Source organism: Trematomus bernacchii, unplaced genomic scaffold, assembly GCF_902827165.1.
Source record: "Trematomus bernacchii unplaced genomic scaffold, fTreBer1.1, whole genome shotgun sequence".
Classification (NCBI taxonomy): domain Eukaryota; kingdom Metazoa; phylum Chordata; class Actinopteri; order Perciformes; family Nototheniidae; genus Trematomus; species Trematomus bernacchii.
The window spans coordinates 2,825,379-2,969,557 of record NW_022987851.1 but is presented as its reverse complement, the minus strand read 5'-3'; the positions used below and the strand labels follow the sequence as shown (position 1 = coordinate 2,969,557).

Here is a 144,179-nt window from a genome sequence, read left to right as displayed (position 1 = left end):
TGTGTTAGTCCAAAAACATGCTTGGTTAGTTATTGTTTTAAATCATGCAGTTACACTGATCACATGCAGACATACATTCACACTCACACTGTCTGGTTTTAAGTTTGGTCAGGTACACCCCAGAGTCAGTCATTTGACAGTGCTTTTCTCAAGTAACACTGTCAGTCAGGGTCAAAGGTCATTTGGTCTCAGTCTTTTGACCATGGGTGTTTCTCAATGTCGAGGACGCTTGCTTGGTAGCACATGTCTTCCGAGTCACTTGCTTCAGAAGCGAGGCAAGAATCCTTCCTAGCCTCGGAAAATGAAGAATTGTGGAACAGGCTAACAGGTGTGCGTCATATGCGAGGCCCCGCCTTAAATGGTGCGCGATTTCCATCAAAGATTTAGAAATTGGTCCGTGCGCAAAGCATTGTGGGGATTTTAATACCGCAGAGTCTACACATGTGCAGCCTCGAAATTTCCCGCTACGAAGTACGCCGGCCTCGGTAGAATTCCAAGTATGCTGGACATTGGAACAGTCCTTCGGCGGCACTCGATGACGTAGTATGCTTGAAATAGTGGCTCTGGAGCAGCCTTCCTCGACATTGAGAAACACCCCATGTGTCATGCTCTGCAGAGACTTTGATATTTCAGCATAGGCAGGTATCCTTTGTCTACAAAAATCTGTCATATATGGAGCGCCATCATTTATTAATTCACGATTTCAACTATAATTTTCAAGATGGCTCTAACTTTTCATTGGGACAGCCGTTTCCCACATTTTCTGAAAATTGTTAGCCAAACATTTCACTTCCTTATAGAATAGAATAGAATAGAATGGGAGGGATGAAACCCCTCTTTAATGGTCACACATGCAGAGCACACACCACACACAGTGAAATTTGGCCTCTGTATTTAACCCATCCTAGTACCAGGAGTCTTGTACTAGGAGCAGTGGGCAGCTATTGCACAGTGCCCGGGGAGCAATGGGAGTGGGGGGGCCTCATCTAGCGGGGGGCCTCATCTAGCGGAGGCAGCCTCATCCGAAGCGCAAATGTGGCGCAATTACTGTATTACCCCCCCGTCGACGCTTGCGTCACAGAGGGCCTCATCACATAACTTTGCGTTGGGCCACACGTTGGCCAGGGCCGGCCCTGTGTAATAGCACCACCTGTACCAGCTTTGTTGAACAGCTTAATGCATCAACAATTACAATCCAGTAATCGAATATATGCCTCAGAATATGAATACTTATTTCTTATACTTTTGTACTTCTGCTAGTCAGATTCTGAATGCAGAACTTTCCGTTTTTGAAATGTAGTATTAGGCCTACTACTTTTACTAAAGTACAAAATATTGTTTTCACCACTGCAAACTGCTACATTGAGTGAAAGGGTGTTTTATCATTATCCATCTTTTTTTGTATTCTGTAAAATATAAACTCTAATCGGGTAACACTTATCAAGTAGTTCCACATAAATGTGAGGTTTAATAGGTTTTTGATTATATGATCACATTCTTCATACCTCTGCAGGTCACATTTATGCTAGACTGAAGTTGTCGTTAAACCAGTCTGGTTCACCACAACCTCAAGTGCCTCTTTGCTCCTCAAGCAGGCCTGTAATGATGAGTAATAAGAATATGGGCATACAAGACAGTTGCACTGACTACAGTATATTATGTGGCTGTGAGGGAGTGCCGTTGTGACGTCGTCTAACAATTGGAAGATTGTGAGTTCGTCAACATGCCCTTGTGTCCCTAGATTTGTTAAGATCGCGGAATTGTGGAAAAGGTAGGACCCAAATGCAGACTACAAAAAGGTAAAAGGTCTATAAACAAAAAGGCGAGCTTTATTCCAAAAGCCGATGAACACAAAAAACATGGCATGAAGAACTCAGGTTGCACAAAGTTACAAAAAAACATGGCATGAAGAACTCAGGTTGCACAAGGTTACAATAACACCAAAAAACTGACCGTGACTGACATGGAGGGAACAGGAAAAACCAACAATGAACCGACAGGGGAACACAGCGAAAGACTAAATACAGAGAGGGGTAATCACGGGACGAGAAACAGCTGGGTAGGGGAGGTAGAAACACAAGGGCAACAGGTGAACACAATTAGACAATCAGACACAGGAGGAAAAACACAGGAAGGAAAACAAGAGACAGGGAGAATAGAATTACAAAATAACACCCATAACAAGTCAGACAAAAATTAAAAACGTGACATAACATTAGGATCGTGACAGGATTAACCCCGTCAAGTAACTAAAAGGGAAGTGAAATAAAAAGGACAAACACCTCAAATTGGCACTATAATACAATACTTGAGTCAATTATCTTAGTTACATTCAAAAATTAGATAAAGACTAGCAAGTGAACAGTGGAGCAAAAGGATATTGATACATAAGTCTTAAATGGCCAAGTGGCAAGAAATTGTTCCTTCAGATAATTTTTTTTAAGGATAATACCTGTTGATATTGTCTCAACTGAACCTGAAGAAACTATAATTTGTTGGAGTGGTGGTTCATCGATCATCCCATGTGGTGTGAACATTTAAACACTGGATCCAGCAGCAACGTTTTATTCTCACATATGATGGTTGACAAAGGTTTCGCTGCTTTGGATGATTTTATATCATTTCATGCATCCACAGGATTAAAGTATTTTCTTTAAACATAGGTATGGGTCAAAGGGAATCTGGAAAGCCGATAGTTCCTTTGTTCTTCAGTCTTTGGTGGGGAGGAAGTGAGTGACCGGCCTGAAGGGCGGAGCTTTAAAGACTTTGGTGGGGGAGTGGTCTACACTTGATTGACAGAGGTGGTGATGCAGGTTGAGAGGGTAGAGAGGGAGAGACTTGGGATTTTTAACAGAACCACTAGTAAATCTTTCACTCTAATGACTTAATATTGCAAATGCTCTCTAGGACCAGGGCACGCAAAAACCTGGAAGGCAGGTGAAGATTGAGAAAAAATTCATAATTGTATTTACATACATGTATTCACACACTTTTTAGGATTGGAGTTAAATTCAAAAAATGTATTTATATATAATAAGATCAAGAAATGCTCTGGAGCCTACAGTAAGTATTACCTAATTAAAAAAGTTTCAAAAACATGCTGACTGCCTTCCTCGCCCCACTGCAATAATGTATAACCATGCTGGCCAGTCCATAATTGATTGTAGCGGAGCAAATAAATAATCTTCTTATACAGGGCAATGAAATAGCTCTGTGAACACCCCATGGGTTTTAAGGGAATGGCACAGTCCAATCAGCCAGTGCTACAGTACATAGGCAGGTGTGATTCAGCAAGTAAGCCTTTTGGAAGATGGTGAGCTGCAAAACACTGACAATACATGGGTTCACACTTAAAAATTACTACATTTAACAAGATTGCATGCACTCAATCCAGTCAAATAAAGTTGGTTGAAAAACTGACTGTGCTTTTCCACCTCTTTTAAAATGGTAGAAATGGGCAGATCAAGATTTATCAGAAACTTGATGTCATGTCTCTTCTGTGGTTCACAGTCAAACTCAAGTGCTTTGATAAACACTTCACAGCACGAATATGGCAAAGACCGTCTGAAAATTAAAGATATAAGATAGTCTGTGAAACATGACACAGAACAGTCTTCTCAGTTGTTTCTCTGCAGTTCTATATAAGATCAGCTACACACTCAGTTATCTTGTACATGTTAAAGTCTGTTACATCATGTTGCTGACGTTACAGTGATAACTATACTACTTTTATATATTTTCGTTAATGTCAAACCTTAATTAGCTGTAATTACCATGAGTAATTACCTGAAATAATCACCCCTGTAGCTTGTAGTTACTTTACACAAGCCTACTGATGCTACAGAGAGTCAAAGGGTGTTTTATGAATATCAATATTGGTTGTATTCTGTAAAATGTAAACTCTGATCGGGTAATATTTAGTAGTAGGGACACACAAATATGAGAAGTTACCAGGAAACAAGGAAATATTAGGGAAGTCCTTATCAATGATTCATCAATTATTGAGTTGTTCTCATCAAACTAAGCATTATAATTCTATTGAATTCGAGAAGAAGCTATTGGGCCTTAAGCAAAATAATACATATGTCAACACAAGTTAAAAGGTATCTGATTACATACTTCATACCTCTGCAGGGCACATTTATGCATGACTGAAGTTGTCGGTAAACCAGTCTGGTTCATCAAAACCTCAAGTATCTGTAATGATGAGTAATAAGACTATGGGCGTACAGACAGTTGCAATACAGTATGTTATGAGACTGAGGGAGTGCAGTCATCTAACATTTGGAAGATTGTGAGTTCGATCCAAGCCCCTGGTCAACATGCCATTCTATCCCTGGGCAAGATTAACCCTGTCATTTTATAAAGTAACTAAAAGTGAAGTGAAATAAAAAGCTTAATATTAACCTTTGCATTGTAGTGGAGTAGAGGTATAAGTGGCATTAAAAGAAAATATTCACATGAATGACATGAAGAACGTGTAAAATTTACAATACTGATACTTGAGTCAATTATCTTAGTTACATTCCATAATACATTACTTACTATTAGCATAGCTGCTAACCGATCTATGCTAAGAACTTAGCTCTTAGTCTCCTCACATCAAAAGCTTTATTTTTCACTAGGCTTTGTTGTTCCGTTCGGTCCCTTCTCTCAAAAAAAATCCCTGTAAACACACATGTAAAACATAGCATATGAAAACGGTTCAGAGGGTTTATGAATAAATACTGAGCAGAGAGATACCTAGCATACTTACCCCAACAAAAACATTAGCTTTATAATGTTTTTGGGTTATAAAAGTTAATTTTGGTAAATACCTGCGGCAGAGATTGTGATCTGTCTGAAAATAATACAATTTCTCCGCACCATATGCGAGTAAGGTACACTTAAGTCAGTTTAAAATGAATGTCTATCTCTGCTTTAGAGAGATAGACATTCGCATGGCATGTCGTCAAATACTTGTTCTTGTTTTATAAAAAATAGTAATAATCTAAAAGTAACAATGCTTCTGGTGCCTTGATTTATGACAAAGTCACTTGTATAGCATGCCAATGAAATAATGTATTCTCATTGTAAGCTTTTTTTGCTAATTATAACTTTTATTGAAAGCTTAAAAAGCTAATTATAAGCTTTTTTGGTAATTATTCACCTTCATTTAAGATATACATTCTCAAGTCAGCCCAACCACAAGACCAAAACAATCATTATTCTGTAAGTTAGTCTTTCTTAAATAACAGACGTTTCATTGCACATTTGTCTAGTCCACAAGGCCCATTTGGATCTTTCAGTGGCTAGACTTTTTGGCAAATTCTAATAATTCTTGCCAAGCAAAATTGGCTTATCCCATTGGCAGATTTGTTTTGCTTGATACAAGAATATCTGTTTTGTTTTAAGAATATTTTGCTTATTTTTAGTGGGACCAGTTTAGCAGTGTAATATTGCAAATACTCATGGAGTTGGACCTGAGGGATCTGTGATTGTTGGATATGCGGTGCTGTGGTGGATGGTGGCAGCTGGTGGTTTGTGTGTGGCATGATAAGACAGTGCAAGCAGCTATGAGTTAGATTTAGATCTCACAGGTATACTGTTCAGTCAAAAGGAACTAAAAACTAAGTGTTAACAAAAGGTGATGACAGGCATAAATATAGAACATCACTTTATCTGTTCAGTTCAGAGGGAAGTCTTCCTTATCATAAATCATTTTATCTCTGAATGGTTGAGAGCGGTTAAACTCTGCCGACTTAGGTCATTAGAGATAAAAAAAGCATAAAAACAGTCATTCACAGGCCAACAAGTGCTATTCAGTTAATCCAACCGTTTACATCAGAGATGACCTGGAATATGACACTGCTTCTTACTTGATCAATTAATGTTTCAATTCAACATCATTTATATAGCACAATTTATATAAAAAAAGTGCAGAATGAATAATAAAAGAGATACTCATACTTAGCGGATATGTTGTTTAAAATAGCATTTTTTTAACACTGTTTTAGAAGTGTTCAGTATGACGGCATGTCCTCATTTTGCTGAGGAAGGAAGATGTATATACTGTCACAATGAGATTGCATTCCTTCAGAACGACATCTGTTCGTGCTGCAGGAAGTACACCCAACTGAAGAGAGAAGTGGATTATTTATAACACTGCAAGTGCAAAGCATAAAAAAAAAGTTTCAATAAATGTGGTAGAAGCAGATCCAGGCAGCAGCTGGAGGTTCTGAGCTGCCCCACAATATAGATATTTGGGCGCTACACGGTCAAAGTTAGAAATGGCCCGGGTGATTTTCCCTGGATAAATGCAGGGTAGGCTCATTTCAGGATCTGAAGGCACTAATCTTCTGTCTTTCTTCGATCATCTTGCTATTAAAGAGTTTGGCGAACTTTCAGTTGACAGCCTCTCCGATCGGTATACAAAGGTTTATTTGTCGAGCACTTTTCATGTATGCTTCAACAATATGGCACACAAACGAAGATGGTGTATTGATAGATCAAAACATTCTAGGGAAAGGGCATTTCACTTTTGCTGATAGAATCATTGATGAGATAAAAAAGACCGCCAGGCCTTATTTAGTTATTCATTTTTTTCTAGTACATTTCATTGTGAAGTGGGACTTTTGGTTTTATCGTCTCAGAACTACCCTTTTACAGTGTATTTTCACTTAATGAAAGTTAATCGTAACTGTATCAATCCCCTAAGCGTACAGCTGTACTGATCTCCACCCATTTCTTACTCCTTGTTCCAAAAACAAAGGGGGCAACTGCCAAAACATCAGACTCCAAGCTTAAAAAACGTAGTAAATGTTATGATTTGGGTTTTAGTTAATGTTTCATTTTGAAAGTCAGTTTCTTTTTGACTTGTTTAACCTCCTAATTTTTTACTCGCCTTTGTAATGGCCCATGTGTTGTGTCTTTCCCTGACCTCTCCAGCTGTGTCTTGTCAATGTAATTAGTCCTGTCTCCATGGCTGTCCCTCCAAGTGTTCTTTGTCAGTCCGTTGTCATTGTATCCTTGGGATGTTTCCTGCCATCAGTGTCTTTACTGGTTTAGCTTCCCAACTTTCTTGTGTCTGAAATATTCCTTGTCTCATCCTGGTTTGTCCCTGGTTTGTTTCCTATTTCACCTTTGTTTAACCATGCCTGTTATTTTGTCCTGACTCCCTTATCCCCTCTAGTCGTTTGCCTCTGTTAGCTCATTGTTTGGATTTTACAGCCCCACTCTCCTCCACCTTGTTAAAAAGGGTATAAAACGTACATTTTCCCTAAAAAACACTTGAACATGACCTGCTCAGAGCCAGGTGGTGGACAGAAAAAGTTTGTTTTACAGGATGTAAACAAAGTGGAGCTTTCAGCTGCTGTCAAACAGGGGGCAAACATTGGACTTTGATTTGATGAACTCCAGTTAGCCCCACTCATCAGGGCACCCCTCCCAAACACTAGTGGCAGTATAGATAACCAATTAAGACATTCTATTATGATTAGCCTTTGTACCATAGAGGTGAAATGAAGTTTAGCTAAGATAATGGTAGTCGGATCCAGCAACACCACACCTAAGCCAACACTGAATTCAAAGTGTGTGGTCTATCCAGAGATACCCCATGCCACACAAATGTTAGGCTATATAATAATAATAGAAAATTATAATAAATTGTATTTGTAAAGCACCTTTCATAGCTAAAAGCAATCCCAAAGTGCTACAGTAGGAGCATAAATGACATACATAGAAACACATAAGAAAGTGCTTTTTTCCCCACAGGTCCCCCAGGTGAGGAGCGGCTGAACAGAAATCCCGATCCCCCATGGTGCAGAGCTTGGTCCTGGAGGTGGGGAAGCTAATGTTTGTTTGTTGAACGGAGGTTGCGTGTTGAGGTTTGTGGTAGTAGTGGAGTAGTTCCTTGAGGTAGGAAGGAGCATTTCCGTGAAGTCCCGATGAGGAGAGCGTTGCAATAGTCGAGCCTTGAGTAGACAAAGGCATGGACGAGATTTTCAGCATCTGACAGGAAGAGTGTAGGACTGAGTTTTGCAATGTTCCTGAGGTGGTAGAAGGAGGTTCTGCACAGATGCTTGATGTGGGTGTCAAAGGTCAGGTGACGGTCAAATCTTACACCCAGGTTGGTAACTGATGAGGAGAGGGGTGTGTTTTAGCCAGAAAAGGTGATGTGGATTATGTAGGGATGACTTGACCTGGTTTGGTGTGCGCCCAAAATAGCTTATTTTTTTAGCTATTGAGCTGCAGGAAGTTTAGTTTCATCCAAGCCTTTGTCTCCTCAAGGCCGGTGTTTAAGGATGAAGATGTTGACGAGAGTGAGGCTGCATGTGGGATAGGGATATTATTATACAGCATAGAGTTGAGGAAAATGTTTTTTTTATATTGTGTTGAACAAAATGTCCTCTTGATGTCTGTGTGAGGGGATCTTTGTGAGACATTTGGCCCCAGAGGGCTTCCGAACACAGAACTCCTTATACTAGGGGTCTGGGTCTTTCCCTCTCGTCTGAGCCAAAGATAACATTGAACAACAACTTCCCGGGGGAAACCCTCAAACAACAATTTTAATGATTATGCACTATGACTTTGCTTAATATCCAATACTCTTTTTAAATGTTCTACTTTTTGGGATATTTGTTTAATAGCTTCCTTTTTAAGCAGTATATAAAAAAGACCAATACTGTTCTTATGTTTTTTCATTATTTATTGAAATGAGCAATTACTGTAAGCATTAACTAACTTTATGCTATAAATGAACTACATCACGGTCGCAGTTTAGCACATCACCACCGCTAAGCTAAAGGTGATTTGTGTTGCCGTGATGATGTTTAGTCCCTTGTTAGCCAGAGGGGAGAAGTACTCAGATCTTGTACTTGAGTAAAAGTAGGAGTACCAAAGTGTAGGAATACTCTGTTACAAGTAAAAGTCCTGCATTTAAAAGGTTACTCAAGTAAAAGTACAAAAGTGTTTGCATCAAAATATACTTAAAGTACCAAAAGTAAAAGTACTCATGCAGATTGGTCCATTTCAGAATAATATATATGATATGTTTTGATTATAATTATTGATGCATTATCAAAGCTGGTAAAGGTGCAGCTAGTTTTAATGACTTTGTATACCTCAGGGTAGCTTGTGAATTAGCTCCAGGTGTGACTAAAGTCTTATTTAAGTGTTGATATTTCAAATCATTGATCCAAATGTGTAAAGTAACTAAAGGTACAAAATAAATGTAGTGGAGTAAAAGTACACGATTTACCTCTGAAGTGTAGTGGAGTAAAAGTACAAGTATCTCAAAATGTACAGCACTTGAGTTAATGTACTTAGTTACTTCCCACCTCTGTTGTTAGTTTTTATGACACACAGAAGCTTTGGTCATTCAGGAGTGAGGTATTTTACTGATGTATTTTACGTCCTAGTTTAATATTGTAAACTTAAGACCTAATTTCAGGCTTCTGACCACAGACATGTTAAAAAAAACATTGACCTCGAGAAAAAAGGGAACTGGAAGCAGTAAAATGCGAACTCATTTCCGGGTTATAGGACTGATAACTGCACCACTCAATATCTTGGGTCTGATATGTGTACATGTGGACTTCATACGGTTAATGTGCAGCAATATGGATGTAGGCTTATCATTAATAAACACTGAGCTGATTGTTAGTACTGTGGTTTCAGCTCGGCTTTAATTAGATATTTATATCAGCTATAATTGTTCAGCTCTGACAAACAGACACAAGCTACTCTTTGTTTCCACCATGAGAAAGTGGGAATTTTGGGATCATACGAAGAGCATAACATAGCCTCTATTAGTATATAGTGGATACACTTTAAAAAGTGTAACCAACACAACAAGTTCCACATGACCAAATATGTGAACATTCATAAATCTGTTTAAATACAAACATAGTGTACAAGTCCTTACATTTGGTAATGCAGCCTGGTAGCCTTCATTTCCTCTTTCTCATCATGCAAACAGAAAAAAATGCATCTTCAGGAGAGGATTATTGAGGTGAATTTCCAATGTTGACACACCACAGATTTGACAGAGGGAACTTCTAAAAAATGGTCTCACTTTTGTGATTGCTGCAGGACATGTGGGGTTTTGTTGGGAATTTCCTACATGAGATAATTGCTGCATATTAGGGTAAAATGATTTCAGTTCCATAATCTAGAGTGACCTCTGGGGTTTCACTCCATGACATCATTACATTTAAGAAATAGGTTGACATTTTGGGGAATTTGCCAGAAAGCACATTTCTTTCAAAAATATTAAACCTTTGTATTAACCTACCCCATTATTATTTTTTATCAGGGAAACCAAGAAGAAGTGTACCCTATACTTCATTAAAAGTATTACAAAAAACATAGTCCTAAAGTTCTCCATTACAAGTAAAAGTACTGACTTTAAATGTTACTTAGGGAAGGAGCGTCAACATGTACTCTAAGTATCAAAGGTACTACTGTAGAATGGCTCCTTTTACAGTGCTATATTATAATATATTGTTTTTATCTCGTACAAACACATTTAAGAGCATTCTAAAATTGTATTATATTTGAAATGGAAATACACAAGTAAAGAATAAAATAATTATGTCAAAAACTAGATTAATGAGGGAAATGTTCAGCTTTTAGCCAAAGAGGAAGTGATTTGTATTGGTTTTGGATAGTACCACCATGTGCCTATTTATAAAGTAGTGTAAATTACTCCTTTTATTTTGATATTACAACACCCTTTTCACAAATATCATCCAATCTTCATATGTATGTTCGGATGAGCCGAAAAAGTTAGTCATTACCTATTACGACAAGTCAGACTGTTGTGCAACAGTCTGACTTGTCGTAATAGGTACAGTAGAACACAGGGATTTTAGCCTTTGCAGACCATTCGCATACAGAAAAACCTTTATAATACATACAGCACCAGTGAAAAGTTTCGACACACCTTCTCCTTCGAAGGTTTTTATCTATTTTATTATTTTCTACATTTTAGATTAATACTGAGGACATCAAAACGATAAAAGAACACATATGGAATTATCTAGTTAACATAAAAGTGTTAAAAAATCCAGAATATGATTTTTATTTTAGATTCTTCAGAGTAGCCCCGTTTTTGCCTTGATGACAGCTTTGCACACTCTTGGCTTCTCTGAGTGAGCTTCATGAGGTAGACACCTGGAATGGTTTTCCAACTGTCTTGAAGGACTTCCCAGAGGAGCTGAGCACTTGTTGGCTTCTTTTTCTTCACTCTGCAGTCCAACTGATCCCAAACCATCTCAATTGGGTTGAGGTGTGGTGATTGTGGAGGCCAGGTCATCTGACGCAGCGCTCCATCACTTTCCTTCTTAGTCAAATAGCCCTTACATAGCCTGGAGGTGTGTTTGGGGTCATTGTCTTGTTGAAAAACAGATGATGGTCCCAGTGAGCTCAAACCAGATGGGATGGCATGGCGCTGCAGAATGCTGTGGTAGCCATGCTGGTAAAGTGTGCCTTGAATTCTGAATAAATCACCAACAGTGTCACCAGAAAAGCCCCCCCACACCATCACACTTCCTCCTCCATGCTTCACGGTGGAACCACACATGCAGAAACCATCCGCTCACCTTCTCTGCGTCTCACAAAGACACAGAGGTTGGAACCAAAAATCTCAAATTCGGACTCAGACCAAAGTACAGATTTCCACTGTCTAATGTCCATTCTTGGTGTTTCTTGGGCCAAACAGTTCATCCTCAGCAGTGGATCTTTGCAGCAATTGGACCATGAAGGCCTCATTCAAGCAGTCTCCTCTGAACAGTGGATGCTGAGATTGTCTGCTACTTCAGCTCTGTGATTATTTATGTGGGCTCTAATCTGAGGTACTTTAATTTGCGGTTTCTGAGGCTGGTAAGTCTGATGTATTTATCCTCTGCATCAGAGGTAACTCTTGGTCTTCCTTTCCCGGGGGGGTCCTCATGAGAGCCAGTTTCATCATAGCGTTCGATGGTTTTTGCGACTGCACTTGAGGATACATTCAAAGTTCTTGAAATGTTCCGGATCGACTGGCCTTCATTTCTTGATGATGGACGGTCGTTTCTCTTCACTGAGTTGAGTGGTTCTTGCCATAATATGGATTACAACAGTATAGTCAAATAGGGCTTCCCACTGTGCACTAACCCTACCTCTGCACAACACAACTAATGGTCTCAAACACATTAGGAAGGCAAGTGATTCCACAAATGGACTCTTGACAAGGCACACATGTTAATTGAAAACCATTCCAGGTGACGACCTCATGAAGCTGACTGAGAGAAGCCTGAGTGTGCAAAGCTGTCATCAAGGCAAAAGGGGGCTACTTTGAAGAATATAAAATAAAAATCATATTCTGGATTGTTTAACACTTTTTTGTTTACTAGATAATTGCATATATTTGTTCTTTCATAGTTTTGATGTATTCAGTATTAATCTACAAATTAGAACAACATTAAATAAACAAAAACCATTGAATGAGAAGATGTGTCGAAACTTTTGACTGGTACTGTATATATAATACAGGAAAGGGAAAAACCCAATAAGCAGAACATGTTCAGGGCCCCTTAAATGACTGCTCTTAAGGAAGATACATTTTTACCAACTTTATACTTACACTCTACACTGTATTTTAGCGGTCCATATTGCCATTCTTGTTGCATGTTCACTATTGACTCAAGTGCTGGGAAAAGTTTATATTTTCTGGGTGTTCCTCCGGAGATGTTAAGCCGAGGTGGTAAACCAGTTAGTAGCTAATTTAATAGATTGTTAGTTTGTCGACTTTGTGGTGTGAAACAGTTTTTCTGCTCCTCTTTCCTTGTTGTTATGAATGTATTTCAATCTGGTGTATTCATGTTGTTATGCTGTTAGTGATAGAGGTCAGTGTTTGATGCAAGGTGGCCCGACAAAACAGAAGAAAACACAGATTTTTAGAGGAATGACATTGGGAAGTTATAACATCAATACAAGAAAAAGGGTAGTCGATAATAACCAGACAAAATGTGAAATTCATGATATTTTTTATGAATACTTGCTTAAAGAATATAAAGATTGGTTACTTCTTAGTGGGGTGAAAAGACCCTTTTCACCTTACTTCTCCTTTAAGCATAGCTGCCCTTTGTAAGGTAAACGTAGGATACTGGAAGAGCATTTGGTTCAACTTCTGCCCTCTACGGCCTCTGTTTCACCCTCACATAACAGTATTCTTTGTTGTGGATATAGATAAGACAAAGTGGGAGCTGATTAAGCACATATATAAAAATGTAAACCATATATAAGTTTAAAAGAGGACTAGTATTCTCCTTAAGTTGCCGGTAAAAACTTTCTGCGGGTGCCAAACTCTTCAAGTCTCCAACGCTAACAGAGCTGTGAAAAGATCCATATTAAATATTGTAAAAATACAATTCACTACATAATCTATATAGGCAATTTAGATTGTGTTGTCAACCTAACCTGCACATCTGCAATCTTTGTCAGGCAAGATAAAGAACAACGAGTCAACCCTGTATGTCCCGTGCTGGCAGTTAACTGATCTACCTTTCAATGCCCCCATGCAACCATAAACAAATTAGCACGTCTCTTTATGGCTGATAAACATAGGTGAAACGTACAGTGCTACAAGCAGATACCAGACACTCATTTTGCTGCACATAAACTCAAAAGGAAAATCCCAGTTAGCAAGAAAACAAATTGCAGAAGCTTTCATAATGCCAGAAATAGAAGTTTGCAATGACAAAAATAAACTGTATCATTTCGAGTCATTCATTAGTCAAGCATTGATGGAGGATTTGTACCCTTTTCAGTGTTGACAAAATGTCCCCAAATGGATAATCAATGCATCTGCTTTGGTGTATATTTATCACTGAATATAACAAAGTATATCAGTATTACATGACAAAAATAACTACTTGCAAGGAATGATCCAGCCATTTGTGTGCCACTTGTCAGTGAGATAAAGCTGTGTATAAGTTACCACTTGTACCATCTTGGGATCACAAAGTGCTTCTGTCATTCAGAGGCTTATATAATTGTGAAATCTTGTTCTGCTTGTTAACTTATCTGACTGTTTCTAGGGGGCGTCACAGACAGGAGGACAGTATAAAACGTTGCCAGTCCTGGAGAAACGGCAGAGTTCGGGCTTTGACACTGCTTTATACTCAGGAGAAGAAGAAAAAAGCTACAGCCATGGAACCCATCACACAACAACAGAACAACAGCCCAGGTAAATCAATGACTTCATGTCTAAATTCTTTATTTCTTCTTTGGTTTTTTTGTTTACACTCTTTTTTTCTAACTCTTTTTCCATAGCACTTAAAAAATCCAAGTCTAGGAAGAACATCAACCACTTCACAGATGTTCACGGTCTGCCTTGCATTGAGAACATCGTGAGATCAGTGGAGGAAAACCCCGAGCCCATCAGCACCAACATCATCGGCGAAATCCCAGAATGGATCAACGGAAGCTTCTTGAGGAACGGACCTGGGAAGTTTGAGATTGGAAACCATAAGTGAGTAAAAGATCTAAAAGTATTGACACGTATAGTTTAGCCACTTCATCCCAAAGCTCACTCCTTTCTCCTGCTCCCTCCAACATCAGGTTCAACCACTGGTTTGATGGTATGGCTCTCCTGCACCAGTTCAAAATAACCAATGGAAGCGTGACCTACAAAAGCCGCTTCCTGTCCAGTGACAGTTACACAGCCAACAATGAGCAAAACCGCATCGTAGTGTCAGAGTTTGGCACGCTCACCATGCCAGACCCCTGCAAGAACTTCTTCCAGCGCTTCCTGTCAAGATTTGAATTACCAAGTAAATATTTTGATCCCATCATATTTAATCCAGAGAATAAGATGTAGTTTGTAATACAATATGTATGTGACCTGTTCTCCTGTGTCGCGTTATTAACTTTAGCATATTTTTTTCCATCTAGAGCCCACAGATAATGCCAATGTGAGTTTTGTGACCTACAAAGGGGATTATTATGTCAGCACGGAGACCAATGTGATGCACAAGGTGGACCCTGAGACACTGAAGACCACTCAAAAGGTAAAAAGAAGTTGAATGTAGTTGGAAAACATGCAGTTGTAACTGATAACTTTGACCTATCTATCCTATTTCCAACGGCTTAATACATCAAAGCTAAGATTAGCCATAAACCATTGTGAATTTACAGCAGGCTTGTAGATAGATGAAGTCAAGAGTTAACAATACTCAATCATGTTAATGTACCTATTAGGTGGACTGGAGCAAATTTGTTGCTGTGAACGGAGCGACCGCGCACCCTCACACTGATCCTGATGGAACAACTTACAACATGGGAAATTCATACGGAACCAAAGGTAATTTAGAAAAACTACATCAGGTTGTTTAAACAGCACCATTTGAATGTGTATACTTAAGGTGTACAGAACAGCATTTCCCCCTTGCGGGACAAATAAAGCAATTCTGATTCTGAGGAATTCTGAACAATGCTCCCCACATGTCTGGGGACCAGAAGAAAGAATCTAAATGTATCTGTGCTGACAGGAGCGACCTACAACATCATCAAAGTGCCACCGACCAAGAATACAGCTGGGGATACCCTGGAGGGAGCCACTGTGTTGTGCTCCATTCCCTCCGTAGAAAAGAGCAAACCATCCTACTACCACAGTTTTGGTGAGCAACACAAATCAAACAACTCATTGCTTTGAGGCATGAGCATTGGCTAATTGAGCTGTTTAAAGAGTCATATTCAATCTTCATGTGTATTCGGCCAAGATTTCTTGTAGATATGCACTGATCCAATATGGAACATGGGTATCGCCTCCTTTACTGATCTTTAGCTATTGGTCAGCACGACTGATATACTTTAAATATAGTGTCTTCATCGTGTAATTAAAGTACTGCTATCAGACACATTCATGCAGTCCCAACAATCCCTAGCAAACTTAAACTGCAGAATCCAAGGTGATATCTTCAAATGTCTTGTTTTGTCCAACTTATAGTCAAAACCCAAGTTTACCATGAAATATGAGATACAGAAACAGCAAAGTCTTATATTGGACTGAACTGAATTGTCCTTTCAGAATCTTGAATCGAAACTTATGTAATCTTCTCATTGTATTATAGCAATGTCTGAGAACTACGTGGTGTTCATTGAGCAGCCCATAAAGATGGACCTGTTGAAGATTGTGACAGGAAAGTTGACCGGTAAAAGCATCAGTGAGGGCATTTCCTGGGACCCAAAACTCAACACTATCTTCCACCTGATTCACAAGCAGACAGGAGAGGTAAGGCACTAAACTCTGAAACTCAATGCAGTCAATTCACTAAGTTTGTATTATCTAATAAACTACAATGATCTGCTTTCTGTGATTTATTTTTCAGCTCAGCACCATCAAGTACCTTGCCAAGGCGCTGTCAACTTTCCACCAGATCAACGCGTACGAGGAGGACGGTTTCTTGATCATAGACATGTGTGCTGGAGATGATGGCCAGGCAATCAACAATTACAACATACAAAACATGCGCAAGAATGGAGAAGATCTCGATGAGGTAAGCAGGATAACTAAGAATTGATACTTACCAAGATGTATCTTCCATGCTTTCAAGCATTCTTTGAACATTGGTGTAAAGAAGTGCTTCGGCTGCTTCAGTTTGGCTGAAAAATTGTTTGTTCGATGAGCCTGAAAACATGTTTCTGAATTTCCCATCAGGTGTACAACACCATGTGTAGAGTATTCCCACGACGTTTCGTTCTGCCTCTCAATGTGGACTGTGATACGCCCTACGACCAGAACTTGAACGGGCCAGACTGTACCGCAACTGCTATAAGAACTGATAAGAACAAGGTAGGCATGTTTCAACACAAAATATAATGTAACAATAATTGTTTTAATTACATGTCTTTGTATGCATAGTAAAAAGGAAAAATGTGTACTGATAGCACAAAACTACACTATGAGGACTTGTTTGATAATATGGGACCACTTACCGAAAAGACTCTCTATTTGGCAAACAGACACGTTTTTTGAGAGTGGATATACCTTTCCAAATACGGATATACCAAAGTTAGTTTGAGAAATGAACACCGAACTGTAGCCAAATAAACTCAGGCGTGTTTTCTTTATACAGGTCTTCTGCACCCATGAGGACCTCCACGGAGAGGATCTTCATCAATACGGAGGTCTTGAGTTCCCTCAGATTAACTATGGCAAGTACAACACCCACTCCTACCGATACTTCTACGGCTGCGGCTTCAGACATCTTGTAGGAGACACACTGATCAAGATGGATCTCCAGGGGAAACACATGAAGGTGAGTTGAGTTTGATGCATTTCTCCCTCTCAAGTTTCCATCTGAATCTGTGAAATATCGATCCATCTATGAAGTCAAACGAAAACCAGTATCACAAAAGTAACTACTGTATTCACTCACAGGTGTGGGAACAGCCTGGTCTGTATCCTTCTGAACCAGTCTTCGTACCTTCCCCTAATGCAACAGAGGAGGACGATGGTGTCATCATGTCTGTGGTCATCACACCCAACAAGGTCAGTCACGTTCAGATTTGAGAAAAGCGAATGCATCTACATTCTTCATCTTGCAAAGTCAAGAATTACACTCTTAGACGTTAGCGTTTAAACTCACTTAAAGGTCCAGATACGTGTCCAGATAATTTCATTTAATCGTTTATTTGGCAGGGACAATGCACAGTAATGAACACTTAAAACATTCAAATGTATCAAGCGTAACAGTGCCAGATTTAGCTTTGAGCTAATTTCCATCCGCAGTCCCTCACATAAAACATTTAAGAAAATTACATTTGACAAACATAGCAAAAACAAAATACATGATATGCAAAAAGTGCAAAAGAGCAGGAGCAGCATACACAAGTATTTACCACATGGCAGTACACAATTATATATAATATATATAATCTTGAAATGTTATCCTATAATGGAAGTTATTTTGAGCAATAATACTGGAACAACGTACAGGTCGCTGGAAGGCGGAAGTGATGTTTTACAACATTGAAGGTTTATCTAAAAAAGCACGGCCAATATCAATACAAACTGAACAATAAGAAGTGTTAACTCTGTGTGCTAATATCAGTTCTACCGAACATTCCTCGGGTCTGCATTTTAAGAGGATACTTAGGCTGGCCACATGCATATTTGCCTCTAGTCAAAACATGTCTCGACGCAAAAACACAAACCTGCCACCTGAAGGTTAAGATGGACGTCACAGCTTTTCTTATCCGTCTGGTGTGACTTAAGTCCTACTCAAATGATTCCTAACAAGAAAAAAGACAATCTATATATAATCATTTATGTATATAGTAACAGAAACCAGCTTAAATTAACTCAACACCTCCCAACTGTGTGATTTGGAGGCTCTTTGTATCTTTAATTATAGGAAAGAACATTTGGTAATGAATGTTATCAAAAGTTATGTGAAATTAACCGAAAAAAAGCAGATTCTCAACGATTGTCTGTTTATGTTTTCAAATCTCACATTTATTTTTCTTCCTTTGTCTTCATTCTTTACAGGACAAGAGTACATTCCTCCTGGTTTTAGATGCCAAAACATTTAAGGAGCTTGGCAGGGCTGAGGTGCCTGTCAACATCCCGTACGGATTCCACGGGACATTCAACTCCACGCAATAGACGCGTGACGAGGACATTGTGAACATTGTAAATATTATCTGTGCCGTTTGTCTCAAATGTTGTTCGTCTCATGAATCTAGAGGTCACTAAGCAGATATGAATGTATAGTTTTCTTGCACATGTAGTCCTAATCATGTATATTAAAATAAGATATTCATTGCCTCCTATATTTTAGGAGCACCAACAGCAATAAAATTGAAACATAGCATAGGACAGATAAGACTTCACACAAGTGGAATAAGAATACAAATGTAAATATATATTTTTTCAAACCAGCAATATAATGAGGTAAAACTGTTTATAATTATGAAGGTATAGCATATTGTAGCTGTATTGTTGAAAATGTGCAGGGTAAGAAATATGTTTTCCTGTTTTAAGTTGTTCTTTCAATTCTTTAAACCATTGTTTTAAAAATGGTATTATTCATGTGTATATTAAGTTGAGGGCTAAAAAAAGGGGGCAAAATGAAGAATATTGCAAGTCTGCAAAAAGAGTTCAGGACACTGAACAAATGCACACTTTGGCACAGCGCCCACATGTTGTAAAATGATATGTTAATCCAATGAATGATAAAGTAAATTACTTGTGTAAGCGTCAATAAAAATGTACATACAGAGAACTTCTCATCCGGTCATCCTCATTCATTTCCTCCTCTTAGTAACAATTGTTTGTAAAATGCTTTCTAACTGCAAGTGGACATTATGTAACAGAACTGCACGTACATTTTTTACAGCCAGTGTAAACAGGTATTGTATTGCTGCAATTATACCACTATGTTTATTATAACTTCATTCTAAAGGAACTGCACATTTCAGTCACTGAAATATTGAAACATAACTAAACTAAACACTACTCTAACATTATGAATTTCGAATGTTTTTCAGTAAATGTTGATGTATACATGTGGCACACTTGCACCCTCTGCTGGCTGGATTTTGTCACAATACTGCTAATATAAAAAAAAACACCTGAATATTTAGCGGATGGAAAAAGAAATTGTCATGCAAAACTATTTTTTTGTAAAATGTCCTTATTTTTTAATTCCACAAAAGATCAGTCATATTAACTATCTACAATGAAAACATAACACAATTGTTCTTACTTGATTGCCACTTTAATTCTTTCTAAACAGTAATACATACATTTCAGCAAGATACATTTCAAAAGTCGCAAGAGTCCGTTTATATACAGGCTTTTCCGCAAAGTTTAGTATAAAGACAACTCGCATGTTGAGTGAAAATAAATAATTTTAAATATTATATTACAATTTAATTTTAATATTCAGAATGAGTTTTTAGTAAAGCTTTTATTACTTTAATAACTCTAAAATTAAAACAGTCAACATATATGACTTTATTTTATGTCAGAGTATTAGTTAATATGACTAACACATGAACTGCAGAAGGCATGCAGTACATGAACAAAGATATTCAATGAGAGAAAAATTATTTGTCAGTAAAATAAAAAGGTCTTCTGCACGGCGTTGACTCCTTAACCCAGAAGTTTATCAGAAATTAGAGCCAGAGTTTGCCTCAGGTGCTTTTTCTTCTCCTTCAGGTGGGACTCGAGGTTTTGAGCTTCTGTCAAAATGTCCTCCAGCTCCTTCATCTGGGAGGTATCAGCTGCAGCTCTCTCACTGAAACAAACCACAAGTGCTGACGTTAGAGAAGTGTCACAGTGGTAATAATAGTACAGAAGGAAGTGTGTGTCAGTGTTCAATCTGTGAATGTCTGTACTCAAAATGGTTTCATGTTGTCACCGCATTTTCTCATTTTTGGAAGAAAACCTGATCGACTGAACTTTAAAAAAGCGCCTGCATTTAAAGTGTTTGGCTTTTGCTTTCTACTTATGATTTCTTCCTGAAAACCAACTTACTGAAATTGGGTCTGTTTTTGGCCACAGATCTTTAATGTTTTATTAACATTATCTTCAGATGGAAAGTTCTAAGCATTTTCAAAGTTTTGAGCATTATGTATAATCAAGAAACTTCAAAACGTTATCAAATGTAATCTGGTTGATTGAAACACAACGTACCTTAACACTTGAGCAAATTTTGAAAACATCATGCTGACCTCTCTACCTGCACCTGTAAGAAAGCACAACAACAGAACGGGTGCAGAAATGTCACTCAATGGCAAAAAAGGATCTTATCAAGACAATTAACCCCAATACAAAATAGCAATTCTGAGAATATAGTTTTCTATTTGTAACTGAAAATATGATGTAGAAGAATTACCTGTTTGGGAACCAGGCCATATCAAGTCATGTGATTTTGACTATTTGGATTAGCAGAGAAAAGCAATGATAGCAAAGCTTTACACTATGTTATAATGTGTTTACTAATACTGAAGATAGACACATAGGGTCAGCCAAAAGCAATTCAAAAATGATAATTGTTGATGGTTTGGATAGTTGTAATTGCCTATTGCAGCGAACACGGGAGAAAGAGAATGAGACAGAGTTCATGGAACACATGAGGCTTGTTTGAGACGAGCTGCGGCTCGCCTCGAAAGTAGACGAGAATAGCCGATCGCAGCCGGGGGAGGTCTCAAAAAGCTCGCCTGAAGTCGGACAGCTCGGAGTCGGCTTCTTCTTCTTCTTCTTCTTCTCTCGGTTTTTTGGCGGATTTCAAACAACTTTAAGGTGCATACTGCCACCTCCGGAGTCGGCTTGACTCGGTTTGCATTTATAAATGCACACGGCATCTATTGCACGTCTGTCCGTCCTGGGAGAGGGATCCCTCCTCTGTTGCTCTCCCTGAGGTTTCTCCCATTTCCCCTTTAAACTGTGGGTTTTTCTCTGGAAGTGTTTCCTTGTATGATGTGAAACGTAAGGACAGAGGGTGTCGTATTGTCATACTGATATTCTGTACAAACTGTGAAGTCCACTGAGACAAATGTAACATTTGTGATATTGGGCTATATAAATAAACATTGATTGATTGATTGATAAAGAATGGACAAATGTGTTTAATCGTTAATGTCAGATATGTACTAAGTAAATACATTTGTTCCTGCTCAAGATTAGATTCAACTTTATTGTTATTGCACAGATTACAGGAGACAACGAAATGCAGTTTAGCTTCTAACCAGGAGTGCATAAAGCAGTAAAGTGAAAAGTAATGTACACAATCTACAGAATAAAATATAGAATGAATTGAATGATGAATAAACAGTGAGGGGTATGAATACACTATATACACAGTAGCCTAGCCTAGTATGAACAGTGTGTTGTATGAATATGCTAAGATATATAAAGTATGACAACGGTAAGCAGTGCAAGTATAGTATAAAATATATAGATATTAATGTCATGATGATAAACATTGTGGAACAATGATAAAAAATGTGAATGGAAGTGGCGACGTAAAACTGACACAAAACAACAACACACTTTTGCCGAGCCAATGGAGAGTTTCATCACCAGCACGGGGTAAAACCCACCAATGAGCGCTCAGCTCGAGATACCAGCAAGTCGTTTCCCATCAAGCATTTCGCTTCCGCAGCCCGTGGAGAGAAACTGCGCCGCCTCGCCGCGCCTCGCTCTCAAGTCTGCGGGCGTCTTTGTCCCGCGAGATTTCAACGTCTCATGTAGGCGAGCCTCCAGAGCAAGTCGGACAAAATGACTAACCATCATGCAACGCACGAGCAAGACGTTGATCGCAATTGCGCAGGTCTGCGCAGGTCTCGCTTGTCTCAAACAAGCCTACTCATTTCTGGCGAAAGTTGAACGATTGCACGTAATGGTGGATGCAGCTCCTGTAGCTGGTGTTGTGCTCTAATTATTTGATCAGTCTTGATGATAGAGGAAAGACAGATAAGCCTAATTACCTAATTCCACGCCTGAATATGGGGACTACCACAGTGTATACTGTACTTGTGTTATTACTTGCAACATATTAGGCCTTTAGTGCAATCTTTAGCATCATTTACTTGCCAAAAGAATGTTTTTTAAGCTTTAAAAACGCTGTAATTAAAATGTTCAGAAGACAATAACAATTGAGAATTCCATTATGTGATCACTATATTCATATAACACATTTTTCCCAATTTACACCAATCATTGGAGCTGTCAGCCGCTGTTTCCTGTGAGAGCGGCTTGTCAACGTACAAACCGCCAGAAGGGTAGACACAGTTTCGCTCTGCAGGGTAGACATGCATTATGGAATAATAATACAAATCATAAACCACCAATATGGTGATAGATAGCTACTTACATGGATAATTGATGTTAGCTAATGTGATGCTGAAGTCTAATTTCAATCGTTTTGTGTGACTGCCAGTATAATATGACATTACATACCTGCAGTTTTCACCTCAAATAAATCTGCTGTCTCGTCAGTGGATGATTTAGAGGGAGGTTTTTTCTTTTTGGGTGGAGAGTTCTCTTGATTTGCAGGTGGATGTTCCTTCTATTGCAATGGAGAACAGACAGGTTGCATTAAAACATTATTAAATCAAGGATTTAAAAGTGTATCTAATAAGTGAACATATCAAAAATCAAAATAGCAACATCCTTAATTATTATAACGTTTTTTTATTAATTCGAGCCACTTTATCATTATTTTTTTTAAATGCTAATTGAATAGACTTTGATTCAAGAAAGCTATCCTTACCTCTTGAGGTGTTGTCTGTTTAGGACTCTTAGTGTTGTTCACTGCCCTCTTGTTTAATGACGGTGGAATCACTTTTCCTGCCATTGGTACTGCTTCTTTCATTTGGACGTAATGTTACTGTAAAAGTCAAAGAGAGAGTCAATTAGATACGTGAAATACTGTGTAGATTAGTAGTACAGTACTGCATTATATCATAACAGCATATCATGAGTTTGTATATAAGGTTTTATTTTATGACTGTTAAAATAAATGTAGAGGAGTAAAAAGTATGATATCCAATTCTAAAATGTGGTGGGGTAGACGTATAAAGTAGCAATACATGGAAATACTCAAGAAAAGTACAAACATGTCAAAATAGTACAACTACAATACTTGAGTACATTTACTTGGTTACTTCCTCCACTGATTATACATTGTATCATTAATGTCTGAAGAGTTAAGATAGCATTTAAAACATGCAGTATTTTTTATAGTTAAAGTTAGATATCGTTAGTTATCTTTTCTTGTGGTGCTGTTGAACACTTTATTTATAAACGTTATGTATAAACAATATCCAGTAGCTAACGTTAGCTAGCTATGCTATCTGCTTACATGTCATGTATTGAAAACATCTTTAACGTCAGCCCATAGTCAACTAAACTATAACAGATTATCCTGTGGTTTTGTCATAGGGGTAACTTGCTAACATAAATTACAATTACATGTCAAGTGAGCAGGTTAGCCAGCTGCTTAGCTAAGTGCTAATATATTAGCTTTGCTAACTTCAACGTTAAATTAGCCGTTACTAAAGCAACGATAGCTAAACTCTACTTACCAGGCATACAATGTCTGAGTTGTATAGTTGAATGATTCATATAATCATTTAACAGATTAATAGTTAACTGATAGCTATTTTATGGCTGGTGTGCACAGACAGGTTAATTTTTAGGTGATTACCGAGATTAACGTCAAAATAACGGTTTCAACACTTGCGCGTGTGAAAATGATGCATTCAATGCCCCTTCGTAAATTCAGGTGACACATTTCTACTGAGAGTACATTTACAAAACACATTCAAGGTTCAAGGTTCAAGGTTCTTTATTGTCAAACTGACATAGCTACAGAGTAATTATGTTGTTGAAAATCTTATGTCATTTGACTTTTGTCAACAATATTCATACACACCATAGACTGAATATAGTTTTGGATGTCAAAACCTGGTGGAAATAATGCATTTCATTTCAAAATATTATATTAATATTTGACTTGAATCGCTTCTGGTCTAGGCTATTATTATTACAATTCAATAAACAATCCATATTGAGTAAACCAAAATGACAGACTAATGTGTGATGTAAGAGTAGGCCAAGTTCATTTATCAGGGTCATAAGGGGCAAAGCTAAATCAGTGGTGTAAAGTAACAGTACATTTACTCAAGTAGTGTACTTAAGTACCATTTTTAAATACTTGTATTTAATTGTTTTACTACTTTGTACTTATTTTTCCGCTACAATTCAGAGGTAAATTGTGTATTTTTACTCCACTACATTTATTTAATATCTTAAGTTACTCCGCATATGGGATAATAATAAATAAATCAACACTTAATTAAGATTTTAGTTACACCTTAAGTAAATTCACAAGCTACCCAGCAGTATACAGCGTAATTAAAACTAGCTGTACCTTTACCAGCTTTGATAAACGCTTACATTTATCATTAATTAGAATCAAAACATATAATATATATTATTCTGAAATGGGCCAATCTGCATAATGAGTACTTATTACTTATACTTGTAACCTTTTGATTGCAGGACTTTTACTCGTACCAGAGTATTCCTACACTCTGGTACTTCTACTTTACTTAAGAACAAGATCTGAGTACTCCTTACACCTCTGAGCAAGAGGTGGGGCCAGGCTGAGGCCCGTTTTCAATTAGGTGCAACAAAAATGTATATATTTTTTTTACATGGTGCTGTACAGAGCTAGGATGATCAATCAATCAATCAATCAATCAATGTTTATTTATATAGCCCAATATCACAAATATTACATTTGTCTCAGTGGACTTCACAGTTTGTACAAAATATCAGTATGACAATACGACACCCTCTGTCCTTAGAACCTCACATCGTACAAGGAAAAACTTCCAGAGAAAAACCCACAGTTTAAAGGAGAAAATGGGAGAAACCTCAGGGAGAGCAACAGAGGAGGGATCCCTCTCCCAGGAAGGACAGACGTGCAATAGATGCCGTGTGTAAATCGAAAAGATAATACATTTACAACATAGGTAGACCAAATGTTTGGAAATGCATGTGTCTATAATAAGAAGATGAATCCACGGGGATGTCAACAATCCTGTGGGAGCCATCAGGGAAGTAGTATGATGAGAGTCAGGCAGGACCACAGTGACAGGTTCAGCCACGACTCGAAGTCCAGGACTCAAATACAGGACTCAGGATAGAGGATCCAGGACACAGGACCGCAGCAACAGGATCAGCCACGACTCAGGATCCCGGGGTAGATAGACACCAAAAAGACATTTGGGGGAAGCTGGGTTATTCGGAACATGAGAGTACACAGGTACAGAGAGACAGAAGGAAGAAGTAAGGTGTCCCCCGACAGTCTAAGCCTATAGCAGCAAAACTAGGGGCTGTCTCTGCGGTCCTGCCTGGGTCTCGTCATAAGTAAGGTCATCCACGTTTTTAAGTCCTTGAGGCAGTCTTGAATTTTATTCAGATGATTGGTTTCATCAGGCTTGATGGATAAATATAGTTGAGTATTAGAACTCAATATTAGAAGGTCATTTGTGACTTTAACCAGAGCTGTCTCTGTACTATGATGTGTTCTAAAGCCAGACTGAAAATCTTCAAATAAATCATTGTTTTTTAAGTAATCACACAACTGTTTTGCGACTGCTTTCTCAATAATTTTTGAGAGGAACGGAAGATTAGAAATAGGTCTATAGTTGGCTAAAACCTCTGGATCGAGGTTGTGCTTTTTAAGAAGAGGTTTTATCACTGCTACTTTGAATGATTGTGGAACATAGCCTGATAATAAAGACATATTCATCATATTTAATAAAGAAGTGCTAATTAATGGAAAAACGTCCTTTAACAGCTTAGTTGGAATCGGGTCTAAAATACACGTTGATGGTTTAGCAGAGAGAATCATTGAATTTAATTGTTCAAGGTTTATGGCTGAAAAGCATTCTAATTTTCTATCTAGTGTAATATTAGAACTTACGTTTCCGGGAGCTGTTGATAACACTATACTGGTCAAAGGCAAGAGGTCATTAATTTTGTTTCTAAGAGTAACAATTTTATCATTAAAAAAGCACATAAAATCATTACTACTGAGTGCTATGGGAATAGTCTCTGTCAGCCTGGCTACAGTGCTGAAAAGAAATCTTGCATTATTCTTATTCTCATCTATTAATGAAGAGTAGTAAGCTGCTTTCGCTTTACGCAGTGCTTTCTTATATTCATTGAGAGTAATATGCCAAATTAAATGCGATTCTTCAAGTTTAGTGGAACGCCACATCCTTTCAAGTTGTCCTGACTTTTGCTTTATTTTTGCGGGTTTTGGCATTATGCCATGGAGCTAGTCTATGTTGTTTTATTTTCTTCTTTTTCAAAGGAGCAACAGAGTCTAAATTTGTTCACAGCGCATCTGTAGCACTATCAACAACAAGATCAATTTGGGGTGGTGTACATTTTGTAAAAGTTTCCTCCCTTACATGCAGACATGCTATCGAGTTAAGTATTGATGGAATCTCTTCCTTAAATGTGGCTATAGCACTAACAGATAGGTTCCTGCTGCAGGAGCTTTTGACTAATGGTTTGTAGTCTAGTAACAGTACTTCAAAAGTTACCAAAAAATTGTCGGATAAAGCAGGATTATGCGGTTCGACTAATAGTTGCTCAATTTCAATACCATAAGACAGAACAAGGTCGAGAGTGTGATTATAACAGTGGGTTGGTTTATTTACACTCTGACGGAAACCAATAGAATCTAATATAGAGTTAAATGCAACAGTAAGGCTATTTTTATCGTCGTCAACATGAATATTAAAGTCACCTACGATAATTACTTTATCTGTTTTAAGTACCAAAGTTGATAAAAACTCAGAGAATTCTGATAAGAATTCTGAATAAGGACCTGGTGCACGGTACACTGTAACAAATAAGATTGGCTGCAACGTTTTCCAGGTCGGATGCGTAAGACTAAAAACAAGGCTTTCAAAGGAAGTATAATTTAATTTTGGTTTGGTATTGATAAGTAAACTTGAGTCAAAGATGGCTGCAACTCCACCTCCTCGGTCGGATGATGAGGTACTATCCCTGTCAAAAAGTAAAACAACTAAAGTAATAGTTTTGCTTATGGACAAAATGTGTGTATCCAGAGTAGCCACTGCTAGGCATGAGAGAGAGGCAATGAGAGAGAAAGAGTGCCTTTTCCTTTATTTACCCACATGTGGATTAAGATGTCTGACACATAAAATGTATAACACACACTTACTGTCATGGACATGCTGTGTCGCCAAATCCCTTCGTTTAGTCTGGGTGGATTGAATCAATGGGATTATTCAAAAGAAGATTATAACTACACTGTGAGTTACAGGATATCGGATGAAGCTGCTAAAGTGGGTTTAACTGCAGATCAATGCTGCTGCCCGGTGGCAGCAGAGTGGATTATTTCTGTGTGTCATGTAAAACCATAAAGCCTCAATTTAAACCGATGAAAGTAGCCGAGCACAAGTGATCAAAGATATGGAATCAAATTACAGTTCTGCATTCATGACTCAACGGAAATGAGGACATTCTTTGCAAATGTAAGGCTTACAAAATGAGCCAATTTTTACTTATGTTGTCCTCAAATTAGATAGAAGTCAAATGACAACAACACACTTTACTTCAGGATGTCTTCTGTCAATCAAAATGATAATAATGCATCCATCACAAATGGCCATAAAAAATGTTGTTCTCAAAAAACAGTTGTCTTGTGGCTTATCTTGCCCCATCTAAGGGGCAAGTAGATCCAAGTCAAGGGGTAAAGTGAGCCATCCGGGGGAAAATTTATCAATTTCAAGTTTAAACCTGAGTTGTTTGGTACAGGAATGTTGTTTCTGTCTGCTAAATCAAAGGCCAGTTCACAGCATTACGTTGGAGTAAGGCCATGGAACTGGTCAGACAGTTTTTGTACTGTTCACTTCCTTTTCCTCCTTCCTTTTTATGTATCTACGCAGGGTTGACCTTTCAATATTTCTGTCCTTTGCCACTGCTCTGATGGATTTTCCACCCTTGCCATTAGTGGCTGCTCTCTCCATTTCTTTTACAGAGACTTAACATATCCTCAGTTCCTCATGGGGGGCTAAGTTGAACCACTGGCTCAATTTACCCCACAGCAAGAGGCTCACTTTGCACCACAGCGACTATTTTGGAAAAAACTGTCTAGTTTAGTAATTTGTGCTAATCTTTAGAGAAAATATTCACATGGCTTTACACTTTGCTAAATAACCAACACGTATGATAAATACTTTCAGACCTGGATACACTTTCTTTGACATAACAGTAATTATACACTTTGACAAGCAAAACCTGGTTTTGTAGTGCCGATGAAAGGGAGTCGGAGGCGGTGTATTCAGAATGGACTTCCACACTTTATTATCCATTAAACTCTAAGACGTAAGTACATGAACTGCTCTGCATGACAAGCTAGCAGGAATGACATCAAACCCCGGTACCCTCACTAACGGGTCCGAGTTGCAACACAATAATATCAATGGTGAATTATGTATAATAACGTGTCACCACACAAGCCCCCCCAGAATTCACCCATAAACAAAATCAGCGTGGCGGGGCGGCACGACAGGTCGACCCCCACGACTCCTGAGCACGGGAGAGACATCCCCTGGAACCCTCAACGGCTGACCGTAGACCATCTCAGCCGTGGAACACTGCAGATCTTCCTTGGGCGCGGTCCGCAGGCCCAGCATCACCCAAGGCAGCTTATCAACACAATTTCCGTCCTTCAGGCCAGCTCTGAGCGCTGCCTTCATGGAGCGATGGAAACGTTCACAGAGGCCGTTAGCCTGGGGGTGATAAGCGGTTGTCCTGTGAAGCTTAACCCCAAGACCACACGCCACGGCGTTCCAGAGCTCAGACGTGAACTGCGAACCCCGATCAGAGGAAATGTCCGACGGGGTGCCAAACGGACACACCCACGTCGCAATGAAAGCCCTGGCTATGTCAGCCGCCGCCGACGTCGCCTCGAGAGGAACTGCCTCCGGCCAACGGGTCGTTCTGTCCACCATGGTGAGGAGGTAGGAAAAACCTTGAGAGGAGGGCAATGGACCCACGAGGTCGATGTTGACGTGGTCAAACCTCCTCTCCGGCACCATGAAACGTTCCAAAGGAGCTTTCGTGTTGCGATGCACCTTAGCGCGCTGACAAGCCACGCACTCACCAGCCCAAGTCCTCACGTCCTTTTTCAGTCCCCGCCAGACGAACTTCGCGGCCACCAAGCGCACCAAAGGTTTACTGCCGGGGTGAGACAGGTCGTGCACCGCCTCGAAAACGGAGCGCCTCCAACTGGCGGGAACGACCGGCTGCGGCAGGCCTGTGGAGACGTCGCACAGGAGAGTAACGCCTGCGTCACCGAAAGCCACGTCCTCCAAGCGCAGCCCCACGCTGTCCTCCTTCAGGGCCTGTACGCCGGGGTCCGTGACCTGGTCCATCGCCATGCGGGTATAGTCCAGGCCCAACTGGACGGCCCCGATGACGACCCTGGAGAGGCAATCTACGACCAGGTTCGATTTACCAGCCACGTGTTTAATATCTGTGGTGAACTCTGAGATGTAAGACAGCTGCCGCTGCTGACAAGGCTCAGCCACTTTTGACATGGCGAACGTGAGCGGTTTGTGGTCAACAAACGCCGTAAATTCCTGGCCTTCCAGCAAAAAACGGAAGTGCCGCACCGCCAGCCAGAGTCCAAGGAGCTCTCGGTCAAAAGCGCTGTACCTGCGTTCCCTGGGCGTCAGCTGACGGCTGAAAAAGGCGAGTGGCTGCCAAGCGCCTTCCACCCACTGCTCGTGCACCGCACCAACGGCGTAGTCCGATACGTCTGTGGTAATGGAGATGGGAGCCGTGGATGATGAGTGTGCCAACAGAGCCGCCTGAGCCAACGCGGTCTTGACCTCCGTAAAAGCAGACTCAGCTTCCGCCGTCCAGTCGATCGCCTGGATGGGGGTCGTACCCTTCAAAGCCTCATACAGCGGCCGCATAATGTGGGCGGCCAGGGCGATGAAACGGTGGTAGAAAGTCACCATCCCCAGGAACTCACGGAGCGACCGGGCTGTGAGCGGGCGAGGAAACGCCGCAACAGCCTCAAGCCGGCAGGGGTGCTGCACCGCCCTTGGTGACGCGGTGTCCGAGGAAGTCAATGTCAAAAACCCCGAACTGGCACTTTGCAGGATTGATTATCAACCCGTGTTGACTGAGCCTCGTGAAAAGGGCTCGGAGGCGCGACAGGTGCTCGTCTACTGAAGCGCTGGCGACGAGTATGTCGTCCAGGTAAACGAACACAAACGGTAGGTCCCGTAGCACCGAATCCATCAAGCGCTGGAACGTTTGAGCAGCGTTCTTGAGCCCAAAAGGCATCCGCAGGAACTCGAAAAGTCCAAACGGCGTTATCACTGCCGTCTTAGGGACGTCCAGGGGATGCATGGGCACCTGGTGGTATCCGCGCACCAGGTCCACTTTAGAAAACACCAACGTACCGGCCAGATGTGCTGAAAAGTCTTGAATGTGCGGCACGGGGTAGCGGTCAGGTGTCGTGGCGTCGTTGAGGCGGCGGTAATCCCCGCACGGGCGCCAACCGCCGTTCGGCTTAGGAACGACATGTAGAGGAGAGGCCCAAGGACTGTCAGAACGGCGGACGATACCCAGGCGTTCCATGGTTGAAAACTTCGCCCTCGCTACTGCAAGCTTAGAAGGGTTCAACCGCCGGGCCCTGGCGTAGACTGGGGGACGTGGTGCTCCACCCCATGCTTGGAGGTGAGCGCAGAGAAGGTGGGTAGCGTCAGGTCTGGAAATTCAGCCAACAGCCTGAGAAACATGTCCGCTCCCGACAGCGAGCCTGACAGCCCGTCGTACGCTGCCTTGCCCAGTGTACACACGAGGGAGGAAAACGTCAAGGCATCAACCAAGCGTTTATTTTTAACGTCCACCAGGAGTCCGTGAGCACATAAAAAGTCTGCCCCGAGGAGGGGAAAATAAATGTCTGCCGTCACAAAATCCCAGCTGAACCGCTGTCCTCCAATACACAAACACATAGGCCTCACGCCGTACGTGCGAATGGGGCCGCCATTAGCTGTCGTCAACCGCGGTCCATGTCCCCCACGAGCGACGTCTTCCCTCGAAGCAGGAACTACACTCCGTTGAGCTACCGTGTCACACAGAAACAAGCTTCCTGAGACTCTGTCGCTGACGAAGAGAAGCCTGCTCGTGCCACCAACGCTCAGGGCCACTACCGAGCGCTGGCCCTCCGTTTCCTGGAGGCTTGTAGCTGCAGGGAGCGACACACTTATTCGCGTTGGCCCCGAACCGTGCGTGGTAAAAACACTCTCCTGTGTCCCCACGCCGGCCTGTTACTGTCGCGTCCAGCCTCCCCCAAGTCTTCTTAACTGTTGGACGCTGAGTGTCACAGCTAACGCCTCCGCACCGGGCTGCTGGGTAGCCAAGAAAAAACGGTCGGCCTCTTCAGCTAATGCACGGGGCTCCGTAATGTGTGTGTTGGCTAGCGCCGTCTGCACCCGGGAAGGCAAGTGGCGCAGGAAAATCTCTGTGAACAAAACTCGAGGGTCATCCCCCCCTAGCAGATTCAGCATTTTCTCCATCAGCTGAGATGGCTTGCTGTCCCCTAGCCCTTGAATATCAAGAATCTGGCGGGCCCTCTCCTTAGCAGATAAGCTAAATGTCTTAAGGAGAAGGGCCTTAATCGCCTCATATTTGCCATGGTGCGGGGGGTCCGCGATAAATCCCACCAACCTGGATGACGTGGAGCTTCCCATCGCTGCTACCACGTGGAAATATTTCAAATCCCCGTCACGGACTTGTCGGCAGGCAAAGTGTGCTTCCATGTGAGCGAACCACGCCGCGGCGGCATGCTCCCAAAACTCCGGCAGCTTTACAAAAACATTGCGTTCAGCCATGTTCATTGAGTCTTCGGAAACCTTCTCGAAAACGTCGGGGTCACCAGTGTAGTGCCGATGAAAGGGAGTCGGAGGCGGTGTATTCAGAATGGACTTCCACACTTTATTATCCATTAAACTCTAAGACGTAAGTACATGAATTGCTCTGCATGACAAGCTAGCAGGAATGACATCAAACCCTGGTACCCTCACTAACGGGTCCGAGTTGCAACACAATAATATCAATGGTGAATTATGTATAATAACGTGTCACCACAGTTTACACATTTACCACTTAACGATGTGCTTCTGTCCATAACAGCCACATATAAATGATTGGTGCTTCCTGAATTTATGGTCACATGACAACAAATGTGCACAGTTCCCTAGATAAAGGGGGTGGGTGAACTTACCCACTGGCTCATTTTACCCCACTCTCCCCTACAGATCTAACTGGTGGCCAATTGCTGTAAGTCATCCCCTCTCCCTCATCCTACAAGAAACAAAACGATAGCAGTCTTGGATGCTTTAAGGTCACTCTTTTCTCAACTGCTAGCCTAAAACAAACCAAAAAAGTTACTTTTTAAACCGAAATAAACCTTCAGAGCTCACATTCCAACTTTGTTTTCCTGTGGAAGCTAAATCCAATCAATAACTAACTAATTAATCCGTGTATCTACCGTCCATTTGTTTTTAAGGGTCTAATCCTTGGACCCTTTAGTAAGGTAAAAAGCAAAAAGGCCTCTCAGACACTCTTCCGTTTACTTGTTTAATAAAGAAAAACAAATGGACAGAAGATACACGGATTCTAATTCAAAGGTTGTACACTGCAAGGCTGTGTTTTAGTAAATGACCAAGGATCCAGACAAAGGAGCATTTAGCAGACACGAACCAGTGCATTCAAATTAATTGAAAGCAATCAAATTTGTGTTGCTCCTTATGAGCTTTTACATATTTTTTAAATTAACTAACTTGTGTTAGCCCTAAGTACTCACAGTAGTAATTTAGGTATTTTCAGGATTTCTCTTTATACCCAACAATCCTCTCAGGCACCAGAAAAAGCTCAAAAAGGGTCGTCCTGTCCACGATCAAAAACAGGTGGGCGAAATAGCGAGAGGATCCACGCGAGGCCGACCAGACTTGATCGAACCTCCCCACAGGCACCACAAAAAACAAAAACAAAAAAAAACAGTCGGATGTCGCTAGCCGCTAGCTGCTGTGGCTAGCCGTCGTTAGCTGTTGCCAGCTGCTAGCCGCTAGCAGTCGTGGCTAGCTGTTCTCGGCGGCCGTTAGTCGCTGGCCGGACATGCAGCCGCATGTCCCGAATAAACCCGGCACGGTCGTGTATCAGCTCCATGGAAGGCTTGCAGTCCCCCAGAGCCGAAAAGCCGTGGAAATGGCGAGCGTCGTCCGCGGCCATTCCGGAGGGCGCACCGAGCCCAGTCCGTACGCACATGGCAGCCACGGACGTCTCCAAGAATCTCCGGCATTCCGAGAAAAGCTGCGCTTTTTGCCGTGTTCGATTCAGTCCCGGATCCTTCGCGAGACTTATGTCAGGGTCACCAATGTAGTGCCGAGAGAAGGGAGACGGAGGCGGTGCATCGGAGGTGCAAATCTCACTTTATTGGGGAGCAGAAACTGACATGCTGTCGGGTCGCAGCCGCAGAAGAGAAGAGAAAGTGAAAGGGACAAACACACGGTAGGTACCCCGGAGGTACCGTCAACATATATGTCCGGGCGGAAACAATACCCCCAACCCGTAGTTCCATGATTGGATTATGTAACCCCGTTAATTAGTGATCACTACAATACCTAAATGACGAACTAAAAATATATCTGTATGTAATGCACAATAATAATGTTAACAATGTTGCAAATATAAATATAAAAATAAAAGTTATATATTTATGATAGATAGGGGAAATGTACGTTATTACAACAGCATGGTGCAGATAAAGCAAGAGAATATAATTATTTATAACATTAAAAAAAAATATATATTAATAGACCATGGTAAAACAATTATAATTTCATTTTTTTTGTAGATGATCATATAAAATGATAGAAGTAGCCGTTACCTTTTACACATTGCAATTACATTTAAAGAACGATAAAGTTTAAATTGCACTGAAGATTGTTATGAGTTATGAGTGTGGTATTCATCTGTTATTGTTGTTATTAACCTGAGAGGTGGCGACATTCCCATTTTTTTTCACATAATGCCATTAACACGTTATTCGTATGACAGTCACTATTTCAAATTAATTTTTGTAATGTTTATTTTCAAGGTCGACACTGTGTATTTCTCTTGTTTAAATGTGTCTCGATAAAAAAAGACAGTGATGAGCATCGGACTAACTGCCTTTGTGTGCACCATGTTGTGTATACGTAAAAGGCAACGTAAGGATGTTTTGAACGGAGGAGTCTAGTGGTTCCCGACATTCCTCTGGCTTGTGAATGCAGCATCACCGCCAGTAGAAGGAGCCCTTCAGTCCCACCTAATCCACGAGCCTGACATACACAAACATGGCGATATCACAAGCAGGCAAGATGCAGTCCTCTCTTCGGTGCTCCTTTTATTTATTAGTCTTCTGGGTCGCTGGTATACATTCGTCGACCCTTCGTGTGCACCCACAGCAGCGCTACATGCTGCCGCAAAACAGAGGGTTTTTCACTGTAGAAGCAAATGAGGATTTACTGGACGGAGATGGAGGAGGCGCCGCTGCTTCAGAGCTGCCTCTGGCCGCTCGTAGTGCCGCTAAAGGCGGGTTGGACTCCGGCGCCTATCCGCAACATCGAAGCCGCCGGAGCCCTGGTGAATTGGCCATGCCAAAGGTGTACGGACAGGTAATATAGTGCATATCGGTGCTATGCTACTAACGCTACTTTCCTAAATCTGCATCACCTCAGACTGCCCTTAGCTGGCAAGGGTGTACTGAAGAAATTACGCAAGCCCCACTGTGGTTTTCCTTATCTTTAGTCACATCATTGTGCACCTTATGCTAGCTCTGTTTGTGTTGACTGCTGTATGAAGAGAAAGTGCCCTGTTTAACCTCAAAGCAGCACACCCAGTGCACAGAGCAGTAACCATTGTTGAGTCAGTGCGGTTGTTGATAACGTTAACTACATAAAGTTATAGCTCACTAAACATGTATTATTGAATGTCAACTCTCAAACCTGGTTTCCCTGTCAGTTAATGGAAACCTGTCTGAGGCAGTTCCTGAATGATGTACTTTTTTAGCTTCTACGTACTTTAAATGCAGAGGTTGAAGAAGTACTCAGATATTGTACTTAAGTACAAGTAGAGTGTAGGAATACTTTGTAAAGTCCTGCATTCAAAATGTTACTCGAGTAAAAGTACAAAAGTAGTATACTTTATATACTGTAGGGTAGCTAGGGAATTTTACTCCAGGTGAAACTAAAGTAGTATTTAAGTGTTGATTACTCGCATCATTAAACCACATTTGCAAAGTAACTAAAGGTAATACATTCATGTAGTTGAGTTAAAGGTCAAAATGTAACTCTGATTTGTAGTGAGGTAGAAGTACAAAGTAGCAAAAAAATGAAATACTCAAGTAAAGTAATAGTAACCCAAAATTATACTTAAATACTGTAGTTGAGTAAATGTACTTGGTTACTTTACAGCACTGCTACGTACATTAAACGAATGCAGAAAAGCCTCTAGATTCTGAAACGTATTTGTGTTACAGGTGTGTCTGTCTGCTGAGAAACAAGGAGAACAAATATACTGCTTTTGTAATAAAAGATAATGCAGGCAGAATAGTTGCGCTAATGCTAGGTGAGAAACAAATGGTTCTGTTTGCTGAGGTTGAGTGTGGTGTTGGTTTATTGGTGTATGATTATTGGCTGTTGAGCGGTCATTAGTTTCATTCAGTCACTCATTACAAAGACAGTTCATCCAGTAGTCTGACATCTTGGACTGTTGCAATCTCTTTGCCTTCCGGCATTATAATGTGATTGAACACACTCAGACGACACCATGCTAGAAGAAGTATAATGAAGCATCTCAGAACAAACTGCAGCCGCCTCCATGAAACATTATTGCCTGACACAATATGTCAGAGCCAAGTGGAGAAAACAAATGAGAGTAAGGGCAGAGGCCTAAACTGGTCTGGTAACATGTTGGTTGGTTACACCATAAACACAGGTGAATTTGTTAAAGGGAAACGTATCTCTGCCACAAGCATTTGAGCTTCTCTACGATGACTATAAAGACGGCTTTTAACGATCAGGAGATTGTGTGATCATTTTAATTACTGTAGATTTTGAAGTGCTTTGATTGTTTGAGTCATTTAATACATTCACTGATTCAGGCCTCTCATATGTAAATAACTGCAGATTGTCTTATAGTAAATTAAATATCTTTGAGCCTGTTATAAACGGTTCAAACACGCTACACTGTATGAATATGAAACACTGCTTTCTGGAACGTCTTGATGGCCATTTTTCACTCATGATTAATCATATAATCGAGAAAATAATGTACAGATGGTTGAATCTATAATGGAATTACCATGGCTATATAAGGGCAAGGCAAGGACAGTAAACACAAGATAATAAATTGTGCAAAAAAGTGACACTGTCATGGAGGATTGGTCAGAGAAAACCGATTCAAAAGAAACAGTATAGCTGCTAGTCATTCCATGTGTTTCTCTCCATCAGCAGCCTGGTGTCTCACACTGACCGCTGATCTGTGTCTGGTGACACCCACAATACAAACACAGCAAACAGAGCAAATAGCCTCCAGGGACTCGCATCGGGATCAGGTGTCGTTGCTGCTTGTGAAAGATGCGTCCGGCAGAAGCTGTTATTAAATGCTTAGCTTGTCAAGTGTCTGTCCCCCAGCCGGGTGTCCTTGTTGGTTTATAGCGGTATGACTGGACTTGTTAAGAAGCTTGAGCAGGCGTCATAATTAGAGATAATGGGTTGCTCTGAGTGGGGTGAAGTTTGCATACTTAGACCCTAGCCACACGGAAACGGTAACAAAAACGAACCGAATTCGATATTTAAAAAGTCTTCCGTCCACACGCAATCGGCACCAGAAACGTGTCCGTCCACACGAGACCGCTGGAGACGCTGTAGTACATATGCCGGGCCTGTAATTGGCGCTTCACTTCCGCCACAAAATACACCAAAAGCAGCGAAGAAGACTTCACGAGCATGCATGGTTGCCCTTCTGTTTATTCTTCGCGGTGGATTTAGCAGCAGAGGTGGGGAGAGGCAGGGCTCTGGCTCTTTTTCTCTCTCCCGAGGCAAGCGTGAGCTTCTGCTGTATATCTCCCCGGTAGTCCACCAGCAGATGAAAAACACCCACCTCTCCGCCTCTTCCGAGGGATGAGGGAACCGTGCGGCAGAGTTTCCGTTAGAATTTTTTTTCACCGGTCAACATGTCCCTTAAAGTTTAAATCTTCCGGACAAAATTATAAAAGTGCCGGTCAAAGGTCTTCTTTGTTATTTATTGAGCTTTAAAACAAATGAATAACGACTCTATATAATAATATAAGAATAATATACGGGCTCTCTCTTTTCCTCCCCCTCTCCTGACAGCCCGTCAGTATTTTCGTTATCAGGAAATGATCGTATAGGGCGTAATCACGGAGCCGTTTGGCCCCCCAGAGCGTTGCGTCTGCAGATCTACCCACCTTGGGACCCGTTATCGTTATCGTTTCTGCGTTTCCCTGTCGGCCTCGTGTGGCCGTCTATGATAGAGAACTGTAGCGGATACGACCCGTATCGTCTCTGTGTGGCTGCAGCGTTAATCATGCATTCATTGACCTAATCTGTGGGCCTGGTATGAGGCTCTTATAAAACTGGAATAGTCAGGGCTTGGATGAAATAAAGCATCCTGTTTGAAGGGCAGAAAGGGACTGGGGTATATCTAGGCTACTTTAGGAGGCTTTTTTTTGCTTTTTTTTTCATTCCAACCAAGTTCAACTCACAGGTTTCTCCTGTGTGGTTCAATGTGTACAAGGTTTGCTCTTGATTTAATGTCCTACCACCTTCTTTTCCACTGTCAAGCCAAGTCATAGTTGCAGCTTCAAAGTGACTTAAAACAGGTTAGGTCATACATCTACAGTGGACATTGGAAAAGTACAGCTTATCCGGAAGTGTTTTAAATAGTGATGTTGTAGTGAAAATGCATGTTTTGGAAGTAGTTAGCAAACGACTAGATACATTTGACTAGGATTATACTACACAAGTTGTATGAGAGTTTGTAAACGGTTATTTGGACATAGTTTTCATCAAGAATTTCCAGCGGTGAATCAACCCCAGCAAAATATGCGATTTATAATGTTAAAAAATATGTAACTTTTTGCAGTGCCATTGTATCATGTTGTGTAGTTGATTGAAAAACATGAGTCCTCGTCAAAATTGCTGAAACCTTTACATCTTAATAAAGATGACTAACTGACTAAATGAGAATACTAAATGTCACTGCACCGACAGGAGTCTGCCTTTAGCTTAGCGCTGGGGACATGAATACATGCTAACATAGTATAGCGTTTCACTTCTGGCAACTGAATTTAAGTTTCAGGAATCATAAAAGTAGTGTTAATATGTAGAGACTATGCTCAACAAAAATCCAATCGAAAAGTCCCATGGGTTTTTGAAGAGGAAGCCCTTGCGATGCTTACTGACGGTCAGCCTACAAAAATACGTCATCACTGCTATTAGCTAAAAGAATAGGAACAGTTCGAATAATTTAGTTAATTCAGCTGTTTTTATTCCTCAGTTTAACTGATCTTACATTCAGCTGTTTAGAAAATAAGCCTGGTTTGGAGCCAAAGCTTGCTGAACTCTCTACAGGAGAGGAGCATCCTACTGAGTCAAACAGCGTTAAAACCCCCTCATATCTGCTGTTCTTCCACCAGCTGTTGTTGTTGTTGTCAGTGTCTCTGCTATTTCTAGTCTCCTGATGTTACAATTACCCCTCTCAATCATCATGTTCTCACACTTCTGTGGAGTGTAAATAAACAGTAGGAAGCCACGCAGTGACTATGCACAAATTTGTAGTGTTTGATGTGGTATGTTTAGAGATAGTTCTATCTTATTACATTCTCCAGAAACATTTGAGTCCAAACATGCAATTTCACTAGAAATCCCAAAAGCATTAATTACAGTGAACATCTGTTTTTGCTTTGATCTATTAAATATACATTTTTGTCAGACAAAAATCAAAAGCAAACACAAATCTTTAAAGGCTACCACTCTGTTCAAGAGTGTGCGTGTATGTGTTTTTAAGGCCAGTGTAAAATCCAACTGAACGCCTTTAATAGAGTATTGACGTATTTTTGTTAGCCGATCTGGAAGTTAGCATCCCAAGGGGTCCCTTGACAAAAGCAATGGGATTTCCCCATTGGATTTTGGTATATTGCAAGTCGTCCGTAAAAGTAATGTTTAACCGTAGGTGTTTTTAAATAGTGAGGTTTTGGTAAAAATGCCTGTATTTTAGAAGTAGTTAGCATACGACTGGATACATTTGACCTGAATTATACTGCACAAGTTGTGTTAGTTTGTACATGGATGACAGGACATAGTTTTGGTTTGCTCCTATTTACATCAATTCATTAAGGATTGTTCTCATTACATTACATTGCATTTAGCTGACGCTTTTATCCAAAGCGACTTACAATAAGTGCATTCGACCAAGAAGATACAAACTTGTTTTGTTGTTTCTTTTTTTACATTGAAGACTTTGTGCTGAGGTATTCCTTTAATAATGGAGACTTTGGATTCAATACAAATTGAGGTGAATCAACCCAAGCAAAAACTTAGGATGAGACTTCTAAATGATTAACCTTTTGCAGTCGTTGTGTAGTTGATTTAAAACATTTGTCATCACCGCTTGGTTGTGTTGAATTAATAGAGTGGTATAGGAATACGTGCTCAACTGGGAAATTGTTCAAATAAGCTCTGTGGCAACAAACATTTATGATACTTATCATGTTTTGTTCAGCAGGAAAATATTCAAATGTTAACACCACTTTTGGAAATGCAATCAAATGCAATTTAAAAAATGTTTAGAGAAATTTGAGAAGTTAAGTGGGTTAAGATAAATAATAGAACAGCTAGAACATTTTGTTGAGTTCAGAAAGTGTCTTTCCTCTACTGTAATGCAGTCTTTAATACCAGGAAAAGACAACAATTATATCCACAATCTCAGACGATATCCAAGATGTTGCTTCAATATCGATGTATTGTCCAGCCCTACTTTAAATCACCTTTTAGGTTGAGTAATGTTTATAGCAGCATCAATCTACCACGTGCTGAATCCCTAACTAATACAAATAGTCTTTATAGACTTAAGGCTTTGGTTCAGGAGGTAGTGTGGTCAATCATCAATGTGAGGTTTGGTAGTTTGATCCCCAGTCTCTGCGGTAAACACAACAAAGTGTCCTTGGGCAAAATACTAAACCCCAAATTGCTCCCTAAGGAGTGGCCAATGAATTGTGGGTGTAGGTTAATGTTTATAACTCCTGATGAGCTGTTGGGACCTTTTTACAATAGCCTCTTTGTGAATAAGTGACTGCTAGAAAAGCGCTTAATAAATGCAGTCCATTTGACCATTTGACTCCTTCTGACACACTCCTTTTGACAGACCTTCTTAAAGCACGCAGCACATCTTTACCCTTCACACTTGCGTGAAGATTCTGATTCTCAAAGCCTTCTTAAAAATCATCCCCGACTCTCACTCTGAAATCCCAGAGCCTCGTCTGAAGGCACAACAGCCGACTTGAGTGTATGTACTGAATCGCAGTACTTAGTGCCAGTATGAAAACATATTCAGTAGTTTTTGTGTGCTTGAGTTTGTGCAGCTGTTGTCAAGACATTGCAAGCAGAGCAACTTTAACCCACTTCTCATTAAGCCTTGAAGAAGAACTTGAATATAATATGTATCATTACCGGATCTTCCACTTGATACAATAACAAAACCTTGAATCAACGAATTGTAAACATGTCAACAACACAAAAACACTAACCAATTTCCCTGCATTGTCATACAGACTTCCTCTTTGGTTGTCTCAATTCGTCAACATCTTCTTTTCTTCACTAAAAGTTACACTTACAAGAACCACAATGGGGATGTTTGCTGTCACATTGTGAGGACAGTGTCTCATTTGTGCTTCCTGTTTGTAGATATGCTTTATGCTAACAGCACAGGCTAACTTACACATGCAAACTGGAGAGTGCTCGGTGCCTGGTGAGTGTGCTGCGAGCCTCCATTGCCTGCCAGTCCTGCAGAGATGATGTCATTGTTTGAGGCTGGCTCTGATGCTCTCCTTGGCCACTAAGCCCCCCACACACACACACACACTCACACACACACACACACAGTTGAATAATGGGGAGCTCAGAGCTGGGGAGGGTGGAGAGGCAGAGAGTAGGCTCAATGCCCAAGCGTATTGTTTCTCCGTTCTGCCTCTTGGTAGTACCAGACACAGTTCCCAACTCCTCCACACCAATGGGATATCAAAGCTCCAGAAGGGTGGGAAAGAAAGAGAGGAATGCAGCTGATTATAAATATATAAAGTGGTTTCTGTATCTGATTTCAGGCCTGTGCGGCAAAAAACTCCCAATTTAAATCGAAAGGGTCATTTTCTGCCTTGTTATAAGATTCTTTCCAGACAATTCAGAATCAGAAGATCTTTATTGTCATTACACTCATGTACAACAACATTTTACAGGCTTCTATGCAGTTGAAAGATGCCCTATTATGTTTTGGGGAGTTTTCCCCTCTCCTGTAGTGTGTTATTGAGTTTTTTGTGCATGTAAATGATACAAAAAAATCCCAAGGTTCCCAAAATTGAGAGTGACTCAATTGACCTCCTTTGCAACATAGTGACATCACTATTGGTTTCTAATGAATATCACTCCAACACATTGTACCTGATAAGGCTAAGGGGTGGACATCTCTAAGTGGTTGACAAAACACAACAGTTGGCCAGCTAACCAATCAAAGCAGACTGGGCTCTGGTTTCAGACAGAGGGTGAAAAGAGGTGCTGCAGCACAGGCAGTATGAAGAAAATAAATACATTTTTTAACATTAAAGGTCCCATGTCATGGCCATTTCTACTGATCATAATTCCATTGTTGAGGTCTACTAGAATAGATTTACATTGTTCAATTTTCCAAAATCACATTGGTTTCTCATACAGCATCTCTGTATAGTATGTGTATTCACTCTCTGTCCTAAACGGCTTGTTGGAGCTCCTGCCCCCCCCCTCCCTATGAGCCCACTGTGCTCTGATTGGTCAGCTCGCCCACTCTGTTCTGATGAGTCCACCACTGTTACAGCTGAACATCAGTGTTTATGTGTTACAATGGCGTTTGTTAGCAACCAGAAAATGACACCAGTAATGACAAACAGATGAGAATGCTGCGTGGGGTCTGGGTGCCGTTTTTGCGGGACGTTGCGGGGCTCGCTGCTCCGCCCTTTGAGCGGACAGTGTGAGCTGGATTACTGGTGTCGTTTCCTGGTTGCTGCGTTGGGTCTGCGAGACATCGCGAAACTCAGCCTGAACTCAGCCTGAGCACACACACAAACAGTTTGTGTGTGTGCTCAGGCTGAGTTCAGGCTGAGAAATCCGCGGAGCAGCGGCTGAGAAAAGATAAGGCTGAGTGAGTGTGTGTGTGTGTGCGGAGCTCCACGGAGTGGTCCATTTGGACCTGGGTATGGTTACGTCACTATACTCAGGAAGAAAAAAATGGAAAACGAAAAGTCTCCAACGAGGCGTTTTGGGGCACCATAGACAGGTCTTTTCTGTGTTAGAGCTTTATTCGCTACAGGGTGTACTTTGAGGGTTTGTGACTTTGCAGACCGTTTACATGCAGAAAAACCTTCATAACACACAAGGGGACAGGTAATAACCGGAAAAGCATGACATGGGACCTTTAAAGCATGTAAACACGACACGGTAGAAGCACAAAATACAAATATGACAATGGGCATAATAGGAGACATTTAAAAATAAAAGTAACTACATAAAAGTAGTGATGAAAGGACAAGAGAACTTCCCTGACAGAACAGGTTTAGTTATGTCACCCTGCTCGCACACTTCTTTGGGTTAAATTAGAATTTTAGCTCTTAATGTCATAGAATCAGAAATACTGCTACATATGCAATGACAATAAACTGCGCTCATGTCCAGTGATATGTACTTACACTTAACTAGGGATGGACTTTCAATCTTTTCGCATTAGATTGGGCTATCAGCAGTAACTTTCACTTACACTACTAATCCTCTGACAAGATGTGTCTGGCCTGCACGTGTCTAATCTGGATCACGCCTAGGCTTGATCATCCTTTGTATTAACAAACGCCCAATTGAACTTGTCTACATGCCATTTGGTTCCATTCCAAATATGTAAAGATATTGATGAGGCTTAGCATAACTGGGAAGATGCTCTCTAACTGTTGTCAGACAGCCAGTTGAAACCCTTGCAGCTAGTGAAGACCAGAGGGCCTTTTATTTGGATCAAAGCACTAATAAGGAATGCAGCCAGTGTCTCAGATGCATGTAATGGCTTGTTAGTGAAAGGGAAAGACTCACTCACTTGGGACAACAATAAGCGTGAAAACAGTTCAAAGTGATTGAAAACATTGTGATTCTTATTTATTTGAAGTCTTGGGCTGTTTGGAGAAATATATAGTTTTAGTCATACTTTAGTTATCTGATTTTCGACTGCTAATTATTTTTAGGCCACAGCTGCTTTCTATTGGGTACAGCTACCATGGTAACAGGTATTGTTCTGGTATATTGGGAGGTGAGTTGAGGAGAAGCTTAAACATCATACCATGCGAATATGTCCTTTCTAGAGAAAGAATTCAACAGTTGACTGTGCATATTCATTCTGGAACCCATTCATTCCTTCCATAGGGCATATAAGCATTTTTCTTATGTTTTATATAAATGTCAGCATGCTGATATTTTGTAGGTTGTCCTTGCTGTTTTATTCCTGCCTCTTTTCTAATTTAAAATAATTCTATTAACTCCAATAACTCGTACCATCAGATGAAATTACTGATACTGAAGACTTATTACTGACATTATCTCTGGATAAAGAAAATCGGCACAGAAATGTCAATACACATATTAAATTATTTTGTAACCTCATTACTTTATACTTAATCGACAACAACAGACTCAAAGCCGACCAGCACGCAGCAACCCATTATCATCCAAAAATCCAATTGGCCGCCTAAGCTCTCGCTAAGCAAGACGATGTTCCTGCAGTTATTCGAATCAAATGATTAGGCTATTTACTAGACGGAAAATGGGAAATATGTCAATTCTGATATGTTCACAGCATATAGAAGTGATGATTGGCAGAGGATCAGGGGTTTTATTACAAGAACCTACCCAAGCTGGGATGAGAGCTAATCCGCACTCATTCTTAAAATATTTTTATATATATATTCTCCTTCACACACACGTACATGGCCCTGAAAATGATTAATTAAAATGCACTCTTCTCCTTATGAAAGTAACACCAATGACAATTTGGTCTGACAAAAGCATATTGACCAACCAATCGACCAACTGACCAGAAGGTGTTATCCCTAATAGACGCATTACGTTATTGAATTTAAAAATACATGATTTGTTCTTCTTTTCCTCCTCCATATTTTTTAACATACAGTACCTTGTCGTTGTTTCTGTTATTTCTATTTCTATTTTTTTGACATTCTATACTGTCATTACAGTGCATATTTTTGACATACTATATATACCATGTTGTTTTATCAGAAATTGTATAGACTTGCAACGGGAAAGAGATATCAGTACATTTTACTCAACCTTTTTCACGTGAATCAACTTCCAGGGAAGAACACATATTAGCCCGTATGTCAGCCATTAAAGTAACCCTAACTAGTGGTTCCTGTTGGTGGTCTGTCTAGCATTGTGTCGAGAAAAAAAGAAGAATCTATGGAATAAAAAACAATATCTCTGTTTCTTCTGCACCAATTATGATTATTTTGTTGACTGTTGTTTATGAGTTCTGAAGAGTTGAATCTAATCACGTTGTCTTTTCAAGGACATCTTCCATTATTTGTAACACCAGCACTTTTTAAATTGACTGAATTTACTGTAAAGAATTCCCGAATTTTGTCAAATAGATACATTTTCATTGTCTTATTTCGTAACAGATACGTATAATACATACAATATGCTTATAGTAACTTGTTTTCACCAAATATTTCTGAATTGTATTTAGTAGAGTAGGATATGCCAGTGCAGATACAAACCTCACTCCCCTCGTACTACAGAGGCAGTGGGGAACTGTGAAGATGGCAATTAACTCACTGTTCCGCTCTGTCGGCTATCAAGGTCTCACCAAAAAAGCGAGCCTTCATGAAAAGAGGAAAATCTTTCCCCCTCTGAGTCTGCACTCTCGGACTTGTTACTTGGGTTTACTGAATCCCGTCTGCTCCGTCAGGTATGAAGGCTTTGCACGAGACTCTTCTGGTGAGACGGAATGCATTATACATGCGAGAGAGACGGACAGAAACCGTGGCAGTACAGAAGCCTTGTCGGCTGTCTGCGCTTGTGCCCGACTCAGCCCCCTGCTCCCTCGAACCCCCCACCCCCAACTCCCCAAGTGACCACAAAGCTGTTGCAGAAATTGATGGACGGGAGCAGATGAGAGACACTTCTCCACCACTTAAAGAGCCACCACTGGTCTCTCCCCGCCATGTTGCAGTGCAGTGTGAGGGGAAAACAAACAGCACAGGCAATAGGAATAGTACATGTCCAATATTGACTTCCTATTGACCTGAAGCTGTCCATTATTTTACACAACTTTGACATAGCAGATTTATAAGGTTCTTAAATGAATATGCATAGATGGGAGGTGTCTCCTTTTAACTGTTACTAGGCAGCTTCTTTACCTTGTGTTTAGCAATGCTGCAAACACTCCTGACCTTGCTAAGGCTTACCACCTATATCTAGCCATTTGAACTGAACTTGTTTTGAGAATAATGTACTAATGATAGCTGTTGGTGAAGCTTGTTTTAAGAAATCTTATTCTTATTTCAGGAATTCTTATTAAGTCTAATTATCTCACTGCACTGGCAGAATATCCCCCTTGTTTCAAGTCTGTGTAAACAGACTTTTCTTCTTGTTCTTGTTTTAAGATGGACGTTATTTGCAGTGTCACAGGTTGCAAAAGATAGCATTGCTATGTATTAAGGATATTGGTCAATACATGATTAAACAGAACAGTACCTTGTAATGGAGATATAATCAGCCCTAATATGCAAAACGATTTTCTGTTTAGTTTTTTTATTTCAAACCTCATTTTTATATTTTGTGGCCATTTAAAAAAGAAAAGAAAAAAGGAGCCATTCAATGTATTTTACATTGGGTTATTACCTTTCTATGTATGCATTTTTTATTGATGGAGTCCTGCCATACCAGCGTGGGATGCAAATGACCTTCACATGAACAAGAGATTCAGAGGAAACAATAAATGCCTTTTACTTTAGAAGCTTTTCTTTTCCTGTATATTGACAGCTTTCCTGCATTCAAATTAGACCGAATGCAACATTTTCTACAGCTTCTGTTTCACATTTAAGGGTTTACCTTGCAAACCAAAGGATAACTTTAATTCTGAGGCAGTAAAAAAAAAAAGTATTGTATTTGTTACAGAGGTAAGCCCTGACTGCTTATGAAGTTATTGGCTGTCATTTCAAACAACAAGGCGGTGCATTCTGTCATTTCAGTCTGGTCCTCTCTAAACAGCTATGCAGGAACAGGTTTCTCAACCGCCACATGTCTGAGCAATTAACTGTTGAAGGTGTCTTTACTTTCATTTTGATGGTGTCATTTTGATCCTAAAGCTGCATTCACGTGATACGTGATTTGCACTGCTTCATTTAATTGGTTGCGTGTTGAAAAGTCAGCGGTAACGAGGGGTAGCGCTTCTACGCGGCAATGCCAGCATAGAGAGGTTTCACCGCCTGTCACAATGATGTTTTTACGAAGTGCATTTTGCATTTAAAGTTTAAATAGACCACAAATATGCTGTCAACCACTGGTCTCTTGGTTAGAATCTCAGTAAAATGGCTGCTGTTGGTTTATGTGCAACCTTCTGGGCATCCGTGATATAAAAAACCCTGGTGTTGCATTGTGTGCTTATGTGAGGAAGGTGATGAAAAGGTCAGTTTAGCCCGAAGGAGAGCTACAGTGAGACTATAGCAATAAGCCAAACCACAAAGTCTGCTCTCTGCAGTACTATTAGCAGTTTATGGAGCTTGTAACAAAGAGGCTGTGTTGCATAACAAGATAAAAGGGAGCTTTTATGGGATCGAATGCACCTCATGATGAGATAGCCCTTGTTTACTGGCGTTGTATTCATTGTGAATTGCTACCTGTGTACAGGACGGTGATCATCTTTTGAATTGGTCGGGATTTGCTGCAACCAGGGAAATTGTTTGTATTGTCACTCGCCATCACACAGTAGATTCAGCTGTGTCAGTCTACGAGGCCGCTGGCACCCTTTTGGACTGCGCAAACCCCGGCCAATGAGGCCTAAAATGCAAAGATTTACTGCTGCAACACCTCGGCCTGAAAGACAGCCCTGGCTTTTACTGAGGCGGCCCTGAGGGAGGCAGGCTGAGGAAGATGGAGAACACGAGGAGAAGGAGGAGGAGGGGGGTGAGGAGGGGGAGGAGGAAGCTGATGACTAAAGAAAGAGCTGGAAAAGAAAGTTGTGTATCAGTGTGGCTTAAAATGGAAGAAGTTACATGAGGAAAAAATTGAATTTGTGTTTCTGGCGACGTACAGTCTACTCCTGCAGATTGCTAAAGGAAATATCCACTCTTTGTCTTTCAGTTTTTTTATCATCATTCTCTGATGTTTCATGCTTTTCAAGAGCTTATTTATGATAAAACATTTTTTTTATTTCCCACCCCCTTGACCAAAGCACAATAGAGTGGTGCAGGAATGAGTCCTGAAAGCCGGAAATCAGTTAGCACTTTCCCACTTCCAGTTCCCTCATCTCGAAGTCAAGGATTTTTGGTTTATAGACAACACAAGCTTAAGAGCTATACGAAATAAAATACTTCAGTAATTAATTACCCAACTCGTGAATGTCCGAAGCTTCTATGCGTAAAACGGCTGTTGCTAACAAGTGACTGAATAAACGCCATCTTTCCGACACGAGTTCCTTTCGCCTAGTGTTGGGGACCAAGCCCCCAGGACGTGTCCCCGGATGTTGAAGAAAATGTCTGCAGTGGCCAAACGGTGGCACGACATGTTCTGTGTCAGTCTGTGTACCCATTGACTTACATTTTGAAAGAGACGTCTGAAAATCAGCGGATATTTTTTTGAAACTTAATGAACTACCCACTAAGACCACTTTTATAGCCCTTATTTTTAGACCGGCTGCGGATTGGAGGCGGGGCTTAAGCCAAACGCAAGTGCGCAAGCTCTATGGATCCAGATATAGGTACTTTTGTTCTCGATAGTCAGGCTATTTTGGCTTAATGCGCCACTGAGCAACTTTCATAGGAATGATCGGGGTCATGCCTTCAACACTCTACTGTTTTCTTTTTGCAGTTGCAATCGAGATTATTCAACCCCCATTGCACATGAGGTTTATTCGTTATATATACAATTTCTCAGCTGTTTGCAATAAACAAATTACAAAAGAACTGTTCAAACAGTTCAATTAAACTAATATTATAAGGGTTGTTGTCAACATTTAACAGAAAATGCTACTTTTAATGAGTACTGCAGTCTCCAAATATTCAACCCCTTCATGACATTTTCTAAGATTTCCTGATACTTGACTGAATCCATCGTGCCCTCCACACGCTGCAGGTTTCCAGTGCCAGAGGCAGCAAAGCAGCCCCAGAGCATCACTGAGCCAAGCCATGCTTCACTGTAGGCAGGGTGTTCTTTTCAGCATATGCTTCATTCTTATTCCTCCAGACATACCGTTGATCCATAGGCCCGAAACGTTCCAGTTTTGTTTCATTACTCCACAGAACAGAATTCCAACACTGTGGCATATTTATATGGGTTTGCGCATATTGGAGCCAACTTTTCTTGTGCTTTTCAGTCAGTAGTGGTGTATGTCTTGGAGTTGGGGCAAGGAGTTTTTAGTATGTACCTTACTGTACAAACTGAAACCTCAGTGCCTGCTTCAACCCAGTCTTGCTGCAGGTGTTTTGCAGTCACCCAAGGGTTTTTGACCACTTGCGTCCTCAGGAATCTGGTGGCACGTACAGCTAGTGTAGCCACTGTTCCTTTAACTTTGAACTTGCGACCTATGCTTTTAACAGTATCTATAGAAACATTCAGTGTGTAAATTAATAGAATATCCCCTCCCATCTTCAGAGCAATCTGACTATTATAACATTAGCGTTAAGAAAGCTTACTTAAATATCTGCCACGACATAAGTAACCGGATCAGAGTAACATTACGTACAGTCCGCGGCACTGTGAGTGCAGACGTCGATGTGTCCCATTATCATTCATATCATATCACATCATAATGTATCATATATTTCCTTATTTGAGTCAGCTTCTTGAGCCGTATCTGGCCGTGCAACACTCAGTGTCACATACTGTATGCAGAAGTATTATTTTAAGCAACACATTAAGTTGACGAAACACTCGAGTCAAATTCTCCTAATTAAAGTCAGATCCACTCGTGTCTTGGACGGGGCAGTGATTTCATAAACCTGTTAATGTATGCATTCAAACACTTTTTCTTTTACCAGCTGTATTCACCTTGCAGGTGCAGCTATGTGGATTTTATCCTGGATAAAGTGTTTAAGTCATGGATGTTTAAAGTTTAACTTCTTCATATTTGACTAATATTAAAGTTCACTTTTCATTCAGGAAGTATGACGCTGCGCTGTCAGTACGCTTGTCCATGTTTGAGATTGGTCGAATGCTCCAAATACCACCCCTTTCATGTGAACGCGCACCTAACTAGATAGGACACGGCTGGCTTGAGCGATCCACTTGATAACCAGCGTCGTAGTACAGCTTAGCCAGAGCGCGTATGTTTTGGATTGGGCCAACCGGCTAACTCAAACATATCCAGGTTAGGTTGAACCAGCTTCGTAGTACAGGCCTCAGGTGTGCTTGAGACTGCAGTAATCAATAAAAGTTGCATTTTATGTTGAAAATGGATACAAACCCTTGTAATATTAGTTTCATTGTACTACTTAAACAGTTCTTGTGTAATTTTGTTTATTGCTGAGAAAATTGTGTATTTTGCCTATAAACCTAATGTGCAATGGGGGTTGAATAATTTAGATTGAATTGTACATCCATGGTGGTGACGCGCAGCCATTGGACCATAGTTTGTTTATAACATTACCTTAGCGGTTTACTTCTGGCGATTGCATTTACGTTGCTGCTTTAAATATTCTTTGGCCTCTGTGTAGTGATATTAGTGTCTCTGCCTTTTTCTTTTCAATGCTTTCCTCATGGGATTATTGTTGAATAGGTGAACAAATAGGATTCAGGACTGGGTCTAGGGTTGCGTTTGATCACATCTGACAGGGGTAGCAAAGATATTTGTTGTTTACTCCACACTGCGAGTCAGTAGGAAAGTGCAGAAAAAGCCTTTGAAGCAAAAAAGAGCCCTTTCAGAAGCCTGCCTCCTCGCAGATTCATCAATAAAAGATAAGGAGAGGAAAGCAGCGAGGAGATGAAATGGTGAGGCGGAGACAATAAAAAAGATGAGACAGCCTATTTCTTTTTATTGATCCATGGGCCCGATGGGAGGGGCTCTTAGTTAGGAATTAGTATGTGTTACAGCAAGATAATGTTTCCAGGGCTCGAGCTTAAGGACCTCCCGTCGTCCCGGGGCCGAAAAAAATCGGGTCGGGGAGGATACAAATTAATTTTGGGACGAATTTGGGACGAGAGTTAAAATAAAAATACCCTGCTAACTCTACTACGAACGGCGATGAAAATGAAACTGACTGCACGTTTTGTGTAGCACACAGTTATTAAACCTCCTTGTCAACATAAACACACACAAAGCATTTAGCAACCCGCGAAATACACACACACACACACAGTACGTAGCTACAGCTGTCAGCCAGCCGCACAGCTGTGATGTAACTACAATTTTTTTACCCCGGAGCGGTGCGGAGAAACGAAACTTAACTTATGAAGCAGCTTTTGACGACGCGCTATGCATGGGGCACCCTAGAGGGGGTTTCCAGACATGTCATTGCAGCTGAGATGAGAACTCTCCATCGCATTTAGTCCTTAGCAATATGCTGCGCCTCTCCCCATGTAGGGATGGGTACCGAGGCCCGGTATTAAACGGGCCCCGGGCCGGAATTATTAAAGACAGTGGTACCAACAGTGGTCTTTTTATCGGTACTGGAGACATTTAAAACATACATGTCATATGTATTATTGCTACATGAACATTACATTGCAGTTTTAGTTTCGCCAACTCCTTTTCTAATATGCAATAAGACTACAAAATGCGTCTATGATGTATTTTCCAATCCAGACGAGAGAGCTCTCTCCCCCGTCTGTGTGCGAGGGGGCGGGGCAGTTTGTAAAGGTCTCCTGACTGTGTTACAGACTGTCATCCTGGTTAGTGGTTACTCTTGGTTCTGTCTTCTGTCTTCAGGACAGAGTGTTGGATTTTTTTGTTAATCGGATGGGACTTGATTGGATTCAATATTAGAGTAACTTTCTCGCTTGTGTGTTTTTTTTAAATATATTTGGCCTTTGTTTCTGTGTTTGACTGATTTACTCAAATAAAAAGGTTGATGAATTATCATCTAATGATTTGTATGATGTTTTATTTATGTTAAAGGTCACTTTGAATGATTTTAACTAATGATAATGTAGAAAAACAAATATTTTAAATTCGGGACGGTCCACATTAATTTCGGGACGGCTTAGATTGTATTTCGGGACGGTTCCGGGAGGATGGTGAAAAAAGTTAGTCGAGAGCCCTGAATGTTTCCTACCTTTTACATGAAAATAGACGTGCTGTACATACAAATAACAACAAACTAATAGTCATTTTTCTTATTATCAGCTAATCATACAAGAAGAACATAACAAACTACAAATTGATCCTATTAACAAATAGTATCAGTAGCTCATTATTCTGTGCCATAGAGCTAGCAATTTCCCCATAGACCCCCATGTTAAAATGCAAAACTTTACAGCAGAAATGTACATGTTCACAGTTTAAATAATAGTTTTGGTCTCTATAGCCAATCTATATATCTACAACTTTAGGTAGTTGTTTTTCTTATATAACCTAACCGTTTTCATTATGTGGATTAGCTAGGAATTAGACGCTGTTGTCACTACCAAGATGGGTCAAAAGGTCAAATAACAAAATCAAGTAACACCTTTTGAAAAGTCACACATTTAACACATCATTCAAATAAAAATGATTTTTTTTTTCCATATTCATTATTTAATTTGATTTGTTTTTTGACAGCGTTCAAGCTCTACAGTGTGGGGGGGCCTCAGGACTTATTTTGCATAAATACCTTAATGAGTTCCCATAAAGCCTTGACGACTGATTCAGCTGCTGTTGGTCTTTATCTTCGACAGTGTAGCAGTGCGACAGTTGGCTTGTTAAAGAAAGAACAGTGTGTCTTTAGTTTCAGAATAAAAAAAAAGGTCTAAAGCGATTGCCAAGCTTAACTTTTCTGTGATTCAAACCGCATGTTTAGCTGATGACGTCTGCATTTATTCTTGTGACTGTCGGCAGATCACGTGTATTTCTTATATTCATCTTTCTTCCCAGGTGCGAAACTAATTTACAAAAGCACAGATTGCATACATCTCGAGAGTTTCTCAATCTACTTGCCTTTGCCTTAAGGTACATTAACCTGTTTTTGTCCCGCAGGCCAACCTGAACGACTCCCATAACCAGATGGTGGTCCACTGGGCTGGAGAGAAGAGCAATGTGATCGTGGCTCTGGCTCGAGACAGCGCAGGAGCCACCGGGCCCAAAACCAGCTCTGTGAGTACACCTGAACACAGCCCAGATACCAGATACTGGGAAACTGAAGCCAGCGCATCCATAGCCGCTTTCACACCAAGTACTTAGCCGGTACTTGTCCCCGGTACTTGTCCCCGGTACTTGTTCCCCCCAAACTCTTTAGTCCCTCGAACTGTCCTAGTAGATCACGTTCTCACCGGAATAAGTACTTTTAAGGATTAGGCAAATGAAGCCGCTGACGTCACTTCTCCTTCTTCTGCTTTGGGTTTACTGGCCGGCCGCAAACAACTTCACGGCATATACTGCCACCCCCACCCGCTGTACATGAGGCGTTTGTTCATCTTCCTCAGACATTATGGAGTTGACTGAAGTTGTGGTTTTTGTGCTCATGTTATACAGCTTGGTAACTGAGTTATTTAAGCCAACTAGGGATATGACACAAATGCGGTGAAAAGGTTCGCTCGAACTAGGGACTAGGGCCAGATCCTTTTTGGTGTGACACCAAATGTCCCCCCCCTATCGGCCTAGTTCGGGGGGAAAAGTACTCCCGTGTGAAAGCACCTCATAACTTCAACCTTAACCCCCCTATCCAGCTGAATGCGAGTCGCTAATTTCCTCCTATAAACCAGCAACAGAAGGTGTGTGTTCACACTTGTGTAACATGTTTCTCATGTTCCGGTAATGTTTTTATTTCTGAGCCAGAGATTAAGTGCTCCATCTGCTACACACACACACACACACACACACACACACACACACACACACACACACACACACACACACACACACACACACACACACACACACACACACACACACACACACACACACACACACACACACACACACACACACACACACACACAGCATTTCTCTTCTTGATCAGTTTCTACCTTCCCTGCTGGGCCTCTCATCAGCTTTCAGAGCTTTCCTACAAAATACAAAGTTAAGAGACACAAACTCTTAAATGGTTTGCTTATGAGGGGTTTTAAGGCCAATTTGGTTTAAAACAGTTATCATGTAGTACAAGTCCATATTTTCCTCAAAGGTTCAAGAAACCTCAGAATTAAAGAACACAATGTTAGAGGATCTGCTTTCACCAGCTTTAGGATATGTGCATCTGATAACTACCAATCTGGTTGAAATAAACACAAGGAATACACACTACCAGTTATAAAAATGAATATTCAAAAAGTATTCCATGGTGTTTTCTGACAGAGAAAACGGATATTTGTTGTCCAGAGCTGACGGTATTTCGACCGGACTTCTTTCTGTGGATTGATATGACTGCACATAGTCCCTTGATCCTCCTTTGCAACGGTCATGTTATCCTTAGCTATGTCTATTAACAACCTCGGAAATGTCTGAATTGACTAATCAGAATTGAGTATTCAACTAAGCCGTGTAATACATTTGTAATAATATAGATACCCTTGCATTTGAACACTTGTCAAATTCTGATATAAAACGATTATCAACATTCTCCAATCCAGAGTTTTGTTTTGGGCAGGTATCACAATGTCGTTGTTGATTACTCCCTCTCCTCCCTTTTGTCTTCAGGTCTATGTGTCCTATGACTACGGTACATCCTTCACACTCGTCTCAGACAAGTTCCAGCTTTCTGGGATCAAGGCCAAGGACGGCAGCAAGCAGGTCATCTCCCAGTTCTACCACAGCCCCGCAGACAACAGGAGGGTGAGTCACTGCTGCTGGGCAACCACAGCAATTGGGGCTGGGTCAAAAGAAATGCATCCATTCTTCAATGTCATGAGTTCCCATTTGGGTTATAGGTAACGTCAAAGACAATCACTTTCCATCTTTTAACGATAAGATGAGATAAACCTTTATGATAGGAGCGACAGCAATAGGAGCAACTCACAGAAGAAGAGAGAATAACAAATGAAATGATTTAATAAATAACATGAAAGTAAAAGTACAAATAAAAATAACAACATTATGAATAGGTAAAACAACGAGCAGTTGAATTTGCATACTTACAGATTTTACAGTGATGGATACCCTTAGGCGCTTTCACACCAAGTACTTTGCCGTACTTAGTTCCCAGTACTTAGTTCATTGGAACTCAAGAGCAGTTCGCGTTCACATCGGAATAAGTTCTTGAGGGAGGATTAGGCAAATGAAGCCGCTGACGTCACTTCTTCTTCTTCTGCTTTGGGTTTACTGGCAGGCCGCAAACAACTTCACGGCGTATACTGCCACCCGAAGTCCCCGGCCGGAAGTCCCCCGGAGTTGGGCGGAAGGCTTCCGAGTAAATCGCCAGAACGCCGACACCTCCTCATCTCCACCGCTCCCATGTTTTCTTTTGTGTTGCCATAAGTTATTCTCTCTCCGTTGGTGTGCTGGGCTAATGCTAATAATGCTAATGCCAGCAAATACAATGGCGGCTTCACAAAACTTTACCGAGTTTTACGGGGCGTGGTTTGCAATTCGCAGAGCCAATCATAAATTGGAACCTTTTTCTCCCCAGGAAAGTCCCTGCTCTCTAGCAGGCACTAAAAAGGGGGGGAAAGTTTTCATGAACTATGTTCTAGTTCCAGATCTTTTTGGTGTGAACGCAAAATCCCAGGAGCTATCGGAACTAAAAGGGAAAAGTACGGGGAAAAGTACGGGGAAAAGTACTCCGGTGTGAAAGCGCCTCTTGTATTCCAGGGTACTGTTCATGCCTAATGAGAGTCACTATTAATATACCTCCTCTGCAGTCCCTTCCTCAACACAAACACATGATGTACTAAATTTAGAGGTATATGGATTTGTTTAGGCTCCTTTGAACATACACTTTTAGTTTTTGCAATTGAAGTTTGCACTGTTGGCTTGAACTCCTATATACTGTAGTTCCAGAGACATTCAAGGTTGATCAAGGCTGGGGTGTGTGTGAAACACACAATTGTTTGACACGTTCTGCAGCAAGTCTGAAGACTAAAGTATTTATAGCTGTGAATTGCCAAACTTGAAATCGTGGCTAAGGCCCCGGCTCCACGAGGACGGAAACTGGTTGAATCCGCATATTTCTCATGCGTATAGCCCTCTAAGCTCCACGACGCCGTAAGGGAAACGTAGAAACAGACCCCGCAAACGACAACGGGTCCAAAGGTGGATAGATCTGGGAACTGAGCGCTCTGGGGGGTCCAACGGGGCCGTGGAGTCGCCTATACGGTCATTCGTTTTCATAGCCCCGCCTCTCCCCCGCAGGGTTGCTATCGTGCTCCAGTCGCTACTGACCATGCTACAGTTCTTTGTGCAACATCTACAGGAGCTCCTCCTTGAATTCAGATTATTTATCTTTATCTCGATATGGACATAAACGCGAGTGAAGTCTAATCTGACAGGACGGAGACACGCAGCTCCTGCCGCTGTGATGCAGCGGGAGCAAAACACACACTTCAAGTCAGATCATCACCCTTAGCTATTTTAATTACCTCTCAAACTAAACTAGTTATAAATATGTTCATTTTTACTGTCGGGTCACTCATTACAGGATCAGCTGCTGCATGAGACAGACACTGACGCTGTGAGAAGAGAGGAAAAAGAGATGTATTTGATGATTATATATCATTATATCGTCGTTATTCATTTGTTTTAAAGCTCAATAAATAACAATGAAGACCTTTGACCGGCACTTTTATAATTTTGTCCGGAAGATTTAAACTTTAACACACGCTGACCGGCGAAAAACTCTGCCCGGTTCTGTCGGCCCCCACCGCGGAGAATACACAGAAGTGCAGCCATGACAACCATTCTTCTTCGCTGCTTTTGTGGAGGAAGTTGCTGCTTTTGTGGAGGAAGTTACAGCGCCACGTACAGGTTCGGCATATGTACTGCAGCTTTTCCAGCGTTTGGATGTAAACGGAGCCGTCTCGTGGAGCTTGACACAATCCGGTGTATATTGCGTGGGGACGGAAGGTTTTTTGCGGTTGCATTTGCGTTACTCCGATGCGTTTTGCCGTATTTGTCCTCGTGGAGCCGGGGCCTAAAAGCCAGCAGCCATAAAGAGGGGCGAGACAACATAATTGCTCAATTGGGGATCATGACTTTTGTTCAACCTTTCCTTAAAGGCATCATGGTTTATGGTGGGCTTTGTTTAAAGCCTTAGGCAAGACAGGAGAACTGGAGAATATTAAACAAGTTTAATATTTACTTAAAGAGCACATATTATCTAATTTTCAGGTTCATATTTATATTTAGTGTCTCTACTGTGACATGTTTCCATGCTTTAATGTTCAAAAAGCTCTTTATTTTTCTCATACTGCCTGTGCTGCAGCACCTCTTTTCACCCTCTGTCTGAAACCAGAGCCCAGTCTGTTGTGATTGGTCAACCGCTTAGAAATGCCCCTCCCCTTAGCCTATCACGTTCAATGTGTTGAAGCGCTAGACAATAGCAGCGCAAGTGTTTAATAGTGATGTCATTATGTTACGGAAGAAAATAAAGGAGTCTAATGGAGGCAGGGGGGGAGTGTGTGGGAGAGAACTTTTAGTCTTTGCAGACCATTTACATGCACAACAACCTGTTTAACACACTACAGGAAAGGGAAAACCACTAAAAAGCATAATAGGTACCATTTGTTCTTTATAAATACTCCTTCATAATGAGCCACTGAATGATCCGCATGGTTCTGATGCAGTCCTTCACCTTAAAAGCGATTTTAGCTTACCCTAAAGTGAAGCTTTAAAATGCGAGTAGTTCAATTCAAACCCCCTACACGCTGACAGGAAATGTGGGGGAAACCAAACATTGTCATATGCTCATACCACCACATTGAATCAGAATCAGGTTTATTGCCAAGTAGGTTTACACATACAGGGAATTTGCTTTGGTGTTAAGTTGCATACATAAACACTAACGCAGCCTACACACGGCGGCGTGCGTTGCCGCTTGACGGTGGGCGTGTCTTGTGCTTGGGGAGTTAACGCGAGCAACGCGACCAACAACCAATCACATGAATCTCCCGTGTCTCCCCCGGGTAAAAAGGCTTTAAAAAGGCTCCCGTGTATGAATCTCACCATAGACATTCATGTCTAAAAAGCGATTTTTAATTAATGTCTATGGTGCTATTTTATACAACATTCCATGCTGGCTAAATACTGTCTATGCCTGCTAGCTGTCCATTCAAACGAAGTACACTGGATATAAACTCCCCAAACAGGCGAAAACCTACCAGTTTCACCCACTGTCTCTGCCACCTCTCTCCATGCCTGGCTCCTCCGGTTTGTATCCCGGTAGGTGAACAGGGACTGAGAGCACCGGGTGATTCCCTACCGCTACGATTATTTTCTCCTCCATTTTTTGGCATATGAGGAAATGAACTGCGGTCTGGCTCTCCCAGCATACACGCGGTTTGATTGGCTAGCGCTTGTACTGGCAGATTTGCATACGCGGGATTTGATTGGCTGACGCCTCCGCCTCAGCTTCAAAAGTAGAACATTGCTCTACTTTTGCAGCGAGCACCGCGAGAAAAGCTACGCTTTGCTCCCACAATGCAGTTCGGCGAATCGTGACGTCACCCCATTCAAAGTGAATGGGCAGAAGCGTTGAAGCGTCAACGCACGCCGCCGTGTGTAGGGGCCGTAAGAGGAAATAAGTCGTAAGAAAAGAGGCAATTATAGAACAGTTATAAAAAAGATATTTGAAAAAATACTGCAACATTAAAAATGCTAACACGCAATATAAATATACATTTCAGCGTGCGGCCCATGTTCTGGGAGTCCACCCCCCGTTGGCAAAAAAAATCTTTAAAGAAATACAATATATTAAAACTTTAAAGTGGAGAGCTGTCCAGATTTTAAAAGAGGTAGCGTCAAACAGAAATTAGCAAAATATTAATTAGGATGTGCATGGCTCACAGTATTAACACGAACAACATATGTTCACATGATATACATATATATATATATATATATATATATTAACAATGATAAGGTGGCCTGAAGCCTTCCATTGTTCTTCGTTGGCAATTAATGATCATTAGAATTCTGTATCGTTATTACATACAGGATTTGATCTTTCACCAATTAGCTGCTGTGTTCCAGAAGAGCAGGGAACACAGCATAAAAGCCAAATCTCTGTGTTTGGATAACACACATGGCTTCACAGGCGTGACATTTGTCAGGCTCAGGTGGGTTCACTATGAGAAAGAGTACAGCAAAGGAGGGGGTAGTGGAGGAGAGGAAGTAAACAGATGAAGCGATGATGCTGTACAAATATAGGTTACGCAGAAAGAACAAAGAGCAGGATCCCCAATGGGTCTGTGGATAATCTCAGAAAGCACCAGAAGTCCACAAATCTAGTTTACAAAGCTTCACCATGTTTGATGGCAGAAACAATACTTTGAGTTCACTTCTAAATCAAACTGCTTACGTGTTTTCTCCCTGATGTGTCCAAAGCTTTACATGCATGTGTAAATAGAAACTAAAAGTATGCGGATTTCCTCAGTTTAGAGATTACTTCTGCAATACCGATACTTGTTTTGAGGCCAGTTGTTCTTTGTATCAGTAAAGTGAGTCAGAAGCTGACCTGAAATGCACCTGATCACACAATAGTTTAGAAACTAAACTCTCTTTGTATTGGACATTGACCTCATCCATAATGTCAGTAGCTTGAATTTCCAAATTCTGAAGACTTAGTGATTTTAAACATCACATGGGTGTTTCCAGACTATGATTCCATAGTATGCTATTGGATTGGTCATTAGCTTTAGCATTATGTGAAACATTTAAGTAATACACTTATTTAACTTCTTTCCACGTGCTACATGAGAAGATCCTTATCATTTACATGTCTTTGTGGTAGTGGAGGGAGAAAGTTATTAGCCTATCTTAGCATCAAAACTCAAACTATGTGGCAAAAGCTACCCTGGTGCTCTTCAGAGATATAAATACTTCTATAAAGCTCACTTATGAACAATTTGTTTTACATTTCTGTTATTAACAGTTTGAAGAATTGAGATAGGTGAAACAATGAGCTTTAAAGGTTATTTTGTCGTGCTAAACTAAGCTAGCTCCAGCTCCATACTCACACACAAACATGACAGTTGTATCTATCTTCTGATCTAACTCATACAGAAAGCAATATAGATTATGTCCTTAACTGTTTAACGATGTATTTGAGATAGCTTGTAGTGATAAGGGTAAGTCAAGTTTAATTCCAAGACCCTGCTGTTTGGATTGAAGCCAACATTGGTAGTACTCAAAGAATAACTCTCATATCTTCTCAATGCGCATAAATGGGTTCAATCAATGTATTCTAGGAAAGTTAAACATTCACACATTTTCAATTGCTCTGCTTTACAAAATGAACCAATCCCTGATAGAAATACTACTTTTAGAATATTTTAAATATAAATGTAGATTTAGTCACAACCTAGCTTAATATAGTCCTGTTAATAGATCTTCTTAACAGAGGAAAGTTAATATTTTTGAACTGCTTCCTAGTTATTACTCAGTATACTGCACTTCTGTGAACACTTGAACAGCCTCTATTCCCGGTGGGACTGAATTAGCAAAGCTCACTGTACATTAGTGATCTGGCACCTCAGCTTTCCACCGCAACACTGCACTCAGACATCGATGGAGCACCTAAGAAACACTTAAGCACACTTTTGCTTCAGTAACTTGTGTTTTCTGCACTTAATGGAGCTTAATGGAGCAGTCTTACACTTTGACAGAGCTTTTCTCATATAAACTAAACAGGAATCACTGTGTAAATTCACAAGACGGATTTGAAAATGTTTAGTTTTGAATCTGTATATTGAGTGACACACTACCAATTTCACACACACAGTTTGGCTTACTTGTCATGGTTACTTCTATTCAGACTGTAAAAATAACTCTGATAATGTCATCAGGGTGGGAGAAAACACATTCATAAAAGAAAGCTTAAGGTTGGCATTTCAAAGACATGGGTGTTAACCACACAGGGAGGGTCTAACAAAAACATGCTTTTGAGTTGAATAATGGAACATTTAGGATCCAATGTTTTTGCAGTTGATACTGTAATGGGCACTACAAATCAGGATATCAGAACCTAATGCAATACAAAATATAAGTTTTGCGAGTTTTCCAGCATTTTAATTTTCAAACTAAATAGCTAGGGCTATTAGCCACTTTTTTTTAAAGAACCCAAACATTCTGTGAGTTTGTTATTTGAATAATGTCTGAATGACAGGCTTGGAAACGTCCTAGAGGATATATTAATTTGAAGGTAGCAGTGTGCTGTTCCATGCCTACACATTATTGAGTGGCATTGAGAATACAATGACACAGCACATCAAAGCAAGCTGAGAACAGTAGGATTAGCACATTACCGTTACATAATCTAACTTTGTAAGTAAAAGGACAGGGGAATATGTGCTGATGGGGTTATACATCTTTCAGTATCTCTTAAATTAATATTTAGGCCACCATAATATTCAAAATCGTAAATTGAATCTGGATTCAGTTTATAGGGGTGCTTATCTAGGATCTACTTTAATCAGCTATGTAATAAAGGCAGTGTGGTATGAAAACAAGGGTTAGGGTTGAAAAATGCATATCAACTGATTTGACTTGGTGTGAAGGATTTCTGTAGCATTTTAAAATACATTTTGGGACGATGTGAATCAATTAAGTTTAAGAGTCTTGTTTCTTACATGGAATAGATTCCCCCCCACTCTTTCTAATTTGTAAGGCTCTACACATTTCTGAGTACAAATAATCCAAATTAGCAAAGATATGATGTTTAATGTCTTGTCGTGAGTTAAAGTTTGTATTCTCTTCTTCTTCAGTACCTTTTTGTGGACTCTACCAACAACTACCTGTGGAAGACCTTTGACTTCTGTAAGAGCGTGCAGGGCTTCTCTCTGCCCTTCAAACCCACAGACCTGCTGCTCCACAGCAGATCCTTCAACCTGGTGCTCGGCTACGACAGCTCCCACCCAAACAAACAGGTACCGACTCCACCCTGCATCTTATATGTGAATGACACAGGAAAATTCAGTATAAATCCAAATTCACGAGACCGCTTTAAAGGTGTGAAAGGTGCGCTGTCTTTCTGCATTTTATTCACTATTCTTCTATAGACTTTTTTCAACTTCTATACCATCAGACGTTATTATTTTATGTTAAAGCCAAAATCTTATATGAGAAACTTTACATTTAAAAATACAAATACCCTTTTCTAGTATACTTATGCAGTTACCAAGAGAAGAAACTATTGGCTGCGTAGATTTTTCCACGGAAGCTCTTTTGGTTTCCTTGATTCAAGCACAATAGTAGAAACGGGGCTCTCCAGTGTTCTTCTTGTAACATGTACACGAGCCAAAACGAAAGAATGAGCATGACCTACATTTTTACAGTACACCATCCCCCTCTCCTCTTCCCCCCCTCCCCCCTCCTCCTCCTCTCTCTTCCCCCCCTGTAGCTGTGGAAATCGGACGACTTTGGGGAGACATGGGTGTTGATCCAAGAACACGTAAAGACCTACTTTTGGTAAGACAACCGCTGTCTCAGCTCACAACAAGTGTGTATCCTGAATGTTAAAGAATGTCCCTAACTCTGTGCTCCTCTCAGTATACATGTATGGAGGAAAGGGGATATACAACCTTTCAGAAAATAACAATTCAATCAGGAGCTCTGAATAGGTATGTTTCCAGTCAGCATTAAATGACTAGCAAATTCTGTCCCCATAAGCTTAAGCGTGATAAATACTCAAATTCTTTGTTAAATTATGGCTGAATGGTCATTAAATAAGGATCCCAGTGAGCTGCTTAATGGCAGCACAAGGATTTTCACTTTTAGAAAAATGCAGCAACTCATCACCCCATTAATTATGAATCTAGGCTAAAAAACGATTTTGTTAGGGTTAGATGTTAACCCTCAATTTTAACGTTAACATATTTAGTTCAGTGGTTGGAGCTGGTGGCCTGTCTTTGACAGTTATTTTGCAAATCTAGGATAATTTGTATTTAGACACAACCTCCTATTAATGTCAAAAGCTCTGCCAAATTTGCAGTGATCCATCATCTTTTCAAAAAACGAAATAAAGGAATAACACATTTCCACCCATTCCGAGCTGCAGAGCTGCAGAAGATTGCATTTCTTCCATTTCAAAAGTTATTCAAAGCTGATTTTAAGTGACACAACCTTTAAAATACAATCCCGGACATACAATGTTGATCATATTAACTGTAAGTCTGTTTCTGGGAAGGGAAGTAAATGGTTTTATGGTTTGAGTTGCTCAAGAGGCCCAGACCTTAAAGCTGACGTGGTTCATGTTTACTTTCACTTCTTCAAATTCTTTCCGTCTGTGAGTGAGAGCTCCTACAGTGGCCCTACTACTTCTTCTCAAGGAGAATTGACGGATCAGCAAATGATCATTGATTGGAATTGACCTTTAATCTGAATTTAAATGTATTTGACATCTCCTTTTCAAAGCGAGTCCATCCACTTTAAACCAGTCAGAAGAGCATAGAAGGAACAAATACAATGATAAGAAAACAAAACAGCTGTTTCTTTTTGGACATGTTCATGTAGCAAAGCATTTCTCATAGTTACAAGCTGATTGAGAAAATAAGATGTCACGTCCTTGTTATGTTTTTGCTTGACCAACCATGAAGAGACCCTTCAAAGTGATCTGAAAAGAAGATGTGACAAGACATGATTCAGCCCTCCAGTTCATTTCCTGTAGTCCTCGAGCAGCAGCTGCACAGAAGTAAAGTACAAACAAACTCTTAGCTTCGGCAGCAGAGGAGATCAAAGGTGATCCAGATCATCTTGGATCACAGTGAGAACCAGCCGCCCCTCCTCTGTGGGCTGTTTATATTTCATCAGTGCATCAATATGAACATGAATGTCAAAGCCTAACATCAAGCAGTTATACTCTACATTGAAGCCCCGAAGTGATGGCTTCTCACCGTCACACCTCTCATTAGCAGAAGTAGAGAGGGGTGTGAGAAATGTAACTGCAAAGCAAGTCGTGTGAATGATATCAGGAATTACATATTCAAGACGACTTGAAACACTAGCGATGTCTTGGTCAGGTTTGTAGGCCTCCATCCAGATCGGAATCATTTTCATATTTAGTATATGCCTAACCCTAACCCTAAATTAAATATTTAGATTTAGATTAAACATTTATTATTATAATATTGACCACTACGAACTTTTTTGAAAGCTACAAGATCAAAATACTGGAGGTCCTGGCTGAAAACACTAAATCTGACATATTTAAAAGATTGATTTGATATGACTGAAGGTTTAATTGGAGAATATCTCCTGACATTAAAGCTAGAGAGTCAGCTAGAGGCAAAACAGTGGCAGTCTGCTGGAGATGTTTGAACTGCAAAATCACCAGGTCAACTCGTGGTTGTTCAACAGTTTTACAAAGTGGATCTTCTTTTACTCAGAAACATGCCCTTTAATCAAGTTACTCACACAATAAATATATAATAAGCTGTTGTTGGTTGTAAGTCAATTGTATTCTGCGAAAGCTATGATTTAAAGCTAAAATGGTTGCCTCTCTTTCATATAAGATAAAAAGACTTGTCAGTGTTGAGGCTCAGCCCATCTTTGCATTTTGACTATACCTTTGTGTCAGAACTCAGGGTCACTCAAAAATAATGTTTCATATTCAAACCAAATGTTCACTTGTATATGCAAGGAGGAGTGAAGGAGAGTGGATAGGGACATTAAGATGAGGACATAACATTGTTGAGTTCAGAAAAGAAAGTATTTCAGCCGATATTGATTCATTAAAACATGCCAGGATCAATGTGATGATGATCTAAAGATCCATTATAGCATTATTCGACCGGCTGTAGGAGCTGACTCATCAAAATGATTCAAGCACATCAATAAGAACATATTCATTTTGATCTTATACCAAGTCCATTTCACCCTGGCGGGTTGTGCTAAAAGAACAAGGCTCAAATATTATACACATTTTTATCAAATAGTATTCATAATGTTTTTCATAAGATTTTCGATTCTGTTCATACATTTGATCTCCCACCCACTCTCCTGACTGATACGCCTCCTGACTCTTTGGTTACTTCTAGTGACATCACTATGTAACACTCACGCTTCTGTTGGCTATTGCTCAAACACATCGTACATAATAGGCTAAGGATCTCTAAGGGGTGGACCAATCACAACAGAGCCGACCAGCTAACCAATCAGAGCAGACTGGGCTCTGGTTTCAGACAGAGGGTGAAAAGAGCTGCTGCAGCACAGGCAGTATGAGAAAAATAAAGAGTTTTTTCAACATTGAAGCACAGTAGAGGCACAAAATATAAATTTGAACCTGAAAATGAGCAGAATTATATGAAACGGGGAATGAAAGAACACTGACTTTATATAAAACTGAGATGAAAGACCACCAAAGACGGAGACTACCATATGCATTTGAATTCTTGCTCTTGGATTATATAATAAAATGCTGCTACATCAGGTGTTTATTTAAATTATTGATGTCTGTATTACATCTTTTATTCAGTGTATGTATGGCATCGTATAGATATTGCTCCAAATTGGCAGTTATATAGGTTCTCCCTACGCGTTAAGTGGAATAAATGGTACTTTTGGAAACATGACAAAAAGTATTTTGCTTCATCCAATATGTATGCTCTGTTTAACGCTGCGAACATACATTTAAGTAGTTATGTGCAAAATGTTAACATTGGCCTTGTACCTTATTTGTCCTCATGGTGCTGATAAAGAAATTGTTAGATTTGTTTACGAAACGCCAAGAGTCATTTCAGTCAAACCTAGTTTGTCTGCTGTGTGAATGATTTGTAATACAACATCAAAAGACCAGTAGCATGTACCTCTGCCCTCTGAACAAAAGGACGCCTCACTCTTACTGTGTTTCAAAATAGTGGATTTTATAGTCTGCTTTAACCCAATTTGAAAAAAGCTATACTTTTTTTGTGGAAGTAGCCTTCCTTTTAGAGCCTTTCGTACTGCACTGTTGCCAACAGCAAGACAATGGAATCAGGGATTTCGTACCCTTTTCCATGCAAAACTCTTCAGCAGTCAGGGTCTTTTACTTTAAATTGAATAAAGCAGTTGGCTTACAAGGCCGTGCTTAAGATTTTGGCAAAAAGAGGACATTTCAAAACAGTACTGAACAATAAAACATACCTCTCTTTAAGTCTGTGAGCTGATGAATGAGTTTTAGTTTGAATAAATATCACTAGCTTCCTTTCTATGCATTTTCTCCTGCCTGTGTGCTCGATGGAAGAACCTTCAGACAGATCATGGAAACAAAGTTTGCCTGCACACATCCACATACACACCTCACTGTGATCATGTTCAGTGTATTGTAGATCTGAAAGGCCTTTGATACAGCAGAAACCTACCAGGAAATATATTTTGATATGAGATAAAAACACTATGTCATTCTTTGAAAACAAAGCAAGATGTATTCAGGACAAACATTGTGGACTTTAAGTAATTCAGTTTTGTTTGTTTGTAGTGAAAAAACAACCAATGTTGATAACAGCCAATGCAAAACAACTTTATATTTTACAATGTCCTCATTGCTGCAATCACAGAAGTGTGGGTTGAAGTTAAAGTGTCCCTATAATGCTTTTTGGGGGTTTCCCTTTCCTGTACTGTGTTATATAGGTTGTGTGCATGTAAATGGTCTGCAAAGGCTAAAATCCCAAAGTCACCTACAGAGGGAGTTTCTCTCCCTCACACCCTGCCTGAAACGCCTCGATTGAACTCCTTTGTTTACTCCTCTAACGTAATGACATCACTATGCAACTCTCTCAATTCTATTGGTTAGAGCTCCAACACTTTGTTCATGATAGGCTAAGGCCTAGATAAAACACTTTTTGAACATTAAAGCATATAAACATGTCACAGTAGAGGCAAACGATACAATATGAACATGAAAATGAGCATAGTAGGGCCCCTTTAAATCCCTGAAAGGTTGTGTAATAGTGTCGGGTGAATTATTAGCATTCAAAGGAATAGAGAAAAAACTGAAAATGTGAAAGCAGACAAAATCAGCTGGTGTAATAATGAGAACATTAAATATGGTTGTTTTGATTTGATGCCCTTAAAGGAGTTAAATTGTCTCTGACAATGAAACAATGAAGTAGTTTATCTAACTGTTGAAGAGCTGGAAGCTCATTTGACCAGTTAACACTGAAACGTTAATGTTAAAATGTCAGTTAAAGGAACAAATTCATGTAGTTATAAGTTTAAATGTGGCTCTAAAACCAGTTGAAATATTAGTTGAAGTTGGAGAGGAAGAACGTTTCATTGGCTGGAGAGACCAAAACCTTTGCTCAGTGACTCCACATTTGTGCACACACACACCATTCTCCATCATTCATTAATGACAACTTGCTTCAACATCTGTAATGAATTCAGATGGCTTTACTTTAAAACAGCTAGGCAAAATATATTTTCAGAATGCAAAAATATGCTTACCTACTACTAATAAGATAAAAGCTTGACATTTGTAAATATACATCAGATTTCTTAAGCGTCCAGGGAACTCATCCTGGCAAGCACATTTGTAGTAAGGCCACACCAATGTTTTAAAAAAGGAATAACACATTTTTCTTTGACAAATAGGAGGTTGAATTTATACAGAATTAAAAGCAACCGCAAATATATGTTTCAGTCTGTTTTAAAGCTACACCACTGCATTGGTACACCAACCAAAAGTAACTGCAAATGATCTGAGGACAAAGGCAGGGCAAGTAATGATTGATCTTAAACTTTCCCCCCGTGGCTCTATCCAATTTGGGTCTAATCCTGTTTGTTCTGGCTTTAGCATGGGGTGCTAATGTTGTGCTGCACTGCTGCCTATCATTCTTAGGGTGCTGAAAGCCAAATAAACTCAAGCCTGACTCTCAGTCTGCTGCTGGATGCATTTAAAAGCAAACCATTGTGATTGGTACGTCCCCCACCCAACTCCTAATCCTCTGATCTCACTGCTAGGAGACAGACCCAGTCAAATTCTCTGTGCATACAATGAGAAGTACAATCTCTTTTTCCATGTGGATTACAGACAACACGACAAATCCTGCAGGGACTTAAATGCACTGAGAGAAATGAAGCAGCTAGGCTTAAAAGAGGGATAGACGGGAGGGTTAACAAAAACATTTCACTGTTCAACAAAGGTAAAGAGCAAATATGCCTGTGCGAGTCAACATGTCCTTGTACATTTATTTTTATTTTTTAAAAACAGACCAATTGACATTCGGCCGTGAGAGCCGTTGTTGCCTATTATTCAAGACAATACTTTGTGACGATACTTTGTAGTGATACTTTGTGGCGATACTTTGTGGCGATACTTTGTGGCGATACTTTGTGGCGATACTTGATAGCTTGTGCTGTTACCTTGTGACGCCACCTCGTGACGTTACCTGGTGGCATTACCTGGTGGCGTTACCTGGTGGCGTTACCTGGTGGCGTTGCCTGGTGGCGTTGCCTGGTGGCGTTGCCTGGCGGCGTTCCCTCGCGGCGTTCCCTCTCCCTCGCGGCGTTCCCTCGCGGCGTTCCCTCTCCCTCGCGGCGTTCCCTCGCGGCGTTCCCTCGCGGCGTTCCCTCTCCCTCGCGGCGTTCCCTCGCGGCGTTCCCTCGCGGCGTTCCCTCTCCCTCGCGGCGTTCCCTCGCGGCGTTCCCTCTCCCTCGCGGCGTTCCCTCGCGGCGTTCCCTCGCGCCCATACATCGCGCCCATACATCGCGCCCATACATCGCGCCCATACATCGCGCCCATACATCGCGCCAATACTTCGCGCCAATACTTCGCGCCAATACTTTTGTTGAATTATCTTTTGTGATGTTATCTTTTTACCTTGTCATGCGACCTATTATCTTATCCTTCCAGTCATGCAACAAAGTCACGAATAAGGAACTAAAAAAAAAGAATATGTGGCTGTGGACAGTCCAATCTAAAATGGGTAGTATTTTCCTTCTAAATCATTTTAGGGAAACACTAACCAAATGACAAACGCAATGCCAAAACAAGGAATGAATTGGGTTTAGGGAAGTCTTTAGTAGGGGCAGACATTAATTTAAAGGAAGGGACAGAGACAGACTGCGAATAGCCCTCCATGCACTCATGAAGCCCAGACAGTGTCCATCAGTTGAACAAGGACCTTTGAAAGAATGCCACAGAGGCAGAGCCGAGCCAACACACTGCTCTCTCTGTTTAGCTCTCGAGACTCTGGAGGAAAACACACTGATTTGGAAGGCAGACGATAAGACCCAGTGAACCTCCTTCATTCATTCTGACTGGCTCTCCGTGCCACAGTTTCAGAACACCCTTGCTGTGCACTAGTGGACACAAATAGTTTGACTATGGGGACATTTTAGCTTTGAACAGGCTTTAGGGCCTCAGTTTATATTTCCTCCATGTCTAGGAAATGAAAAAAAAACACACCACTTAAACTTGAAACTTACCACTGGGGGATCAGGCAAAGTCCTCACGGAGGAAAAAGAGGTGTGTCAAACCTTAAAGCTTCTTGTTGTGCTAACCACTGAACAACCTTGTGGCCCATGGGAAATATTAAAACTGGCTTTGACTTTGAAAATGGTCAACTGGGCCATTGTTGCCCTGCTACAGGGAGCACAGTGCTCTATGCTGGCAGTGTAACAATTCAGCCGGACCTTATAAGCAAATTGGTTTTGGCAGCAGATCGTGCTATTGGATGTTTTTTTTTGCTGAAATTCACCTACTTAGTTGTAGATAATTTACCTTGAAGTGTTTCTGTACACAGGCATGTACCTTCAGCTTGTTAGGAAGGAACCAGGTGTTTTCTAACAGAGTTGTTATTTAATTGGAGTGAAGATTTGACCAAGAGAGATTTGTTCTTAACAGTTCACAACAGCATCTCAAATGGCGTAATTGTGTGGTGAAATCAGTTGATTTCAATATCATTTTGCTCTCAGTGGATTTGCTCAAAGGGACAAAGTAAATCTGTGCACATTTTTGTCTCCCAGTTCAATTTTGGTTTGTCCAAGTTTGACCTTTAAGGGATATGAGAATAGGAAATACAAAAATATTGTCACTGTGTGTCACCTTCCAATGATAATTAACCTTCTTCGTCGTAGCATAATCTAGTCAAAAAGGCATGTGATGGTTTGCAGAAAGTTGTGTGACGGAAGTCGATGGCCTGAATACATCTTTTGGTTCAAATGTGTGAACTTTTTGAAAATGAATGGCAATGTTTATCCTGATTCAATACACCTACAGAGAAATCCTTTGGTGATGAGACATATAAAATGTTTATGAAAAGCATGTTCACAAACACAGGTTATAAACGAGGAACCCAATGAGAGGAAATTGTACGTGGGCCTAATGCACTCCATTAATTAAAGGTAGGGTAGGTACGTTTGAGAAACCGGCTCGAGATACACTTTTTGTTATATTCCATGGAATGCTCTTAACATCCCGATAGCAATGAATATCTTAAGTGCTTTGACAAAAAATCCATTAAAAAATGTCATCTGTGGAAGCCGTAGTACTGTAAAAAGTACGACCAATCATTTTAGCCGGCCCGGCTAAAATAACTGGATGGCCTACCTGCCTGTCAGCCTTCCATCTGTGCACAAACTTATCTCGTGCCCTCATTGGTCATGTGTGCGTTCGTGTGTGTTGGAGGAGGGGCTCTGTAAGGAAGTGGCAGATTTTCTCCGGTTGTGTATTTTCAAATTCTAGCGATCTCGAGCCGGTTTCTCAAACTTACCTACCCTACCTTTAACCACTAGAAATACTGTTTTAATATAAAGTTGGAAGAAAACAAAGTAATGTTAATATTTTATATTAGAAAGAATTGCCTAACAGAATGATTCTTTGTTCCCCCTTCTTCATCCTTCTGCCTCACTTGCCCTTGCTTTATCCACCCCTCTGAACTCCCTTCCGTCTTATCTACCCCTCTCCTCCACCCTCGTTTCTTTCCTTCGTCTTTCCTCACCCTATCACAGGGGCGTGGAGCCTTATGACCCCCCCACCACAGTGCTGGTCCAGAGACATGAGCCCCAGGGTGTCTCCACTATACTCAGCAGCACCGACTTCTTCCAGAGTGAACAGAACCGCACAGTGATCCTGGAGCAGGCCGACAGCTTCCAGCTCCGAGACAAGTACCTGTTCGCCACCACCACCCGGGTAAGAGAGCTGAGCACGCTGAACTGTGTTTGGTTAATGTCATTAAAAAAAATATGAATTTGGCAGGGGGTGGTCTCTTGCCACTGTGTTATTCTTGACATCAAAACCTTTTCTAACACATAAATGTTGTTCGGAGTAATGATGACCTTTTTTACAAAGGTTGAATTTGAGTTGACAAATTACCTCATTTATTGATCTGTCAATAGACCCAATATCACTTTAAAATCCTCATGTTTATTAATCTTTCATATCATTACAAATGGAGTATCTTCTCTGAGTTTAATCGGCCAACCCTTAATGACAAGAAACAGGCTTTTAAAATTCAACTTACTGCTCAAGAACCGCTGATTATGTAAGAAATAACTTTTAGCAAGGATAATGCACCTCCTGAAAAACCTTCTTCAAAACAAACAATTTCAGACCTCCTTTTATTAAATAGGTTATCTGGAAATGAGAACGAAAAGAAAATGGTTCTGTAAGATAATTATAGGGGAACAAAATTGGTTGTGAGAGTTGGAGGAAATTGAAACTTTCAATTTAATTTAATTTAGTCCACTCTGTTTTTCTGCTAGTTGTCTCTATTTTCCCCATTGTTTAATATGCCTTTTTATGATTTTGGGGTTTTCCATTTCCTGTAGTGGATTATATAGGTGTATGTGCTTGTAAATGGTCTGCAAAGGCTAAAATCCCAAAGTTCCCTCCTGAGGGAGTTTCTCTCCCAGACACCTCAAAGCGGTTGACCAATCACAACAGAGCCGCCTAGCTAACCGATCAGAGCAGAATAAAGCACCTTTTTTGAACATTTAAGCATGTAAATATGTTATGGTAGAGCCACAAAATACAAATATGAAACCTGAACATTTGCAGAATATATCCTCTTTAATCAATAACACTCCACTAAAAGTCTTTATTTACCCGAACCAAAAGACAGAAATATAATACTACAATGGACAGAAACTATTTCAAAATGTTTAACAACTTGCAACAATGCACCTGCATACATTTTTTTAAAAGCTCACATTGTATTACAGCTTAGTTGAGCAATGTAGTGAGCAACCAGTTTCCCACCTTAGCATAATGTGCTGAGTGTAACAGACGTTAGGTCAATATTTGGCAGGCGGTAACGTGAAGCGCTGTATTTTTGTCATTGTTAGTCTTCAGTGTTTGTGTAGAAAAAGCCTCGCTTAGCCAGCAGACAAACACACAGCGGAGCAGATGGTGAATAAGATTTGGATCTCTTCTCCTCCTACGTTTCACAGGGTGCCTCGGACAGATTTGCTTTCTTCCGTATGACATGCCGGCTTGGGCTAACTGCAGTGTTTGAGAAACAATTGTAATCGTAAGACAAGTCAGCTGTGAAAGATTTGTCTGATTGGATTATTGATATCAGATAGTTCATCATACTAGGTTAATGCATCTAGCTGTGCATCAAATCTTACTGCTTAGTCGCTTTTTGTATACTGCATTTATGAGTCAGGGATTTTTGCATTTTTTGTTTTGTTTTGCTGCATTGTAAGAATTTACACCAATCTATATAACAATCCACAAATCTGAAAAAAATTAAATCCAATAGAATTTTGCCATTGGATTTCAGCCCATACAATAAGCTCTGTTGCAAATACACATTCATGATACTTAACATGTTTTGTTAAGCAGGATAATCTCCACATATTAACACCACATTTTTGAAGCGTTAATGCAATCGACTGAAGTAAATAGGTAACGCTAGGCTATAAACGAACTATGTGATGACGTTTTGCAGTCCCTTTTAGTCACTTGTTAGCAACCGCGGTTTTCTTGACTCGTAAATGTTTTGGACATTCACGAGTGGTGTATTCACTGACGCTGGAGGACAAAACGTGAAAATCTCTTCGGATTAGGGCTGTGCGATTATGGCAAAAATCATAATCACGATTATTTTGGTCAATAATTGATATCACGATTATTAAATACGATTATTCATTGACTTTGAAAACATCCATATATTGAACTTTAAAACAAATACAAATAATAATTTGAACAGTCTCTTTTTTACTGTTGATTACCCTGAACGTATAATTCAACTGAAAAACCAATACAAAAATAAATAAAATAAATGATACATTTATATTTAAATTTAAATAAATAATATCAAAATAATAAATACCAATAAACAAGATCAACAAATATTTTGGAGCGCACTTCAACAAGCTACTAAACATATATAAATATGATAAATACAAATAAATTAGACTAAAATAAATTTGATCAAATATGTTGCAGTGCACTGTCACAACCTAGCAAAGCTAAATATTCGTTTTTTTCGATTATGTTGTTTTCGTAATTGTAGCAGGCCAAAAAGTAAAAAGTTATTTGCGGGTTTTAGGACTCGTTTCTGCACCACTATACAGCTATCAAGTAACCAACACAACATCAATATTCATACCTACATTAATTATCAGATCTTACCACAGGGTCATTAGTAATGGACTGTGTTTCACATCCCATTTTTCCCATCTTTCATCAAAGATATGTAGTTTAATGTAACTATTACTTAGTTATGTTTTCCATTGCAATACTGCGCTAATTATGCAATGATTCAAATGACTGAATCTACTTTAACTTGGTCGCTTTCTGCTCTGCTATTTGCAAATTTGATTAGGAAGGCAAGTGATCTATGAATACAGTCTGTAAATGCAGATTTGTGTTGCATATGGTGCAATTTACTGGGTACACAGCAAGCAGGCAGTGTTAAGCGCTGTGCTAATAAAGTGTCAGAAATATAGCAGCTTCAATAATTACCAGTGGCTAATGTGGTCAAACTAACGAGTAATCCTCCCTTGCAATTACTATTGCGGTCCAATTACACGCAGAGGTTAACCTCAAAGTGTGGAGAGGCCAACAACTGCCAAGAGTGGTTTTGTTTACTGCTCGGGATGTGACGCAAGACGTTGTAAAACGAGGCATGTGCAGGGTTTAAGGCAGAGACAATGGCCTTCTTTTTTCTTTGGGGCCTTTTTTTATCCCCCAGTTAAAAAATGTATTTGCATTAAATGTGTGAGTTCACCCAATTTAACCTATGCTGGCATGTACAGTAAGAGATGGAAATTCCACTCTGTATCATTCATCATTTAAAAGGTTAGCAAGGATTTAGTCTTTTCCGTGTTGAAAAGCACCATCAGGAGGATGTATCAGTCAAATAAGAATCTAGCGTCAGCTGTTCAGCCCTGTGCTTTGTAGCTTTAAATTAGCACTGTCCGACAGAAGTTGTAGTGAGAATTCCTTAAGTTATATTTCACATCTAGATCTTAATCATCTTAATTGAGATCTCTAAGGAATTGTGAGTTTCTGCTTCTGTCACTCTGTGAAATGATAACGTTAGCTAACGTTAGCGAATGTTAGCTCCTAAAGATAAAGTTGGATATATTGACAAAAAGAGACTGAGGATATCTGACTGATATCTTGAGCTTTTTTGTCAGGCCTGAGAGTAGAGTTGTGCAACAGCTCAAGCAACAACAATTTCACAACAGTAGACTGTTGAATGGTAAATATTCTTTTTAATACAGCCTTGGAGGCTTTTTCGAACTGATATCAGATATAGTGTGTTATGCTAGCTTTAACTGTGATGAGCAAAGCTTAAGAACTGTACAAACAGTGTGAAAATAAGTTACAATTATTGTTTGAGCAATTAACCTTAACTCAAAGTGGACTTACTATGTTTTTTCTGGAGCTTTTGACATGACATTACATTACGTGTCATTTGTTAGACGCTTTTATCCAAAGCGACTTACATACATTCAGTACTGTGGACAATCCCCACAGGAGCAATTTGGGGTGAAGTGTCTTGTCCAGGGACACAACGACATGCTGACTGCAGTGAGACTCGAACTTGCTATCCACTGATTCGAAGTCCAGCACACTATCCACTGAGCCACAGCCTCCTTTTGACCACTAGAGTTTGTTCAGTAGTAATCAAAAGAGCCCTGTTGTGATCAATTGACCTACAGTAAGTATGGAAATGGAGTTTGTAAGGTGATAACAGTCGAAGATGACCTTGATATCTGATTAAAAGCTGCAAATAAAGGATAGTATGTGAACCATGACTTCATGATAACAAGAATAAAGCCTAATTGTATACCTAATAAAGATCATCGTTTGCACTCATTGTAGCATTATCTTCCTACTAACAGGACAGATAAAACCATTGTGCTAAATCATTTCCAATCCAATTATGTATGCAGATTAGAGAACAAAACCTTCTCAAATTCGACCTAATACTGATCCATCTGGGGCTCGCTGACATGGAAAAGAAAGTAAAAGCCTTTGAGTTCAAGAGGGCAACATAATACTGCCAACACATGCTCTGTTTGGTTGTGTTTCCTTTCTGAAGTGTTTCCTCAGAGAGTTTCTAGACCAATTAATCGGTGCTACATGGGAATCGGATATAGGAAGTCATTACTGACTTCCAGAGAAGCGCTGAGATAACAGTGGCAGTGCAGAGGCATAAAGTTTAGAGATGTTTTTGACGATTCAATCATCAAAAACATCTCTAAACTGTATGCCTCTGCACTGCCACTGCTCTGTACGTGTATTTCTATCACCATGGGAAGAAACACAGTAATAGGTTACTGTAATGTATTACTTTTTGTGTAGATTGCTTATATTTGCTGGTTATTGTGTTTTTGTCTCTTAGCATAATTTTTGCTAGCTACCGAAGTGTACAACGTTAGCGTCATTCTGAACTAAAAATAAAAGTTAAGAGTTGGACATAGTGAATTTTAAAACCTTCTGCCTATCCACATCTAGCTTCACTCCCATATTGTGCTACATTAATACTAATGTACTAATGTACTGCTTTATGTTATAAACAACTGAGATTGCAATATAATTTAAGGTAATATATATTGCAATACAAAAATACAAGCTTGTTCTTTAATGCTACATTTAAGAATGAAATGGATCACTCAGGGGCATGAAAGCTTCCTAAAAGTTGTGTATGAACAAAGGCAAGTAGGAGCTGCTAGCAGAGCTATCTATATTTGTTTTACCATGAATAATCCTTTTAGGTGCTGTTTACACGAGAGCGCAAATGGTTGTATCCGCTACTTTTCTCTTTCGTACAGCCGTTCGTTCACACGAGGCCGTAACGGAAACGCGAAAAAGCCTAAAATATATCATTTTCACTCCGAGTGGGAGGTTAATATTTGTTTTGTTTATTCCAATTCAAAGTCCATCTGTCTCATCTGCAATGCGAGCGTGGCTTTACCGAAGAAGGGTAATTTAGAGCGGCATTTCAAAACGGTGCACAAACGCTACGAGACGGAATTCCCTCCTAATTCTGTCCTACGCTCTTCTGTTCGTTGCGTGCATATGTAACAGAGTTAAACATGTGAATACATAATTATAAGTTTGTGAATGTTAAATTCATAATAAGTTGTGAATTTTAAGAGATGAGATTGTTTCATTTAATATTTAAAGTTTTGTTTCCCTTGGGAACACCGTCCCGTTGCACGTCTTTTTTTACTTCCGGTATGTATTTTCCACCCTCCGCGGACTGGCCATCTGTAGAATCTGGAGAATCACAGAACAGCCGGTCGTCAAGGGCCGGCTCGATTCGCTGACGGCCGTCACCGCCCTTAATTTTTTATGTTTTTAAAAGGCATCATTGAAGTTGCACCGACAGAGGTCCGCCGTATCCCCGCAGCGAGGCTCCCCCCCAGTTGACAGTTCGCTAGCACCCCAGCCCCCCAGCCCCCCCCACCCCCTTTAGCATGGTCAGTAGCTACTGCTAGTGCTACTGCTACTGACCATGCTACAGATGTTAGTGCAAAATCTACAGCTCCTCTACCACAACCATCAGCAACAAGTGGACATGGAGAATTACATGAACTACATGTTGCTAAATACATCGCGGGGCATAAACAGAAGGGCAACCATGCTCGGGGTCTTCTTCGCTGCTTTTGGTGTATTTTGTGGCAGAAGTACAGCGCCACTTACAGGCCTGGCATATGTACTACAGCGTCTCCAGCGCTTTCGAGCGGTCTCATGTGAACGGAAGACTTTTTTGATATCGTATTCGGTTCGTTTGCGTTTCGTTTGCGTTTGCGTGTAAATGGGGTCTTAGTTACTTTCTTTCATTTTTCTGTCTTTGGTTTGCACTAATTGGATTAGAATAATGAAATATTGTGCTTTTGGCAGTGCCAAGCTGTTTAAGCTAATTAAAGAGCCAGAAATTGAGGGTTTTATATAAAAACATCTTAAGGATCTTAAGGAATGGAGTGCTAATCAGACTTTAAATATGCAGCCTTTGGTCCCATCAGGGGGACTGGAGTAAGATAACCGGCCTAATAGATGTAATGGGGACATTTATAATGCCTTCTTATCTTAGCAGTTATCTTTAAGCCATAGTACTTCTCATCTAGATCAGTTTCTGTGCAAAGAAAGTCTGGGACAGACGGAGAAGAAAACAGGAAGTACAGATTGGAGGAATAATTATTCCTCCATACAAAGTGCAACAGTACTCCCTTCTGAAGCTCTTGCTTACTAGCAGTTTTTTTTAAAACAACACGGTTTAGTGAATACCACAGACAAATTCCTGGCCCTCTCCTCATCTGTGTTTTGGTAAGAGCTTTGCTGTTTAGAACTCCATGTTACCACATTGACACTTGCTATTGCTGCTATTCTATTGTTTCTTCAAAGAGAAAGTATTTATTTTTCTCATTCTAAATGAAACTGAAGGAAGTAAAGTATCTTTTCCACCTATCTTTTTAACCTAAATTCCCCTTCTGCCCCTCCCTAGTTTTACAATGTCAGTGTAAGCAACTCATTAAAAAGTCTGGGTTGTGGATTTAAGTCTTATAAAGTCGATATAAAAAATGGGCCTGCAAAGAGTGATTTATACATCAAACAAATTTCAGAACAACTCTGCATGAATTTGTTGAAGTTTTCTGTCCACCTGAAAATATTATTTACTCTCTTTTAGCTCTGTTTTTGTCTCATCAAACTCCTTATACAAATCTTGCTCTTTAGCTGCTAAATGTTGCACTGTGTTCACCATCTGTCTGTCTGATATATAGTGCTGGGCAGAGAGTGGTCATTGGTTTTATCACAGCTCTTTCACTGAACGCTTGCTGCTGTTGAAAGTATATCAACAAATATAGAGCAGTTGGGGGCATTAAACCCAAAACAATGAGCTGAAAGATGCTATAATGCTCCTTTTAAAATGATCTAAAATGCATAGTTATTCTGTGACACACAATCATTCATTCATTCATTATTAATATAGGAATATCATTCTTTGCAGGTTTCGTGTGATTTAAAAAAAAAATTCAAACTGTGTAAGACAGTGCTTCTCAAAGTGTGGTCAGAGGACCACTGGTGGTCCGTGAGCGCCCCCTAGTGGTCCGTGAGTATATTGGTAAAATGTCACATTTGAAATAAATAAATAAATTTGAGTTTTCCGCACTCTTGCGGGAATATCTCCGCAATGGAGCGAGCTTAAGTTTCGATTGCATGATATAGCCCAGTGCAACACCTTCATCACACATGTTGCCACTTGTTTGTATCATTTTCAGGCGATTTATAATCGGTTCTAGAAAAATGATGTGATTTTGGATATTTGTGGAGTTAGGTGGTCCGCCAGTGTTTTTTTATTGGTTAAGTGGTCCTTGGTATGAAAAAGTTTGCGAAACACTGGTGTAAGACTACAATGAACCACCATATCCCTAAATAATAGGTTCAAGGTTCAAGGTTCTTTATTGTCAATCTGACATAGCTACAGAGTAATTATGTAGTTGAAAATCTTATGTCACAGGCTTCTCCAACAATGCAACATAATAACATAACAACAATAAGAGCAAGAGCAATACAAAAAGAAAAATAGTTATAAAATAAAATAAAGTGATGATGTGGAATAGTGCAGTACGAGTCTATATACAAGTTATTTGAATGATATATATATATTAGGTATTAGATACATACTACTGAGTAGCAGATGAATGTTTGAACAGTTCAATTTTTTAACAGTCTCACTGCCCGCGGGAAGAAACTGTCTCCGAATCTTCTTGTCCTTGCCAGGATGCTGCGGTAACGTATGCCAGACGGCAACAGAAAGAACAGTTTGTGGCTGGGGTGATGGGGGTCTTTGATAATCCGTAGTGATTTCTTCCTGAGCCGCTGGGAGTAAAGGTCCTCCATGGATGGCAGCTCCGTCCTGGTGATGTGCTGTGCAGTTTTCACCACCCTCTGTAAAGCCTTACGATCGAGGTCGGTGCAGCTGCCGTACCAGGCCGTCATGCTGCCAGTCAGGATACTCTCTATCGTGCACCTGTAGAAGTTGCAGAGTATCCTGGAATCCATTTTGAACCTCCTCAACCTGCGGAGGAAGAAGAGCCACTGTCGAGCTTTCTTGGTGATGGTGGTGGTGTGAAGAGACCATGTCAGGTCCTCAGTGATGTGGACCCCAAGGAACCTGAAGCTTTTGACTCTCTCCACCGTAGTCCCATTGATGGCGATGGGGGCGTGTCCCTCTCCCTGCTGCTTCCTGTAATCCACAATCAGCTCCTTGGTTTTGCTGACGTTGAGATGGAGGTTGTTATCCTGGCACCAAGATGTCAGGTTTTCGACCTCCTCTCTGTACGCCGTCTCGTCATCGTCTGTGATCTGGCCGATGACGGTCGTGTCATCAGCAAACTTCACGATGGTGTTGGAGCTGTGTGTGGCCACACAGTCGTGGGTGAACAGGGAGTAGAGGAGAGGGCTGAGCACGCAGCCTTGAGGGGCACCGGTGTTTAGAATCAGGGTGGAGGATGTGATGTTTCCCACCCGCACTGCCTGGGGTCTGCCCGTCAGGAAGTTCAGGATCCAGTCACAGAGGGCGCTGTTGAGCCCGAGGTCTCTGAGCTTGATGGCCAGCTTGGAGGGCACAATGGTATTGAATGCTGAACTGTAGTCAATGAACAGCATTCTCACATATGTGTTCCTGTTCTTCGGGTCCAGGTGTGAGAGGGCAGTGTGGAGGGTGAGGGCTATGGCGTCGTATGTGGACCTGTTTGCTCTGTAGGCAAACTGCAGGGGGTCCAGAGATTCAGGGAGGGAGGAGGTGATGAATGATTTGACTAACCACTCAAAGCACTTCATTATGGTGGAGGTGAGTGCTACTGGGCGGTAGTCGTTGGGGCAGGTGATGATTGTCTTTTTCGGGACAGGAACGATAGTGGAATGTTTGAAGCATGTGGGGACTACAGACTGCAGCAGGGACCTGTTGAAGATGTCTGTGAACACCTCTGCCAGCTGAACTGCACACACCCTGAGAACACGGCCAGGGATGCCATCAGGTCCAGGAGCCTTGTGTGGGTTAACCCTTTTAAAGGATTTACACACATCTGCCCTATTTAAAACAAAAGGGCAGGGCTCTTGGTCCCTCTGTACCTCCACAGCCCGGCTGCTCTCAAAGCGTGCAAAAAAACTGTTCAGCTCATCTGGGAGAGATGCGCACGCAGACACTCCCGCAGCACCCCCCGCTGCTCCTTTGTAGTCAGTCATTGTCCTTAGTCCCGCCCACATATTCCTAGTGTTACAGCCTTTGAAGTCAGATTCCACCTTCTCTTTGTACTGTCTCTTTGCATTTTTAATTGCTCTCCGGAGATCATACCTAGACTTCCTGTACTCCTCCAAATCACCAGCTCTGTGCGCGATAGTGCGCGCTTTCAGCTTGCAGCGCACATCGGAGTTTATCCAGGGCTTTTGATTTGGGAATGTCCGTACAGAAACCTTCGGTACCACGTCATCGATGCATTTCCCAATGTAGCAGATGACAGTGTCCGTGTGTGTGTTGATGTTATTGTCCTCAAACACACTCCAATCCGTAGATGCAAAGCAATCCTGCAGTGCTGCATCTGACTCCACGCTCCATCGTTGTACTGTCCTTGTTATCGGTCTGTCCCTTTTAAGTTTCTGCTTGTACGCAGGCAACAACAGTAGTGAGATATGGTCTGATTTGCCGAAGGGAGGGCGAGGGAGAGCCTTATATCCATTCCGGAAAGGGGAATAAACATGGTCCAGTATGTTTGCCCCGCGCGTCGGGCAGCTGATGTGTTGGTAATATTTTGGCAAAACCTTCTTCATGTTGGCGGTGTTGAAATCTCCGGCCACAACGAACGCCGCATCTGGCCGTGAAGTCTCGGTCTTATCAATAATCCCAAACAGCTGATCGAGTGCCGTGTTGTTGTCGGCGAGTGGCTGCGGGGGGACATACACTGCTGTTATCACAACAGATGTGAATTCCCTCGGCAGATGGAAGGCCCTGCATGAGATCATGAGGTGCTCTAGATGTGTGGAACAGTCCGATGCAATAATCTTCACATCTGAGCACCAGTTGTTGTTAGTCATTACACACACACCGCCTCCCTTACTTTTCCCCGAGTTAGCAGTCCGGTCCTGACGAAAAATAGACAATCCATCAGGGACAATGGCGGAGTCCGGGATAGCGGGGTTGAGCCAAGTCTCAGTGAGAATTAACACGTTACAGTTCTTAATGTCCCGTTGAAAAGCAATCCGGCTTCTGAGTTCATCTAGCTTATTTTCAATGGATTGAACATTAGCCAGAAGAATACTCGGAAGAGGGGGCCGATTCTCTCGTTTCCTCAGTCTGACCAGCAACCCGGCCCGGCATCCGCGCTTTGTCTTCTTCTTGCGTCTCTCAGGTAGAACAGCAACAGGTAGCCATGGTGAATCTCCATTGTCTGTCGGAGGGTTATTTTTGTCCACGAAGTTTCGCAATTGAAGAAGTTCCTCTCTGCTATATTGTATGGCAGAGTAGGTGCGGTCGGCTAGCATGTTGCGAACCATGTTAAAAGTAAAACGGCAAAAGTAAAATAAATATGTACAAAATACGAAAATGGGCAAAGTTGGAGAGGAGCACAAAGACGATGCGGCCATCTTCACCGGCGCATCTATAAAATATAATAATAATAATAATAATACCTCTTAAATATAAATGTAATTTAGCCCAAAAACAATGCTATACATTACTAGATACATAGGATAGATGAGGAAAGTAAGTTGTTTTGTAAAGGATATATATTTTTTCATTAACATAACATGTGTATATGTTTATATCTGCTAGGAATGGCCACCCTTCAAAGCAAGCTTGAAAAGAACCTAGCAAGGTAAAATGAGTGTTAATAGGAGCCGTGCAAAGGGACGAGAGAACCAAGCATCCTTGTAGAAAAGGAAAAGATGCGGGGGCCCAGTATTGAGCCCTGTTGAACTCCTGTAACACAGCTGCGTTGTTCAGACATTTATCTTTAGACGTGGGTTAGCATAAAGATATTGTGTCCCTGATGGATTCATCAGCTTTCAATGTTTTCTGTATCCTTTGAAATCTTTATGGTTTCAAACAAAGGTCTGCTGTTTTCTTTTTCCACAAAATGTTAGTCATTTATTCATGTCTTGTTGTCTCTTTTTGTTAGGCATCTATCTATATTCAACCTCTTCTGATGATCCATGGACATCAGTTATTACTCTGACCTTTTATATAAATTGTTTTATAGTTTATTGTTTTCACAACAGCAGACTAGCCTCTATGGCCAGATCAACATTGCAAGTGTCCCTTATCTCATTGGTTTCATCTGGTTTAATAACAATTGTTATATCAAAAAGTTGAGATCTCAGAGTTGGGAAGTGCGTATTTATTTCCATTAACATTCCTTAGCATGTCTACATTTAGTTTATTTCAGGTAATTTTAGGTAATTTTATATTTACGAGTTGTTTATTACTTATTACTATTACAATTAACAATAATGTGATTGTGTCTGTTTGCCATCAGGCTGCGTTGATCTGAGGCCCTGAAGCCAAATCTAATTTTGAGAAAACAGTGAGCGTTTAGAGAGGATCAGCTTGAGAGAATATGAGCACAGTGGAATGTGTGGCCATTTACTGTTACCATTGCAAGGCAATCTGGGGTTTCAGTGGGAAAATATATGGTATAATCACCATACCACTTACATGTGAAAATACATAGTTGACATTCTCCTCTATGTCTAATTTTCCCTCTCGACTCACAAATTACACTGACCTGAAAACCTTGATTAAAGTATAACGTGTGAAGAGAATATAGTCCTATAGACAACTGTTCCTTACATATCAGAAGGCATATTGGCTTGTATTTTACATTATTGTATACCTTATAGACCTTAACCCTTATTTTCCTCTCTCTCCATTCCCTCCTAGTGTTTCAGTGTAGTTGCTGCTTTGCTTTCACATCACACCACACAGTCGATGTGGGCACTACGCTAGATAAATCAATAGACTGAATTGAAAAGCCTGAAATGCTTTGCTGGAGACTGGGGGGGTTTTAGGCAGTCAAGGATGGAAATAAATCCTTCCAAGACACACACACAGATACAGTACACACAGATTTTTGTACCCCACTGGGAGTCTTTCTTAGTCTCTGGACTTTTAATGTTTTCTGACTTAGCTGTCAAGCACTGTAGGGCCATGAAGACAGGAAAACATCATCAGGATAGTCCAGATAACCAAAGTCACTTGTCCTTATCCACAACCTCTGGTGACCGCACTGTACAACGATGTTTGAGATTTTTAGATGCCTGATTTAACATTTCAACAAATATTTTGAGTAGCTGTGGCCACCAACATTTGTGCTAACTCATTGAATTCCTTCTTCATTGACAGATGAAGCCTGTATGCCAATTCCAAGTTGGAGTTGCTGAGTTACCAAACAGATCACAGCAGATTGGCTGCCTCTGAAATGTTCAAGGGTTTGACATACATGATGAGTTTTCTGACTGTGCTTTCTCTGTCTCTGTGTCCTCTGCCTCTCCAGAAACAGTTTGGCAGCCATGCACCTTCATCTGTCCAGCTCTGGGTCTCCTACAACCGCCAGCCAATGAAAGCAGCCCAGTTTATGACCCGACATCCAATCACAGTGAGTTTCTTTTACATCTAATGCTGCAGTCATTCAATTGATGAACAACTAATGAAAACTGGATCAACCGGCCAAATGAGGAACTAAAGATGAAGTATTTCTGGGTATCGAATCGGAATTGACACCAACTCCCATAATCCAACGCTACTTCAAAACACACCAAACTCTTTTGTTGTTGTGTAACGGCGCAAAAATGTATGTATAGATGTATGTATGTGCGTTTATCTGAAAACAACGTTAGAAGAAGTCCCTTTATTTTTCCCCAACGGGAAATTCCGTTGTTCACTGTTATCATACACAGTACACACACATGCACAGGACCTATACATATGAATACCTACATACATATAAAACACAGTGAGTGAGCAATTGTCCAATGAAGTCGAGTTACTAAGTACATCTGCAAAGGACTGTACTTAAGTACAATTCTGAGGTACTTGTACTTTACTTGAGTATTTTAATTAGTTTTTTACTTTGTACTTCTACCCCACTACATTTATTTAATACCTTAAGTTACTTTGCAGATTTGGATTACTAATTGAATACATAGTCAACACTCAAATAAGACTTGAGTTACACCTGGAGTAAATTCACAAGCTACCCAGCAGTCAATAAAATAATAAAATGAGTTCCACCTTTACCAGCTTTGAGAAACATATTAATGCATTGATAATAATAATCAAAATGTATTATATATATTATTCTGAAATGAGCAAATGTGCTTAGTACTTTTACTTTCGGTACTTCAAGTATATGTCCTTTATTGAGTTGAGTAGACTTCTACTTGTAACAGAGTATTCTTATCTCTGGTACTTCTATGTTTACTTAAGTAAAGTAACCACTGGAATTGTCAGAGCATACAGATCATCAGTTTTTCCAACCCCAGGAAACAGTTGGTTCGATGCCTCGGCAATGCCCAGGAAGTGAACTGGCACCTCTCCAAGCTACCAGTCCACATTCCTTATTTTTGTTTCTATCGGGACGTGAACCGGCGACCCTTTGGTCCCAAAGCCAAGTCTCTTAAGTTTGAGCTACTGCCGCTAAATCTTAATGACTGGACCTTAAGATGTGTTAACCTAACGGGAAAAATACCTTCATGCTTAAGATTTTCTGTGTTTTTGTATGTCAACAGAACATTGTACAAAGAGCTTGTGTTTTTGCAGAATATGCAGATTTAAAAGGTGTTAGATCCATGAGTTAACCTGATTGTCAAGATAGTGGTCCCCAAAGTTTGTATGCATTTGCCAATGGGATAATTCTCGAGCCAGTGTCAAACGCTCCTCCTAACTCCTGTCTGTTTTAGCACTCTCTGCAGTAGTTGTAATAAGCAAACTAAATATGAACACTGTGGCTCCCATTTAAAAAAAAATATGCACAAAGGATATCTTCATTCTGATGGAGGAACCACCTACACTACATCACAATGTATACAGCAGAATTTTTGTTTCCGAAATCTTTTCACATTGTTTCCAGTCATATTGCATCCTCAGTCTAAAGATGACCCCCCTCCCATCTTCTTCTTGTCCTAACAGGAGTACTACATAGCAGATGCGTCAGAGGACCAAGTGTTTGTGTGTGTGAATCACCTGAACAACGTCACACACCTCTACATCTCGGACACACAGGGCCTGTCCTTCTCTCTGTCTCTGGAGAATGTTCTGTACTACAGTCCTGAGGGCTCTGGCAGCAACACACTGATCAGGTATTGCACACACACACGCGCACACACACACACACACACACACACACACACACACCACTCACAGACATACAGTAGTTTAAAGGGGCCCTGTTTTGCTCATTTTCAGGTTCATATTTGTATTTTGTGCCTCGACTGTGACTCTTTTCACCCTGTCCGAAACCAGTCTGCTCTGATTACTTAGCTGGCAGGCTCTGTTTTGATTGGCCAACTGCTCTGAGATGTCCCAACCCTTAGCCTATCACGTACAATGTGTTGGAGCGCTAGCCAATAGAAGCCCGAGTGTTACATAGTGACGTCACTATGTTACTAAAGTAAACAAAGGAGTCCAATGGAGGCGTTTCAGAGTGTGTGGTAGAGAAAATCTTAGCAGACCATTTACATTTGCACAAAAACCTATAACACACATTAGGAAAGGTAAAACCACAAAAATAGGACCTCTAAGACACATTAAAGCTGCATTCAAATGATAAAAGCCTTGCGGTGAAAACAGCCAGTTCATTTTTCTTTCTATGGTTACCTTCCTTGCTACTGTAGCTTGTGCGCTACATACAGCTGTTATCTGATTGAGCAGTGCTGGGTGACAACGTAGAGCATTGAGATGCTGCGGTCAACGCTTCCGTCTAGTGTATTGGCACCGATCTCTCCACAGGAATTAAACGTCAACGCAGAGCTTTTTCTGCTCATGTCACAAATATAGGCCGCTAAAGAAAAGTCTAACAAGTGCAACAAATATGAGGCTGATGGATGCAGTAAACCTGTTGGTCTGGTTTGAAGACAAAAGTAAAGTGAGAACTTATCATTAATTTGACAAAGCACACATAGAAGAAAAACCTTTGTCAGGGACACTTTATCAGCCAACTTCTTGTCCATAGCTATTTTCCACTGCTCTCTTTGGGGATCCTGAATTATTCCCATGCCAGATGTGATATATAATCCTCCTAATCTCCTGGGTCTGCCCACAGCTGCTGGCTTCACAGGGTGGCATCAGATGTATGGTCTCCCTTTCAAGGCAAAGAGCAGCAGATTTACACCAAGCTCTTTCTGGTTGTCTGAGCAAGGGTAGGGCCGATTTATCAACAGTGCGCAGATTGATTTTACGAGGGCAACCCAAGTTGGACACAAGGGCTGTCAGAAGCAATCCCAAAGCAATTATTTTCATTGGCTTGGAAAGTTTTAATTACGTATTGCGGCTGAACAGCACACACCTGAGAGAGAGAGATCTTTTTTTTTTTAAAGCACGCTAGTCACCTTTAAATCTTTGGCGCAATATTGGTATAAGGAATTTGGTCAAAGACATCTCAATATTAAAATGTCTCCATGTCGCACAGCAATATCTGGGAGGCTTCCAGTTCCTTGTTTCTCAATATGGTTTAGGGAACTAGTCTGTGGGAACAATATTGAGAGCTTTTGAAGCAACACACATAGCTTTCATTAAAAAGTATATAGTAGGGGTGTCAAACTCAAGGCCCGGGGGCCAAATCCGGCCCGTGACTTCATTTTCTGTGGCCCCACAAGAGCTTGCAAAGAATATTATATCTTTATTATACGGTTACATGATTATACGGTTACATGATGATTTACAGAAGCACGTTGCCCATAAACTACAACTACTTTTTTTTCTCAGAATTTGACTTTTTTTCTTCTAAATATGCCTTTTTTCTTAGAATTTGCCTTTTTCTTAGAATTTGACTCTTTTTTTTTTAAATGTTACTTTTTTTGGAAATGTCACTTCCTTTTATATATGTATTTTTATATAGTCTTAAAGTTACAACCGGCCCTTTGAGTGCAGCCATAATGCTGATGTGGCCCGCGATTAAATTGAGTTTCACACCCCTGGTATATAGTATTATTGGTCACTTCCTATAGTGTGTTAAACAGGTTTTTTTGCATGTAAATGCTCTGCAAAATCCCTGTGTTCCCTCCAGAGGGAGTTTTCTGCCACACACTCTCCCCCCCCTTGCCTGAAACGCCTCCGTTGTTAATTTACCTAACATAATGACATCACTATGTAACACTTGCACTTCTATTGGCTAGCGCTGCAACAGATTGTACATGAAAGGCTAAGGGGTGGGACATCTCTAAGTGGTTGACTAATCAAAACAAGGCTGAGCAGCTAACCAATCAGAGCAGACTGGGCTCTGGTTTCAGACAGAGGGTGAAAAGAGGTGCTGCAGCACAGGCAGTATGAGAAAAATAAAGAACTTTTTGAACATTAAAGCATGGAGACATGTCACAGTAGAGGCTCAAAATACAAATATGAAACAAAACAATTGAGCATAATATGTCCACTAGTATTATAACAGTTTATTATCTGTCTAGTATGGCTTTTTGTGGTTGTGTGTGTCCTGGTTTTGCATAAGGGTTGTCAGTTTGTTTGTAGATTTTACTTATTTACTGTATATGAATAAAACTACAGGTTATTCTGTATTTATGTTGTCAGGTAGGGAAATCAGCCTTGGATCAGCTGTGTGCATTATGCATGTTTTAAAGACGACAAGCTATATTTTGGTTAGGGTCCAAGTCACTGCAAGAATTTTGAGAGAGACTAAAGAGACTATAATGGACTCGTTTCCCATCAGATCAAAATGGACTGTCAGTAACTCAGCCAGCAAATCAATTTTCATGACAACTGAGCAAATTTCTTCTGCTGATGAAAGCGTGTGATACATTTGAAATCTCCAGAGAAAGCATTAGTCAGGGTTGTTTTGTTAAACTAGCTCCTTGGTAAAGATGAAATGTCATGCTTAATATTTATTTAGTTCTATAAATATAATGTTTTTACGCATTTTGCCTTTGTTTAAGAATTGGATCACACGCTCAAGCCATTTGTACAGACGCATACAAATGAGCCCGGTGTTTACGTCTGGTAAATATTAAGCACAGTCTGCGGGTTTTCTAGTAATAGAGTAGTTCCCATAGCAACCTTAGACACTGACAGTGAAACGTCTAGTTTCTCCCTACAAAGGTCTGATAACAGTGAGTCTTTGTAAACAACAACGAGTAATTCCTCTTTATCTAATAAAAGGGAATCTATTGATCTGACTCCACAACTCTGTCTGACCTCTCATTGTGTTTCTGCTCCTCTATAATCACATCAGGAAGCTCCTGTGTTGTTTTGTCAGAGGCGGTCACAGTGCAGGCTCAGGTGTTTGCCTCCCAATGTTGATTCTCCCTTTGTATCTGACACTGTCTTCTGATAATGAAATGAAGTGTACCTTCTGTTCATCTAATCCTACAGCATCCTGTGGGTGAAAGTGTGTGTGTTTGTGTGTTTGTATGCAGCTCTCTTACATCATTTCTGGGTAATGCTGTTGAAGCTTCCTGTTTACCTCTCTCTGCTTTGTGCTAAGTTATCTCTACAGCTCTATAATACAGATGCACTATGTCTACTTGCGTTTACCCTCCAGTGTTAGTGAGCCAAGTGAAAGGGACATGTATGGGGCAACTTAAAAATACTAGTTTCATAAATAAGATATACGATTCAATGAGTGTATTGTCTTATTCAAAAAAGCTAAAGCCTAGTTGTTACACAAATTCTGTAAATGTTTAGGTTCATATTTCTATTTTGAGCCTCTACTGTTCCCGCCCCTTAGCCTATCACGTACAATGTGTTGGAGCTCTAGCCAATGGACGTGATGTCATTATGTTACGGAAGTAAACAAAGGAGTCCAATGGAGGCCTTTCAGGCATGGGGGGGGGGGGGAGTGTGTGAGAGAGAAACTCCCCCTGGAAGGAACTTGTTGCCTTTGCAGACCCTTTACATGCACAACAACCTATATAACACACTACAGCAAAGCCTCTTTTGAGTCTCAGGCTCTTCCAAAACAGTAACACACTATATACTTAAAATGAAAAATACATACAAATGTATTTTATGGGGATTTATTATAAGTTGTTTATTCCTTCTTCCTTGTCTGCAGTTATAGCAACAACTGTAGGACATTAAAGACGACTTCATCAACTGTCCCCCTCTGCCCCCTCTGCCCCTGTGTTTCAGGTACTTTGCCAACGAGCCCTTTGCAGACCTGCACCGTGTGGACGGGCTGCGAGGAGTCTTCATCGCCACGCTCATCAACGGCTCGCTCAACGAGGACAACATGCGATCAGTCATCACTTTCGACAAGGGGGGGACGTGGGAGCTGCTCCAGCCCCCTACTGCTGACAGCCTGGGAGGCACTGTGGACTGCCAGGTACACCTATTTAAGATTTCTGTTTGCCAACATCAGAAATTGGCTCATGTGAAACGGACCAATCGGTGCAAAGTAGGCAATAGTCCCAGTATCCCAGAAACAGGTTCACTGTATCGTAATTGGTTTTGCTTATTTCATTCATTGCAACTTCGTTAAACAATTTGTTCTCTAAAACAATTGCCGGTGGTGAACTATTAGCTGTTAATGCAGCCTGTATATGTTTACAACCACATTTAAGAGCTATGTTATTTATTTTAGATTGTGCTCACATGATGCATATTCTCTTATAAAAGCATGTTTAATCAAATTAGCATTAATAATCATAAATGATATTGTACAGCCTCTTTTTTATTTTGTACATCCTATTTCTACATTTACACCTTCACACACTCCGTAGTTTATTTAGTCTGCTGGTAGCCTTATTCCCATTCTTTACTCTGAATTGCAATTTATTATAATTATTATTGTGAATGGAAAGTATTTTGACAAGATGACAGGTCCTTTAAGCAGCATTTCAGTTTCACAAACTGATTATGGTGTGATGAATAGGGTCAAACCTCTATTATACTCAGTTACCATGGATCCTTAAGGTCTTATGTCATTGAATTCATTTATCTATAAAAAAGGCCTTAGTTGGTAATAAAAGTATCTGAAAAGTAGGATTTCATTTGTTTTTGTTTTTTTCTAACGTTGCAATGTCAAACCTCAAAACAATTGGTATTCTTTATCAATATTCATATCAAATATTAGTATCAGCCAAATAAATTGAAAGTTCACCTTCCTAAACTTACTGTCTATTTCGAGCACTCACTTTCTCTGTCTAGTACTCTCATGATGTCATTTGGTGGTAAAGCAAAGAGAAGAAAATGACTAAGGAACAAATCATCAATCTTCTTCCTCTCCTCTCCTCTCCTCTCCTCTCCTCTCCTCTCCTCTCCTCTCCTCTCCTCCTCCACAGCTCGGTAAAGGTTGCTCCCTGCACCTGGCCCAGCGCTGGAGCCAGCTGTTCAACATCCAGCTGAGGAGGATGCCCATTTTATCCAAGGACTCTGCACCGGGACTCATCATGGCCACAGGTGGGACTACATTTTAGTGTTAACCCACACTTAAATCTCATTCTTCCACTATTCGAATGGTACTAACTAGAGCAGGGGTCGGCAACCCCTGGCACGCGTGCCACCAATGGCACGTGGCACCGTAACCAGTGGCACACTAGGAATAAGTGGAATAAGTGTACAAAATATTTATTTTATTTTCGGATCCTGAACGAGACCGCCGCCAGAGCGCGTCTCCCCGTTACCTGCAGAAGGAAGCCATGCACGCAACGCAGCCCCACTCAAAAAGGCCGATCGCGAGACGTAACATACAAGACACTTTTCTCTGTGTGCGGCAAAACAAGCTCGCCAAAATGGCTTCACCAGTCTGGCAGTATTTTAAGGTGTCCGAAAAAGACAATAAAATAGCGGTATGCAACGTGTGTGTGAAGCAGAAATCCTGCAGCTCCACCCGCTGTGACGGACCGGTGAGCGGAGCAGAACACACACTAAGAGTTAGACCTAACACACTTAGCTATTTGATCTACCTTTGGAACTAGTTATAAATATATTTATTCTTCACTGTCACTCATTACTGGATCAGTGAGCTGCATGAGATACTGACAGGCTGTCAGGAGAGAGAGAGAGGGGGAGAGAGGAAAAGAGAGCGCTTCCGCTCATTTCCCCCGTGTTATTATCCAAAGTTAATGTAAACTTGAATAATATAGGCTACTTCATTTGAATGTAACAATTATGTTGGTTGTTGTTTGTGGAAGCGCCAGTGAATGAGCCCCATTAACTGAGTTTTAAACATCACTTTTCACAAGTGTTTTCGTCGAGCTCTTCAACACCCCCGTTGATAATTCACGATCGTCGGCACGCTGATAAAACATTTTTTTTAGAATGGCACTTCATATCAAAAAGGTTGCCGACCCCTGAACTAGAGTCTGTAAATAAAATAAAAGATACAAATAAAAGATTTGGAAGGAGTATGTGTGTTACTCAAGACAGATGAAGAGACTTTAGCTACCATCTGTTGGAGATGCTCTCTCTTTCAGAGCTGGAGCCTGGCAAGCTTTTGTTATTGTTACAGCAACTTCCTCTTGTTCTGATGACACAGATATGTTCACACACAGGAAACCAGCCAAAACCTACCCACAAGTTGTTCTCTGCGGTCATCCATCTGTCTTTCTGTATCTCGTATTCTTCCTGTATTGCCTGTATTGCCTAAAACACAGGAAATCCATCTGCACTCTAGGTGCTAGAAGCTTCTTCTTAGTCAGTGTTTTGAAGTTTGTTTGTGCCTCTCAAAACTTCAGCTTTAAATCCAAAGTCCTAAGTACTGGGAGAACTTTTTGCAGACAGATGGATTGACCAGAGTGAAGAGTTTTTCTCCAGAGTTTCTGCCTGCAGTTTGAAGCTGGCAGAAAGCATTGATTTGTTGAGACTCTCCAGTGTCTAGGACACAGCTCCCCCTGCATCCAGCCGGTCCCTGTAATTAAATTCTTATTAGATAATGGGCATGGAGAGAGACAGAGAGGAGTGGCAATCAGCCACTCCGTTTGCTCCGTTATCGCACTCCAACAGATGGGCTAATTACCACACAGCACCCAGCGGCTAATCCAGATTATTATTATTACATACTGTAACTATGTTAATTATTATAAATATATATTCAAATGAATGTTATGAGTATATGTTATGACAATGTATCATGCAGCTCTGTTCAAATTTCAGTTCAGTATTACAATGTCAAACTTATTATTATTATTATATAATAGTGAGGATTACATTTATTTTGAATTTTTTTATTGGGTATGAAATTATTAAATTTTATATTACCTTTTTTTTTTAAATTATAATTATTTGTATTATTCCTATTCAAATTGTCTTAGTGTGAGACACATTTCTCTTATAGACTATCAAATTATTTCCACTTCCACCCCCCAAATAAAAAATTATATATAAATGTAAATATTTTTAGACGTAGTGGATTTTGTCAACATTTCTTTACTATCAGATGTCACAGTATCAGTAGCTCTCTTCATTCTTTTTTTTTTTTCATCTTGTTTCGGCTGATTTCCAGTGCTCTTGCATTTCTTTTAGCTGAAATAAAGCTCAGGTTAAGGAATGTTCGAGATAACAAATTGCCATTGCTATTTTGGGGATTTTATGGAAATGTACAGGAATTTGTTGGCAAATGATCTGTGTGTGTGATGCTAGAGTGTGCTGCAGACTGCAACGCATGGTTACAAAACAATTAAGGACCTAGTATTTCTTGATGTGAGTAAATGCACTGGGAATATTCCACACTTTTATAACCATAGTTACAGAAGAAGATCTTTATTGTCATTATACTTGTGTACAATTTTATTTAGCAGGCTGCTCTCTGTGCAGTTTAAAAAAACAAACAAATTAAAGCAGTGATGAAAACAGTATGAGCAGCAAAAGAGAATACAAAGTAGATTTACAGTGACACAATGACATGTAAAGGTGCAACATTTCCCGATTAATTAATTTGTGGATGCAGTCTTTGAGGGGTGGGTTTTTTGATTTGCAGAATTTCTACATTGTTTGATTCTGATTCAAACAAAGAAGACATATAACAAATATGACAACCTAACAGATGCAACAAAGAACACTCCTTTTACCAAAACTATCAGAAACGTAAACTAGAAGAGGCAACAAAACCGATATTTGGTGTAAATTACTTTATAAATAGTAATAACGATGGAGCTGTAGTAAAGACCCAAACTCCTTGAAAGCTGTTTCATATCTGCACAATGACAGAGCGTCTTCTTTGTACCATCTGTTTATTGTGCCGCGTCCCCAGCTCCTTGTGAGAAGGCATTGAATAACGTCATTATCCGTTTTACACAGAATGAGCGTAATTTATTCTGTTACAGTCTTCCTCTCAGACACAACAAGCATGTTACTCATTCTAATCTGCTCTCGTCGAAGTCGTTCACCATGAAAAACGATTTGATTAACGGGATTGATGTCTGCAGGTGTCCGTCTGCTCTTACGTGTCAAAGGCAGACACCGCTGTTATCAATCATCCAGCCCATAAATTCCATTGTTCTTAATCGATGGAAGGGAGTGTGCATGCGGCTGTAGCTGTGAGTTTCTCTCTGCAGAGGGGCGGATATATTTTTCCCGGCTTGAAATACAAATAGCTTTGTCAAATGTGTATTCAGGTCAGCAATTCATCTTCAGTCTTCATCAGAGATTCATCTTCATGCTGTATTTGGTCCCCTCCCCCGTCTTTTACCTGGCTAAATCAACTTCCAAACCCTTTATCTATTACAACTTTTCTCCATACTCACACAGTAGTTGTTTATATTACATTTAGAGCCTCTAATGATAAGAAAGTTATAGAGTCTACAGCAAAAAAAAAGCAGCTCTAAGGCTGTACTGAGCTAAATGCTAACATTGTAGTCACTCCCAATTAACATGCTCACATTTGCTTATAAAAAATAAACAAGAAGCACAACTTATCGCGATGGTAATGTCATTAGTTTGGAAAATAATTGGTCATAAACCAAAGAAGAGTTTTAATACTTATGTCAGTCTTGGCCAAAGTATGATGCTAGTATGGCTAATAACAACATTGTTTCAGAATAAAATGATATCAAAAGAGGTATATTTTCCAAGACGTTGAGATGTGACAATATCTATTGGTAACACTTTATATTAAGGTACACAAATTAACCATCAACTAGTTGTTAATTAACATGCATATTAGCAGTATATTGGCTCTTTATTGGTCATTATAAAACACTTATTAATGCCTTATTCTACATGACCGTATTCTACAAGTAATAAGCCATTAGTTGAGAGTTTCTCCTCAATAACCCTCTAATTAGTGCTTATTTATTGCAAGTAAGGAAGTTGTTGTACATGAGTTTTGGTCTTAATATGCTCTGCTCAATATGGGCCTAATAAGGCAGTAGTACCACAAGAATAGTAATTCTCCCATAATAACACTTAACAAATATGATCTATTCTTATGTAACAAGACATGAAACTATAAGTGTTCATTGTGTCTGAATAACTCAAAATTAGGTATTTATATCTAAGAACATGTTCCCAATTTTAAAGTGAAGTCTTGTTCATAACCAATAAGCTAGTTTTACATTACATTACATGTCACTTGTTAGACGCTTTTATCCAAAGTGACTTACATACATTGAGTATTGTGGGCAATCCCCACAGGAGCAATTAGGGGTAAAGTGTCTTGCCCAGGGACACAACGACATGCTAACTGCAGTGGGACTCGAACTTGCTACCCCCTGATTCGAAGTTCAGCGCACTCCCACTGAGCCACAGCCTCCCTAGTTTGACTCTAATTGACCTGAACAGGTTCCCTATTCTAAAGTTGCCTCTTCTTCACACTTTGTAAATACATTATAGCACACAACTACTGAAATGAACCTCAACAGTACATGAACAAAGTAGGCACAAGTTGAAATATCTGTTTTATTAATGAACCACTAAAGAGAGGTTCAGACACATACCAAAACATGTCAAGTTTGCAAGTTTGCAACACCTATGCCTGTACTTTTTAATAAAAACAAATAAACTCTGATTTTTAACAGAGTTTATGTATTTGTGATCATACTGTGTGACCTGCTTGTATGTACTTGCACAATAGGTGTACTGTTCTCTCTATGTGTTGTACTGTCTCTGTGTGAACATAGATTAAACAGCCAGCCAAACTCTTTTGAGAGCCAGGGAATGAGCAGCCATGCTCCTTTATTGACTTATTTGAAGTCCACTGACATTCAAACGGAGTGAAACTATAAAAAAAGAAGTTACAAGGCACTTAATGATCTCATACATGCAAGTGTAACATACACAGATTAACACATAGGACCTCTAAGTGTAAACAAGGTAAATATAGCTAATGCTAGCAGCTAGCTGTGCAATAAGCATGTATACAGGCTAGTATGGCTAACGCTAGCATGTATGCTAACGCTACCGTGTATGCTAACGCTTGCGCGAATGCTGACGCATTTTCTCTTTTTGTTTAAACAACTCCAAATGTCATCACATAAACACAATACATGTTACTAATCCTTACAGTGTAAGTGTAAGGCTTACACTTACAGTCATTGCTTTCTGACGGACTTGACCCTTTTACTCGATGGACCTAGACCTCGATTTTCATCTTTCTTACAACTTAATTTGCTTTACAATGAGCATTACATTATTGGTGGCCTTTTAGTTCTCCAAAACGAGTAAGGACATTCAGTTTCCATTTCTCCATGATTTATTTCTTTATGTTCCTTTATGAATTGCATAGGACAATCAATCTTGGAGATCTGCCTCATTAAATAACAACCTTCTGTCAAAGGAGAGTATTTGTCAGAGCATACAAAGGGCACATGCATAGGAAAGATACAGAAAGCTATGGTTTGAGTTCTTGGGTTACATATTTTCCATATGTGAAAGCAAAAGCAGTGGCCACATCAACTCTGCAATGCTCAGGGAAAAGTGTGTGTGTCGGTGTGTGTTTAACATGTGGTCTTGTTCTCTGATTGCAGGATCCTTTGGCAGGAACTTGGCCAACAAACCTAATGTGTATGTATCCAGCAGCGCGGGAGCTCGCTGGAGAGAGGTCAGTACGACATCTGAATCAGATGACATGTAAAACACAGCTTGGAGAACTGAGTCACTGGCAGCTCGTATAACAGAGTCTCTACAAGTCACAATTCATTTTATTTTAGTCCCTTTTACACGTTTTACGACATTGAAATGACATCAGGATCTAGCTTAATAAGAGCATTAGTTCAGACCTATACTTCTGTGTGTTTTATGGATACACTTCATTATTAATAGATGCCTGATTGAGTATGCTTTAGCTGTGTTGTTAAGAAAGATGTGATGCAATATCTTCTTCCTGTAAATGACAACATGTGTGTCAAAGAACCCATTTTTTGCTTTACGTTTCAGAGAATAGTTGTTTTTATTTCACTGGGCACTTAGGGACTTTCAAATTAAAAGCTCAAAACTGATACCAAAATATACATTTTTTGTGGTGAATATGTCAATAAAGATGTTCCTGAATGTACACATCCAGCAGGAATAGTGCAACATTGACTTCTATTAGGAGTGTAATGACGATTGTAAGGCAAATACTGACCCTACTTTAATCTCAAATGTTGGTCTCCACCACCATATGTTCTTATTAATTCTCTACAATATTCACTAGCTCATTGTAAGCTTTATTTTTCTGTTGTTTGGTGTTCAGCAAGGTTGTAAGTTTAGTTTTTTAGGGTAAAAAATAGCCTGTGTGACTCAGCATCTTGCTCTATTCATTTTCAAGGGATACTGAGGACATGTTGTGATTAGATAGCTGTATATAATTGGGTTAAAGAGCTTTGTCCTGCAGATACTGCATCTCTGCGGGACATCAACCCTCCTGTTCCGACTGAATGTTCTGAATATGAGAGTTCCTGGCAGCCTTATTTACAAATGACCAACGCTGGCTGTTTGCTTGGTTGTTTTGCTGAGACTTTTAAACCCAACTAAATGGACACTTTTATGTTCTGGTAAAGAGTTAAGCCTGAAATATATGCAAGAACATTTTTTTAAATTCAATTCCACAATTTTTTATCGTCCTTTCTCATTAGAAAACATTATTTTCTAGCTGATATTATATTGGTTTGTAATTACCTACATGCTAAATAGTCTTTAGTTTGTCTAAAGTTAATTAGACATGTTTTCTGTTATCTAGGCTCTTGCAGGTCCTTATTTCTACACATGGGGTGACCATGGTGGTATCCTGATGGCGATCGGACAAGGAGGCGCCACCACACAACTCAAGCAAGTCAAATAACCTTTTGAAATGTTCCTCTAGGACAGGACGTAAGAAGAAATAATCACATTTGAGCTCAGAGGCAAAAATCTGTCATTACATTATTTCTCAATAGACTGTTTGAAACATGAGACCGCCTAGAGGCTGCTTTGCCACTGGAAGGCTTTCATTCAGAATCCCCAAACAGCTTGAGGAAATCCAGGGTGAAGCACATAAACGGCCCCTTCCCCAGTGGATGTGCTCATTAGTCAGCAGAAGCATATTGTGTGAATGTGAAGCGGCTTGATGTAGAGAAATAGGCAAATGAACCATCCCTCAGTAAACAGAGGTGTAATATAACACCTCTCTGTAAACAATGGCCTTAGAGTCTATTCATATCCATGTGAAAACATCTGACCTTACTTACAGCTAGGGAGAATTCTGTTATTGTAAATAAAAAAATCATTGTTGCTTGCTAAAAAAAACAAGAAGCTAAATATTTGGCATTTTCTCGTAAAGGTTCAGCACGAATGAAGGCGAGACGTGGACCGACTTCCACTTCTCGGACAGGGAGGTGTATGTTTACCAGCTGCTGACGGAGCCCGGAGAGAAGAGCACCATCTTCACCATCTTCGGCTCCTATGCCGACCAGAGGCACAGCTGGCTCATCCTGCAGGTCAACACCTCCGACGTCCTGGGTAGGTAGAGAGTGAGAAAGACCCCCAGAAGGGGGTAAAGGGATTCCTCAGCTCTTAGCAATAAAAGTTAACATCAGCTATCATCGTACTTTAGCTGTAGTTCTCAACAGAGAGATTAATACAAGGAGATATTTTGTTCCTCTCCATGCTTTAATGTTCAAAAAGCTCTTTATTTTTGTCATACTCCCTGAGCCGCAGCACCTCTTTTCACCCTCTGTCTGAAACCAGAGCCCAGGCTGCTCTGACTAATCAACCACTTAGCGATGTCCCACCCCTTAGCCAATCAAGGGGTTGGAGCTCTAGTCAATAGAAGCATGAGTGTTACACAGTGATGTCACTATGTTACAGAAGTAAACAGGAAGTCCAATGGAGACGTTTCAGGCAGGGGGGGAGAGAACCTCTCTAGGGATTTTAGCGTCTGCAAAAAATGTAATTAGAATTCTTAATTTGTATGCTTACTCGGAGAGAGTCATGCTTACGTCTGTCCTATTTTCGTGAACAGAATATCTCAGGAATGCCAAGAGGGAATTCCTTTAAATTTGGCACAATCATCATCTTTGGCTCAAGGATGGACTAATTGGACACAGTTGCTAGCCTGTTAGCCATGGGGCAACTTTAAAAAAAAAACAGTTTAGTCAGGGTTAGGGTTACGGAAGGACAGGTCTCAGTTAGTTACACTTGTTTTGAGAATATATTACAACTACAGGAGTCTACATCATTAGATGATCATACATTTTATTAGAAAAATCATCCTAGAGTGTATGTTTAGCATAATTATACTAGCAACAGTTAAAAAACAGTAAATGTTAGTATGAGTTGGACCATGTAAAAACATAGAGATGGAAAATGAAGAATACACAGGGTGTCCGCGGGGTCTTAAAAAGTATTAAAAGTTGATAAATCAATTTAGCAAAAATGAAGGCTATTAAAAAGTATTAAACGGCATTTCCCAAGGTATTACATGTTGTAGCTTGTTTTCAATAAGTATATGAATTGTCCAAAGAGGTTGTATTCTACAGTCTGCCTGAATGTAATCATTGCGTAGGTGTGTAGTGTGATTCTGTGTAGTTTATTTATGGCATCCTGTTGGATTTGACGTCATCTGAACGGACATCGCGCGCTCACTGCTTGATAGCGCGCGAAGGTCCGTTTACGCCGGTTGTTAAACAACATCGTTATGGGGAAATGCAAGTTTGCGTCCAAATGGTTGGAAGATAAGGAGGAAGGACAATCAATACTGTATATAGTCAATGTGAGGTCAAGTGTGTCGCCAAGGTAACCGGTTAAAACTCAAAGTGGCGATGAGGTCTTAAAATGTATGGAAAGGGTCTTAAAGAAGGTCTTAAAAGGTATTACATTTGACTTCAGGATTCCTGCATACCCTGATACAGAATGTGTGAGGTTTGTGCTCCATACAATTTACACTATAATAAAATAAGTAAGAATAAAAACTATCTTGAGCAAAAGGTAAATACTACAAATATACTATTAGGTAAAGGAGCTACAATAAATGGTTACCTCAAGAGTTGTGAAACTGTTAATTACAGCTACTGTACTACATGGATATTTCCTCACTTTAAGTCCTCTACAGGGCCATCAGAAAAGAAAACTGAAGACTGATCTACAAATGGACATCCAAGAATATTAGCAATTAAGTCAGAGAATGTCAAATATCTACAGTACCCTTCTGTCTTTTCTCCAGGTGTGCCGTGTTTGGACGCGGACTACAAGCGCTGGTCTCCGTCAGACGAGCACGGTAACGAGTGTCTGCTGGGCAGAGAGGTGACGTACAAGAGACGCGCTCCCCATGCTACATGCTTCAACGGAGAGGACTTCGACCGGCCCGTCACCATCGCTAACTGCTCCTGCACCCGCCAGGACTACGAATGGTGAGGGACACACAGCAGCCCAAAGCATGCATGTTCATTATCAATGTTCATAGTGGAGGTATTGTCTGTGTCTCATGAGTCACTGAAATGGAAACATTGGTGTTTTTAGCATGTCGGTAAGGGGATGGGATTTTAAGAAAGGAACACACCTGTAATTTTTAAACAAATCTGCAAATACATTTATCATCAGTCACGAAAAACTCTTCTATTCAATTATTATTAATGTGGCACAGTTTTTTAATTGGTAAATAAATATTTTACTCAAGAATTAAATACATTAACAATAATGGTAATAATACACTTCATTTGTGTAAATACACATGAAATAAACATAAAAACAAGGATAGAACACCACATTAATTGGCAATATATGGATAAAATATACACACTTAATAGCAATTTTAAAACTAAGATAAAAAATTCAAAACAAGATAATAAAGTATACATATATTATATACAGATTTCATATAACAAGATGGATGATAAACCCACATAATAATAATAATAATAATAATAATAATAATACAATTAGATATATATTATATACAAATAGCATATTTGCAGTTCCATATAGCTAATCCTCCAACACCATATTAAAATATCTGGCATAAACGGACATAAGAGTAAAACAAATCAAACATCTATATCATTAGCTGTAATGTGAGTGGGACCTCTGTGGTGGATGGCACCGACTTTCAATGCAACTGCACTCCTGGCAAACCCAGACGTTGGTCAAAGCCTGCTCTGCACATTTGTATTGCTCCTGGAGCTCCCATCACCGCTCATAATGAGTCTGTTTAAGATGCACATCAGGTGCTGCCTTTAATCACACGCTAACTTTTCCCCTCTCCCAACCCATCTTCCTCCTCCTCCTCCTCCTCCTCCTCCTCCTCCTCCTTCCAGTGACTACGGCTTCAAGCTAAGTGAAGACTTGTCCCTGCAGGTGTGTGTGCCCGACCCCGAGTTCTCCGGGGACCTCTACGCTCCCCCAGTGCCGTGTCCTATCGGGACCACCTACCGCCGCAGCAAAGGGTAACCTGCTATTATTATTATCAGTATTATTATCAGTATTATTACAAATGTGCAGAGTGAGATTTCTTTGTGTGGTCTATTAGCATAATGTGGGCATCTGCAGCACTACTACATTCCCTTTTAACATGAGTAAGCCTATGAGTTGTTTATTTATAGAGTTGTATTTATTTATTCTCCTTTTAGAGTTGTATTGACCTTTTGTCCATTTTTATTCCCAACACCTTTTTTTGTGTGTCATGGACCCTAAATAAATGCCTTGATGCCCATTGAATCCTAATTAGGCTAAATCGAGAACCATGAATAACATTTGTTTTGCTCATAAACCTGTAGTACTGTAACAGGAGTGTTGTGTGGAACAGAGGTTAATGGATCAAGCTGCCAGGGACTGCAGATGAACATTTGCCTTTGTGGTTAAATCTGGCACATTTACATGATGGACTCAAAAACCTGTGTTAGTGAATGTTCACTTTATTTATCATGAATAAATGCTTAAAAACATATAAAATAATGACACCTAAGCTTGAAGGGAAAAATCTAAGTGAATCGTCTACACCTATAGATAAAAGATAGAATTAGCTTTGGTGTAGGGTGATGCAAACATCAACACATAAGTTGTAAGAGAAGATCAATATAACGATTTAAAAAAGGAAATATAACGATTTGAAAGAGAAATTTAAGGCTTTAAAAAGGAAATGTAAAAAGAAAATAATTTAGAAAACTATTTAACTTTCAAAAGAATAAAGGCACACATTAACACCAAATGAACATATAGAACAACAAAGAAACTACTTAGTACAAGGAATAAGTGACAAACTGCAGTATATTATATTTTAAAGTGGAGGCTGTGCAGATTTTGAGAGAGGTACGGATATATAGAAATGTGCAAAAATATTCAGAGGGATGAACATGGCTCACAGTTTTAAAAAAGAAGTGTGGAGAACACCAAAATAAACCAGTCTGTGAACAGACATGAGCTCCTGTGTCTTCTTTGATCAATCTTAAGTACGAGGTTCATATTTGTGTTTTACCATGTTTCTCTTTCATTTATCCAGTTGGCTTGTGGTCAATATGTTCACATTTGAACCTCACCTTGTGCTTTATTTTGATAATTAGGATCAACAGTCATCACCTTTCATACTTTTCATCTATTGTCACTACCTGAGAATTCCCCAGAATGCAAAGCAGCCTTTGTCATTTTTGATACTGATATGCAGAGCAGTGATGTTGTGTTGTGTGAGAGCTCCACCAAGTGTCCAACTGAGGGAACGTGTCTGTGTTGCTGCAGCTACAGGAGGGTCCCCGGAGACAGCTGCAGTGGGGGGGACGTGGAGTCCAGGCTGGATGGAGAGATGCTGCCCTGTCCTGTCGGAGGTAAACCTGCACAGCATACATCTGAGGAAATCATGCTGTTCTACATTTCACTCTCAGGAGAATTACATAGCTTTATTGTATCTACTGTAGGAATAGAGGAATCTCCTACATATACTGTATGTTGAAATAACTATTTGAAAACATGACATTTCATACACTGCTGATTTTGTTTTTAAAGCTTTGTTTATTACATAGGTTAGAGATAGTTCAGATGTTTTAAAGTGAGGTTCTACTCACTCACAATTTTTAATTAAAGCCGATGCAGTAGCAATAACACCAATTTGGCTTAATTAAAGCTAATGTAACTGCAGGATTATTGCTTTTTGGGTTGGTATCTGCATGGTGTAAACTAAGTGTAATGTATTATCTATAGTCAGGGGTGCACATAACTGATACGCAGATACGCATGCGCGGCAACAATCTGAAATGCGTACCGTCACTTGTGTCACAAAGCGCATTTGCGTACCGACGTACTTGTGAAGCTTTTCCAGAAGGCGGTTAGATCACCGGTCTCCGTGTGCACAGACAGGGCTGCTGTTAACGTCGGTCTGTACAGCAGCACTGCGCTAAAACAGCTGATCACAACGTTCACACGCTCTGTGGTCACGAAGCTCTGTACTCCACTACCACATCCCCCCCCCCCTTGACATTCGCGAAGCTCTGTACTCCACTACCACCATCCCCCCCCCCCGTTGACATTCGCGGAAGCTCTGTACTCCACAACCACCCCCCCCTCACCAAGTTGGAAGAAACAGACAGAACTTCCAGCAAAGCAGCTAAACAATAAACTGCTTTGGACAGGGCATCAGCAACATGTATTGTAGACACCTAACCTAAAGTCACATGAAAAAAATAAAAGTGTATGCCTCATTACATATATTTTCTCCACTGAAGCCTGCATCGAGCCGTTTCCTATGCTCTCTTAAAGCCACCAGACAAAAAGCCGCAGTAAACAGAAACCACTTCTGAGTTCTTTGTGGTAAAATGACTGTTTTTGTCAGTGGGAACTGGTTTCCTTGAAGAGAGAATCAATAACTGCTTCAGTTACACTCCAATAAGGGGTGAGGTTAACTAGTGTTGAGATTTTAAGTCTTCTCAAATATGTTTCCCTGCTGCCCCTTGCCACAGCAGCATGTTACTTAGCCTCCATGCTACTCCTCTTTGTTCCTCTAACCCATCTGCTCTAGGTCATATGTCTTTGAATGCACCACGTACACCAAAGCAAATTCCTCGTATGTGTAAACCCACTTGGTAATAAAAATGATTCTGATATGTCTATGGAGTTAGCAATTACAATCCTACTATCAGTGGTGTTAGGTATTGAAGTACATTTAATCAAGTATTATACCTAAGTACGATTTTGCAGTACTTAGTTAATTGCAGTAATTTTATGCTACTTTATACTTCTATATGGAAGCCAATATTGTACTTTTTACTCCACTACTAAGTGAGTTACTAGTAACTTTGCAAATTAGGATTATTTGCTAATAAGACATATAAATAAACAAATAAATCAACTATGATATATAATTATAAGTAAAGATGTCCAGCAGTAGACAATAAAGTAAGAAAAGTACCTCCACCTTTACCACAGCACAGAATTAGTTAGAACAGAAAACCAGCGAACTGTGAATGACAACTGGAATATGCTCCGAGACTAACTGTTTTCACAGATGGATAAGCATATCCCGACCAAGTTCACTACCACACGGCACAACCTGCCCTGGCTCACTCACTGCATGAAACGCCAAATGAAAAATAAAATTAAGTTATACAACAAAGCCAAGCGATCAGGCAAAACTCGTGATTGGAAAAACTTCCGCAAACAAAAGAAACATGTTCAAAATAACCTTTGCAGTGCACACTGGGACTATATCGAAAACACACTCACCCAGAGTCTTGCTGAAAACAACACCAGACTATTCTGGAAATATGTCAAAGAGTGTGGAGCGGACAACATTGGAATCTCCCCTATTCGAGAGGGTGAAGACAAGGCTGAACTAATCAACAAACAATTTAAATCTGTATTTACTAAGGATGATGGTAGCCAGCCCTCTATATCAGGAGATCCAGCCCCGCAGATAGAAGACCTGATCATCACGACTGAAGGAGTGACCAAACTACTGGCAAATATTAAGATCAACAAGGCTAGCGGCCCAGATGGTCTAACCAATCGCATACTCAAAATGCTGGCCCCCCAAATAGGCCCACTGCTCAAGTGCATATTCACGCAGTCACTGCAGACAGAAAATCTACCCGATGACTGGCTGCAGGCAAACGTTACGCCTATATTCAAGAAAGGGGACCGGCACACAACCGCAAATTACAGACCAGTTTCCCTGACAGTAGTATGTTGTAAACTCCTGGAACACATCATTTGTAAACACCTGTTGAATCACCTGGAAAGGCATAATGTCCTCACCCCGTTCCAGCATGTATTTCGACAAAACCATTCGTGTGAAACTCAACTCCTAGACACAATGCATGACCTGGCAAAATATCATGACCAGAAAATGCAAGTCGATGTGGCAATCCTTGATTTCTCAAAGGCTTTCGACACGGTCCCACATAAGTATGGGCTCAGAACAGTCTCATAATACACACATGCACACAGAAGGATTCACACTTGTATTTCATGATCTGCAAAAGGATTCACACTTGTATTTCCGGATCCACACTTGTGTTTTTCAATGCACACACAAATGTGTTCCGTTTCATATTCATGTAAATAAAATCCAAACACAGAAAAAAGTTTTACATATGTATTTTTGATCCTCACATATTTGTTTTCCGTTTAAAACCGCTGCACCGGCAAACACAACCCGCTTTCTGTGCATGGATCGCTGTGCATTCGTGTGTGGGTTTTTTGAGACTCCCCTGACGGTCACCCGATTCGTACTTGTAATTTCTTTCATCTATAGCCAATCAGATGTCTCCTCCAGTCTAAGCCAATCACATGAGCGCGCCCCCACGAGGGTAGGATTTCTTGCGTTCATGACACTTCATATACGCATTTTGCGCTGTCCGAGCAGGGTTTCCGCGGACAGAATTTATTTTACCGGACAAATTTGAAACTTACCGGTCATGTTTCAATAATAATAAGAAGAAGAAGAAGAATTGTGTAGCAGAGTTTCCGTTAGCAGGTAATTACCGGACTATGACCGGATATGGCTAATAACACGGGAGTAAGGATCATCTCTTTTCCTCTCTCCCTCCCTCTCTCCTGACAGCTCGTCAGTTTCTCATGCAGCTCGCTAAAACTTCACTCGCGTTTATGTCCATATCGATCAGATCCAGCTCTCCTGTTCGGCCTTTATAGAGAGCACCGATCAAACTATTAAGAGTGAATATCGGCCGATAATGACCGGCGGGGCTCCCCCCGTTGACAGTTCACTGTCTAGCACTGGCTTCGTAGTGCACTGATCGATTAGGCTAAGCTAACCTGTAGCTGCTCCCTCCACACTCACAACAACTTCATACAGACATAAATAAAGCAGCTGTATTCGCCATACAGGAAACACACATTTAAAACGGTTTTGCCTGCCGTTTTTATGTACACAAGCATTCATTAATGGTTCGGAAAGTGGCACTGTACCTTAATAATATAAAGGCTTGTATTTGCGTGCATTTCCTGCTCGGAAAGTGGCAATGTACTGAGAGTGGAGGTGTCCTGAGATTAGCGCCTGCAGGCAGGCTCCATGGACCTGTCAGCTCCGGACAGCGCAAAATGCGTACATGAAGCGCTACGTCATGAACGCAAGAAATCTACCCTCGTGGGGGCGCGCTCATGTGATTGGCTTAGAATTGAGGAGACATCTGATTGGCTATAGATAGAAACAATTACAAGTACGAATCGGGTGACCGTCAGGGGAGTCTCAAAAAACCCACACACGAATGCACAGCGATCCATGCACAGAAAGCGGTTTGTGTTTGTAGGTTCAGAGGTTTTAAACGGAAAACAAATATGTGAGGATCAAAAATACATATGTAAAACTTTTTTCTGTATTTGGATTTTATTTACATGTATATGAAACGGAACACATTTGTGTGTGCATTGAAAAACACAAGTGTGGATCCGGAAATACAAGTGTGAATCCTTTTGCAGATCATGAAATACAAGTGTGAATCCTTCTGTGTGCATGTGTGTAATATGAGACTGTTCTGAGCCCATACATAAGAGCCTGTTGCAAAAGCTGGCCCACATGGGTATAACCGGCCCAATACTTGATTGGACCACAACCTTTCTCATGCAAAGAAGCCAACAAGTAGTCGTAGAAGGGGTGAAATCAAGTACAGTTCACGTTGACTCTGGTGTCCCACAAGGCACTGTGTTGGGTTCATTGCTTTTCCTATGCTACATTAATGACCTGCCGTCACATGTAGCATCCACAGTGCGGTTATTCGCGGATTAAGTGCTATGTCCTACGAACAAGCAGATGAACAAACCCGCACACTAAAAACTATACTCTAGGTGTTAAAAGAGGTGACCCACCAGCCTTATCTTGGGGTAGAAATTCATAATAATCTGAAGTTTGGCCAACACATTGGCCAAATTGTAACACAGGCAAACCGTTCGCTCGGCTTCCTATGCCGGAACCTGCAACGTTGTCCCCAGAAACTGAAGGAGACAGCTTTTGTGGCCCTAGTACGCTCTAAACTAGAGTACGCCAGCTCGGTCTGGGACCCCTACACTGATAAAGACAGTGATGCCCTGGAATCAGTACAAAGAAGAGGTGCAAGATTCATTTTTGGAGATTATGAATGGGACAGCAGTGTCACAGAAATGCTCAAGCGGTTGAACTGGGTGGAATTGAGTGAAAGGCGGTGATTGGCTCGTTTGGTTCTCTTCTTCAAGATTGTCCATAACATCTCAGCCATTGATGCATCAATGTACCTAGAGCCAGCTAGAAGTGCAACCCGCAAAGCCAACTCTTTGAACTTCGAGCGAATCTTCGCTACTAGTGACACTCTTAAATACTCTTTCTTTCCGAGAACAATCAGAGAGTGGAACTTGCTACCAGAAGAAGCTGTCATCGCAGTGTCCGTGGAGTGCTTCCGGCAAACTTTAAGAGACATTTAGCGGGGATCATCCATCCCCCACTGAGCGTGATACCTCTGGGTTCTGCTCAGTATTAATCCAGATCCAGATCCAGACCAGCTGTGATGAACACATTAATGCATCATTAATATAATCCAGTACTTTGATATATATATGATTCTTAAATTGGACATTACGCACAATAAGTACTTTCACTTTTGGTACTTTAAGTATAATTTAATGCAAATGCTTTTGTACTTTTACTTGTAACAGAGTATTTTTACACTGTTGTATTTCTACTTTAAGTAAAATATCTGGGTTACACCCCTGCCTACTATCCCTCTCACACACTCATGATCATGTCAGTACTTTCCTCACAAACACTTGATGATGTGTGTCCTGTCTCCTGTGCTCCTGCAGAGAGTAACGAGTTCATCCTGTACGCGGTGAGGAACTCCATCCATCGCTACGACCTGGCTACGGGCACGGACCAGGCGCTGCCTCTGAGCGGGCTCAGGGAGGCCGTGGCTCTGGACTTTGACTACGACAGGAACTGCCTGTACTGGGCGGACATCTCTCTGGACACCATACAGGTGTGTGAGGAGTTCAAGAATAAAGAATACCTTCATTATCTCTTTGGTTTTGTGTCAGTTGCTCCATTTAAGAATGACATTTAAAAAAAAAAAGGATAAATAAAATATAGAATAAGAATGAATATACATAAGAAGTAAGAATGTGCAATAAAAAGAGAAAATAAAATAAAGGTATTTATACAAACATAAGAAGTCAAAGTTGAATGTTTAATTAAAGACAAAATAAAATTGATTAAAAGTATCATTAAAAACTTTAGAATTTCAAGTAAAAATGTGCACAGTGTACTACAATATCCATTTTAGAAATGAAATAAATTAAAGCTAAAATAATAAGAAAAATAAAAAATATATATACATACAAGAAGTTAAGAAGAAGTTAAAGTAAAAATGTGCGATAAAAAGGTAAAATAAAATAAAGGTATTTATACAATTATAAGAAGTCACATGTCCAATAAAGATAGAATAAAATAGAAAATATATAGAATGTATCGAAACATAAGAAGTGAAAATAAAAATGAACACATTGTACTACAAAATATAACATGTGCATTACAACCTATACAGTGATATATTCATGATATATAAATGCTGAATTGTGCTGTTTGAAGGGTTTGGCTGCTGATAGTAAAGTAGTGCCAGTCTGTTTCCAGAATAGTTTGTTTACAGTTCACACACCAGCTTGTTATGTCAATGTGAGAGCTGTGACTTGTGAGGAGCTTGTTCATCAGAAACACTTTTTTTTAAAATGCCATCCCGTTAATTTGGGATGCTTACTCACTTGTGAAAGAAATGTTACTATGTCTTCCATATTTAGCCAGATACAGATATGATCACAGAGGACGCACATTATCAAGCCGTCTGTCTCCTCTCTCCTGCAGCGTCTGTGTCTGAACGGCAGCACAGGTCAGGAGGTGGTGGTGAGGAAAGACCTGCAGAACGTGGAGGCTCTGACCTTTGACCCCGTCAGCAGACTGCTATACTGGGTTGATGCTGGCGCCCAGACCATTGAGGTAAATAAGTGTGTGTGTGTGTGTGTGTGTACGACTTTTCACTCTGAAGATGCTGTTTGATTAAAAAAAATGTACTTCTCTTAATTGTTCAGTGTAGCAATTATTCATTGATTAGGTGTCACTTGGTCACATTATATGGAAGCTTGGGTTTTCATTATAGAAACTGACACATTTTGATACAAATATTCCTATAAAAAAAATAAAAAGCCCTCAAAAACAATAAAAAGGTGTGTTGTTATACAATGCTGCATTGATTTGATTTGATTTGAGTCATTGGGTCACATGATTTAAAAGAAAGACTTTTTAGGATATTTGTTGGGCCAAAGAGTGCATTTGTTAGAGATACAGAGGTGAAGGGAGGAGATGGAGGGGGGTGACATACTGCATATGGGCCGGCAGCCAAAATCAAGACTTTTCAGAAAAAAAGGATATCATATAAGACAGAAAATTATTGAAATTGAATTAAAGAGGTCTGTCCTGCTTATATAATCCCTGCACTCATTTGATGTTCAGGTTCTGAGTGGTCTCAGTGAAATTGGTGAACCTGTTTTACTTGTGTTGTGTCTGAAGGTGTCTAACCCTGACGGCGACCTGCGTCACACTCTGCTCAACTCCTCTGTCCTGGAACATCCCAGAGCTCTGGTCCTGCTGCCTGGAGAGAGGTAACGCACGCACACGCACACGCACACGCACACGCACACGCACACGCACACACACACTATGATTTCCTGATGATCCTTGTTTAAAGGCAGTTTCTGAATATGTGCTGCATGGTCTCCGTGGATTGAGCACTTTAATAATTTTGCAGTATCTATGAAGGCACCTTGACCTGCTTTAATCATGAAAGTCTCCCTTTTTTTTATTTATCTGTAATCTAAATAAATATTACACGACATCACCAGTTACCAAAACACCTTGCTATCAATATTAAGCTGACTGAAGGGACTTTAAATGAACTCTGAATCACACTTTTGAGGAAGGGATGACCAGACAAAATGTCAACACTTTCCAAACTGTTGTAACATCAACTCACATGCACCATAACAAAGAGTTGGTTCCGCTTCTGCAAATATAATTCTGCTTTTATTTAAGATGAGTTCAGCTGTTCCACACTGGTATTTATTTTCCCATCAATTACTTGCTATTGTTTTAGTTTAGGTCCAAACATCTGAATGTATTTATTTTTGGCTCACTGCACTCTCTTCCTCTTACTTTCACGTCTGGTTTATAAAATGCATTTTTATTCACAAAGGAAATTTTTTTGAAATGATGTTTACAGAGTGATATGCAGGCTTAAAAGCAAAGCAAATGTAATAGAAAGATAAAAGACAGTCATTTATTTTAAGCTCTTTATTTCAAACGAGTTTTAAAAGAAAAAACACAGATATTTGATTCCAAATTGGAGGATATTTAATGATTGTGTGGCACTAACGTCATATGCCAGGTCAATAATAATAGAATCAGCAAGGCTGCTCAGTGATTATAACAAAAAAACCTATAAAAAAAACCCCATCATTGAACTCTTTTGTTTACTTCTGTGACATGGTGACATCACTATGTAACACTCGAGCACCTATTGGCTAGCGCTCCAATACATTGTAGGTGATAGGCTAAGGGGCGGGATATCCCTAAGCGGTTGACAACACAACAGTCTCGGCCAGCTAACCAATCAGAGTTTCAGACAGAGGGTGAAAAGAGCTGCTGCAGCACAGGCAGTATGAGAAGAATAAAGACCTTTTTGAACAATAAAGCATGGAGACATGTCCCAGTAGAGGCACAAAATACAAATATGAATCCCGAAAAATACATAATATGTCTTCTTTGAAGTGTCTGTTTTAATGCTTTTCCCATGAGGACAGTTAAACAATACATAATGTTCTGAATTTAGAAAATAAATCATGTTAATACTGTATCCGTTCCTCAGTCTGATGTTCTGGACCGACTGGGGGGACAGAGCGGCCGGTGTTTACCGGAGCTACATGGACGGAACCAATGTGTCCTGCATCGTGTCGGAGGGCGTCCGCTGGCCCAACGGGATCACAGCTGACGACCACTGGCTGTACTGGACCGAGGCCTACAGCGACCGCATCGAGAGGGCCGACTTCATGGGGGGCCAGAGGACTGTTCTCATTGGGGGGCTGCCCCATCCGTATGCCATTGCAGTCTTCAAGGTGACATTGTTCATACAACACATAAAAAAAGTCTTCTAACTTTTCTACAGTCTTGTATCAGAAAAAGTTTAATGTTCAATGTCCTCGCTAAGTATCAGTTTTTACAAGTTTGTGTTGGATGCTGTTTCCAGAATGACCTGTACTGGGACGACTGGTCCAGGATGGGGATCTTCAAAGCTCCAAAGGCGGGTTCCCAGAGCAACGAGCTGATTGTTGGCAGACTCACCGGGGTCATGGACCTCAAGATCTTCTACAAGGGGAAGAACAGGGGTGAGGAACAGAGAGTACACTCATGTCCACAAAGTTTGAAAGCTTAGCAAGAATTGTGAGAAATGAATCATGGTAACTAACAGTTGGTATACTTTTGACTTCAGTAAATATACCCTGTTTCTATTAAGGCAAATAGTCAATGATAGGAATAAATAATCTCCAAAAACAGACTCTGCATATCACTTTTTAGTCCGAGTTGTGTTGACCAATCAAAATGGGGCAGGTAAACAGTCATTACAAATAAAATAAGAGACAGACTGCATTAGCCCAAATGCAACTTGAAAAGTATTGATATTGTCTGACAATGATTTAACTGGTAAACCACTTATTATTGGAGAAATCAGTTTGTGCACGTTGTCGCTCAACTCTTGGCTTCATATATTCACTGGCTCACATCAGAATCGCAGAAATGTAGCCCGTTGCCCCAAGACAGATAGTCGATGGGTTCCAGGATTAAGGTAGAAAAAGACCTGTCAGGATTTCTGCTTAGAGATTTTCTAAATGTATTAAAAATGTCCCGTGTGCAGGATTTACGGGGATTTATTTTCAGAAATTGAATCAAACATTCATAAATATGTTTTCAAGTGTGTAATCACATGAAAATAAGAATGGTTGTCTGGTAGCAGGTGCCATGTTCATATAAGCCCACCACGAACTAACAAACCGTGGGTCTAAAGAGAGACTTTTAAATGTAACTTTACTTTAAGGCCACAGTGGGTTCTCTGCAGGCTTGGAAAGGGAGGAATAAGCGGAGGTGAATTCAGTTGGATGCAATCTGTAGATGCTAGATGCAACTGTATCCTCTACACAGCTCCTTTAAACAAATGTAGTAGTGCTGAAACTGAGGTCTGGATCTCTTGTCCCCAGGTCACAACGCCTGTGCTGACCACCCGTGCAGCCTGCTGTGTCTGCCTCAGCCCGGCCATCGGCACACCTGCGTCTGCCCCGACGGAGCCCCCACCATCACCCTGCCTAACGGAGAGGTGCAGTGCCAGTGTCCCACCGGATACCTGCTGAAAAACAACACCTGCATCAAGACGGGTGAGACACATACTGAGCACTCATTGTGATCTTTTGCTGTAAGATGTATGATCTTGTCTCTGTAAAAATGAGGCCTTAATTTCACAGGGAGGTGATCTGGTTTACCCTCTAGGACCTGTAGGATGGCTTGTGACTCAAGCCAACTTTACTGTCTTTAAAAGCCTGTTTTAAGATCAGACTCAATATATAATATAAAAGAAACCTAAGAAATCTGTTGGTAGCAACTGTTTCATGCTAGCTAATGAAAGTGGAGACTGAGGCTTTCAGAGGATCTAGTATGATCTAGTATAGTATGGCTCAGGTATTGATAATAAAGGAGTTTCTGAGTAGTTTCCAGAACACCATCCAATCTTGCAGGAAGGCACAAATGTACAACACAAATGGCATTGCTGTCTCAAGGTGGTATTTCTGAGGAATTTTGACCATTTTAATACATTTTCGAGTAACCGAAAATGCTTAAATGTTATGGTATCAACCCAAAACTTTCTGTGGCAACTTATAAGACATAAAAAGGCATGGGGATGATCATCATGTACTTCAATCGTAATGCTCCAAACCCTTACTTAAAACTTTTACATTTGAATAAGCCACTAACTAGGGCTGCACGAATAATCTAATACAATCATAATATGAGCCTCTGCGATTGTTGAACCACAAAACGCTGCAACTTAATTCGAAAATGTGCATTTGACATATTTTCTGTTTATGTGCACGTTGATTATCATTTACGCCCACGCTGCATGGCCGTCCTGTCAGCTTCTGTTTAGTCCTTGAAGCCTGTGCCTTGTTGGTCACATGACTATCCGCTGTGCAGAGCCAGAGACCAGTTTAAATGGTTGCTAATGCTATCAGCTGCTAGACGCTGAACTAGTGACATTTTCTTAAATCCGTGCAGCCCTATCACTAACCAAAACCACAATGTTTATTAGAGATGTATATAAACCAAAACTGCTTTCAGATGATGTAAGCCACTTCTTTGGGTCATATACTGTTAAGTCTGTATGGATCTCTAGGGTAAATATGCTCATTCTTTCCTCCAAATAGAGCACAGCTGTTTGCCCAACCAGTACCGCTGCTCTAACGGCCGCTGCATCAGCAGCATCTGGAAGTGCGACAGCGACAACGACTGCGGAGACATGAGTGATGAACTGGAGTGTCGTGAGTACTCAGCCACTTCTCTCGTTATGCAGACAAGAGCTCTTTCTACATTAACAACAAACAACTAAAATGTTGTCCTTGTTTAGCCACTGTGGTGGACATTTATTTATCAAATGTGGATAGAGAATCAAACCATTCAGCTGTCTTTGTCGTATTTTATTTAGTGAAAGACGAAGAGTCGAGTTTGGGTTGCATATTTAAACACAGAGAGAGAAGTAAGGGAGGGGTTGAGCTTGGTGATAATGAATGGAGCATTCTGGAAGTTTAGGGAGTTAGGGAGGTCATATCAGGATGTTCTCAGTTCACCTGAGTTGAAGGTCATACTGTTGGTGCACATGGAGTGTAACTAACAACATTGCAACAAATCTTCTTAATAAGGAATGTTCCCAAGCTTAGCTAAGAAGAGTGAGAAGTAGTAAATATAGATAAACATTAGCCAATAAGAATCACACAATGATATTATTAAAGTAAGTAAGTGAGTATAATATTTTTCTATTACAGCCACTACGACCTGTGACCCGTCCAACCAGTTCCGCTGCATGGCCTCGGGTTCCTGCATCCCTCTGGCCTTCAAATGTGACCATGAAGACGACTGTGGAGACAACAGTGATGAAGAGCACTGTGGTGAGATGGGGCTTTTTTTTTACTGCAGCCAGCAAATGTGAAACACTGTTATCATATACACTTTGTTATTAGTGTTCACAGAGTTTTTAGTGTTTAAAAAGATGATAATAGGCATAACAAAAGTGGAAAACTGTTATTATAAAAAAAGGTTGTTCCCCCCACAGTGAACGAATAATCAAACATAACATAGAAAAGTCCTAATAAATAAATATTCCATCACATTACCCACCAAATAAGCACTGATATTTGGTTGACTTCAAAAACTCAATCAATCCAATGTCAATCATATTCATTTTGATAGAAGATACATTTTTAGGTTGCTGACAAAATATGATGACAGACATTTAAAGCTTCATTCCAATACCATAATAGTGCTTTAAAAGTAAAATAATTCATAGTTTTTGCAAGTACTAACGATAGTGTTGTTGCATCTCTCAGACACTCACCAGTGCGGCCCTGGAGAGTTCACATGTGCTCGAGGTGTTTGTATCCGCGAGGCGTGGCGCTGCGACGGAGACAACGACTGCAGAGACTGGTCTGACGAGGCCAACTGCACAGGTGAGCGCTGGGTCACTGACTGTGTACAACATGAAAACAATAGCAATCTCATAAGCCATGAGAACGTTATATTTATTTGCGAAGGTAGAGATTTGTATTTGCTTATGCAAAAACTAAATTCATGCATCATCAAAGCATAGCCACTTGCACTAAGTGTGTATTGCAGTTAGAGTTGTAATTTTGTAAGGGAAATTATGATACATTTGTCAGCGCTTTGTTTTTCATGACTAGTATGACTTCATCAACAGTGAATGTTGCAAAAGGACAAACTAAAGTGTCGTTTAAACAACAACAAATATTTTTTTTAATCTCCAAAAAGGTGGAGATTACATATTATAGAATAGTATTTTTATTGGGGAAAAACTTAAGGATATTGTGACTCTACTGAAATGTTCAATATTATATTTTTCATTGACTAAAATTAGACTACAAAAGTTACAGGTATATTTGAGACTTAAATGGCCTGACATTTAGTTTCTATAACTTGACCAAGAAAACAAAAGGTTTAAATATGATACTTTTTTTAAAAGGCCAAAAGTCTGAATAAAACAATAGAGACACAAATTAAACTGCAAACACTACATTTCAGATTAAACAGGTTTAATGCTCTCATGTGTGAAGCTATTCTCTGTGTTACCCTTAAATCTCTTCCTGTTTGTCCCTAGTTGGCCACCATACATGTGAGGCCAGCAGCTTCCAGTGTCACACAGGTCACTGCATACCTCAGCGCTGGAAGTGTGACGGTGATGACGACTGCCAGGATGACTCGGACGAAGACCCCCGGCATTGTGGTAAGCTGAGTCACACACTCAACAGTGTCATCGTGACACATTTTAGACGTGTCAGACACACACTTAAATCTCAGCTGGATCCTGGGTGTGAGAGTGTTTATTTACTTCACAAACGAGGATTTCTGCTAAGAAAAAATGGTGCGTTCCACTTAGTACCAATAGCTGGAACTGCGGCCACAGCAACGTAACTTAAAGTAAACGGCAGCACTGATTGAGGTTTACTGTAACTGTGTAGTCTGTTCACATTTTCTTTTCCATCAACCAGCCTTTAAACACTGCCAGAGCCCATACCGTGTCCCCGTTAGTGTTTACTTCCTGGACTTCTTCTTCTGTGGATTCCTTTGACTTCCAGCGCTCTATCTTTCAACCATTTTCTCCTCTTGCACTCTTTTCCTTTACTTTACTGGGCACTTTAGCCATCATGAATCCAAAGTTTTGTGCTCTCCACAAATATAAAAATTATTGTTCAAAAAGTAATCCACAGGGTTTACTGATGGAGGAAAACAGCTGACGATTAATTGACCGGACTTCTTTCTGCGGATTGATATGACTGCACATAGTCCCTAGATCAGAGTGTCCTTCTTAGCAACGGTCTGCTAGCGAAATATAACAGACCTCTGGAATGTCCTAATTGACCAATCAGAATTGAGTATTTAATTAGGCTGTGTAATAAAATATATACACAGTCATGAAATGAAAGGTGATTAATAATATATTTCTGTGTGTTTCCATGAGGAACTAAATGTAACGGCTTCCTCTGCTCCAATCACACCTGCCTGCCGGCCACGGCGCACTGCAACGGCATCCAGGAGTGTTCAGACGGAGCTGATGAGCACAACTGTGGTGAGAGACCCCCGAATGTTAATAGATTTCTCTGTTTTAGGAGTTAATCAGTACTGTATTTGACACGTGCGTAACATTGACTTTTTCAATATGTATATGGAATATTTATCGGACCCTTAAATACCTGCAGAAATCCTTTAGAATAAGTGTGTTATAACTAGTGTTTACAAGTCCTTAGCATGATGGTTTCTGTCTTCTTTGTTTGACCCACAGACCCGCTGTGTACTCGCTACATGGAGTTTGTGTGCAGGAACCGAGCCCAGTGTCTGTTCCAGTCTCTGGTTTGTGACGGCATCAAACACTGTGAGGACGGATCTGACGAGGACGCAGACTACGCTGGATGTGGTGTGTTTCTTACCCTTATAATCCATGAATGTAACACTTTTTAGGGAAGTAACTCTAAAAAGCAGGACTTCAACTTATGGTGCAATGTACGGAACACTAATAATGCCGTGCATAAGGGAAAACATTTGAGGAGGAAGATTATCAATTTATTTAGCATTTGGAGAATTAAGGCACATTTTTTTTTAGAACTAAGTCTAAATGTTGTTAATAAAGGTAAACCTTTCAAGATTAAAGTATGAGTCTACGGAACACAAATTACTCGCATTAGTGAATAAACTGAAAGTTTGACTTAATTCTCAACGTTTCAACTCATATATTCAAAATCTCCCCAAAAAACATCCTCATTTACCCCCACCTTTTGCCTGGCCTTGATACTCTTTCGTATCAAGACGTATTTAGTTCCTGTAATAGTGCCTCTGGGATGTTTCTCGGTGCATATTTTTCTCATGATTCATTTCCTTAAAGTGAGGGATTTGACACAAATCGTGGGGAGTTTGAAACTTATTTAGTATCACTTTTCTGATCATGTCACTCTCATTCCTTCTGTTCCTCTTCCAAACTAAATGATACTGGATTCTTATCAAAAACAGACGTAAACTTTGCAAATATTGAAATAAATGTTAAGTCATGTGGTTTGTTGTATTTGTTTATTATAATAATATAAGAAACAAAACAAAAACAGGTGTTCGAATAAGCTGAAGGAAAAAAAAGTTTTACATTTGAAATTGTGCCTTAAATGTTTGTATCTTTTTCAAACACTTTTTTATTACCGTTTGACAAAAGTTGTAAAATAAAAAAATATAGCTACCACTAACTAACAAAAGGTAAGAATAGCAGTTTTTTTTACAAAATAAACCCTGTTCATACCTATACATCTTATTCTATTTCAAACCTATAATGCTATAAATACATACAAAAAAATTCTGTGTTGCTTTGTTCCTACAAACAGATTTCTGTAACCACTAATGTCCCTGTATGTGTTCTCTCAGCCACGCCAACTGAGTTTGGCAAAGTGTGTGATGCCTACACCTTCCAGTGTGCCAACGGAGTGTGTGTGAGCCTGGAGTGGAAGTGTGACGGCATGGACGACTGCGGGGATTACTCTGACGAAGCCAACTGTGGTACGGACGTGTTTGTTCACAAATAGAGAGGAACACGCATATCAAATGATTGCGTCATTTTTTCTAAAGAAGAGGAAGTGCAGCAATGTTTCAGCAGCAATATCAAGTGTTAACTTCTGCTGTGTGTGTTGCAGCGGCTCCCACCGAGGTCCCAGGCTGCTCCAGGTATTTCCAGTACGAGTGTAAAAATGACCGCTGTATTCCTACGTGGTGGAAATGTGACGGAGAAAACGACTGTGGGGACTGGTCTGATGAGGCACAGTGTACAGGTACACACACTAAGACTACACTAAGGCTTTTTAATTTGCACAGATACACACATATAAAAAGTTAGAAGTAAAGAAAAAGTTAGAATTGTACCTTGCCTATTAGATTTCAGTACTCATATGTTAAGAAGAAAGAGGATGAAGGAAAGAAAAAGTTATTTGAAATGTACAATTAATTAATTAATTTATTTGTTCCACTCATGGTACATTATTCACACAACACATGTTCACCTGGAGCAGTTCATAGCAAATGATTGAAAGGAGCAGGGAGAAGAAGCTGCCAGTTACTTCACAAACGTTTACAGTATTATAAAAGCAAACAAACAAAAACAATCAGAGTCAACGCAACAGTCTACCAGCAGCAAAACATATTGCCTCACATCTTCGCACTGTCTAATGATTCTTTATTTATACATTTCCTTAAAACAAAAGATGTTTGTACAGCTCTTTAAATCATTTGGTAAGGCATTCCATTGTTTAACCCCAAATACAGAGATACATAGAGAATTTTTTTTTGGCAACCAGTGTGTTTATTTGAGTGACAGATATTAAAGGGGGAGACCCTCCGCTTCTTTAACTGTGTTTATGTATGCACCATATACACCAAGCAAATTCCTCGTATGTGTAAACCTTGCATAAACCTGTTTCTGATTCTGGTTTATATTTGAATTACCAAACGTCCTATCCCTCCCCAGTCATTAAACTTGAACCTCCAACCTTGTAGGTGGTGTTACTCCTCACGACGTGTCCCCTGGCCCCTCCACTTGTGCTCCCAACCGTTTCCACTGTGGCTCCGGAGCCTGCATCATCGACTCCTGGGTGTGTGACGGATACGCTGACTGTCCCGACGGCAGCGATGAGCTGGGCTGTCCCACAGGTAGCTCCTGTCTGTAGCACTGCTTCAGATCACATCATCTCCTTCATCATTTTCATAATTAATACTTTTTATTTTTTTACCCGAGTTAAGACTAGAAAAACATCCCATTCAGTGCCAACATGTATTAAAACTAACCTAGTTTCCCTGCTTTCAGATTATGTACACCACTTCTGTGTGCATATTCTGTAGATTGTAGTCCACCCCCTACACATCCCCTGTCCCCACCACCCTCTAAAAACAGAAGGCAGAATGATAAGAGTTTAAATGGTAATGTCGGAAATAACATTTAAGCTGCAAGGTATATGTGTTGTATTTTAACACATTGATTCAAGAATGGTGGTTTGATCTCCGGTCCCTTTAGTAAACAAGTGTCCTTGGTAGAGGTGGGAGAAGTACTCAGATCTTGTACTTGACTAAAGGTAGAAGTGCCAGAGTGTAGGAATACTCTGTTACAAGTAAAAGTCCTGCATTTCAAGTTTTACCTAAGTACATTTTGAAAAGTATAAGAATCAAAATATACTTACAGTACCAAAAGTAAATGTACCCATTTCAGAATAATATATATTATATGTTTTGATTATAATTATTGATGCATTAAAGTGTTCTCAAAGCTGGTAAAGGTGCAGCTAATTTGAATGACTTTGTATACTGCAGGGTAGCTTGTGAATTTACGGGTTGTGAGTGTGCTTGTCAATGTTTATTTCTACTTGTATGCAAGCTGCTCTGTGTGAAGTGGTGAATGGAGACTTGCATATTTGCCCAAGTTTTAAGACACTCATCACAATTAACAAACAAATCAAGCCAAAATCAGAACCCCCTTGGCACATGTAAACAAAAAAGAACAATAGTTATAGTAAAAAACTGTTTTCTCATTCTCTTGTCCCACAGCAGCTAACGGCTCTGTGACGGTGGCTCCAGTGCCCACCCAGGCCCAGCCCTCGCCTCACCGCTGCACCCGGGGGCAGTTCCAGTGTCGCCGACCCCCCCACTGCATCCCCGACTGGCAGCGCTGTGACGGACAGCTGCACTGCGAGGACGGCTCTGATGAAGCCCACTGTCGTGAGTACAGTACACCGTCACACACAAAACACAACCATAACAAAGTCTTGTGTACAAGATAAATAAATAAAACAGTTGAATGTGAGAAAGTGAAACCTTAAGTTCCAAGGTTTGAATAAATGCCAAATTTGAATTTTTGGGCATAATTAGCATATGCAGACCAAAGCTAAAACATATCTATGGTGTGGTTTTGGAGGTTATTAAGGTTATTGAATCAATTTCTGACATTTTCCGAATCAAAGATGGCAGTTTTAATCAGAGAGTGGCCATATGTGTACTCCCGGTGGGCAAATTGTTTAACTGTATATATAACACAGTTGTGTATCAGTATTAATACAATATTAATGCTGAATTGCACAGTTTTAAAGGGTTTGGTTGCTGATTGTGAAGTTAATCCTTGTGCTATTTATTTAAAGTAGTTCACCAAAAGTAAAATGTTACTTGTACTGAACCGAAAACCTTATACAGTAGAGGTTTAATCAAAAATAATGTATTATCTTTTAGCACTGCAAACAGAAATACTGACAGTGAGGCAATCCAATAACAAGAAGATCAATGTAAAAAGTCTCCCTCTCTCCCCCTTCTCTCTCTGCAGCCACCCGCGGGCCCCTCTCTTGTGTGAACGGCTCCCGCTGCTCTGATGGTGAGGCGTGTGTTCCTGACAGTGAGCGCTGCGACGGCTTCCTGGACTGCTCCGACCACAGCGACGAGGACAACTGCACCCGTACGTCCCAAACACTCTCCCCATCTCCACCTGTGTTTAGATATCAGTTGTAATTAATGTAGGTCTTAGTTGCATTTTCCTCAAAAGAAGCTCAGGTCTATTTTAAATGCCAGTATGTTAATGTAGTACTTTACTATTCACTCAGTTTTTCAAAAACAGTGCAATGCTGCCACATGCTGGCTGTTGGCGTATATTTCAGGCAGTGTGTTGAAGGGTTATGACGTTTTTTGGGGGGTTTTCCCTTTCCTGTAGTGTGTTATATAGGTTTTAGTGCATGTAAATGGTTCATCCAGCTGAGTTTAAATGTTATTGGTCCCAAGTTGAAATTAAGTGTTATATTATAGTTTTTCTGATAAATGTGCTGTTATTCATATGTTAATCTGTGCTTTGAGTTGAATGTATACAGTGTGATAGAGATTTTGTCATTTTTAAATTGTTTGTTGATTTTTATGTGTGTACCTGCCCAGGGACTGCAGATGCAAATTAGCTAATTGCTAAATCTGGTTCTAAAATAATAAAGAAATTAGCCATTTCAAACAGTTTAATTAATCCATTTGAACCCCTCCCTCTTCTTCCAGAGAACACCCTGGCTTATAAAGTCCAGAACCTCCAGTGGACTCCAGACTTCCTGGGGGCCGTCACATTGACATGGTCCCGTCCAAAAAACCTCCCTCTGGACTCCTGCTACTTCCTCATATACTACAGGTGACTTTTATTACCAGCATCTTTTTACCAGCGGATAGATAAGGCATTATTGACCCTTTATGAAAAAAACTGATATCAGCTATCCACGTTACAGCTGTCGCACTATGCGTTACTAGGGCCAGAGCATGGGGCTCAACTAGCTAGGGCACCGTTCCTAGCCCGTTTGTTATTATGCTGATTCTTCTTATTATTCTTCTTATTATTATTATTATTCTAATAGGGGTACACATTTGAGAGGCACTTAGCATGCTGAAAAAGTTGTGAAAAATGTGCAATGATGTCAGGACTGGCGGGAAATCGTGAGGTTCTGCAGTGAATGGGTTCAAATTTGCTATCGTGCTCCCTACCTCCATCTATGGAAATGCAGTTTTTTAACAACAAAAGAACTTGCACCCTAAGTGCGATTGACCTCAAACTTGCACACATATCGGAAGTAGATTGGAAACATTCTAATTTGGGTTGGATTGACCGCATATCATTATGTGGTGTCATGTGGAAGGAATAGTTGGTAGCTCAAACGGCAAGCTTGTAGTTCAAAGGAGAAAGTACATTTTTTGCCGATTTACATTTGTCAAATTATTCAAAACTACTCAATATCCACAACATTTGGTACACACAAACATAAAACGTATTTCAAATTGGCTTTCATTAGCAAAGCCCACCCAAAGTCGGCCATTTAGACATGCTTGATGAGAGTCCAGGCCTGAGGCTATCCACGCTTGAATTTAGAGTTTACGCTTGATGCCTTTACGTCCCCTCATGTTGTGTTTTCATCTCCAGGCTGGTGGGCACCCAGCAGTGGACCATCATGGACACCCACAGCAACAAAACCAGCTACAAACTGGCCGTATTGAAGCCAGACACCACCTACCATGTCAAGGTGCTCACCCAGTGCCTCAGCAGGCTGCACAAGACCAACGAGGTGATCACGGTCAGGACCCCCGAGGGCTGTGAGTATCAATTCTGTCATTATGACTCATTAACTTCAATGCTAAATGACTTACTAGGAAAGTGTAGTGTGGTAGAAGTCCTAATCTGCTCACATCTACACTGTTAGCATGTTGGATGAGCAACCGGAATACAAAAATGTTGTTTGTTTTAAGCTGATCGATCTTTGTGATCCTTCAATAACTTATCAATCGTTTGTGGTGTTCAGTGACCTGATCATTGCAGGTAGCTTCCATGTTTCTCCTCATTATCCGGAAGGAAACGTGGAACTGTCTCAGGCTTATTTATACTAAACATGACTGATCACATCATGTTAAAAGTGTATGGTTACCATTCAGTGTCAAGGAAACCGCAGCAAGGCGGTCATTAATGAAAAAATAACACAGACAGGGTGATAAAGTTCCCGACACAAAGTGTTTTTTCTTTTCTTTACTGTAGTCAGTTTAGCCATCATGAATCCAAAGTTCCGTGCTCTCTACAAATATAAAAATGAATATTCAAAAAGTACTTCATGGTGTTTTCTGATGGAGAAAAATAATGTTTACTGTCAACAGCTGACTTCAAATGGACTGCACACAGTGTCTTTAGCAGAGCATCCTCATTAGCAGCAGTCTCTTAGCAAAATGAATAACATGAATGGCCTAATTGACCAATCAGAATTGAGTATCCAACTAAGCTGTGAAGTAATTTTGGATATTATCAGAAAACTACATTCAAATTGTTAATAAGCTAAATCAGATGTGATACAGAACATGTTTACAAAATGCTCAGCTGACTTTTTTAATTTTTCATATTAATTATTAAAGTTATTTGCTTTACGGATGTAGCAGAGACTTTAAAACTGTAGCCAGCACTGAAAGCATTTCAAAATGTGTTTACTATTATCACTGACACATTCAATTATTAGTTGTGTCTCCTTTATTAAGCACATTAAAGGGGACCTATCATGCAAAATGCACTTTTTGATGTCTTTTATACATAAATATGTGTCCCCGGTGTGTCGGGGAACTCAAGCAGCGTCAGAAAATAAAACCCTCAATCTTTTCCTCCGTGCGCAAATCTCTAAAATCATGGGGGTACAACGGAGCTGATCCAGATTTGCCATCCGATATGACGTAATTTACCGTGGACCCACGGCACTATCAGAAACGTCACTATCAGAATCAATGCCCGACGTGTTTTGGACGTCATATGGTCTTTGTTTACATTAGCAAGCATCGCTAACACTCAGAGCTAACCTGTACTGGAGAGAGCATGTGTGAAGAAGCAGGAAATTAAAAAAAAGTGGCAAGAGAGAAAGCCTTTGAGCTCCATACTGTTTCAGAAATAATCCTTGATGTGGTTTTGGCGTTTCATCACCGCAGCATTTATTTTAGACAGTATCTGCCGGGTCCCGCATGAGCAGGCATAAGCTCCGCCCCCCTCTCTTTTTTCTAAAGTGCTGATACCCCGAATCAGCACTTTAGTAACAGGAAGTGAAATAGAGGGATGTGAGGCATGGCTACAATAGGTGATCTGTTTGGTATTTTTAGCAAAACACTTCATAGACATGTTTTTTATATATTTGTATATATCTGAGTCCTATGCTATTGACTAAAAAGTGCATGATAGGTGACCTTTAATACTTCCATCACTTCATTTTGAATGAAGTGATGTACTTTGAGGGTTTGTGACTCTGCACACCGTTTACATGCAGAAAAAGCTACATAACACACAAGGGGACGGGTAATAACCGGAAAAGCATGACATGGGACCTTTAACTGAAAGGCGCCTTTAATGCGTTAGCAGGACTTTTCAGTGTGTGTGTGTGTGTGTGTGTGTGTTGCAGTGCCCGACCCACCCAGGAACCTGCAGCTGTCTTGTGATAACAGTGAGGACGGGACAGTGGACGTGTCCTGGAGAACCCCCGACAAAGGACACGGCCTCATCAGAGAGTACATTGTGAGTCTTTATTCATGTGCAATAACCTGATTCACGTGTGCATTTGGTATCGCCCCCAGAAATGAACCTGTTTCCAGGAACATGTGTTCACTCATCTTTATGCATACAGTACATGCAAATCTCTCCGTCTGCTTATCTCATATACAAAGTAGAGGATTAGGGTCTCATTTTTTTATTGTTTTGTTTATTTGTTTATTTATTTTCTAGGTTTTTATATTTTATTGTATTTAGTCATTTAGTCTTTTGTCTTCCTTTATTTAACCGAGAGGCATCATTATTTATTTTATTTGTATTATCATATATTTTTGTGTGTGTGTGTGTGTGTGTGTGTGTGTGTGTGTGTGTGTGTGTGTGTGTGTGTGTGTGTGTGTGTGTGTGTGTGTGTGTGTGTGTGTGTGTGTGTGTGTGTGTGTGTGTGTGTGTGTGTGTGTGTGTGTGTGTGTGTGTGTGTGTGTGTGTGTGTGTGTGTGTGTGTGTGTGTGTGTGTGTGTGTGTGTGTGTGTGTGTGTGTGTGTGTGTGTGTGTGTGTGTGTGTGTGTGTGTGTGTGTGTGTGTGTGTGTGTGTGTGTGTGTGTGTGTGTGTGTGTGTGTGTGTGTGTGTGTGTGTGTGTGTGTGTGTGTGTGTGTCAGGTTGAGTACAGTGAGCGTGGAGATCTTGATTGGATGTCCCAGAGATGCACCAGCACCCACAGTGAGGTGAAGGAGCTGCAGCCAGACACTCTGTACAGCTTCAGGGTGAGACACACACATGCACATGAAATACATTTTTCCACATTCAATCATTTAGTGATACCATCCTGCACGGAGTGTTTAAATGTTGGCTTGATGATGTTTCCCAGGTTGCAGCAGTGACCAGTCGAGGTGTTGGCAACTGGAGCGAGGTTAAGTCCATCACCCCCAAGAAAGGTTGGTTGTTATATTTGTTTGAATACTTTTCATTTATCGGCTTATTTCATTAAACAGATTCACTTTTTTCAGAATGTAAACTAATATTCTTACATACAGTATAAGCAAATCACAACAGAAAAACAAGAACATCAAATAAATGTTATTCAGTGTCAGACATGAGCTGCGGTAAAATGTCAAGCTCTATGCTGTGAAATGTAATTACGAATTCCTGTCCAAAATGTAATTTCAATACAATTAAGTAAAGGATCATTTGCAGCAAGGCTGTCATAAATGAGAAAGGTACAACAACACACTGAAGATGCACATAACCACGACGCAGATTACACGGCCACATTCTAAATAAACTAACCACTTGGCTCACTAGTGCTTCCACAAAAACATAGTTGACAGCAATGTAACTTAAAAATACAGCAGCACTTATTGAGGTTTTCTTTAACTGTCACGTAAAATGTTGCTTCTTCAAGGAATTCTGGGATGGCATTATCTCTTTTCCTTTGTCAAATACCAATATCAAAGGGTATCAGAAAGAAGCATTGGAGCATGTTTCATAAGCATTTAAAGAATTCCACCAGCTCAATTCACTAGGAAGTTTCAAATAGCAGACTACTTCAAACTTCTGAGTCACGTTACTCGTTTGGAAACCTTGCTAGGTTTTATAGTCGTGCTACCCTCTGCCTGTTTTCAGGAAGTGTCCCACTCATCAGTTATGGCCAGAAATAACTTGGAAACGCATTCAAGTGTTTCAAAACATTCTCTTGTGAACCATGACCATGTTTGGATAATACATTAAATTAAAAAACGATTACATTTAGATTATACATTAAGTAAATTAGTACAGTACATGGTGAGTTTATACTTTTTTGTACAAAAAATGTGTAGTATGGAAGCAAGCAGATGGAAAATTGTGATTTAATTTGAATTGCCATCCTTTAGGCTGCTGACCCTGAAGATACACACTCTGAATTTAACAATACCTGTTAAACTGTTCAAATAAACAGCCCACAAATGACATAAAGTCCTTATCTCCCTGCTCTCTGTGTGCTGCAGCTCTGCCCCCCCCCTCTGTGATCGCCGACAGCATCACCAACGACTCCATGAGCCTTTCATTCAGCTTCAACTCCCCGTACGAGGTGAGAGCTCCTCTTCAGTTTGTCTCCTTAAAAGCTTGTTTTTTTCTGTCTGTATAAACCTGACTGAGAGGGCTCTTCTTCTTCTTTTTAAAGGTGAAGCAGTACATAGTGTTTCTGTACTGGCAGTTTGACACACATGTTAAGGAGAGCAGAAACTACACGGTCAAACAGGGGATCCTGAAAGGTACCGTTTGTGTTAGATTATTTTTGTAAGTCAATTACAGTTCCACAGATTACTCACGTACATGTGGTTGTGTCTGTTCGCAGCTACTAACCTGACAGCAGGCACAGTGTATGAGGTGGCTGTTTGGGCTCACACCAGTATAGGAGACAGTCCCACCGCCCTGTCCCATCATCAGACCATTGGCTCTCAGCCGGAGCGGCCCCTCCTCAAAGCCCGGGCCCTCAACCAGACTGCTGTGGACTGCAGCTGGACCATCGGCAATACCACCGCTCAGGTACTACACATTACCGTCAATACGTCTTGATTTCATGAGGAGGAAAGCCCTTTAAAAAATGTCTTAACCCCCCCCCCCCCTGCCAGAAACACCTCTATTGGGCTCGTTTGTTTACTTCTGTTACATATTGACATCACTATGTAACACTAACGCTTCTATTGGCTATACTCCAACACATTGTACATGATAGGCTAAGGGAAGGGACATCTCAGCCAGTGTTTTCACGTGTTGCACTGATTTGCATGAAAGGGTCTGAGTAGGCTCAATATGAGATACAGATTAGCATTACCAAAATGTGATTACCTGAGAATTAAAAATGAGTCTTCGTCTAAAATCCTAACAGTCCATAGAAAACCTGTTTATAAAGTGCAACATTAGATTAGGCTTAGAAAATGTATCATTAGATGTTTTCGCCCTAATTGCCTCTTAGGGCTTAACTTAATGTTTCATATCAGGGTATTGTTTTAAATTTCCTTTGAACCACTTCACTGACTCAACACTTATTTCTGCTGTGTGTGTGTAGGTGTACGGTGTGTTTTACGCCACCTCCTTCCTGGACCTGTACCGCAGCCCGCATCAGGTCCGCTCCACGGCTCTCAGCCTCACAGTGACGGTGGACAGCGACGAACAGTATCTCTTCCTGGTGAGTCTTCTCAACATCCCACCAACTTCCTCTCAGTGACATCTTTCACATCTTTCACACTGAAAAGTTTGTGAAATCTTTAAGCCAAATTAGTTTCATCAGAAATGTTTGTGGGAAGATAAAATGTAGAGAAAGTCCTAAATGATCCTCAATCTTTACATCTAGAAAAAGGAAAGTCACAACAGAAATGGAAACTATTTGGAGTAAGATTTTTTTTATTTCAAGTTCAAATGGGAACAATGATTTCATCCACAGCTTTGTCATCACTTAACAGGGTTCTTACGGTGATTCAAAACCTGGAAAAGTCAAAAATGCAAATTCCAGGCCCTGGAAAAGTTATGGAAAACAATATTTTTCCCAAAGTTTTGGAAAAGTCATGGAAATGTAACTAAAGTTGCATCAAATATAATTTATATTTGAGCTAATCGCCGAAATAGTAATACTATAATGATAATAAATACTGTATGGTATAGTAATTAAACATAAAATGGCATTTAACTGTCGAGGTATTTTGCTGGTGAGAGATTTGAGTTGCTTTAGCGTGTAGAAGCTAGTAAGCCAACTATTTGATTTGTTTTAGATAGGCACAACATGTTTCATATGCAGACCTTATTTTCCTGTTTCATGTTCAAATAAACCATTTTCAGTGGTACCGCTGAGAAAGAGTAATTTTTTTGGTCATTGAAAATTAGGAAAAGTCATTGAAAATCATTGGTGAAAAAGTGTATGAACCCTGACTTAAGTGACTAAATAATTCGTTTTAAAAGTGAAGCTCAATAAGCAGGGTCTCTCTTGAAGATAGGGTTGGGTATTATAGGTGACGCAAGCAACAGTCAACTAAACTTTTAAAATGAGTTTCTAAAACCGAGAGCGGTAAAGCTAGCAGCTTGTAGGGGACTCTGAAACATTTAAAATGTAATGTAAGTATTTAAAAAATGTTTTGTTAACATACCCACCCTAGCTTTAAATAAATATTATTTGTGTGAAGTGAAGTTGGATTTTTTTAATTCATATTTTTATTTGGGGTACATTTGTATCTGTACAGTAGATGTCAATGTGGAAATGATTAGATGTGATTCCCTGTTTTCTATCTGTTCTTTTCTCTCTTTTTCAAACTTTTTTTATGTTAAAAGTAAACATATGTAATGCAGGATATCATGCATTTATGTCCAAACATGTGCTTATAAAAATATATTTTATTCAACCTTTAATCATTTAATCCATCAAAAAGTTCCCACACCACAAATAACATTTTGTAAAAGCTTGATATTTATTATCTTCAAATGTCATTTTTTGGATGTAAAAGTAATGTTTCTTCATTTTCCTTCCATGACAAATGTAATAATGACTTTTATGTGGGATCTCGGGGCAGATTAGTACACCATTCAAGTCTAGCATGATAGTTGTAATATACTGTATTCACGTATGGCAAACATAGATGCATTTGCCTTCCATAGACAGTCATTGTTGCCATTGTTTTATTTTGTTGCGTCAGTCCAAGTGTAATAATGAGGACATCTTTACAGTGCTGTTTGTGTTTTCCTTCAGGTGCGTGCCGTCTCTCCCTACCTGGGCCCTCCCTCGGAATACGCTGTGGTGAAAATGATTCCCAATGAGCGGCTGCCACCCAGAAACCTCCATCGTGTGCGAGTGGACAGAACTCAGGCCACGCTGAAGTGGCAGCCCCCGTACGACGCCCCCAACGCCGCTCTGGTACGACACTGCTTATGGGGATGGGGATTCATGATGATGAGCATCAGGATCAGGAGGGTTGACTGATTAGGGTGGAAACAAACAAATGGTTGGATTCTCTGTGAGGCAAATGCTGATATATTTACACCGGGGTTACTACGTGTACTAGAATAAATGTATGCCCATTAAAATATTGTCCCATTTAATATTATGCTTTATTTTGACATAAAAACAATTGATAGGCAGACTATAGGTAAAATGAAATCCTCCTTGGCACGCTTCTTTGAGAATTTCTATCTGCATTTATTTGGCCAGAACTACCTGGCAGTAGCTTAGTAACTTTCTCCCTCACATAGTCCACTACTACTAAAGTACACAGACGTACAACTCTGTTTACCCTCTAATAAGTAAAGCAACAATCCCCATAAATCCAAAAACAACTCGCACAACTCTACACTGTATACAACTGCAGGTGTCAGCAGTAATAAGATCATACTCATTCTTTGCTATGCTAACGGACCACATCCATAATGTCTTCAATGTAGCCAAAGGGCACATTATGACCAGGGGGATTTAAACATTCCATACCTCCACAGATTTTCCCTGTAAAGAAAAATGAATTGCCAGATATCAGAAACCCTGATTAACACCTTAAAGGTCCCATGGCATGGCCATTTCTACTGATCATAATTCCATTGTTGAAGTATACTAAAATAGATTTACATTGTGCAATGTTCCAAACTCACATTGGTTTCTCATACAGCATCTCTGTATAGTATGTGTATTCACTCTCTGTCCTAAACGGCTTGTTGGAGCTCCTGCCCCCCCCTCCCTATGAGCCCAGTGGCCGTCTGCGAGACAGCGAGACCCAGCCCGAACACACACACACACACACCCGCAGCCTGGCTGGGAGTTGGTGTGTGTGTGCTCACACACCGACTGACAGCCTCGCCGCGTCCCGCAGTCTCAGGGAGGAGAAATCGGCGGAGCTGCAGCTGAGAAAAGATTGAGTGTGTGTGTGTGAGGAAGTCTGCGGATTGGTCCAAATGGACCAATGGGTCCATTTGGGTATGGGCACGTCACTGTACCCAGGAAGAAAACAATGGAAAAAAAGAAATCTCCAACGAGGCGTTCTGGGGCAGCATAGACAGGTCTTTTCTGTGTTAGAGTTTTACTCGCTACAGGGTGTACTTTGAGGGTTTTGACTCTGCAGACCGTTTACATGCAGAAAAAGCTTCATAACACACAAGGGGACGGGTAATAACCGGAAAAGCATGACATGGGACCTTTAACTGAAAGGCGCCTTTAATGCGTTAGCAGGACTTTTCAGGGTAAACCAATCGGGTTTAAAATCTTAGAGTTAAACAGAATCTTCTTAATAAACAATCTATTTGGAATCAACTATTAGAATAATGCTGAATTGCTTTGTTTTTTGTTTTGGTGTATGATCATAAATCCAACTGATGATAAACAGAGATCTTGTTGTGTGTTATTCTGACTTCCTATCTTCTCTCTGTTTATATGTAGACTTATGCAATCCACGTGCGGGATGTGATCCGTAAGGAGGAGTATGACTACAAGCTGACGACCAAGAACAACACGGTGGAGTACCTGCTGAAAGGCCTGGAGCCCGGAGGCAGATACAGCGTCTCTGTCCGCCTGCGCAACATGAGCAAGGAGGCCAGCTTCACCCTCAGCACAGGTACAAACTGTACATCATACATTTGTGACTATGGTGCATTCTCACCTCTTTCAGTGATAACGTATTAAGTTCCTGCCAATCTGAAGTAAAACCAGTAAATGTATATATGATTTTCGTTCTTTACAAAAAAATGCATTTTATCCTGAGAAAAATAATCCCCCTTCTGCAGTTCCTCTTCCGGCTCCAGAAGCTCTGAAGATTTTGACAGAGAACGACCACGTGTTCCTCTTCTGGAAGAGTCTGGCCGTCAGGGAGAAGGGCTTCAATGAGAGCAGGGTGAGACGAGAGTCACCCATATCTGACCTTTTAAATCCCTCTTTTCTACACTATAACTTGCATAAAGGGTTGGATATAAGTATTTGTCTAGGAATTGTTTTTAATTGTATTTCTCTAAAGAATAATGATCTTCTAATCCACTGAATATAGTCTAATATCAGTCCAAAATAAGCATCTTTTGTCATTCCTTGAAGTTCTATGGTTTTGTACTAAAGCTGTTATTTTTCACCTGTTCAAAAGTCATTAAAACAAGAAAAGTAATCTCCTATGATCAGATTTGAAGATAAAAATGGTTAAGCTTTTCTCTTCTCACTTACCGCTCAAGGCTTCCATTGCTTTGTCCTGTTTTTATTCCCCATTAACTTGAACATGCTGTTTACAGGGCTACGAAGTGCATGTGCATGACAGTGTGACCAATCAGACGTCGTTCCTGGGAAACACCACGGAGACGTATTTCCGCATCAGCAGCCTGCTGCTGGGACACAACTACACGTTCTCTGTGCAGGCCCGCTGCCTGCTGAGCGGACAGCTGTGTGGGGAGCCCGCCCTGCTGCTCTACAACCAGCTGACCGCAGGTATACACACACTTACTTCATTACTTACTTACTTCCAAACGTAGGTAAAAATGTAATGAAAAAACGGGGAATGTGAACTGACGTCAGATGGAAACAATCACAATAAGTTGATCCTGATAAATTCTGGATTGTCGTGAATATCCTCATAAGAGTAATTTAAAAAGCTGACTAGTTTGCTATCACGGTAGATAGTAGAAAAGATGCCTTCAATTAAAAAAAATTAAATGTTATCATATCAACTTATGAATTTGTTCAATTATCTGTTGTGCACAACAATTATGTTCACTATTAAAACAAAAGTGTAATTTTAGTCATGCAATACAAACATACTATATATTTCTGTCTCAAAAATAATGTCAGGTAAAGCTATTTCTATATGTTTTGATCATATTTGGATGATAACCGGGGTAATTGTGAATTTAAATGATTTTCTCCATGTCCAGGGGCCGTTGATGCGTCCCGCGGTGAGGGCCACTCAGGGGACATGGCTGCGGTGGTGGTCCCGGTGCTCTTCCTGCTGCTGCTGGGGGTCTGCGGGGGCTTGGTGGCGCTCTACCTCCGACACCGCCGTCTGCAGAACAATTTCACCGCCTTCGCAAACTCGCATTACAACTCCCGCCTGGGCTCGGCCATCTTCTCCTCCGGGGACGATCTGGGTGAGACCATTAAAATACTTTTAAAATGTAGACCCGCAATGCAAACCAGCAGGGGTGGGAGGGCTACTTTAAAAATGTATCAAAATATATTAGTGATGTAATCTGATTACTTTCCATTGCTTTTGGATAAACTCAATATCAAATGCGATGCAAATAAAAACTATTAGAAAATAAATAACAATAAGATGTTTTTATTACTAAAGTGTATGTCACAATATAACCTTAAAAAAGAAAAAAACAAGATATTCATATAAAAAATGTAGTAACAGTAATAGTTTACAAATGCTGTTTAAGCTTATTACATTCATCCAAAAACTACTGTTATACAAAATTAAAAATATTAAATAAAGAAAAATGTAATTAGCCTAAATATAAACCATAAGGAAAATTCATTCTGTAGGTCTACCTATAATATATGAATCTTTAGTTCAAAATGTATTATAACATTGTAATCATGCTAGTAATCTCAGTTTACTAACTATTACTATCTATTGGACTCCTGTTTTAGTTCTGTAACATAGTGACATCACTATGTAACACTCGCAATTCTATTTGCTAGCTCTCCAACACATTGTACGTGTTAGGCTAAGGGGCGGGACATTATCAACACATCTCTAAGTGGTTGACCAATCACAACAGAGCCGACCAGCTAACCAATCAGAGCAGACAAGGCTCTGGTTTCAGACAGAGGGTGAAAAGAGGTGCTGCAGCACAGGCAGTATGAGAGAAATAAAGACCTGTTTGAACATTAAAGCACGGAGACATGTCCCAGGAGAGACACTAAATACTGATATGACCCTGAAAATGAACATAACAGGGCTCCTTTAACTTTGATCTCTCTCCTCTTCGTTTCAAGGTGATGATGATGAAGATGATCCCATGATCAGCGGTTTCTCAGACGACGTTCCCATGGTCATAGCGTAGCAAGACGTCCCTCCATTAGCTATTTCTCTCTTCTCTTCTCCCCTTCTCTTCTTCCGTCCGCTTTACTCCCCTTTACTCCCCCTCAGTGGTGCGGTACGACGGAGTGAGGAGGAAGCAGGCGAACACTCCTCCACCCCAAAGCCGTCGAAGGGATACCACCTTAATGAGCAGGAAGCGTGAAGACAACTGGAAAAGTGTAAAGAGAGAAAGAGATATTTTTCAAATATACAATGCACTTTTTTTGGATGCGCAATAACTTATTTTTTATAATGTTAAATATATATATATGGGGTCAAAAAAGGACTGGGAGGAAAAAAAAGTGGACACTGAAGCAAACTGTGAAGGATTGAGTTTGTCGAGACCCTGTTTGTAATGCAAACTCACTATCCATAGGGCGGTTCATTGCTTAAAGCCAAAATAAGCATCCACAGACTGTAACATAGAATGCAAAAAAACACACACATAGGAAAAATAGTACAGATATATAGACAAATGATGTATAGAAGATGTATGAAAAGAAAATATTAGAGCAGTAATGGTAACATATATTGGTAAAGGCACAATATGTACTATCCCAGTATATGTTTCAATTGGTGCCCCGTGTGAGGCCGCCTGACGAGCCAATCATGTTTCATCCTTTACAGCATCTGAATAATGTGTCGATTTCAATGATCACCGGTTTGGAAACTGTCTATTATTGTAAACTCATTAACAAGTCTTTGAGTGATGGGATCGTCCAATGGCACCGTGTAGTGACCTCACACCTTTATTTTTCCACCACCAGCACACTGTTGTCTGTCTGTATGTAGACGCAAAAGATAAAAGAATGTTCCTATCCCCCACAGTAAAGTCCAGATCATCGGATCTATTTGTAAATATTGGCTTTGAATATGTCCTCTCCTTGTAATGCTGCACCATAATTCTGTAAATGTGGTTTTTTTGTTATCATTCTGGACCACACATTTTTCGTCCCCAGCATTTTGCCATTGCTGTAGTCGTAGAGAAAGGTTCTCAGGGAACTGTGTCGGAGCGGACACCAGCGCAGCGACACCATCACCTCCAGGGCTCAGGCAGACTCATCTACTGCTGGACAGGTACAGAGACCTCTGAAGAGGCACTGGCAGTGACCGGAAGACGCTGATTCAGTTCAGCTGTGATGAAGAGTCAGGTTTGGGCTTGGCATTGAGTTCAGAAAAAGATTAAGAGGGTTGATTCGATCATAAAAGAAAACATGTTTTGACCTATCTTTAGTAGTGTCTAGTGGTGCAGATAGCTTCTAGATGCATCTGTGAACTTTAACAGCGACCTGTATTTCCAGAAGCTGTTTGCTTGTTGCTCGAGCTTGATTTTCACAGGCCTGACTTTCTGATGCGAAATAAGAACCTCTGAAACGGTTGACACCATTTCTAAACCCTGGTATGCATGGTCAAATACATTTTGTAATCAAGGTACAGCATGTGGTACTGAAGTCTTGTTGACATGCTGACTTCTCGTGGGGCTAGCTGACCATTTACTGTAGGAAGCTCACCACGCTTGCTAGCTAATCATGTTCAAGAGCGAGCCAGTTACTAAAGGCAACCAAGTTAGCTCGTAATCCAGCTATTAAATCAATTATATAAATTCTTAAAATGATTCCAGCTAGCTAGTAGCCTGCTAGTTATCTTGGCCTTTAACCAGAAACAACGTTAGAGATCAAGCTTTTTGTTCTCACTTTTAGGTATTATTTTTATAACATCTTTTGAATTACATAAGCCAGAAAACTAAATATACAATATTTATTTTTGCAAAAAGCTCTCTTTTTCCCAAAGACTGGCTATATTAATGTTCGGTCTGGTCATTGATTGACGACAACTCCTAAAATTAGCTTTGTGCTTGATTAGCAAATGACTCTTAATTTGCCACGGTACAGGAAGGTGATTTAATTTGCTTTGTTGTCATTTACCAAGTCATAATTGTTTGGTGGATTTATTTTTGCTTTGATGAGGGAATCAAATTAATATGATGTTTTAGTTGAAATAACTAGATTTTTTACCTAAAATGTAATGTTACAGTTATTGGTGTAACTGGGCCAACAGTTTCTGGAAACATACATTCTTTAAAAACATTTTAAAATCGTATTATTTAATTCTGTGAGCCACACATTTTTACTAACCTGCATTTTATTGATGTGGAGGCTGAGAGCCACATCTCAAAAACTGGTCAGGCGAAACCTTAAAAAAAGGCATAGACACCAAGTGTTAGTGACAAATCATGTTTGCTTGTTATTTGAATGGTCCTTTTAATTAGCAGTTGGTACCAGTTGAGCCATAAAACATTATGAGGATCATCGTCTTAGTTCTGCTCGTGCCCCCCAACCTGACTCTGGTCTATGAACAGATGTTTGGCCTGAGCCATTTGAACTGATGGTGGTCTGCTTTCTATTCACCTTGTTGTTTTGTTTGTTAAGATGTCTTCATGAATGTATTTTATATCTGTACTTTTAAAGGTACTGTCCCAGCTCATTATGCTACTAAGTGAGTGCACACTCTCTGGTTTTACCGTTGCTACAGTAACAATGCAACCCATTCACTATGGACGACAGACTTTGTGTTTGCACTCTGTAGACTGGCTTCTGCAGACGAGTCTTAGTTTGTTCAACCCAAGCCCAATTCCCCAACCCAGCAACAAACCATTTTGGTCAGGAAGAGTCCAGATATTCATTTTTTTTTGTTTACCCAAAATCATTAAACAGTGTCTGTTCTGACATTCATTTGAAGGTTTCCTCAAGACTTCAGCTTGATTTCACGCAGCTCTCCACCATGTTCATCATTTAGTTTGTTGGCCTTAAAATCAGATGTTCTGGCATTAATGCTGTTTTTTGCTCTGTGGAGTTTCTGTTCTCTGATGTTCTGTTTTGCCACATAATGCCTTATTAGAACACATTGGGTTTCTATGTAATGTACTGTTTGTATGATAGAACACAAGTGCACACGCATGCAAACACACAGTCACACACAACCCTGTACACACAGCTAAGCAGGCGGAAAAGTAGGCTAATATTTGGGCATTTGGTTAATTTTGTCGGATCACTGCTCCTTCCTGCGCTGGCTGCTGAGCCGGCCGCTCGATCTCTTTTTAGTCAGGGTTTACACGTGTACAAAGTTTAATTATTGGTTATCATGTGACCGTTTGCTCCCCACTTGTCTTAATGTTGACTCTTGTCAAATAGTTTGCTTCAAAATGTTGTTTGGCACAGAGTTTGATCATGTTGGCCATGTTTGAAGATTTTAATGTCTTGCTTGCTTATTTCGGAGGTTGCAAGAACAATGAGACGTGAGGTGTTTTAAAAACCACTTGTACTGAAATAAAGTTGCTGAAAATCAAACTGTCGACAATTTGTTTGTGTAAGGTGGTTAAAGATGTGAGTTAAAGAGGTAGAAATATACCATATATGTTGTTATTAAGGAATGCAGGGAGAAGATATGTTTTATTTTATGATGAAACACATCGCAGCGTACAGATGGCAGGCCTCCCACGGGGTCAGCATGATGAACATTCAACAGATCCATGAGGAAAACAGAAGGCGCCCTGAGAATGACCCTGGTATGAAAGAAGAAAATGCATAAATTATAATCGAATATTTGCAATAAATATAAATTAATTGCAATTGAAAACTCAAATTCAAAAACAGGATATCTTATGGTCATTTTCTAATTCTATCTTTGAATCATTGATTAAATATTTAATATTTGCGGAATCATGCCACTTTAAGAGCTGCAACGATAAGTCCTCTTATCGATTCGTTGACACTATTCAACAACTATAAGAATAATTGAATAGGTAGATCTGAACTTACCAAAAATAGACATTTAAAGGAAATCTTTTATGAAATTGTATAGACTAAACAATCCAAGTCAAGGTTCCCAGCATATGATACAGCTATGATACAACAGCTCCCTCAACAGGGTAAAAGATGCCATGATGCCTGAGGCAAACCTAAAAACAAGAGGAAAGGTTTCATTTGAACTTCAAATGCTGTCAAAAATAACTTGCCTCAAAATGTCTTGTTATCTTTATTTATTTATTCAAATGTGCTTATAAGCATTTCAATTGTTTGTTGCTGATTTTATATTTAAAAAAAATGCATCGATACAAAGCTGGAGAAATGTCATCATGTTTCCTCAGGGTAAATGGTTCAAAAGCACTGTTCAGAAAAGTGCATTTGTCCTGTTATGCACTTTCCACTTCACATGAATAATCATTACATCATTAAACTGTCATCACTACTGCTTTTTTTTAAAGGTCAAAAAACATTTCTGGATCTGTATTTAATGTTTGCTCGTCCACAACTAGCATTCAGCCTCTCTTATCAACATGTGTGAGTTTCATCATTCCAACTGACCCCTATCACACTCAGTGGTTTGTTCCATTGTTCACATCAAAATACTGATGAGTGCAGTACGTGTTATGGCTGGAAACATGACTAACATGGGATGAGAGGATTATTGAACAACACAAGAGACTCTGAGGGCTCGGTTCATTTCTGGCTCCAAAATAAAGTTTCCAGTCCGGACTGATGATAACATCTGTCATTGAAAAGACTCGTAAAGTAACACATAACGTTCCAAATGATTCCCATCTGACAGGCTGATCAGGTGGAATAGATGCACTTTAGGAGGTTGAACTGTCTCGTTATGAAATATGAGATCTCAATTTGAGGATTGAACGATGAGCTGTTCCCGGGGCTGGACTGAGGTAAACACTATTTAAAAAAAACAACAACATCTTTACACTTTGTTTTTTGAAGGCATGTGATGTGTACAGTTTCTAAAGCAACAGCAGCTGCCAGACAAGAAGGGAGAGTGCTAACATGCAGACACACATGCAGTGTGTGAAAAATAAACTAACATCTTTCCAAAAGTAGCAATACCTAATTCAACAGTCTTACGAGTAAAGGTTCTACAAATAAACACATTTCTTGATGCAAGTACAATTAGAAAAGTTGCACCAAAATATACTATGCATTAACACCTACTTATAACTAAAATGATTTAACTGGTCAATTTTGCCAGATTTGTTTAACTTCATTAAGTGTTTAGCCTCTAACTATGACACATATTAACAATGTCTCATATATCAGAATATAAAGGAAAATGTATATGTTTTAAATTATCTATAAAGTAACAACAAAGTAGATCTTTAAGATAAATAGCCAGTGGAGCAAAAAGTGCCATGTCAGTCTTTTAAATGTAATGTCAAACAAATATTCAAGCGGGTCCCTTTGATATACACTTTAAGGATGTAGAATAACGTTTATTTGTTGGCCAAATATGAATGATTTTGAAACTTTCCTTTTGAAATATCCCCCAAAGCATTCCTTATCAGCAGTCAGGAAGTGAATGTTTTTAAAGCACCCAAAAATAGCACTGTTGGAAATATTTGCTAATCTAAAAATAGTTAACTCCTTTGAAGGGCAGTTTGGTCCTCATGGAATCTATTCAGAGAGATTTGTGTCACTGCTGGATATTTCCGAAGAGGAAACCAGGCGGTGTTCGGCTCGTAGGGCCCCAAGATGGGCCTCAGGTTCAGAAGAACCAAGATCTACTCTGGACAAAAGCATCCTCTGATAGTCAGGTGGCTGTGTCTGTGCCAGAGACAGCCACCAGGGGGCAGGAGAGCCTCTGCAGACATATCAGGGGATGTTCTATTAAAGCTGCACTTCATTCAGTGTGATGGATCTGTGTCATTTTACTGCAGATCAGAGTTTAAAACAGTTAAAAGGAGCGTGCTTATGTTCTAAAACCGACCCAAGCAAACCAAAAGCCTCCACTGGACTTTAAGTGTGAGTCAGCACGTGTGTAGGCCAGTATCAAACATGAGGTTTTTGCACTCATTGACCTGCGGAGGGTTGTGTTGCATCACCAGGTGGCTGATGTTGAAGAGCTGAGGCCCCTCAGCATTAAAGTAGCTTCAGTTAGTTTCATGTCACAGCAACGGGACTCATATCGTTTTAACTTGCACTTAAATGCAACACATGCATAGCACATCATTTATAAAAAAAAGGAAAAGTACAGTAAGACGTGTTTTAGTTTCTCAATGTATTTACGTTTGTATAACTATTGTTGGCTAAATGTATGTCTATTAAAGAGGCCTTATGCTTTTTGATGTTGTCCCTCATGTAGTTATTTAGGTTTTTTTGGTCTGCAAAGTCTAAAATCCCTGTGTTCCCTCCAGAGGGAGTTTCTCTCCCCCCCCCCCCCCCCCCTTGCCTGAAACACCTCCATTGGACTCCTTTCTTTGTTTTTGTAACAAACTGACATCAGTAACACTTTTGCTTCTATTTGCCACAGCTCCAACACATTAACGGCTAATGGGCGGGTCATCTCTTAGAGGTTGACCAATCACAACAGAGCCGGCCAGCTAACCAATCAGAGCAGACTAGGCTCTGATTCCAGACAGAGGGTGAAAAGAGGTGCTGCAGCACAGACAGAATGAGAAAAATAAAGAGCTTTTTGAACATTAAAGCACGGAGACATGACATTGAAGCACAAAATAAAAAATATTAACCTGAATATGAGCATAATATGTCCTATTTAAAGTTTAGTGAGTCTGCAAAACATAGTAGGTTTATTCCAGAACAAACACTTGGAATGGAGTCCAATGATATACTCACAATTCAAGCATACAATACATGACTAAGTTTCTGTGTTTCTCTGTTTATGGAGTCAGACATTGTTCCTCGACCTCTTCAACAGTATTTCTTTCACAGAGGAAGTTATCCTCTCCTTTGATTGGTCGGTGGAAAGTTCCTTGAAAACAGTGAAAGCATTCCTTTAATAACCTCAGCAGTAATGTTTAGGTTTGGTGGGGAACGCTGGCAGTGTGAGGAGATGCACTCGCTGCCCTCTCTTGTTCACTTCAGGTTTGGTGATGTAACTTCACTGGCATTAGAATATCCAGTTTTCAGAATGGTACATTTTCTGCTCAGAACTATTTAGAAGTTTCATGCTCTGCGTGAAATATTGACAGCTTTGATTGCATGTTTTTGCAACAGCAACAGGCGGTTTCATTGCAAAGGAGGGTCAGCATTACTGAGAGTTGGATAGATTGATTCTAAAAGCACATCATTCTTTATTAAACTTCAACGTCATCTTTTCCTACTTGAGAAACAATCAATCTTGTTTTACTTCCTGACTCCTACAAACCTTTTCCACCAATCCGGGCCATGCATACTCATCTCATACTGCCTGTGCTGCAGCACCTCTTTTCACCCTCTGTCTGAAACCAGAGCCCAGTCTGTTGTGATTGGTTAGCTGGCCAGATCTGTTTTGATTGGTCAACAGTTTAGTGATGTCACATCCCTTAGCCTATCACTAACAATGCATGTGTTGGAGCTCTAGCCAATAGAAGCTTGATTGTTACATAGTGATGTCACTACGTTACAGAAATAAAGAAAGGAGTTCAATGGAGGCGTTTCAGTCATGGGAGAGTGTGTGGGGGAGAAACTCCCTCTGGAGGGAACACAGGGATTTTAGCCTTTGCAGACCATTTACATGCACAGAAACATAACACTACAGGAAAGGAAAACCCCAAAAAACATAATAGGGCCCCTTTAAAGTTGATTAATATATCATGCTGAACAGGACTGCATACTGCAATTATGATAATCATTTTAACTAGTTTCCCATGTTATTTAAGAGTCTGTTCACACTGATTAAGGCTTATTACAAAATAAACATTTTAAGGCGGTAAAATACAATTTTAAAAGGCAATAAAAAATATATTTTTGACCTGAGGATGGCACTAGAAGAAAATCAGCGGCTAACCACATTTATGAGGATACATCTGTACAAACAATATTTCCTAATACATGTAGTCGATGTTACAAATAATGCAACCACAGAAGTCAGAAAAGGTCAGACTGCAAAACACACACACACACACACACACACACACACACACACCACAACAACAAACTGCTCGTCTCACTCTCCTAAGGTCAAGAGGTTCCTGACTGTTTGTGATTGGCTTGGGTCAAAGGTCACTAGACTGAAGGCCATCAGTGCGGGGTCAAGAACAGGTGGGAGCCTGTGAGAGAGGAACAAGAACAACAGAGAGGAGTGTGAGGAGAGGAGAACCCACTGGAGAGTCAGTCTGACAAAGCCTCAGTCCTCAGAGCGCTGCTTCACCTCCGCGCTCCACTGGAGGACAGTCATCCTCTCATTGGAGGAGGAGATCACTGATCCAACACCAGCTCAACCAGACATGTGCTTTTCTACAATCAGCTGATCTTATATAAGATTGTAGCTTTTCAGTGAACTAGTGCAAAGATAGAGAAAGAGAAAGCAGAAGCATTGTCATACTTGAAGTCACATATACTTCTACACATGGCATGGGGAGACCCAGCAGTTAGGGTTATATATATAGCTACAACCCAACTGAAAAAGCTGAACTGTGACTTTAGTTAAATGTATTATGCACTGTTCGAAATGGGGGGGAGCCAGGGGGGAGCTTGGCTCCCCTAAAGAGGGGGGGAGCTCCCCTGAAGGCCGACTTTGAGATAAATAGGGGGAGCCCAAAGAAATCGTGCATATTTGTGTCACACATATTAGAAATGTTGAGTTTCTGTAAATAAAAGTTCTTGAAATAAATAATAGTCATTGTTCATTACAGTTTCTGAATATTTGTGAATATTTGTGGGTGTTGCCATCTGTACGTGGCGGCGCTGCATTCTTTACGCTACTTACGTTGCTATGGTTACGGCGGCGATGCCGGCACGGTATTTGAAATGTTCATATCGATATTTTTTTAACTCTGGCTTTGTAATCAAAAAATATGGCGAAATGAAAACAGCCAAGCCTCGCAGCTTTTGTATTCACAAGCAAAGAAGCGAAGGAGTCTAAAATTGACAACGTGAACGGAACAACTTTTAGTTGCCCGGCTGTAAGCGGCGTTAGGGTCGAGTTTGACAGCTCCACACCGAGGGAGAGGCCTGCCGATGCGGAGCCTGAAGAGGCTTCAACAACGGCCACAGCCGCCGGCGTAGTGATACCGTCTGTAGTAGCAGAGTGTTTTTATAGCAATTGATCGAATCCGCGTTGCTGCGCCAGTCAACAGAGCGTGTGTGTGACATATTTAGTAGCAGGATGTGCACTGAAAAATAGGGCTCCTCCAAAAGCAAATGGGTAATTCGAACACTGGTATTATGTCAACAGAATTAACATAACTGTATGAGGTTGGTTGAAAGCAATAATATTAAGTTGAAATAAAGAATATTAGGTTCAACTTAATATTATTGCTTTCAACTAACCTACTGTAATACAGTTATGTGAACTCTGTTGATATAATACATTTAATTAAAGTAAACATTTCAGTGTTTTCAGTGCAGGGTTGGGAGGGTTACTTTAAAAATGTATTCTCTTCCAATAACCAATGCATGTAAAGAAATGTATTCAGTCACCTAATCTGAATAACACAATATAAAAGTAATGTAACCTGATTACTTTCCGTTGCTTTTGGATGAACTAATAATATATGTGACCCGCTCTATCGAAATCAGTCGGAAGTCGCAGCGGCTCATTTCAAAATAAACGTGGATTTGCGTAAAAGATTTGCGGGGTTCGGGTGTTTTGTTTGATTTTAAATAAACAAAGTCTTGGCTTTCAGAATATGAAACTTTTATTTCCAAAATCACACGATTATTACATTTTTGAAGCTTGTAAAGGGAAGATGACAGCTCTCACTCGCCACTCTGCTGTTCCGCAGCGCCGCCCCCCCCCTCCCTCCGGCTGAAATTATGAATGTAAGGCGTATAGTAATCATAGGTAACACGGCAGGGTCCGTTACAGTTTGTTTTCATCTGATTTCAAATAAACAAAGTCTTGGCTTTCAGAATATTAAACTTGTTTCGGCAAATGCAGATGATAAATACAACTTTGAAGCTTGTAACGGCATAATTACAAGCGGAGAACGGAGTAACTTAAAGTGGACCTATT

General features: G+C 40.3%; 2 protein-coding genes across 3 annotated transcripts; both read left to right on the top strand.

Moving 5' to 3' along the window:
* Positions 1 to 14,143: 14,143 nt before the first annotated feature.
* Positions 14,144 to 18,628, top strand: bco2b (beta-carotene oxygenase 2b). Its single transcript, XM_034113376.1, has 12 exons — positions 14,144 to 14,206; positions 14,293 to 14,491; positions 14,581 to 14,792; positions 14,914 to 15,029; positions 15,220 to 15,322; positions 15,510 to 15,638; positions 16,092 to 16,252; positions 16,350 to 16,517; positions 16,679 to 16,813; positions 17,097 to 17,279; positions 17,402 to 17,512; positions 18,512 to 18,628. The coding sequence occupies exons 1-12, from the start codon at positions 14,170 to 14,172 to the stop codon at positions 18,626 to 18,628; spliced, it is 1,671 nt and encodes a 556-aa protein (XP_033969267.1). The 5' UTR covers positions 14,144 to 14,169.
* Positions 18,629 to 34,864: 16,236 nt separating this feature from the next.
* Positions 34,865 to 137,569, top strand: sorl1 (sortilin-related receptor, L(DLR class) A repeats containing). Of its 2 annotated transcripts, none has more exons than XM_034113378.1 (48): positions 34,865 to 35,262; positions 53,300 to 53,416; positions 54,956 to 55,090; positions 62,173 to 62,334; positions 62,808 to 62,875; positions 71,336 to 71,516; positions 84,341 to 84,442; positions 85,975 to 86,144; positions 90,142 to 90,334; positions 91,293 to 91,410; positions 96,915 to 96,988; positions 98,108 to 98,196; positions 98,687 to 98,865; positions 100,568 to 100,754; positions 101,658 to 101,786; positions 103,072 to 103,157; positions 108,616 to 108,788; positions 109,667 to 109,798; positions 110,369 to 110,460; positions 111,723 to 111,969; positions 112,101 to 112,239; positions 113,107 to 113,280; positions 114,325 to 114,438; positions 114,940 to 115,062; positions 115,501 to 115,620; positions 116,286 to 116,411; positions 117,147 to 117,254; positions 117,468 to 117,599; positions 118,589 to 118,720; positions 118,855 to 118,989; positions 119,711 to 119,863; positions 120,755 to 120,922; positions 121,518 to 121,646; positions 122,225 to 122,351; positions 123,132 to 123,301; positions 125,128 to 125,240; positions 125,871 to 125,975; positions 126,080 to 126,146; positions 127,197 to 127,279; positions 127,373 to 127,463; positions 127,547 to 127,737; positions 128,261 to 128,380; positions 129,929 to 130,093; positions 131,600 to 131,774; positions 131,944 to 132,050; positions 132,433 to 132,625; positions 133,069 to 133,281; positions 134,138 to 137,569. In XM_034113378.1, exons 1-48 carry the CDS (start codon positions 34,942 to 34,944, stop codon positions 134,203 to 134,205), a joined length of 6,696 nt encoding a protein of 2,231 aa, XP_033969269.1. In that variant the 5' UTR covers positions 34,865 to 34,941; the 3' UTR covers positions 134,206 to 137,569. The 2 variants fall into 2 exon arrangements, with proteins under 2 accessions (XP_033969269.1, XP_033969268.1); XM_034113377.1 differs by having other exon boundaries at positions 120,752 to 120,922.
* Positions 137,570 to 144,179: the final 6,610 nt, after the last annotated feature.

Coding starts and splice junctions, on each gene's coding strand:
- bco2b (XM_034113376.1), top strand. CDS start 14,170: ATGGAACCCATCACACAACAACAGAACAACAGCCCAG. Junction 14,207..14,292: donor ACAACAGAACAACAGCCCAG/GTAAATCAATGA, acceptor CTTTTTCCATAG/CACTTAAAAAATCCAAGTCT. Junction 15,030..15,219: donor CACTGAAGACCACTCAAAAG/GTAAAAAGAAGT, acceptor TGTACCTATTAG/GTGGACTGGAGCAAATTTGT.
- sorl1 (XM_034113377.1), top strand. CDS start 34,942: ATGGCGATATCACAAGCAGGCAAGATGCAGTCCTCTCTTCGGTGCTCC. Junction 111,970..112,100: donor ATGCCATTGCAGTCTTCAAG/GTGACATTGTTC, acceptor TGCTGTTTCCAG/AATGACCTGTACTGGGACGA. Junction 112,240..113,106: donor CTACAAGGGGAAGAACAGGG/GTGAGGAACAGA, acceptor TCTTGTCCCCAG/GTCACAACGCCTGTGCTGAC.